The sequence below is a fragment of the Melospiza georgiana genome, chromosome 1, assembly GCF_028018845.1.
Source record: "Melospiza georgiana isolate bMelGeo1 chromosome 1, bMelGeo1.pri, whole genome shotgun sequence".
Classification (NCBI taxonomy): domain Eukaryota; kingdom Metazoa; phylum Chordata; class Aves; order Passeriformes; family Passerellidae; genus Melospiza; species Melospiza georgiana.
The window spans coordinates 94,831,632-94,956,484 of NC_080430.1; the positions used below are offsets into that span (position 1 = coordinate 94,831,632).

General features: G+C 42.7%; 2 protein-coding genes across 2 annotated transcripts; both read right to left on the reverse strand.

Annotated features, from left to right (window-relative positions):
* Nucleotides 1-11,586: 11,586 nt before the first annotated feature.
* Nucleotides 11,587-18,537, reverse strand: BLOC1S4 (biogenesis of lysosomal organelles complex 1 subunit 4). The gene is made up of 5 exons (XM_058025723.1): nt 18,295-18,537; nt 17,923-17,994; nt 16,631-16,732; nt 15,819-15,953; nt 11,587-12,565 (listed from the first exon to the last, which is right to left on the reverse strand). Exons 1-5 carry the CDS (start codon nt 18,505-18,507, stop codon nt 12,467-12,469), a joined length of 621 nt encoding a protein of 206 aa, XP_057881706.1. The 5' UTR covers nt 18,508-18,537; the 3' UTR covers nt 11,587-12,466.
* A 2,345-nt stretch (nt 18,538-20,882) lies between these two features.
* PARD6G (par-6 family cell polarity regulator gamma) lies at nt 20,883-84,159 on the reverse strand. Its single transcript, XM_058031842.1, has 3 exons — nt 84,087-84,159; nt 71,056-71,278; nt 20,883-22,321 (listed from the first exon to the last, which is right to left on the reverse strand). Exons 1-3 carry the CDS (start codon nt 84,156-84,158, stop codon nt 21,462-21,464), a joined length of 1,155 nt encoding a protein of 384 aa, XP_057887825.1. The 5' UTR covers nt 84,159; the 3' UTR covers nt 20,883-21,461.
* Nucleotides 84,160-124,853: the final 40,694 nt, after the last annotated feature.

Here is a 124,853-nt window from a genome sequence, read left to right on the forward strand (position 1 = left end):
ATAAGATTTTGCAGGTTAAAGAGGAGCTGTGCTGATGGTGTGTTTCTGTGAAAAGCATTGGAGGTGAGTATGTCTCATTTCATCTGTGTAAGCACGCTATGCCACTGTTATCTACACTTTACATCAAAATGCCTCAAGTTAATCTGGCAAATATTAACCACTTTAGCTACAGTGAACATGATACTTTGATTTAACTTCAGAAGTGCTGCATATCTACGAACAGTAATTCAGTTACGTGTTTCCAACTTTCATCTTCTCATCATGACAAAAATCATCTCAGATTAATGCTTCCCGTTTTTTTACAATGCCTTTCAATATTTCAAGGTTCTTCTTGGTTTTGTGCCAAGTCTGCTGGCTCATCAGGATTTAATTATCCTTTGTCCACCTCTGTAGGCTTGGCTCTATGGTAAGTAAAAGAAAACAAAAGATGCAAGGGTTGGGTTTTTTGTTTCTTATGCAAGTAGCAGCAGCCGGTGGGGAAAGGCAACATCCCTTCACCAGCACACTGCTCCTGCTGTGGTGGTTCCACGGGCAGGGCTGAGACACAGGTTGGATGAGTGTCACTGACAGCTGATGGGGTCACAGAGAAGAGGCATGAGGGCAACTAAGCACCACCAGAGGAGGAAACCACAGGGTGTGAGACCGCATTCATTCTCACAGCAGCCTGATATTTGCCTTTGCTGGCAGCAAGGCAGGCAGCAGAAGAGAGAAGGAAGTCAGAGAAGGTGCAGAAGGAAATTTCTTCCCAGTCTCTCTGCTGCAAGTGGCAGTAGTTGGCTGAGGAGGAGGGTGGAGAGCTGGAGTTGGTGCTATCAGAGCCCTGTCAGGGAAAAGCTGCTGTTTTACTTGCTTGCAGGAGTGAATAAACCATGGACCAGTATGAATGAACCAGATCCCTAGTCTCTGAAAATGCTCTGCTAAACTTAAAATACTGGGCTGTACTACTCCTAGGACACACATCAATGCTCAGCAATAGCCAGTGCCACTCTATGGCCGAGACAAGGAGTAAAAGGGATTTTATATTTGTATAGGTGGGAGTCTCTGGTATTTGAAATGTTCATTTATATTCTCGTACTTGATTGTTATATTTTATACTGTTTATGTTTTAGATTTTTATAATATTCAGCTGAATTATAAAGCAACATTCCTTCAGGACCTGGACTGCTAGTAGGAAACAGCACCAAGCATTTTCAAAAGTGACCAGATACACCTGCATACCACATCCTGTGAAATCACAGCTTAGAAAAACAAGGTTTCTCTGATCTGACAAAAATCCAATGATACCTACAGGGAAAAAAAATTGTGCTTTTTTTTTGATCGGAAAACAAGGAAACCAAAGTCAATGCTCCAGCCTGAAATGTAAAAGTATCAGTACAAAGTAAATGCAATGACTCATCAAAGACAGGAAAGCAATGTAAGCTGAGACATACAAAAGCAAAGAGGAAGGAGGGAGAAACAATTAAAGAGATTCTAAAAGATTAAAAGTCTCTTTTTAAAGAAAATTTAAAATATTAAAATCATAATCATTTATTATTTTAACATTACCTGAAAGTTCCACACTAAAGAATATTACTGAAGAATATTATCAGATGGAAATTTAGAGGAGGTATGTACACTAATAATTAAGAATTCAAATAAGCCTTTGAAAATAATAGGAGTGAATAAATAAAAGCCACTGCTAGTGATAATTTGCAAGCTGTAAGCCATTAATTTCCTTTTACCATACTGAGACAGTATCAAACAAATGTGAATGGTAACAAACAGGGTTTTCTATTTGCTTTATGATGTGTCAAAGCACCTTCAAAACATGATTCCTTTACACAGAGAGAATATTTGGGTGACATTGGTATTCTCTAATAGTGGACATAGGAAACTACATTACAGCTACAGAAATGCCCTGTGTAGCCAGAGTTCAGTATTCTGCCTCCTATGGCCACATCTACTAATTTTTTTCTGGAAAAGGAGCAAAAAAAGGTACAATGTGGACTGACTAATTTTTAATTGCTTCATCTTCTGTTAAAAGGAAAGCAGAACAGAAACAGCTGGCTAAGAAAAGTAACACTTACCTAGTAAAGACTGTTGTAATAAATATTCTTTCTGGAAATAGGCTGTAGAGCACATGAGAAGGAAAAATGGAATTTGAAAGGAAGTGCATGAATCATTACAATCAGGAAGTTGGTGATAACTCATCTGCAGTAGAGCAATTTCATCTGCATCCTGAAAATCTGTGGCTTAAATTCTGGTGTCAAACTGACTGGGCCATTCAGATGACAAAACATTCCTCATTTTATTCTATCTCCCCTTTTCTCCTAATAAAGCAAATCCATTTCACCTGCCCACATCAGCCACTTCTCTTTACCTTGATGTGACTGACCCTAATGCACAGAGTCTCTTAACCTCTGCTGGTACCACCTTTGCTTTCCTGCCTCTTCTGGAAGCTTCCTGCACCTCTTTTTCTTTCTTCAGTGCCCCAGCTTGCCCCATGGGTTGCTTGCATTGTGACCAGCCCTGGGTAGCCACAGGCACTCCTGTGGTGCCCCACAGGCTTCCCCAGGGCTGTGGACCTGGCAAGGCCAGTGTTGGAAGTGGCAGTGTGGATTTCTGGGCTCAGCTGGGATTGTGCTGCTGCTGCTGCCTGCTGTCTCATCCAGCTTGGTCTTCACAGCCATGTGCCGACAGCCTTCAATATTCCTCCAGGACCCTCCACCAGCCAGCCATATCTGGCTGAATCTGCAGAAATTTAGGATTAAACAGATGTTTTGATAGAGCAACCATATATGGCTAAATCTGCAGAAATTCAGGATTAAACAGATGTCTTTTTGATGGAGCAAGGAGCCCCAGACAGATCCCAAATTACCTGTTGTCTCCCCAGAGGTCAGCCTGCACACAGCTAAACACCCCCTTCCATCTGGCAAGGGCACCCCTAAGCAGGGCTCCACAGAGCTGTGGGGTTGTGTGCCTGTTGTGAGAGCCCCAGCAGCATCATGGATTTCAGCCTGCACATTTCTTTTCCAGCAGCAGGGCAAGTGAGGCAGTAGCAGCCAGCCAGCTGCTGCCTGTGCAGATCCCCAGCTGCTGGCAGGCAGGTTCAGACACATAAAGGAAGCCTGAGATGAACCTTCCCACATGTGCACACTCTGATGGGTCCAGTTGATACAAATGCCTGTCATCATCGATGTTTTGAGTCATCAGTTCACTCCATCAGTTGGCATGTATCAGGTACAATCAGGTGTCCACGCAGACTGGGACAGACGTTGGACCACACTGTCAATGCAGGCCCTGCCAGGGAGGTGTGGATGCATCCCTGTCACAGATATGTTTTATGAAAAATCCTTTCCTTAGGATTTTTTCTCCTGAGAAGCTGAGAGGCCTCAGAAACAAAATGTAAACAATGATTATCTGCTGCTGTGGAATGCAACAGGTGGATCTGTGATTAGTCCCTGTTGGTTGTTTCTAATTCATGGCCAATCACAGTCCAGCTGTCCGGACTGTCTCAGTCAGTCACAAGCCTTCGTTATCATTTTTTTTCTTTTCTTAGCTAGCCTTCTGATGAAAACCTTTCTTCTATTCTTTTAGTATAGTTTTAATATAATATATATCATAAGATAATAAGTCTTCTGAAACATGGAGTCAGATCCTCATCTCTTCCCTCATCCTAAGACCCCTGTGAACAGCATCACATCCCATCCTGCTTTTAAATACAACACTGAGCAGCTTCTCCACAAGTCAAACCATGCAGACAAAACGTTTGTGAGCAATTCTAAATGTAACAAATCTGTTTTCCCTAGACACCATTAACAAGCAACAATAAGGTCCAACAGTATTTATATGACTATAAAAACATCACACAGGAATAACATCACAAGTAAACTGAAAAATTATGCACAAAGTGGTATCAGGCAACAAGAAAATTGCTGATTTTTTAAATGTAAAAGGGAAATGGGGCAAAAAAATGATGGTAGAATAATTAAGAATATTCTTCCTCTTGCACTTATGCCAGGCTTTGCTTCTGGGCTATATATTGGTATTGCCATTTCACCTGTGAATTAAGCCATGTTGTGTAGCAGATCAAAAAAAGTCAACTTGAACACAGCTGGAGATGTTAATTTTTCTTGCAAGACAATATACTACTTTTTAGTTTGACCATAATGCTCAGTTGCTGAAGAAAATGAAATAAACTGAGCTGGAAAGAGGAAGAGAGCAAAAGCAAGGCTATACCTCTTTCCCAAGCACCATGCTGTTATCAAATGGCCACATCCACAAAACTCTTACACAGAAAATAGCAGACTGTGATTGCAGAATAGTCATTCACTTCAACTTCTTCCTACACACTGCGAGATAAAAGTAGCGCGTGATTAATCATCATCATAGAATTACAAAATGGTTTGGGTTGGAAGGGACCTTAAAGATCACCTGGTTCCAATCCCCCTGCCATGGTGGGGGTTGGAACCAACAATGGTCTCAAGGGCTGGGTTCCAAGCAAAGGTTTGGGGAACAAAATGTGTAAATATTGTTGCCCAAAGGAGTGTAGCACAAGCACTGCTGCTCTCTCTCAAGGCCCAGCTAAGATTCTCCAGGATCATCCAAATGTCTGAGAGTGACAGTAACAGAGACCCTACACTGGTCTCACCAGAGCAGGGCAGTGAAATGCCCACTTTGGACTTGGGACATTCCTCAACATGGCTCGATCTATGGGGGATCTTGCTTCACAAAAGAACCAGAGTAAACCTCTCAGCATGGTTGCTCTCAACTTGCTCAAAGCGGGAGCCTCCATAGGAAATCCCATTTCCCACCTGTCCAGGTGCTCAGAGTCTTCCCCTCCACCCTAACAGGGAGAAAAGGGGCTCCGTAAGAGGCAGCTCAGTCTCAGGATACAGAGGAGTTGAGGGAAAGAGGGGGAGAATAAGTACCCTGGACAGATTTGACACAAAGAAGGATTTGGGAGCACTGAGAAGAAAGGGAGTTTCTGTAATTTCCTCAAAGTGTTCCTTCTCTCCTCCAAGGCTGCAGTGGGCTGAACAGTATCTGGAGTGTGCTTCATGGGCTCTCTGCTTTAGCACAGTACCCCAGGTTGAATTCAAACACCACTTTATCGGGACCACTGCCCTGTAGCTATGATAAGAAAAGTTAAATGACAGCCCAGGTGAGCACAAATACACAAAGGGGTCACACAACCAGGCCAGTTGCTGACCTCCAGTAGTGGTGTATCCACACAAACACATTGACTAATGCAGCACCTCTATTTTGCCTTCTTGTGCATTGCCCCACAATCTACTACTTTTTATATGTGATCCACATAACTTTTGTTTTAGCAAAACCTCATCCTACTGATTGGAAGTAGCTCCTGCTTAACAGCCACAGATTTAGCTATTACATTAAAATATCCTTGTACATGAACCACATTATGAGTCAGAAAGTAAATTTGAGCAGTTACTCATAAATGAGATCACACAACTCTGAGAGGTCCTGGAAACCATCAGTTTAAACATTCAGAACAAGACAAGGAAGCACATCTGATACAGGGAAATAAGTAGTGAAGAAACAAGAAAAAGGCAGGCTGTGGTACTGTTTAAACCTCTGATTTGCTTCTGCCTTAAATTACATGGGTAGTCCCAGCTTTCTGATCTCAAATAGGATGCAGCATTAGTGGGAAAGGATCAGAGAAAGGCAGCAAAAACATGGAAGCTTCATACACAAAATAACAGGGCTTTAAGCAATCTGTTCGAGAGGAAAGTGTCCCTGCCCATGGTGAGGGGTGGAACCAGATGACCTTTAAGGTCCCTTCAAATCCAGCCCATTCTGTGATTCTTCAGCCAGTGGAAGAGATCACGGAAAAGGAAACAACAGAGATTACTACAAGAGGATGAGCAACACAGATGGCTCATGACTGTTGATTGTTTCCTCCAATACAAGAATTAGAGGATATTAAAAGAAGCTTGTGGGAACAGGGTTCAAAAAGATGAATGTGGGATGCAACAGAGAAGGTTCTTTGGCAAGGATATTTTATTTTTGTGCACACTGCCTCTTGTCCTACCAGTGGGCACTACTGAGAATTGCTTGTCTCCCTCTTCTCCACTCCCTCCCTTCAGGTATTTATACAAATTAATGAGATCACCCCCTGAGCCTTCTTCAGGATGAACCATCCCAGTTCTCCAAGACACTCCTCACAGGAGATGTTCCAGTCCCTTAATTGTCTTTGTGGACCTGAACTGAACTTACTCCAGTTAGGAGATCTATGTCTACCCCTCCATCATCTCCTCTCCAGCAGCTTTCTTACCTGACATTTACATCAGGCTTTTCACAATCCCCACAATATCCATATTCAAGCACTATCACATCTGCATTCATCCCAGAGCTTTGGTTCAGTCTTTTTACCCCTGCAGAGTGGTGTTTGCCACCCTGGGGCTATGACTGAGTTAGCAAGTACTTCAGCACAGTGTTCAGGCAGATTTGTAGCTTATTGTTTCATTGCGTTTCATCTTCGCCTAAAACAAGTGCATGGCCAGTAGCGTGGAATGAACACCCAACAGCAGTTGCAGCAAGTCAGCTAAACTCCCGAGCAAGTCCCTGGCTGTATTCAGTCCCAAAAGAATCCATTTTACACTCAGAGGCAGTCCCATAGTGCAAACTAATGAGAGACAGAACGCTATTCAAGATGGGCACTGATATCTCCTATAACCCTGCTTTTGATGACCTCTTTGTTCTTGACTCTGTGTCCTCATAATTTCATCCAACTCACTTAGCAGAATCTTGACTTATCTCACTGGTACATGTAATGAGTTTGCAATGGCACTGCTCATCTACCTTGTTAGCTAACAATATCCTATTTGATTTTCCTTAGGCAAGATTCCTCTGCATTACTGCTTTGTGTTGTCCTTCAACTACAGAAACACAATTAAATTCAGGAGAAGTCAAGCTAATAAATCCAGAAAGAAAATACATTTTTTGTTCAATTATACTGTTTAGTGTTTTTCCTTCCAAATATTTTTTTTGCTTAATAAAACACTGGATTTTAGATGCAACAAGCACACTTCCACAAAAGTTCCCAGCAACTGCTGACACCAAGAATAAGGGCACTGTGTATCACTAGCAGATGAACCATCACATTTTAGTTGATAAATATTGCTGGAAGCAGGCATCTGAGCAGGACACACAGACATCTCTGAAATGACAACAAGAAGGTTATTCCCAATACCTTATTTCTTTCCTATTCTTCTTTCCCTCTGTGTTTCTATACAAATTGCAAAGCCATTCCTGTAGAGAAAAGGGCTTATCAAAGACACATGAAGGAAACAGATGTTAATTCCACAGCAGGAATCTCCCCAGCTGTACTCAGGGACACACTGCCAGGGTGAAAGCTTTGCTTGCCTGCTCAGGGGGATGGCTGGGAGTAGAGGAGTGTCACCCCTCACCTTTGTGCCAAGACACCAGGGCTGGGGCTGGACTGTTTGGCTTGGCAGGACTGATTTTTATCCAGAACAGTCCAATGACCTGGCTAGCTACCTGCAAGTCCTACTGCTTTTAAGAAAGAGGCAGTAACCAGAAGTAGTAACAGCAGCCTGGTCCAGACACACACAATAGAATTGATCCACAGTTCTACTACAGTTATAGCCCCTCCCAAAACGATGTACCTGGGAAAAGTGCACACTGGAGGGAGAAAAAAGAGCTCCTAAACTGTGAAAAAATAACAACATCACATATATATGTAATGTCTGCTGTGGATCTCCATTCTTACCTTCCAATTCAGGGATCTTGCTCTTGTCTGCTAATGCTGCTCACAGCTCTGTCACCACAACTTCACCCCTTGGCACATGCTTTGGCTCCTCTCATGGCTATGCTATTTTCTGCCTCTTCCATTCCTGCATAAGGCTCTTATTGTTCATTTTTTTCCTTTTTTAGACTTTATTTTTATGAATCAATCAGAACCAGCTTTATTGCCAGTCTGCAGTTCTCAGGTGCTTCTGTCATATTTAGTGCCAGCCCTCAGTTTTAATGTCCTAGGATTAAGGAAATTTCTACTTTTGTTTTTTTCTTAAAGGTTGCTTTGCTTGTCAAGAAACTCCTGACAGTGTCACCTGTAAGGAACAGATGGCAATTAATTTATTTTTAAATAATGTAGGCATTAAGCTATTCTCATGAAACCTTCAGCTTCTGAAACAGTGGGAGATGAGAAATTGAATTGGATACTTATCCTTCTTTTCTCAGTGAGTGCACTTTCCCCCCATGAATTCTTTCCCTGTGTCTTTTCATTCTGAACCCTCTGATGAAATTCTTGCTAACATTCAGTTCATTTTCTTAGGTCTGTCAGCACATTCATATATCTGTATTTTCAATACACTTTTAAAATATACTATTTAAGATCCCATATAGATGGCACATTGGAATGATTATTAATGCAATTTTAATGTATTTGTATCCCTTTAATAATCCACTAAAGAATGTACAGACAATGAAATATAATTTTGAATCTTCCATGTGGATTTTAGACAGGATATTTTGGTTTCCCTACCATATCCTTTAGTCTGACATAATTCCAAAGGCATTATTTTAATTTTTCCTTTTCACAGTCTGTATCTACAGGTGATTGCATTCTGTCTCCCTGGCATTGCACTGTACTGCCCACGAGCGACACCTTCTGCCCTCCTTTTTTCTATTTTGCTTGTTCCTTATTAAGACATCATGCACCATTTCCATATCCCTTACAGTTTTTCAAAATCATAAAAAATTACTAGCATTGAAAGAGTTTGGGAATAGATAACATCAAGCAAGAAAGTCAAGAACACTCTCCAAATCCCTGAGATCAGCTGGAGTCTGTACTACCATCTTTAGGTTGTACTACCACCCATCGGCTTGAAGTAGAATCAGCAAAAGCAGCTGAGGGACCAAGCCTCTGCTCTGCTGCTGCAGCACAGCCCACAGCACAGCAGCTCAGCTGGGATGGGAACCCCAGCAGCTGGAAACTCCTCACCCCTGATGGATTTAGCTGCAGTGGCTGGAAAAATACCAACTCCTGTTATGGTCCTCTGACCACAGCTGTATCTGACAGGGATTCTGGCTTTTCATGGATTTTCTTGGTAGCTGGTCCAAGAGCAATTTCTTTTCTATGAAAAGTGAGGGAGTTTTAAAAAGTAATAGCTTAAAAAACATTTTCATTTTTTTTCTTCTTTTCTTTTAATGGGAGCATTATTTACCAATTTCATATATGAAGTTCTTTCCACAGATAAAGGTGCAAGCTGTCTTCCTTCTCATTCTGCTAGGTCTTTCACTCAGGATCACTCTTCCCAGCTTTACCTTGCTACTTAATTCTTGTGCTGTAAGTAAAACTACTTAACCCTGAAGGTTATTGTCAGCAGAAGTAATGAAATGCCACAGGTTTTTATGTCAATGTAATCCAGTGCATCTTTAAGTAATTTATCTTATTTGATCAGATAAATAATCAAACCTGTTTCTTTTCATTTCAGCCATCTGCATCCTTCTCTAATTTCTTTGGGCTTTACTGCAGTTGCAGCACTGCTTGATTGGAACAAAATCTGCTGGTCCAAAAATAATTAAATATAAATATCAGTCTTTATGTGCTGACTTCAAGCAGAGTTTATCATATAATTAAATATCTATGCAAGACAGATCATGCTCATTTTTTGTCCAGGAGCTATGAAAAGTATAGGCCTCTAACCTTCAGTCCAACCTGTGATATAACCTCACTGTGAATATCTTGTGAATGCAGCTTCTGTGACATATTGACATACATTGTACAGCAAACAGATAACTTTTAGAAAGCTGCATTAGTTTCAATTAGCATTAGGCTAATGCTAATTTTAACATGGGCCTAGAATGGACTATGTTCCTAACTATAGGAACATAAAAACTTTTAGCATTACTTTTGCTAGGATTGCTTTAAAACGTTTGCTTAATGACATAGAAAAAAAAGTAAGATGTGTATGTAGATTACTTTGTTGATATTAAACATTAGCTCGTTTACCCAACCTTTAGCAGCACAGCACAACCACATCTTGCTTTACACCAGTTCTATATGAAGAGCTCTCATGGTAAAAACAGGTGATGTAGCCCCATAGGTACTGGTTTGTATCTTGGAACTCAGGCAAGAGGATAAACATGGTGCAGGAAAAGATGCAGGTAGAGCCTTCTGTGGCTGTGAATATTGGCATCAGTGGATTTTGAGATTCAGATTTTGTTTACAGCTGGCAAACCCAGTAAATATTGAACCTAATTCACAATACAGTTATTACTGTTTTTACACTAATCCAAGGTAACAGCAGACAGAATAAATGAATATTCTGAGTATTTCTTTAGTGAGTGTGAACACCTGAGATGTTTTTGTGCTATTCCTGCGAGGTGAGGCCATGAATAAGGAGGCAGCCAAGGTGCAAACAAACCAACCGCAGGGTGCATTTTGCCAGTATTATGAGAATGCCTTAATTTCATAACCATGAGCCTAATTTTGTAACAGATGAACAGTGACCTTGCTTTTTTGTACCATGTATTTTAAAAGCCACAATTAATTTACTGTCTTTTGCAGCATTTCCTTAACAAATTTCCATGTATTGTCCATTATTTTCAGTAATAAAAATATTTTGGAGAATTTCCAACATAGAGCTATACTAATTATAGGAACTATCTCATTTTTATTGGTGGTGTGCCTTGAAGATACAGCTCTTTTTTTTCCATACAACAGTTCAACAAAAATGCCCACTTCAGGATATATGTATGTTCACTCTTACTAATATGAACAATATTGTGTGAAAAAATATTCAGCTGTATAAACTTGCTGAAATCTTTATTAATATTTCAAACATCATCTTGTTAAAAGAAACTGCATTTTGGCTCCACACAGCAGAGGACAAAGCTATTTGAGAAGGTGATTCATTTAATTAGAAAGTTGCTCTAAAGAATACTTTTTTTTCATACCAGTGTTAGCATGTTTAAGAGTACTTGACTGCAGCTTTCTGTTGCTACACTAAGTGTGTAATTTTATTAGATCTCACTGAGGAGGGATAAACCTTCAAGCAATATTTATGCATACAATGAAAGGCACCACGCCTTTTAGAAATGCAACTGTTGCTCCAGTGGAACATCTGAATAATGAATTATTTATGAAAGCAAGGAGGATGGGAGGGGAGCCCTGCTTCAAAGTTATGTCTGTTTCTTTCTGTATGTTTATGTGATTATTTTCCTATGTTAAAATTCAGGTAAGTTTTACATCAGAACCACTTTTAGAGCCTACTAACTTTTACTTGAAAATCTTGGTTTTAAATTTGAATAAATGTTTCTTCAGATACATTTAAGATGTTTAGAACCCAATCCCTGCTGGTCTTTGGAGACAAGCTCTATTAACATATAATCTCTGCTCTGCAACTACATACCTGTTTTGTGCGTGCAACATGCAATCTAGAGAAATACTGTTTCTCTAAAGCAATCCTCCCAGACTTGTATTTTGAGTATTCTAGTGAGTTACACTGGCAATAGTGCAGCAGAGATAAAACTTGTTCAGAGGAATACATCAATTTATGATTAACACCTGCTAGGTGGGTAAATACTGTCCAGTGAAATGCAAGACCACAACAGGGGTTAGCCAGCTATTAGTTTATTGACAATACAAATTGCAATCAGCATGGGAAGCCTCAGTATCCACACAGAGTTGTGAAGGAAAAGCAATCTGGTCAGGTACCTGACTGAAGTTCAGTCCAGGGTCATCCCTCCCCAACTTAGATACTTGTTCCTTTTGACAGCAGGTTTTATACATCTATCTCTCTCTCTATATAAATTTATTTCACGTCCACCTGGTTACACATCAAACAATACAATGATGCAATAATTAAAAGTTTGGGTCACTGGGACCTGAGGATCATCAGTGGGGTAGGATGTTTGCTTTATGAACTAGGACTACATCACATGGCTTGAGCCATGTCCTTGATTCCTGGACGACCTTCCAAGTCCTGCCCCTGCAACAAGTAAATCCCAATGTGGTGCATTTCTCTGTACAAACTGCAGGGACCAGGCTTATACCTTGGAATAGATGTGAAACCTAATGCATAGTTTTTCTTTCAACTCAATCAGCACATTATGAAAAAAGACAAATAAACCCTCTGCTTGCAATATAGCTATTTACATGTGCAGCAGCACAGATATTTATGTGTTAAAAAACTTATATACAATAGTATGTTTCCTATTATTTCCATATTAAAAAAAAAGTAATGCAAAAATATTCTTAAATTCCTTCCCCAAAATAATCTGGAAACTTACATGGTCTTTTAGGAAGGCTTTTGAAATAATGTGCACAAACAAAGATTACCTGAAAATATTGCCTGAAGGAAGACAATGAGAATCAGAATGGCAATATGCCATCAATAGTGCTTAGAAAATGCAGTTGTTCTGAGGTTGGCATTCCTTTTGTTCACTTGGCTCTCTCTATTCTGGCTGATTCATATCAATCCCAAAGCAAAAATCATCAATAATGTGCTTCATTAAGACATGGAAAATAGTCTTCAGTCTTGAAGAGGACTGGAGGTTCATAGAGCGTCTGCTGCTGTCGTGAGGAGGACGATTTCTGCAAATTAGAGAAATTTATTTTTCACCTTTTTCATAAAGCAGTTTAAAGCAAAGCCTGCAGAGCTAAAATGCAAAACAAGAAAAGTTTTAAGGCATATTACTTAGTTGGATGAATTCTTAATCATAGCTCAGATGAGCCTGGCATGTTCCTAAAGTTAGTGAAGAAACGCAGCCTTTGACCATTCCAGCACCTCAAAGGACCCAGTCCTGGAACGTGTATGATATGCCAGCACTGCAGGAGCCAAACTGCACCATCCAGCTGATGGGAGAGTCATTGTAACCTTCACCCTTTCCAAGCCATACACCTTTACCTTTTCTGCTCCAGCCTTCAAATTCTCCTCAGTCACTTCTTTTGAGTCAGCTCTGGGCCTGGGTTCTCATTTAGTTACTCAAAAAGTCTTCCTATGGAAACACACCTGGCAAATGATTCTTTCAAGAAGGTTGCTGCTCCTGCTGAGCTTCTTCATATGATACAGTGTTAAAAATAATTTGGTAGTGGACTGGAAAAGAGCTGTTACACTGTTTTTCAGGGAAGGTGTACATGTTTCTTTTACATATTAGCTGTACAATGTTTTGCTGTATCCAATGGCTCATTGAAAGACAAGGACCACTAGTGACTACTGTGTCAGCCTTGCTGCAACACCATGCAGACACAGGGTATGTTTTCAATGCCTGGCATTAAATAGAATGCTTGAAATCAAGATCTCACTCATTAAATGTTCTTTTCAACTAATAAAAATATTTTGATCAACTGTTTCGTAGAGCCCTGTCAGTTTGGAATGAGGAACTTTGTCTTCACCAATAATAAAGTTAGAAGTACACCAAATATCATTGTTTGATAGCCTTGGAGTTTAGAACGGTGTTACAGCACCAAAATGAAGATATAAGTAACCAAGCCTACAAAACAAAGTGGAAATTTCTCAATATTCAGTTGAGCTGTATACTTGTACTCCATATGAAGTAAGTACACATTCTCCTGCTATACACAAAATTGCTGATAAATTAAATTATGTCTTTAACTTTACAATACCATTAATTTCTCTAAGCTTGTTTTGTCATTCAAGTTGCAATGAAATTAAAAATATAAACAAAGATCTGATCTATAAACAGTGTATATTATCAGTGTTCTCTGTACCACAAATTTTGCCAAATGTAAAAGCAACCTTCAAAATCAAAGTTCTGATTTTTAAAATACTTTCCTACTCTGTACTGTCCTACCACATAACAATCTGCAAGCATGGGAAACTAAGGTCACAGGTACTCTGTAACTCCTGACATAGATTTAAGAGGTGCTGTATTTGCCTCTGTGCAAGAAAGGAGTAATTTCAATCCAGTGAGGAAACTTATAGGCAGGCACAGTACCCACAATTGCCTAAGTACACATTTAGGATCAGTTATTTTTGCAGCTGCTTAGCAGACATTTTTACCTTTTGAGAGTCTACATTCTTAGTGATATTAGAAGCCTTATAGTACTGTTCTTTACACTGCCTGGTATTCACAAGGGAGGAACTTTGGGCAAAATCTGAAAGGGAGATTATAAATACACATCTTGAGAAATAAAAAATTCAGCCTTTGTGTAAAGAAACAGATACATTTAAATGGGAAGAGAATGAGGGTAAATTAAAACTAGCAGTAAAATGTGAACTACAGCTACAGCGAAAATCATGACATCAGAATAACCTTCTTTTCCAAACATGTATTTTACCATTGATGTATTGAGCTAGTTAAATACCAGGCAAGTGGAGTAATCTCTACAGGCATCTTCATTCACCTATGCTTGTGTTTACAAGTGGAAGTAGGTATCTTACTATGCAATACCCAGAATCACTTTGGAACAGTAACCTGCCTTTCAGTGAATCAAATAATGCCAGTAAGTTCTGAGTGTTATTTTGCTGCTATCCATAATCAAACTAAGAAACCACTGGAGATGCCAGGTTCACCCTCCTGACACTTTCAAAGGTTTTCTACCTTTTAAATTGTGGAAAAAGTGCTAATTTGACAAAGTGCTCCCATACAACTAAAAAAGTACTTTCTTTGAACTAGCAAACTTTTCAAGTGAAGACTGTAATTCCTTGGTTAGTAACTGCTTATAAACAAAAATGGAATATACTGTTGAGTATTCTTCAAGGCAACTTGTGCAGGTTTTTTGTTTCTAACTGGCCCATAAAGTGCAACTTTGTGTTGTTGATTTTAGGGTTTTTTTTTTTAAAGAAATAAACTACAGAACTCCTAAACTTAAACACTAAGGAAAATGAAGAAATGAGATGAGAAACCAACTTACTTAAAGACTGCACAGTAAACAGCAGTGAAGAACAAGTTCCTTGAATTGAGCCTTAACAAGACAACACAAGTTCTTTTTATATGTAGTTTCCTCTGCTGCCATATATGCTTGGAAGATGTAGGAACAAAAATACCTCAAAAAGCCACAACCTTCTTCCTCTCCCCTTCTACAAAGCTATTTTTTCATCATTCTTACCAGAACACAGAAAACTGAGTTAGTACAGTATGGATACACTAAAAGATAAAACAATCTGTGAGCTGACAAGATGCAAAAGAGTAGAACTTACAAATGGTGTACTGCCAGGTGATGTCAAGAAACATCAGGAATTCAGGTGACTTTTTTTTAACCAAAAGATTATTTTAAACCCGAGGCACAATGCCAGTTCAGTGTTAGGTAAGGCATCTCTGAAATATACCAGAGAGTGTTTCAAGCCTTTTGTAAAGGAACAGTCCACAAGGAAAGATGGAGAAAACTGCATCCTTAGAAAGCTACCAAGGTGGTAACATGATTATCCAACTGTGTGAACTGAATACAAATATAACCTTTATTTTAAAAATACTGTGCAGATTAGCATTAATTTTCTTTTAGGTAACATTTGTGCAGTGGTGTTATCCATGCAGAAGGATCCTTTAGCAGTGTTGCCTGTACTTGCTTTGCATACCACCAGAGATCAGGGGTGCTTCAGTATAAAGGCTTGTGCATTATGTGCCTGTTTGTGTCCTTCACATTCATTTCTTTGTGTGCTCAGCCTTGTTTTGCAATGCTACACAAATTAAGAAATTAAATTTTTAAGTTTGGTTGCTTCCATTTTTTTTAAAGAAGCCTGAGAACTCTGTATAAACCTTAATAAAGTATATTAAAAATGTACAGCTACATTCATATACATGTGCAACAAACATTATTATTTTAATCATCTGCTCTAGTAAGGAGAGCAACTAAGCTGGTCACATGGCAGCAAAACTTTACTTACATTAAGGAAGGATGGCATGCTGATTGTGTGCAAGAGCTTCTTGAAGGTGCTGGGAAAAGCTCCAAGGTCTGTTTCTGCCTTTGTGACCCGTTCTTCCAGTCCAGCTACACTATTCCCAATCATTTTCACAAAAGCCTGGTGTAAAAAAAAAAACAACAAAATAAATATGACACTTTCCCTAACAACATAAAACAGAATTACGTATTGCAAAAGAGTGGTGAAAGATCCATTGCTTAAATGAATTGTCAAAAACTTCATGCTCAATTTCCCTTCTGCCTGTAAGTCCATTTTAATGCTAGAAATTACTTGAGATACTTAAAAGGCTGAAAACCAGGTTAAATCTAATAAAATAATCTTCCTTTTCCAATTTATCTTTCAAATAACTAATTTGGATTTTTCAGAATCTAGGCTTCTACCTGCCTTTCTACTATCAAAAGAAAAACCAAGGATCTAAAACACAGTCTTGAAATTTTATTAGGGAGCAAGAGTTCTCTCATTCTATTTGTTTCTGAAACTTTGAAAGCTAACACAAAAAATTGCCTTGCTTCAAACAGTCAACGAACAGTTTTATTTTTTTTTAAATATGTTACAAAAAGATCTAAAACACATCTGGAATTCCCACAGTCCCCAGAAATTCTTCATAAATGTAGTCCTCTTTATTAACCCTGAAGTACTGAACCCAGCATAGACATGGAGAGCACAACTCACCTGAGCTCACTCCACATGTGTGCACATACACACACAAATATGCAGACATTGATTTTTCCTTTGGTTAGGAAACAAAATGCATCTAAAAGACAGCAAATACATACCTCTAGTTTGTCAATCTTCCTATATATCTGCCTCATTTCTGTAGCTTTTGTGTAAATTTCAGGTATACTTTCATTGACAACTTGAGAGGAATCACTTCTAATCTTAAGAATGCAAAGAAATAATACAAAAATCAATGAATGAAACAAAATATTTAGTAGATTTTATTCTGGAAACTAGAACTGTACTCCAATCAACAGCCTACAATTTAGAGTTTAAAAATACTGGAATAAATTAGTATAAAAACACTAGATTAAATTCAATACACTATAGAGCATTAAAATCAGTACACTACACAACTTTTTGTATAGTTTCTTCTTCAAATGCTGAACAAAATTTATTTTGCAGAGACTAATATTTAGCTTTATACTTATATTAAAAGTAGGCTAATACAATCTCTTCTGAAGTGAGATGGAACATTTTCTAAGACACACTAAAGAAAGAAACATACTAAGCTAAAATTTTGTCTTAAGTTTTACCACCTGTACTTTTCCTCGGGTTTGTTACAAAAGTTTTAGCTTACTGGTATTAAATAAACCTCAAATCTACCACAGAATTGTGCAGGAAAACCATATGTGCTACACTTTAAAAGGCAGCCTACCTACCAGTGCCAGCTTACAGAAACTTTCCATTCAGTTCACCCATCTAACCCCATGAGAAAAGTGAAAACAAAGCTGCCTTTCTGAAAGGAGGGTCCCCTAAAGACAAATCTAGCTTTGGAGGCTTGGCAACTTGGATTAGATACTTTCATTATAAACCCAACAAAGGATGTCTTTGTGTATTTCCAAGAATAAGCAGAATATCATAGTGTTCTTTTAAACAAGAATACTAATACAACTACACAAATATCCCGTTAGAAAAAATTTCTTCACTGAAAGGGTAGTCAAGCATTTAAGCCTGACAAGGGAAGTGGTGAAGGTATTTAGGCTGCCCAGGGAAGTGGTGAAGGTATTTAAAAGATGTGGCAGTTTGGGACATGGTTTAGGGGTGAATATGGCAGTGCTGGGTTAATGGCTGGATTTGATGATTTTAGAGGTCTTTTCCCTACTAAGTTCTATATGATTCTATGATTATATAGCTATATGGAGACATTTTGCTCTGACATGAAAGCTTGGTAGTTTTCACCCATGAGTTACCTGATTACCAAAATAAGTCATCTGATTATCAAATGTGTTTTCATTCTGGAACATGCATAGACTAAAGGCTTTTTTCTCTGTGTGTCTTACTTACAAACACCAATTCAACTGTGTTTAATCTGACTTTGAAAACACAACCACATCCAACTTATACATACCATATCCAGCATTCCTACGAATTCATCCACCCTTGTCAGTAAGTCTTCTAGACTCTTGTCTAAGCTTTCTATCTGCAAAACAGAGGTCACTTAAAGCGCTTGAAAACATACACAGACACACATTCACGAAACCCTGGCCAGCCTCACAAACAAGACCACATCGGTCAGACTACAGCGAGTCCCACAGGAATCCCACAGGCTTTTCCCTCTCCCGGCTTCGTTCAGCGCAAGGGACGCGACCCCCGCTAGGTCCTGTGCTGCACAGCCCCAGCCCAGGAGCGTGTCCAGCTCCAGAGGGCTGCGCTCCCATTGAGGGCAGCCCTTCCCTGAGCCGGGAGCTGTGCGGGAGCCCCCGGCCCGGCCCTCGCCCACCTGCTCGCTGAAGAGGCTGCGGTCGGCGAGCAGGTACGCGGAGTAGGCGGCGGCGGTGGCGCTGAGCGACGCCTCCGAGGCATCTTCGTCCTCCGCCTCCCCGAGGCCGGAGGCCCTGCTTTGGCTCTGGGACACGTTCCCGCTGTCCGCGCCGGGGCAGGTGTCCGGCAGCTCAGCTCCAGCCCGCACACCCGCGCCGGCAGCCGCCGCCATCCCACGTCCCGCTCCCACCGCGATGCACCGCCCCTCACATGACCGGGCGGGCCGGCGCAGCCGCGCTGCCGGCAGGCGGGACGGGAGCGGCCCGGCCCCCGCGCCCCGGCGCTGCGTACGGAGCGTACGTACATAGGGAGCGCGCTTATGGCCGGTGCCTGCGCTGGGAATCGCGCTTGGATGGAGGAAACTCAGGCTTCGCCGCCTCTGAGCCGCCCCTGCCAGGCGCTGGGACAAGAGCGGGGCTCCGTCTGCAGGAGCGTTTGTGGAGGATGTGGCCTTTAGCGTGCCGCTGCTCCCTCAGCCCTCCCTCAGAGCCCCCTTCGGCAGTTCAGTCCCACACCCGAGGGGGCCCCGGCCCGCGAAACCCGAGCGGCTCAGCCGCGCTTCCAGGCACATTCCTCCCGTTAGGGCCTGAGTTGGGAAGGGAACTCACTGAGAGTGTACAACATAGCGCCGCTTGCGGCTACGGGGCACTCAAAATAGAAGCTGGCTTGTGTGTGTGTGCTTGTTTATTTTCCCCACGACGATGCTGCACAAAATATTTGCAAGCCTTAAAAGTTGTTTTCTTAGATCCAAGTTACTTTTTGGATCCAGGGTTGACACATCAACAGCTGGCTGTTCTGTTTGTAACTTGTACATGTGTGTGAAACAATTTATGCTTCCTCCCTCCTGCGATGGATGGGGTGGAAAGCTCGGATAGATGGTACTGGAACGCTTTCTGTGGACAGTGAGAGCCAGCAGGCTCTGGGCAAGGGGTGCAGAGTGGCCATCAGAGGGATCCTGGCCTCTTTCCATGGAGCCAGAATTACCCCTCAAAGCCCAGAGGTCTGCAGCTGGCCATGCTGTGAGGAGGGTAGGAAGCTATTTAGTTCCCATGGAATTCGGAATAACAGGAACCTTTAGGAAAATCAGCCCCGAGAAAAGATACTGCACTAAAATAGTTGCATAGTTGAAGAGCCACCCAAACTGGATACCTTGTTTTCATAGAGAAGGGAGATACTTCCACATAAAATGCTTGAGGCACAGGGAGAAAATACAGAGTACAAGTAAGACAGCGAACATTTTATTGCAGACAAGGTCACATTTTCATCAGTTAACTAAGGTAAAATGAGTAACTTCAGCCAGACAAATCCACTTATTCATAAAAGTAGTCTTATTTAAAGTGTAACAATTTTTTCCAGATAAGATGGTCTGATTGACTGAAGCATATCCAGCTATTCATTTGTTTTACTGCACCAATAATCAGATTTATTTTTTTTAATGAAAACCTTTGGTAAAGTACAAACACAGTTTTGAGACGAACAGGATCAATGTTCTATTCTTACTGTGCTGGGAAAAATAAGTACAGCTCTATAGCTGCTTTGATACCTAGAAAGTTTTAATTAGAGTAAGTGAAAGACTTTTAAAATAAACTCTTAAAGCAAATCTAAAAGAAATAAACTAAGTTCAATGTCCCAAAGATATTTAACCATGAGCAGAAGACTGCTTGTTCCACAGGTATTCTAAATTAGCGACAATTAATTAGTCCACACATCCTTTTTTCCAGCCATTACAGATTCCAAAACGGAATGTAATTTTTCCAAACCAAGACTCCTGAATTTTCATATTCATAAAATATTTAAGAAATGTCTATTCCACCATATAAAAAAAGCTTTCATGTACTACAAAGTTAAAAACAAAGAGCAAATGACACAAGCTAAAAGTAGAAAAATACATTTTAAAACATTTATATTTTGTTCCTTACACTGATCAAGATATAACAAAATATTTTAGATTAGACCACTTTCATAAAACTCATGGTGTTTCCAGAAGCAGACAGGTACTGACTCAACAGTCACTGGTCACTCACTAGCCACCTGGCCACCCAGCAAAGATGTCTGACTTTCACATATATCCAGTATATTTTAACCTTCTCGAAGTCCTGTGTAGACATTAAGCTTTATTACTGGAGGAGTCCAAAAATAACAGAACTATTCTAAGTTAGGCTTGAGAGTCAGTCAGCACCTCTCCCCTTCGCAGGGCAATCTCTTGTCAAGGATGGCCCCAAAGGTACAGCAAGGACCTGTGTCAGCTCTGAGGCTTGCACGCCTAAAAACTCACATGAACCATGATTTTGAAAAAACAGAGATGATGCGGGAAGGGGGGAAAAAAATCAAACAAATAAAAAAAGGAGGTATCATCTAATAAATATGGTGAGAGAATACAAGGGGGCAGCGGCGCTGCCCCCGCTGCGGTGCCCCCGCCGGCCGGCAGGTGGCGCCCATGGCCCGGCAGCCGCGGCCAGAGCCGGCGCCGCCCCTCGGGCCGCGGGCAACACGCGGCTTTACATGGATATGGATTTCCATCGTTTCCTTTGGAAAATGGGTCTGCAGCGTCTCCCGAACGCTGCTGCCACCGGAATAGGAAACGGCTGCTTTTACAGAGCTCGTCTGGATTAGACATAACGCTGAAAAGATGGTGTAAACAAGTCGGCAGAAGGGCTGGCTGTATGTAACAGAAGAAGACGGTATAGCTATTAAGAAGCACTCTCTCCTTAGCTGGTATTAGAAGAAAACCAGGTTCCACTTCAAATAGACATGCCTGTTACTATTAAAATCTAATTCATATATATGCATGTATAAATACATCTACCCATGCTTTCAAACCCGAGTACATAACACTGCCATGGGTAGCCTGTAAGACTGCTTAGGTTTATACCAACTAAAACAAATTTGTGTTCTCACTTCAGGGCTGGGACATAAACCAGGTTTTGCACTCTGGCTTTCTCCTGACGAGTTTTGCAGTGCATGACAGTTTTATGTCTAACTCCAGATGCCACGTTTCCTAGAAAGCAACAATTTTCTGCACCCGTGAGGTCTGTGAATGTCAGCTCCCTGTTTCGTGCACGTGCTGCACGAGTCGATTGTCCCAATTGGCACTTAAGACTGTAAGGAGAATTGCAGAAATTGCTACTAAAGTGTAATGACTGTTCCGTCCTCCTCGATACCTCCTCTGGGGATAACCAGACTGTGTCGGGGATCAGTTTTTAAGGAACTGAGTAATTTGTGGAGGTTGCCGTTGCTTTCTCGGCCAGAGCTGTTGTTGAGCACCAGGTCCCTTTGAAGTCTGTGGCTAAGGCTGCTGCCATTGATTCGAGAGAGGCTACTGGAAGTAAGGCTGTGCAGTTTAGGAATGTGTTGTGGCTCCAGACCACCCTCGATGACAATGTCAGCCTCTTCGTCACTCTCCATTTCATCAGGGTGGAAGTTCTGCAGCACGTGGGGTGTAGGCAAGCTATGGTGACTCGCAGTGCTGTCTGTAGACTGGCCAGAGCTACCAGACATCCTACTGCTCCGAATAATATTGTTCCTCTGGTTTGCTGGCTTGACCGTGATAATGAGATTATGGCTGTTGGCAATCATCATGTCTGTGACCTGGTCAAGAGTCTTTCCTGCTACTTCAATGCCATTGACTTCCAGGACTTCGTCATTCACAGCCAGCAAGCCCGTGCTCTCTGCCAAGCCACCAGGAACCATACGGGAGATGAAGATACCGGGGACTTTTTCCAGTCCGTGAGGAGTCACCCTTACACTGGTGCCGTCGCGAATGTAAAACCCCAGGGGTTTCTCACACCCGTGTCGATACAGCCTCACTCTCCTGTGTGTTTCAGGGAGGATGTCCACATCAATTATGGAAGACACCGGTCTAAAATCGTGAGGCATGCTAATGTTGATGTGGGGACGCCGGCGGAGGTTGTCATTGCGCAGTGTCACCAGAGCCTTCTTCTTCCTCGACAGTGTATTGGTCCCGAAATTGCTGTAGTCCACTTCATCTGAAAGAGAAACAGTACCAATGTATCAAACAGAATAATTCAATCTGCAGGCCATTTTCTTCCTCCAATTGGTTCAGTGAAGGCACTAATAGCAATATGGAAATAATAATAATAGGAAAAAATAATACTAATATGGGAAAAAGCAAATTAATTCTTCCATTTACTCTAATCTTTGTTTCACTTTATGTCCAGTAGCACAACACTCAGAATGAATTAATTATTTACAATAACTCCCCATACTTCTTCCATGTTTTGGAGAAAAAAGACTTCTGATTCTCAACTCTTGTCAGCTGCACAGAAAGCAGTTTCTTGCTGCAAGCCTGATACACCATCTTGGACGTGAGACTGCATTTTCGGAGCTGGACTGTAATCTTACACATACCTCCCAAGTGGGCAAGGAGCGTATATGCATTCCTAACCTAAAAGTCTGAATTGGGGAATGTTTTGATACCCAATACTCTGCCTTAACCTCAGGTACAAACATGAAAGCAAGAGTGCAAGAGAGTAGTTAGAGATGTTTTCAGTCTAGGCTTTTCTAGTTAAGGGAATTTTGTTAATATGCATCTCTTGCTATATCACTTTACTCTCTGGAGTATTTCACTTCAGTTCAGCTGAAGTATATAAGCAATAAAAAGCGCTAAAAGTGCCATATAACAAAAAAGTAGTGTGTAAGCAAGCAGCCTGGCAGAAAGAGAAGCAGGTAGAAGGAAACTCCTCTGCTTAGTCTGTATGCTAAGGATCACAGAATGGACATGGATTCAAACCCACTCTCCCTCCTTGAGAGCAAGATTCACAGGAAAATGCCTTTCTGGGGTCTGCAGTTTAAAATTGTTTAAATATTTCAGTCTCGGTAGCAGTTATCTCAAGGGCACATGAAAAGTGATCACCTTTAATTCATCCAAGTAAACTAAGTTATTCCACATAAGAAGTTCATGTTGTGCTTTGCATAAAAAATACTTAAATCGTGAAGTTGGTGGTGTACAAATTGCATCACCGCATCTCAAAAATACTGTGCATATATTAGACATGAACCATGCACTAGCTGGAAAGTTATTTCACCAGGAGTTTAAGCATACTTTTCAGATAAACTAACAGACTTGCAGTTTATTCTCCTGTTGAAGACAATCAGTACCATACAAAGTACAATTTCAGAGCTGCCACTAAGAAAATTGCTTCTCTGACAAATTAATGTTTGAAAGAGTAAGACAATACCTGATAAAGGTTGGAGGAGGGAAAAGGGTGTTAGTAAAAACAAGCTTATAATTGCATTTTTATGTCTTGCAAGGTTTTATTTTCAAGTCCACTTTCAAGATGCATTATTGACAGACTTCAATTATGTGATATTAAATTACACTAATTAAAGGACACTAAAAAAAAGTGGTCAGTAGCAACCTGACCTAACTCAGCCTCCTCAGAGCAGGGTGTTAGATTAGGTGGGCTCCAGAGGTGGTCCCTTCCAGTCTAAGTTATACAGTGAATCAACATAGTCCTTTGGGCTGGAAAAAAAATTTAAAGACTTCAGAAATATTATTTCTTAATTTTCCTATAACTTATTTACACTGGCTATAGTAACATCACAGGACATCTGGAAGGTCATCCTGAAGAAAAAGTTTCTGTGAAATGAAGATATTCCTTGGACAAATCTATTGTGTTTAACTCCACATTCACCTCTTCTCTCTCTTCCCAGGATGTTCAGAGCTGTACCAGCTGCACAGCCCCTGTTGTGTTATTTAGACTGGTAAGGCACAGGATTGGAAGTCCTTACAATCCCCCAAACACAAGAAGCTCCCAACTGGTTTCTGGAAGGGTATTCACAGCCAAAACAGTGACTGCGGAGAGATGGCACCTTCTCAAGTCCACCTGGTGAACAGTCAGTGCAGTGACTACTCTTGAGTACAGTACCAATTACTGCAGCCAAAGCCAGGTGTTATTCCTCTTCTTCCATCAACAAGATCACCATCACATTCAGCTACTTCTGATGGATGATTCCAAAGGTTCACAACAAATATTTTTCCTTGAAAAGTATGGGTGTACAAGAGATGTCTTTCATCACCAGTCTCCAACACTGTGCCCGGCTCACCCCCACAATTCACTGATAAATTTCTGTGACAGTTCTATGAAAACAACTTGGGGCTTCAGATCTAGAATCCAGGTTCCTTCCTTACTTGAAATACAATGCTGTAGAACAGTACTGCTCTGCCTTAAGATCCAAGATCACAAAATTTTCAGTTTAAGATGCCAATTAAAATTACACATGGGTTTAAGCATTTTAGACTGTCTCTAGGAGTACTGGCAAAAAAGCTTAAAACAAAAACTCCATTCCTTAAAGACTCAGAAAATTAGGCAGGTCAGTACAGTTCATAGCACTGCAGGTAAAATGAAACACATGCCCTGGTTAGCCATCTATCCCCTGTAACAGCAGGTAGCTGTTACATCCCTCTCTCTGTCTGTAAGAATATTAATACTTAATTACTTTAAGGCAAACTTGCAAAAGTTTTACCAAATAATTAATCTGAGAATATTTGTTGACAAAACTGTTTTCTTTCCCTTAAATTAACAACAACCTAGAGAGTTAATTCTCACAAGATGCAACTTTGTGATGATAAAGTAGCAAAGTCACAGAAGTATGATGGCCCTCCTTACACACATAAGTAATTTTTGAGGCGTCTCCCTTGAGCTGAACCACTGCAGGGCACTGGCACAAAAGAAGTGATTGTTTTGGGCTTGTGACCTCCTCACCTGTGCTCAGCCCACTAACCAGTCTCCCCAGATAATTGCCAGCATTCCTAACCTCTGAACAGCTTCAAAACAACCAACCCCCTTTAATAACAAAAAGCCCTTCTCACCACAAAAATGCTAACTTTTTCCTCCAAACACAAACCAGGCATGAGTAGGGATTACATTACAAGTGATGCAGGTTACTTTCACTGTGGGACCACTGACTGTTCTAGGATTTAGTATTACAGGGCTGGACCATGTTAAAAAATGAAGTCCATGTCCTGCTGATGACTGGAGTTTTTGTTTTTAAAACAGTGGCCAAGCAGTAGTTTCCAACTCTGACAATAAATGGAGTTCTATATGAGGAAAATGAAATCGAATTGTAACAGGTAAAAAACTGTTAAAAGATATTACAGGTTGGAGAAATGAGAGTTAATTTGAAGAGTTTTAAAGAAAAAATACTAACTTTATTTTCTAGAAAAAAATCTGCAGTTCAGAATACATGCTCTTTGACAATACAGGGAATATTACATTACTTGAATTCAAGATAACCCACTCTCTAGTGGTTACATTCACTTGAGACATCACCTTAAAATAAAAAAAAAATAGTAAAACCAAACAAAACAATCCTGCAGAACTAAACAGCTACACCCTCAATGTTATTTAGAACCACTACTCTTGCTGCAGGAATAAAGCAAAGTATGTAAACTGAAGTTTAACATAATTAGCTGTTGCTGTGGCAGCAGAAAGTCATCAATCCCCACCAAAATGAAAATAAAATTTCCTTCTTCACAAGGGAACTGGGAGACCTCAGCCAACATAATTGACTTTTATCAGCTGTGGGGTGGTCACAAAAAGGTGACCAGTACTAAACTGCTCAGGTGCCATGTGTCAGGCTGAAATGGAAACTGTATCAGTGCATAATTTATGATGACACTCTTTTTATGAAGGTCAGCAACTGGTTGGGTTTTGAGTTTCTACCATACAGGATTGCAAGCAGGAATACTGCTTCAGCTAAAGAAATGGACTGTGCTTGATGCCAGGTCTCAGGCAAGACCAGAATGTACCATATGGAACCAGACAGAGCTCATTTTTCATTTGTTACCATATCAAATTCCCTTTTGCACAACAGAAGGGGTCTATAGAAGTTTGCATGTACACTAGCATGAGAAGTGGCATCAAATGGCACATCTGAACAATGCTTAAAGCACTGAATCTTACAGGGACTTGTATTTTCTTATGTCTCAAAGGAGGCTAGACTTAAATGTTACTTGCATACATACAGGTGACAGAGGGAGAATTAGTCTTTTGGGTCTTGAACATGTTCCTCATTTCTTAGAACACACCAGATTATATGAATACTTTTAATCTACAAAATGCAGTGCTTTCAGATAAGATGTACTACGAACTGGATGGATAATCCTGGATAATCACTAAACTTTAACAGACTTGGACTGAATTTTACTTGTGCCCATAATTTGCTTTTGACTGAAAATACTGTTCCTGTAAAAAGAGATGAGGAACATAATTTACCACAGTTGGAGAAGAACTGACCTTTTATCTCTCTTACTTGAATGTGCAACCAAAGCTACACAAAACATCCTCAGACGCCTTTGTAGGCTGTAGGCGCTCTTTGCCCCAAAAGCTTCAGTTTTCAGTATGTTTGAAGAAACATTTTCTTTATTAATGAGTTACACTAAATCTGAAGTATTTGGCTGAGTCTTTTCTGTTACTATGTGTTTGGTCAGTGAGGTGTTTTTGGGTTTTTTAAAACTACCTACTTACCCATAGGGCCCTTTCTGTTAGAGAAGTTACATGTACAGATCTCTTCATGCAGAGATGGAGACTGTGCTCATTTTCTTGCCAACACTGATGGTGATGGTTAAAAAAATACCTGTAAAATCTATAACTTTGCTCTTCTAACAATTCTGTAGTCATCCTGTGGCTTTACAGAACACCTTACATCTTCCTAGTGGGCATCACAAATCCTATCGTTAAGTCACACAGGACATAACAGCAGAGCATACTGAAGGGCTATTTATAAGGCTAAGAAAACTGCTTAGAGCATTTGGTTGTAGCCAAGAGAGTATTTTATTTCTGTAATTTACATGAAACAAGAAATTATAGACCTGAAAAAACCACCAGGAGCACCACTCCCACTGCTTGGACAGCTGCTTTTCATAGGAATTGCCTGCCAGATAAAATACCAAAGCTTAGCCAGATAAGATTGTATAAACAAGCTGAATTCCACAGAGAAGCAGACTGCCAGGCTCCTATAGGAACAGTTTAGTTTCAGACTCTACATTTTCAGTGTACATGCACTCATGGCTTATTATTTCCTCTGGGAACTGTGGAACGTTAGTTGACAGCCCTGGAAAGTACTTCAAAGACAAAATTACTTCCACTAGGGAGAGCAGCACTTCAGGCAGCTTGGGAAGGAGGCCAATGAGTCATTAATAGTGAAGGGTAACCCCTCCATCCAACAGATCTCTATTACTGAGCATTCAAATTAGCAGCAGTCATAAAGCCACTTCAAGGGAACGTGTCATTTTTAACTCTTCTACTTTTCTGTGTCCTGGCTACAAAACCCTGCCCATGTTTGACAGAAACTGCAATCACTTTCTATTTTCTTAGAAAGATCAACACCAGAAGCATTTGTGAAAGCAATCAGACAGCAAATAACCTGGCAGTCTCTCATTTATGACCTGTAAGGCTGACTGCATGCAAAGGGATTTAAGAGGAAACAGATACAAAATGAACTATGACTTGGGGGCAGGACCAGTGCCAATACTGCTCATCAAGGAGTATTTAATGGTGGGAAAAAGAAGGTTATCTGAATGCTAACATTGCATTGTATGTGTTGCAGGAATATTAAAAAAAAAAAGCCATACTGCTGCCAGCAACCTCTGGGTGAACCAAACAAAAAAAAAACCACTCTGTAGGTAAAGAAGTTGTAGCTGCTATTCTGTCAAAAATCAAGTAATGTATCCCACACATGTACAGACCCACACGCAGATACTCACTCCCCCTCTCCCCTCGTATAACTGTATCAGAAGAAACTGGACACAATCTTATCAACATTTAGAAGACCACCTAAATGTTATAGTTTATCATTAACATTCAACAGGACTTTTGAAGCAGGAACTATGCCTAATAAACTGCAGAATCAGCACTAGAGATAAATTTGCCTTCCTACTTAGGAAGTGTTCATTAGTAGGTTAGGATTACAACCTAACACAGGTGTAAAATCCAAATGTATCTCTACTTCCAACATATTTATAAACTTGAAATATCCTACCTTCTCTCAAGAAGGTAAATGTTATTTTGCTCTTTGGTTTAGCATGTTACAGCAGTCAAAACTAGCATTTCATTAATCTGTCTCTTTACAGTGTCAGACATGGATAAGAAACATTTTTAAGCTGGTTGCCTTGAGGATGGAGACAATCAATTCCTTGGGACTTTAGCCTGTGCTGCTGGCGTGGCCTCCTGCACTTCTCAATTCTTGTCATCAGAGGCCACTGTTCCCTTGCTGAATCTCTTCCTTTCCCAGCAGGAGGCCCTTGCTTTTGACTCCCAGCCCTGCTTCAGTGGAGCAGAAGCATGACCTGCAAGTTCGTCCCATGAAAGAAGTGAGGCCTTTGGAAGAGATGGGTGCTACCAAATATAAGTAACCATCCAGACACGTGCCTCCCAAAGTTATCCTTGTCCTCAGAAACATCAAAACCCAGCTTTCCAAACTGTCCCATAAGCCAACTACAGGACTCCAAATTTTACAGTGGATGTGCAGATAGTGATTACTAGGATTTTAAGGGTTTTCTTCCTCTAAGTTTGATATGTGACTTCTCTTCTATCCTAAAACATGCCAGAAACAACAGCTTTTCTCCCATTGCTGCTTTCCACAAACCACATTATGCCAAGATAACATTATTGCAGCGCTAGAAAATTGTGGGGTTAAAGCTTTGGCTTCATTGCCAGGTTTTTTTAAAGCATTGGTTAATCTTTCCCACTTCCTGCAGGAGGTCAGTCGGAAGTTGGGAGGAGTCATGTTCTGCTGCACTTCTCAGATATCAATCATTATGATGTTCGTGCCAGGTCACAGGTGCTGCCCCAGGGAGGCTTTGACGCTGAGCTGGCTTCCCAGGACAGTCAGCAGTGAGGACACCCAGCAGCAGTACTGGATGGGTGATGCCTGCAGAGCATCACCTGTAAGCAGCTCTCCTGCTGGCCTGCACCATGTATCCAACAACTCCCAGCAACCATCAACAACTGTGTTCATTCAGCTGATGCCACCAAAATGGGAGGGCTATCAATCCTATTCAAAGATGTTTGGGGAGCAAAAAAAAATCACACTCAAAACCACCCTCCACAACCGATAATTTCAAACAATCTATTCAGCAAGTTATAATTTAAGATTTAAAGTTATTAAAAAGCAACCTTTAACTATTCTATTTCAGCCACTCCATTTTCCCCTGCAAACACCATCCTATTCAATAAGATCAGACAATTGAGGGGAGCACCATTTGTTCCCTCAAACAGGCACTAAAGGAATCACTTTTTCCAACAGAAAATGTGTATGTGCTATGCAAAACAAAATGAGAGATGAAACTGCAATAACTTATTAGCCAGTACAGATACAATAAAAATCTCATTAATGACACAAAAAGTGGTAAATTTTATCATGTGAATATTGAATACAACAGTTTCCCAATTGGTAGTAGAAAATATTACTTCTTGAACAAGTGTAAAGCGTGCAAGGCATTAAATGCTTACAGATTGTGCCAAAGAGCAAATTCAGGAGAATATAATTCTATTTTTCATAGCTGCAATATTTGGAAAAACCAAAAGTAATAAAAATAAATTCACCTCAGGATCACATGAATTTAGAATATGAATTTTATACCTCTGAAAAGAAACAAAATTTTTGTCTCATACTAGTCTCAGGAGAAGCTTAAAATGTGGCTTGAAAAGCAGCACAACATCAAGCAGCATAAAATAAAGGTGGTATATGTACATGACGAGACTATTTACACAGGCAGAGGTGAAATGAAATTATTTTTAAGGGCTGCAATACTGAACCTGATCAAAACCATCATCCTACAGACGAAAACATTAAAACACAGCCTTTTCCTCTGTTCAGAGGTAACTTGATCAGCATCAAAGATCATTTCAACAGCCAACAGAGGTGAGGAAGGCAGGATCTCTATTACCCAGATAACACAGCTTGCGGCTCACCCGAGGGAACTGAAGCCAGTGTGGTACTTCACACTCCCTTCTGCTACTGTCTGCCACTTATGCCACTTCTCTGCCAGGTGTTCTCCTCCTCTCCACTCTAGGGTGATCCTCCCTCCATAGCTAAAAGCAAAACTGATAGCGATCAAGATTCTTTTATTGCCCCGTGCTCAGCTACCTGCTAATTCATGTTTCTGTAGCATGCAAGCAGTTTTCCTTCTTGGAAGGAACAGATACCCCAGAACTGGAAGCACTTATTCAAAGGTGGTAAGAGAGACACTCAAAGGCTACAAACATTAAATCTGGGACAAACAAGGATACTACCAAAAAGACTGTTTTCTGTTCTGAAGTAATTCTTTCTCATGCATTCTTTTGCTGAGTAACACCTTATTCATCCCAAGCTAGTTCAGGCAGGCAAGCTAGGAAGTGCCTTTTCACTTATTCTTCAAAATTCCCAGTAAAAATAATTTTTAAAAAAAGTCACTGAACTGTGGAGAAGTTCATATTTAATGAAAATATAAGTCTCAAAGAAATATAAGTCTCCAAGTCAATCTCTTCCACACACTTTATCCTGGAGTGTTCTGAAGTTGCTACCAGACTTTCTCAGAGAAAGATGTGGTTTTATGCAGTGAGCATTTTTTCTAAGGTTGTGTTTTCTCTCTTCAACAAAAAAGGACATAACAATGTTTTTATAGCTTCACTGTTGTGGTGTGATAATGTCACATACATCCTGCAAAGGAGGGGAGGGAGAGAAAAACATTTGCAGTGCTTCTCAAAGCACTTTTCTGGTTCCTGCCTCCAACCCAGCGGATTGTAAATGAAGTCCAGATTCTGCCTCTTATCATGGAATTAAAAAGGCTTCAAAACAAGCGTGGCATAAGAAATCAATTACAACACTTGTCTTTCAAGTCACGACCTCTGGGTGTCTCCCAAACTTTGCTGGCTGCAGTCAGGTTAGTCACAAGACAAACAGCGGCCGCGGCCAGCCCCGACAGCTGCACCGTCTCATCAGCCCCACGCAGCCGCTGCCCCGGATGGCCCGGGCCCTACGGCACCGGCAGGCTCCTGCCTCCACCTGCGGCCTCCCGGATGCACCGGGATGCCCTCCCGGCTGCTGGGACTGTGGGAATCCCAGACAGCTTATCTCCTGTGCTCCGGCGGGGCAGGAACAGGCGGCGCTGCCCCTGCAGAGACACGTTTTCCAGCCCCCCGGGGCCCAGGCTGCAGCAGGCCGGGGCAGGCAGGAGCAGGCCCGCGGGCAGGAGGAGGAGGAGGAGCGGCACGGAGCCCTGGCAGGAGCAGGTCTGAGCCAGCCATCATCCATCCACACCAAGGAGTCCGGCCAGCACAACCCCGTGTGTCCTGCACGGAGATGATGGCACTGGAAAGGAGCATCAGCAAGTGAAGCAAAATCGTGGGCTCCTCAGGTGGTGGGGGACAAGGGAGGATCACTTCAAAGTGCTGCTGGTGCAAAGCAGAAAAGTTGCAGACACCCACTATATAAAAATATTTAATGTTTGGTTTTCTAATGCAGACAGAGGAGAAGCAAGGTCAAGAGCCCAGTCTATTGCAATTCAAACTGCATCTGTAACACTTCCCCAGGCTGGTGGCACTATTACCCCTCCAGAAGACATGGCTGCTCACCTTGCAAATGGAAATCATCTTCTTCCCAGTTATAAACAAAGCAAAAGCCAGGAAGCCCTCTTTCCTGAGGACAGGTTGCAAAGCAGTAAAAGCTACCTGCAGAGTGCAAAGTCAGAATTTTCCTGAATGATCATGAGGGCCGAAGCAAAGGAGACTTTTCTCTAGAGCTCAGTCACTCCTGCAGAGGCCCAGCCACGTGCCAGGCAGCACAGAGCCGATGTGCTCTGCAGAGAGAGGCTGGGAAGAACTTCCCACCTGGGAAACAAAATGCCAACCCATCCCCAGTGCACAGCCACCCCCAGCTGAACACTGCTACTGGGGTACCCTGAGGTCCTGCCACAAGCTAAGGAAAAAAATGTCAGTCCAAGGAGGGCTGCCTGTCTTTGCCCCACGTACATCCTCCCTACAGAGCCAAGGACAAGCTGGCCATCTTGGTGGGGGGAGAGGCTCCACAATACTTTTTTTTCCCCCCCAGTTAAACAGTAGATATTTAAAGAAAAAAAAACTTGATCTCTCAGACTCTCAGTGTGGTATTTATCATAATCCCTGTGGTCTTCACACTCGTTCACATACATGGCACATTTCTATGTGGCTCCCATAAGCCCTGCTGCAATGGTGGCCCTTACCTGGGCTTCAGCAGCACGTCACCTCCTTGTTTCCTTTGCTGCCTTAACACCATGAAGCAAGAGGGTTACAGCTATGTCCCCATTCCTCATCCTCAAAACAGAAATTAAGCCTTGACTAACATACAAGAATCATTGCTTCCACTGCTTAAAACAAAATCAACTTGTTACTTTTAATGTTAGATTAGCAAAAACCTTTCCCAGTCATCATCAGAAAGCAGGAGGCCCTTAACTCTCATACCCAGTTCTGTCAGTAAAGTGCATGTTTTTCTTAGAAGCAGCTTAAAGGATCATGGTGATTCAGGCAGAAGGATCAGCTGTGTAGAGTTACTGGCTAAGTGATTTCTGTAACATTTTTTTAATGCTGTATTCCTTTCTCCATCACTGGCTATAGCTCCATACCCAATTAGGTACACAAAGTAATTAAAGGCTGCTGCTTGGGCAAACTTTCCCCCTGAGGAGACAGCCCAAGATCTCCTGACACTCACAGCACCTACATACTTGAGGGGCTTATCCCACAGATGACCACTAACTGGACTGTGAAGTTTCTCTTTTCCAAGAACATTAAGCACTGATCTGCAACACTGAAAAAACAAACAGGAGGAAAAAAAATCCCAAGTACACCACCTATGTTTACATTGTTTAAAACCTGGCTTCTTTCTTCCCACTTTTGAGATGCTCCATCATTATGTGAGTGTGGCAAACTCGTGGCTGGTGCACTTTTTCCTTTAAAAAAGTGCTTCTTCCTGTGAGCACATGATACAAACAAGGGAGTGGCAGACAGGAAGCGATTATTCAGAAATTAAAGAATTAGATCAGGTTCCACGATATCAGAACAAAACATGACACATGGCAAGTGAAGCTGACATTTACCGGCTCAAATGTAAGAAAACTTTATTTACTAAATATAATTCAGGCCTCATGCAAACATTTTGCCTCCTTAATGAGTATCAGTGTTGGCAGATGTGAGCACTGACATGTCTCCTGGGAGCACCAGTTACTCCATGTATTTCACCAGCAAAGTTACACCAAACACAGAAATACAGAGGTACAGCTTCTACCCAAACAAGTTTTTTTTAATGAAAGCGTAACTCTGCCAGTAGCAGCAGCAAGTGATGGCACTTCTGCTCGTGGTTTGACTGGCAGGGCTGCTCCAGAGATGCTAAACACAGGCACTGCTCAAGTTCAGCCCTCATGTCTGTTGCTAACAATCTCCTGCCACAATGAACGGAGGTTCCCAATGCCACGGGTACACCCAGTATTCGTGCCACTGGGAATTCCCTTAATGATCTCAGTTTTCCTGTTACACAAGAGATAATAACACTGAGTCATCACCACATTTGCCTGTTGATTGTTGGGGGGTAGGGGCACACACCTACCAGAACCTACAGTTTTCACAGCCTGATCTGTGCTCTAAGTGCACAAACTATGTTAGGACATGAATTTTACTGCAGCTGGAAAATTAAGCTGTGGCCAGACTACTGCTGTACAACTCCTTAGTGTGGAATTGCTTCTCCTGATTTACTACCATTTCAAGTTCCAGAAAAGACACCTTAAAGAAAAGCATCCCACACAAGAGAACTGATTACATAAAGTCCTTTTCATCTGTGAATCCTGAAATGCTAAAAATAAAAGTTTACTGCTCATGGGAGACTAAGCTCCCATTAAAATGGTTAAACTAAAAACCTGGAGAATACTTCAGAGGTTACGCAAAGCCCAGCAGCTTTAAAGGAAAGAGGAGGGATTTACAGGGTTCAAAGGCAGGAAAGAACAGATGAGGTATGTTGGACTTATTTTCATTACACTGCATAGTTTGTTTCCAAGAATGCTTTCAACAGAAGCATCCCCTCCATACAAAAGGCAAGTGCCTGTTGAGCTGACAAGCTTGGACACAAGCTGTGTCCCAGCCCACAGACAGTGAACTGCTACCAGTAACCTTGGCTCACCACTTGTGTCTGCTTCTGAGACTTTTCTCCACCTTCAGTCCCACAGGGGCTCTACCGTGAGCAGCCAGATCACATCTTCACCTCCCATATGAAACAAGAAGGAATTAAAAACCCCTTCTGCTTTCTTTAGACAAAAGCCTAGTGTCCCTTTTCTGTCTTTCCTCACCTCACTTAAATTGCTAGAATGCATTAGGAATTGGCAAGATCTTTAATAATAAGATCAGGCAGCATTACTAAATGCATACTGAATTCCCACAACAGGAGCCAACTGGTGACCAAGACAAGAATATTTATTCAATGATGTGTTCTATCTTCAGAAGAAAAGCATTCCAAGGACATGAAAAGTGAAGACAAATAGCTATATAAAACAAAACAATGGCTCAGACGTAGATGTGATTAAAATGCTTTTTTGCTAAGGTGCTCTTGGTGGAGGGGAATACATACACTCAGCACTGAGTTGTGCTGTATTTTAATAACAGATAAGCTAATGGAACATCTTATTTACATTTTACCAGCTTGAGAAAGTTTTGCAGCTGCAGTGTAGAGAACAACATTAAGAACCGACAACTCAGTCTCAAGGTTAAGGAAGTTTTCTTTGTGCTTATGTTAAGTGTTATGGACATATTTTAAGGTGGTCAAGAACCAAAGCATGGCATCTTTTTGTTCTGTACAAGCATCAGTGCAGGGCACCTCCTGCAGACACCAGGAAGATCCCAGAGCTTCCTCCCATGCTGAAGGACAGATAGAGAACATCAGAGACAGGTTGAACAAGTTCCAAAGTTAAGGACACCTGTCCTTAGCTTAGCAGCTAACACCACATTAATTCAGGGAGCTGCAGTGAAAAAAAAATAAAATAAAACAGAGAAGTAGAATTTTTTTTTTCTGGGCTCCTTTTCCTCCAAACGCAGGCAGATTGTATTTATCTGCTCAGCTCCAGTTTTTCCTTCTGCGTGGATGCAATTTAACAACCACATCACCACGCTAAAACTCTACACAAGACAGCTCATCTTGCCATTGTCTGTATCAGCTCATTTCACACAAGTCAGGCCTTCGACCGTGGCAAATCAAATGATATGTTAGTTGAAAGGAATCCACTTGAACTCTTACTGTCCACTTTTTAGTACACAGATACAGTACTGAAAGTTTAAAAAATAAAAGGGCTGTGGCTATGAATTACCTGCTTGTCTGTGGAAAAAAAAATTTGGAAAATCCTGATACTAAGACTACCTGAAGTATAGTAAAATAGTGGTGAAGCATTCAAGACCAGCTAGGCATCACAGAGATCAAAAAGCCAGTCAGTAGAAGGGAGAATCTCATTTGTAACACGTATTTCTCCTGGGAAAGCACCACTGTCCTGTTTGGTTTTATGCCTCTCCTGTCAGATCAGTCAAAGGCCAATGTTAAGTTAACATGCCAGATTTCACATCATCTGCTTGCCCAAACAGCTGGGAAAACTGTTTTAGCTGAGCTCTGCTCTTTTGCTCACTTCAGATTGTTGTGTTAATTAAAAAGTCTTGCTCTTGTGTTACACAGCCCACAGGAAGTGAGGAGGAGATTCCTAACTTCATAACCACATTAGCCAACAGCTCCCAGCGCTCTCCGCGCCGCTCCGCAGAGCGCCAGCGCCGTGCTCTCGGGCTGGCAGCCTGGGGGAGGATGCTGCGTAGGAGACTCCTCACGTTATGCAGCGTCAGCCCGAGCTCCTTCACAATGGGAGCTTTCTGCCAAAGAGCAACATAAAACCCTCCCTAAAACTACAAGCCTGACAGAGTGAATTTCCCAAACAGAAAGCCAGCCTCACAAAAATCCACTCAGTAAGCAAAGGTAGTTGCTAGCTGGGGAGTTACTGGATATGAATGTGTCCCCTTTGGGCTCACCTCTAGCCTAACAAGTAAAAATATTAGTATTGTCACCTCCAAGCTTAGACTTTAGAATTTCCATCTTGGAAGCACTACAAGGAGTGAGTCACTCTATATACCTTGGCAGCGACTTGCAGGCCAACAGGGAATATGCAGAAGGAAATAATGTCACCAGTTGGTGAGGCAGCAGCTATGTTTACCAGCCTAAACAAGCTCGTGTCTCAGTACTTTCAGTTAAGTGGGGCCAACAGCAAATCTCCAATTCACAGGTCATAAAACTTCCAGCTCAGAAGTAATTTACTATTTAATACGTCTGAAAATTAGAGATCTTCAAAAGTTATCCCAATCACTGAAGAATACTAGATATTAGAATCACACCAAGTGGTGAATTCTTTTGAATACCATATTGGCCTTGCCTGATCTCTGAAAGGCCTTTAGCAGAGCAGGAGGTTTGGACACTGGAAATACAGAAGTTCAGAATGGCTGCCACCTTGTCCTATCTCTGGGAAGCAGGAGGAAGCCTTCACAAACAGGAGCCAGGCATGGTGGCACACGGCACCCACAGGACAGCAACCACAGCAGCTCAGCACAGACATAAATGAGGCGGGGAGATGTCAACCTGATTGATTTTGACAGCCTGAGGAAGGTTTAGGCATTTCAGCAGCTACAGTTGACTATCATCAAGAATTTGCAAGGTGTGATCAAGCTAATTAGGAAAACACAAACAAAGCCCCCACTCCGACCCATTTTGTACTGGTCAAACTGAGTTTTGAGGGAGATATCAATAAACAAGGCACTGAATAATTAAGAGAACTACTTATGTGTCAAGTGAGATGGTAAATACTGTACAAGGTGGAACTTAGTTACTAGCTAAGGCTAAGAATAAACTGAGGAATTAAGGGCTCTCAACACATCAGTTTACTCAAGAAGCTCTAGCAATTTGCACCTGTGCTACCTGAGGAGCAGTGCTAAAGACACTCCACAGTGCACTTAAGGAAGTCTTTCTTACTTCATGGCATATACACTCTGCACAAGACTTATTCATATCTTGAGCTAAAAGTTAACTTTTATAAGGGGCTAACGGAGATGCATCGACTGCACCTTTGAAGCAGACAGTGAGGGAGCAGCACAGAGCCAGGTTTATGGCATGGTAGAGTTAGGATGAATGTCACACCAAAGGCTGGCTAGGAAGCTGTGAGAATCCCACTAAGCAGCCACTTGAGAGAAAGTGTATTAATGAAGCAAGACCCTTAAGCTGTTTTTTGTCTACTTCCAACAGATCTATTACCCTCAGAGGATTTATTCTTTCAAAAGCATGCCAGCTGCCCTCACTACCAGAAATGCTTTATAAAAAGCTGGGCACTTGTATGAGCAAGTATCACATGCAACAATTGCATGTTTTCAAAATGGTCTGCAAAAAATGAGGCTGCAAACCTCTTCCACTGCATTGATTCAGAAATCAGAAGACATATCTTGACACCTTTACCCCTCCCTAAGAAGTTTTAAAACTGATAATAGACTACATGCACATCCTTTCAAGCCTTTTTATTTGTGTGTATTATTCCAAGTCTCTAGGATGCTCTCCTTAAGGCCACAAATGGAAGAAAATAACTGTGAGTACAAACTCTCCTCATTCCTCTCTGGAACTTGTAGATGCCTTAAGTAAGACTTAAAGTAAGGCACAACAGTTTGACTAAGCTGCTTAAATACCCAGGTGTTTTCTCCCTCACTATGTACACTCAATGCCCTATCAGCTGCCAATGGGTTAACATGCAGAAACAAAGGTGCCATAGACTTTTAACACTGTAATCCCAAACTCACAAAATAAAGCCTTTTAAGAGCCTCATTTTCTTTTAATAAAGTACTAAGTTTCTGCTGCCCACTTGTGAGGGCACTTCAAGCATCCTTATTTTCTAAGCTAACAGAAACCGTGTCTTAGCAAACTCAAGGAAGGCAGCCTTACAAGAACCACGTTCATTTCTTCTTATGAGGAAACAATTTTCTGAAATTCACCTTCAGATTTCCATTTTTGAGGTATCAGCCCATGGGGCAGCAGCACACTCAAAGTGTCCCTAACTGGCATTTGCAGTTATTGCAAATTGAATTAATTGCTCATGCAGATATTAATTGTCAGCACACACTTATCACCAACCATGATTATTTGCAGACTCTTCAAGAGAAAGTCTGCCTTTCTAGAATAGTGTTCTCACTACACCCATTTCAAGGAATCATTTACATTACAGCAGAAGTAAACAAATGGAAACAGATTAATAGAGCATTTACAATTGGAGTAACTTGTAAAGTTTGAGAATTTGGTTCAGGCAGAATGTTTGCACAGCAAGTTCTCTTTAGATGACTAAGCTGTCACTGAAACTGGCTGAAACTCTGAACCACAATTCCTCTCATGGGGGCTTTGCCAGCTTTGCTGCCTACTGCCAGTTTTCATCAGTTCAGCAGCAGCCGGCACCACCACCTGACAAAACTGCTTCCAAATTCAACTTCTGTATCAAGCCTTGCAGTTGAGGGGCAAGGTAAGGCAGCCAAGCACAGCAAGAACATTCAGACTTCTTACACTGTGGAGCTAGACTCAGAATGAGGGAGAAGGTATTTTGTTTCTACAAATTTACACAAGATCAATACTGAGAAATTTCTCTCTATTGCTCTAGCAGGGAAAGCGACATGGAAAAAAAAAGACAGACTACTGTATCAGTATTCTTCCCTCCTCCAACATTTTTATTTTCCCCCTTCACATGTCTAATGAAGCATGAAAGCTGTTGCTCCATCCCTTCTGCTGTCTCTCTCTGCCAGCAGTACAGCCAAGATATTCTAGCTCTAAAATTTACAGACTGTATTATAACCTGTTGGCACCTATCATATAAAAAAAAAAGCCAGATCACATCCTTCAAACAATTTTCATCAGAAGAAGTCATGCTGTCAGTGGGATGCAGAAAGTGGAGGAATTCCTGTTTACCATTAGACTTGAAAATTTACTGGGAAAAGGACTTCCAATTACAAGCCAATACCTGAAACACCACACCAATTTGTGTGTCATTAGCACAGATGTTTATCTAGAAGACAGACCTAAAGTTTGTGGATGAAGAATCATTGCAGAAGGGTGACCAGCAACTAACATGAGAGGAATGGGACACACAGAAAAACATTGCTCAGTGCCTTTTAGGGTACCAGAGGAGAGACATGGCCCTGTCTTCTCAGAGGACAACTGTGCAAAAGGAGGTGTACTGTGTCATGCTATTGCACTCCCAAATGTCACTGTCAGGGCTCAGACTGCTATATGGATTCTGACATTGAGCTGCCAGGCATGCACAGACTTCAGCTTCCAAAAGCTACGATCTGTCATTTCATTTTAGAACAGGCTTGACTTTGTGATGTTTTATTTTAGATGCTGTATTACTTTCACAGGTCCCTTAAAAGTTAAGCCATGAGCTGTTAGCTGGAGCTGGCTCGCTAAAAGGTACCTCAGACTTGAAACTCAAACATGAGCACAAAATGCAGGCAAAGAGTCACTGGTATCCAAGTGTGAGAGTTAAATAAAGCTGGCAAAGCTGGGACTGCCACTGCAAGGAGAACATGCCTAACATCCTGCAGCATGCAAAAGTGGATGCCACCTGCTCCAGTCAGGGCTGAGCACAGCTCTGTCCTACTCGTACTCAATCACTGCAAAATGGGGACAGGGGAAGTAGACACACTGGGTCTTCTCATGAAAGCCCCCAACCCAAATAAAAGCCAGATTCCTGCCCAGTGTTGGGAAACAACACACCAGCTCAGTATATCACCACACCTCCCCTGAGTAAGGGCAGCAAGGCCCTCAGAATACAAGCTGGCTCATTACTGAGCTGTAACACACAGACAGATCTCACTTCTGCCTATTCATGACTCGTACCAACAGTGCAGCTCTGCCAAACCCACCCAACAGGCCCAGTCTGAAACCTCCAGTGCTGCCAGCTTCCCATGGACAAACCTGATCTTTGCTAACTAAACTCCACCCTCAGCTCTTTTATCCTGACAAGAGACTAGGTTGGCCAGGATGCTCCTGGCTGATAAGCAAACTCCTTTTGATTACTGCTGGTTGTACTAATACAGGCGACACTCTAGCAGCTGGTTCCACACAACAGAAAGCTTGAGGAGACAAAAACCCAACCACCACACCAATAAAAAGCAGGGCCATTGACTGATGAACTGCTTAGAGAAGCAAATAATTTGTCAGCCATTGGCCTGCTGCACTCTGCTCGTGCACCAACTCCGTCCAGTCTCTCCTGACAGACTTCTTTCAGGGCAGGGACTGGATCCACATTTTTGGTACATAGAGTCTTCAAATTCTAAACACAATACAGAAATCATTGAAGCTTGTGGAAGAGAAAATGCAAGCAGAGAAAGCACTGGTTTGTAAACAATCTTCAACATTTTCCTGTAAAAAGAATGCAATGTCTTTCATATACATACATATATATATATATATATATATGAAAATTATGTTCATACATACATATGAACAAGCATTTCACAATTTTCAATCACACATTTTCATTTGCTTTGGCCCACTCCTGTCTGGAAGAGAGCCACACTGTATTGAACATTCCACAGTTTCCAAGTTTAGACAGAACAGGCCTGAAGACAATCTGGATTCAACCCAAAAAGCAACTTTGCCTCAATTGAACTTTATTGGCAATTCTGCTTGTGAAGAGGCAACCTAAGAGAAGGAAGGCTCATATCAGTGTTACATTCCATTTCAGTCACAGACAGACTTTCTGTGTGAAATTTTTTCTCTGTTTACACCATGAAAAGTAAAAAGGCAATATGGAAGACAATTTGAGAGGCAGTAGGAAAGAAGAATCAATACTGTTAAGTTGTGAAAAGGGGCTATGAACAGACATGTGAGCAATGAGGACCACATTGGTGGTTTTGCAGAAAGGACGGATTCAATTCATGAGCAATTCCAGCATGTCTCCATGGTTCAAGGCTACAAGTTTAGGTCTCAGACTGAGAATTTTAAATACCCATTGTACTCAAAATTGAATTTGGGTTGGCTTCTTGCCTACACTTCCATCTAGCTTTTGTGGCTAATCCAATTGGTCCCTGCCTCTGTCTTCTCAGGTTGCTGTAAGCCATGCCATGGTATGACAGAATTATTTAATGTAGTTTATGTGCAAGTCTGTAGTAGAAGATGACCAATGCAGGATAAGTTATATCACACATTGAAAATATCTGTCCTTAGAGATAAATGTTTCCTATGTTGTCTTAGCTCAAACGCCTAAGCCTTCCCTGCTCCAAGTTTGATTTGCAGACTTTGCTTTGGAAAGGATTCTTTTCAAGTCAAGAGAGGCCTGTTAAATAAAGTCAAATACATATGATAGCTCTGTATCAGCTATTTCTGGATGCCTTTATAGCAGTAATCAGCAATCTTATGCATGTTATCACCTGACTGTACAGACACCACCTCTGAAGCAGCTACCGAGGAAAACAGGCAGGAAGTAAAGTCATGACTTCTGCTTTGGAGATAAGGAAAACACTTGAAGGACTATTAACAAAAACCACAAAGATAGCAAGCTAGTAACTGGCTGTTCATCTGTCCTGGCTTCAGAATAAATCCTTGAAATTTGTCTACCAATCCCTGAGCAGCCCCAGGATCAAAAGGACAGCAAAGAACCTCTGCTCTCATCAAGCTCCTTCTGGAACAAAGACGTACACGCACATATGTGCTGGAGCACAGATGATAAGCTCTGCAGAGCACTCCCTGAAGCTAGGCCATGTGGCCAACATCAGAGGGGTGATAAACTCTGTGTGAATATATCTGTATGGAAAAGGCCTTTAAAGTCAGCTTGCTGACTGCAGGATGTGCTGCTCCTACAGTTACTAGCCAACAACTTGCTCCAAAAGGATGCCTGCTGTCTGTATGGCTGCTCATTGCCCAGCAGTGTGAAAGAGGCTGACCCATGGATTTACCACTTATGAATGTAACCCAAAGTTCCTAAACACAGGGCTGTAACCCAGATTCTGTTCTAAACGTCACACATTCTTCCAGTCCAGTCTGGAGAGAACTGAGAGCAAGTTGCTTCAGTATGAGCAGAGGAATCTGGAGAAGGGACAGTGCCACAGCTCACTTTGACAATCTGGTTAAATTCTAAAGGAAAATCTAAAGAAAGGAAAGGTTTGCATCTGATGTTGCATGAGATTTGGAGTAAGAGCAGATAAAAACAACCAGGGTTGTTTGTCCTAGGAGGTTCTGACAGGATCTTAAAGCAATACTTAGGGTCTGGTCAGCATCACTAACAAAGGCCAGCAGAGCTATGGTGATATGCCAGCAGATGGAAAGCAGTGTTAAGTGCTACTGTGGCAGGAGCAAAAAGCATCTGACCATCTGCTGAGTTCACTGAAACAGTCAGTGGCTACTTAAGCAAAAAAGTTAACTTCCAGAAAAACAAAAGCAAGCACAGCCTGTTCTTCAGACAGTCAACTGTATAGATATCCACTCTAAGAATCTGGATTTTACAGCAGAGGCATACAAGGCAGTAGCCCAGTATACACACAGAGAACCAAAGGCTGTCATTCAGTTACAGAAATATTTAGAGGAGCATAATGGAGAAAGAGAAATAATAAAAATGAACAGGAACAAAGAAGAGAGGAAGAAAAGGAGCGCATGGGAGTGGGTTAGTGCTGAGCTAAAGGAGCATGTATAATGAAAAGAAGCACTGAGAGCATTTACAAGAGTCAAAGTCTGTATAGTCTTAGAATGCTGGCCGCAGGGAAAGAAGATAAGTAAACTAGAGGGTAAGGCATCAGCTCATGAAGTAGAAAGAACACTGTGGCCAGCACTGACAAAAAATGAGATTCATTATTTGGGAGAGGATGGAACCAAAACCAATGCTAAATACTGAAAGGACTTCTGTTAATAGACCTATATACTTTTTGTCAAACACCTCACTTCAGTCTGAGACATGCTCTTCTTAATGCAGATTCCAGGAGGCATATAAAGGAAAAGTTTACAATTCACCCCACCTAGATACCAGGTGCTGATTCATTTGTATCCTCCTTTCTTTCCACTGAGGACAGAAATAGGATAGAAAGCCCTATTCCAAACTCACATCAAAATCTTTCATTTTCACCTCTAGAAAAAGAAAGCTGTAGTTTTTATTGTCAAATGATAGATTAAGGACTCTACACTGTAAGGCCTCCTTACAATGTAAGTGTCACATATCACTATAACTCCACTGAAGTCAGTGGAGCTGCAGCTGGATCTGGTTCATGAACTTCACTGTTTAAACATCAGCTTGATGTGCTGTCCAGTTGCAGAAAAAAATATTATCTATTTTTTAGCAATTTATATATATTCTACCAAGACAGTGAATCCTGACTTCTCTTTTTGGTCAAGTCTTCAAGGTCTGGGCCTAGTCTTCTGGAGGCCATCAAAGCCAGCACCTGCCTCAACTGTTCAGAACTTGGCACCAATGTTTGCAGCCTAAGTGTTGAGATGTCCTCTGAACACTTACTCCTGGCAACATGCAGAGAGGTGGATTGCATTGCCCAAAGTCTACACAGGTGTTCAATGAATAGTGCTTTATAAGCTCTTTAGCCTACAGGGATAGATCTATCACACCATGTCTTACAGACTTCTCTATGAAGGCTAAGGTTAACTTACAAGTGGACAGAAGCCACACCATTCCACTTTGGTGCTGCTGAAAGATAGAAGCACTGCTTACAACTAAGAAAAGACATGGCATTTCCAACCCAGCAACACATTGTGCAAAACAAATTCTGATCCTACCCTAAAGTAATTTCATGCCTATTCCCCATGCTTCTCCTCTCAGCTGCTGAAGCAATTGAGTTGTACAGCTCCACTCCTAGAGCACAAAAGCAGAACTAAGGGCAGAGGAGACAGGAGGTTGAGCCAGCTGCTGCACTGCACTCAGCAGAGAATTCCTGTTCCCTGAACTGATGAGGCCACAGAGAAAAATCTCACTCCTGTGACTGTTCTCTCAAGTAACGAATTCTAGGTGTTGGGAGGAGGGATAAGTGTGCTGGGGGCGGTGGTAAAAGATGATCTCACACAGCTATCAAGAAAAACAGGAGAGAGGGATAGGAAAGAAAGCACGCCTGACAGACATGTTAAGAGATGTCTGAACAAGAGCAGGGCTGGCCCAAAACCACACCAGTCTCTTGGGAGTTGTGGAAGTAAAAGCAGTTCTGCAACTAAAAGCTTATCAATCACTTGTGTGCGTATGCTCTACAGAACTCCTGAGGAATAAAATGTGGGAATTGAAGGAAGACTTTACAGGCTCTCAACAGGAAGAGAAGAGCAGATATGGGAAAAGGGGAGAGCATAAGAAGCAGCACAAACAATGTTTGGGAAAAGCCAAGACCTACAAAATGCCCATGTGCCATATGCCTGGAACAATTCTTATCTCACCTCCTTTGAATAACCAGTATCACATTGCTGACTTCCTTCGTATTCCCACTTACATCAGACTCTCCCAAAACATCATTTCTTTTTCAGGAGTGGTGACTGGTATGCTGCAACCAAACAGCTGCTGAAGGAAGGAAGCAGTGAGTTTTCAGTCAACATACTAGTTATGCAACTCTGTCAAAAGAGAATAATAATTCACAGGACCATTGTGTGGAACAGGATGATGAGAACTATATACTGAACTATCACCATTAGTTTACTAAGCATGCTTGCCCACAACTTTAGCAATCCAGAAGAGGTGGTCAGCTTGTTTCCTAGGGGGGGAAAAAAAAAGCAAGCCTGATAACACCAGGTTACAGACTTAATCCCACAAAACATGACACCGCCTTACGAAAACATATTCCAGCCTAAGCTTGTTTAGGTAATTAAGACAAAAGATCTTCCACCCTACCTTTGCTATAAAGTATTCCAGTACAACTGTACCCTACACTTAGCCTGAAAACATGCCCATTCAAGTTTGGATACTGGATTCAACCCACTTAAAAATTCTTCTGCATAACTTGAAAAACTGAACATATACTTCCTCAACAGCTGGATGAATAATGTTAATCAGCCATTTCACTCCTCTCTCACTATTGCTGTAGCCAAGGGCTGAAAGGATTCACTACAAAAGTCACTCAATTTATAAAGCTTTGTCATATGATAAATATGGTCATGACTTAAAATTATCACCAAGCCTTTCCTGAGTCAGCACCACCAGACTTACCCACCTCCTGCAGTGAGTGTCTGTACAGTTCAGTCACATTACTCCAGGAGTACACACTCCAACTCTTATTTCTGGCAAAATTGCTCTATCCTCACCAGAGCAGGTTCTAACAGGGATTTTAAGTCAAACATGATGCAGCTATAGCTGTATGTCAGTATTCAGTGCTGCTGGATCACTACATTGATTTGATGTTTGTCATAGTTCATTCCTGTTTGAATATATGTCTCCAACAACTCTCCAGAGTAGCACAGCACACCCAGTAGCAGCACAAGCTCCTCTCGTAATACAGCTCCTTCTCAACCCAGAAACAAGAGCCCTAGAAGGGCAGAGTAAGGTACCTGTAGGCTTTCAGGTCGGGAGAATTTCACAGAGCACATGTGTCCAATCCCTCACTACCATACTCAATTTCAAAGAGTGGTCTCCTGAAGCCAGTTAGATGCTTTTTCTCATTTTGTGTCATGGGGAAGGCTCTCTGAAATCACATGCTCCATTGATTAAAGACCATATGAGCTGCAGCACAGGTGTATTTCTGTCAGTTCACAAGCATTTGCTCTCATGCCAAAACAAGCCTTCAGTTTCTTCACCTCCTTTCCTTTCCCCAGTCTCATCAGTGCTTCATATATGGACGTCCAGATAACTCCTCTTTACATTATTTTCTGGCCAGGGACAGCGATATTTGGATTGGTATAGCCGGGTCTTTGCCATCTAATGAGCTCCCAGTTTCTATCTTTCTAGCTCTGAATGATCTGAAGGCATCTGCCTGCAAGGGCCTGGACTGCAAGCAGAAGCATTTCAGAGCTTCTGCTCCATTATTTTACCTATGACAAGGCAGGAGTTTACAAGAACAGAATAGGAATAGGCATGTTAGTTTTGACAAGCTGGGACTTGAAAATAGGAGCATGAGGGCATGTCAAGTAAAAAAAAAATTAGCATAATTCTCAGAGTTTTATGAGAAACTTACTGAGAAAACATTCATGGGTTTTGCCTATATTTAAACTTCACCCTTCAGTTTCACCAGCGTTAACAGAAAATAATTAAATCCTTTGTTTATTGTATTTGCTTAGGTTGCCCTTTTTTTGGGGGGGAAGGGGGAGGGGAATGTGTAATCCAGACTTTGGCATCTGTTTGTCTCCCCTTGACTCCCCTGGCATTCTTTATCACACTAGACCTGATCATGAAAGACTCCAACAAATTGCTTGAGCATTTTCAAGTATGTCAAATCAGCACTACCACTCCTCACTCAGTCTGCCCTCCCCCACTCATTGTATAAGCACCACCTGCTGAAAGAGCAGACATCACACAACTGACATGTTCTCATAAGGTACTGAGACACCCCCAGCCACCCATTTCCTGTGGATTCCCAGCAAGGATGGTCTGCTGGGACTCCAGGCATGAAAGAAAAAACTGAACAGAAACAAAATAACCAAGTTACAGTTTCACATCAGCAAAACTGTGCTTCTTCTTCAATGCTTCTTCTGCAGCAAGTAGTGTGGAGAAGACATTTCTCAGTCTCTGCGACTCGCCTCCTCCAGATTCCAGCAATTCAAGTCTTTCTAGTCAGCAAAAGTCCCTCTCTTCACAGGAGCAAGGGGAGAAGAAGACAGCTGTGCCATACAGCCGTGGTGCTGTGAGACTGCTGTGACAGGCAGCTTGCATCTTGCCAGCACAGACATATTTGTGAAGAAATTAAAGCAGCTTTAGCAACACACTGCACAGCCACCTACGCATCCTTGTGAAGTCACAGCTTGGCCCCATGTGCTGAGGAGACCTATGGAATGCTGGCAAGCAGAAACAGCTGCCAAAACCAGCAAACCAAAGTGGCATCAGCGTTGGAGGGAAACCAGTGGTTAACACCTGCTGCTCTAAGCCAGACCTGCAAGCAAGCAAGGTTCCAGAGAACAGATTTTCAAAGCCATATACAAGATTTAACCAACTTCTGCAGCAAGGATGGAAAACCATTCATCTTGGATGTTTCAAGCGCAAAAACATGTTCATTTCTTCTTCCCAGTCAGACAGCAAAGGCATTTTCAGTGAAGACAGAAATAAGATAAAACCAAAAAATGAATTCTCCCTTCATACATAGTAGGTCAGGGCACAGCATTTCTCATTCAGCAGAGGCAGCTGCTGAAGGAAGGCAGAGGACAGAAGGAGCAGTATTGCCAAAATCAGCAAGACAAACATCAGAACAGCTTCAGCATCTTGTCCCCTGCCTGCTGGCAAAGCAAATGCCCTTCTGCCAAGGCACAGGGGAAGGTCAGCCATTGCAGAAGTAATTGAGACAGAGATGAACACTGGGGATAGATTTCCTCGAAGAGTCTCATTAGCAGATCAACTAGAGCCTGATCTCCTCCCTCTTTACTGTAAAAACATCAAAACATATTCTTTATTAAACTCCACTTGCAAGTGATTTCAGACAGACTAAGAGAAGGGCACACTTAATAACAAAACATGACTGGAAGGGCTAGACCTGATTTAAAAAGTCAATAAAGCGTGTGTTTTCATTTCAGAAACAAAACTTAAATGTGGTTTTAATAAAAATCCAACCCTTATTTGTTTTGGAGGAGGAGAAGGGAGATCAGTGTGCTGCTCCTCTTGCCTCCTCAATTTTGAATCCATCTCACTGCTCATGGCAACAACAAACAAAATTCAGCTCATCTCTATGAGAGAGAGGTCTGCTCCTAAAGCAAGTGGAAAACCCAGGCATGTGCTGGGTGGATAGAGGAAAACCACTTGGACATTCTTGCATTGCTTCAAAGATTAATCTAACACTTTAATTTTAAACCAGAAGCAGCACAGCAAGATAGGGATTTTGTTTTTAAAGGGCAATTAGAGCCTTCCTCCTCCATTTGTTCTCTCTTTAGAAGAAATATCTCTATTGTCTTGACATTTTGGAAAGGAAAAGCCCCACTGTGATTGTTTCACAGCAGTTATGAAATGCAGCAGCCACACAATATGCATCCCTAGGTTTGTGTTTTTGGTTCTCATTTAGGTGCCCAGTCGGGGTGGTGCAGGCATGAAATCATTTGCCTGACAGCTCAGCTGTTGGTCACTTATCTAAGGAGAAAATCACTGATGACTGCAAACCAAGATAAACACCCAATGTGCACAATGGAAGAACTCTGAAAAACAATATACTCTTTCAAAGACAGCCCACATGTTAATGACCCATTGCTTTTCCACCTTAGCCACTAACTCTACTGGGTCATATCTCAGTGATCAGCCTACTCAAACTCAAACATATAAAAATATTTGGTTTACAGAGCACACACAGTCTTAAGGACAAGTTACCCTGGCAGGTACTCTGCTAAACTTATAGTCTGAAAACATCAGGACAAACAACCATCTACTGAAATCGTATCTGAAGAGCCATCTTAAAAGTCCTTTAATCTCCTGTCTTGAGGAGACTGGCCAGTACCAAATGAATTGCAGTCATGTTGCCTGCTAGCTAAGGTCAAGAGTTCTGCAACATTGTGCTATATGATTTTATCCTGCATGAGAAATGCAGAACTCCTCACATGTGCCAGAAGCCACCCCACAACAGTTGCAGTGAGTGAATTTTCTCACTGTAAGCAGTTCCCTGGGGACATCTCAGATTCTTCAAAATTTTGCCATTTATGAGGGGCTTGCTTTTCACCCAGCAAGACTGCAACTTTGTTTCAGAGTCTGAAGGAGGAAACTTTGGGAAGCTTTAGTCAAGACACAGCAGGACAGAAGCCCACTGCATAAAGACCAGGTCCTTATTTATCCGTACAGCAGTCATCAAAAACAAACCCAAGAATTCCCAGGATTTTCACCTCACTTTAGGGCTGGAGGAGGTGGGGGAAGTGTCTGGTATTTGATTCCAGATTTCCCACAGTGATTAACGCATTTTAAAAAAGTTCCCCAGTGAGACACAAGAGCTGTAGTGATCCAATCGATTTCACGCCATGACACTGACAGTAAGACGCCCTCCTGCCAACAGCTGGCTCTTACTAATCCTCCCATTCAACCTGCTGGAACATGATTTTGCACCCAAGGCCACATGCAAAAGCTTCTGGCTCAGGAGCAGAAAAAGAGATGCTGCTAAGCAGGAGTTCCACACCTTTCCTTTTTCTATCCCCACCAATGAACACAAACAATGTTTGATGCCAGATCCCACTGGCCCTGAGATGGAAGCTGCAGCCAGGAAATTCTTCTTTAGAAATGGGGGCAGAAGCATCTGCTATAAATTAGGTACAGCCTGGTGCAAATGGCCACAAGGTTGTAATGTAATGCAAACTTAATTATAGATTGAATTGATTCTGAGTCCAGAGGTTCACAGTACATCATTGGAGTCTATTCTACTTACTAAATAGCAGAAACCAAGCAGTCAAGAGTCTGCAGTGAACTCCTTTCATCTTACAATTGCCAACTTATATCAAGATCTAGGAGGTGAACAGCAGCTTCCAACACATGTGAATTCCAGCAGAGGCCATTTTAAGAAGTTAACAGAAACAGGGCTGGACAGTAAAACCCTAAACCTAAGCAGGTTCAAGGCACTCCAGCCCTTTCCTGCTATAACATGCCATGTTTAAATGGAATCAGGTTTTTATGCCTCAATCCAGGGAGGATTTCCTTTTCTAGGACAGAGTAGACATTTCCTTCCCTCATATAAAAGCAGCAAAACTAGGTCTTCTGAACTTAGCTTGATTCAGCAATGCTGGCATTGAACGCCGATCAAACAACAAGGGAGAAATTATTTTAAAAAATAATTAACATAACAGTTCACTCAGAGACTGCCTTTGCACTAAGACTCAGGAAATGGATGGCAGAAGTTTTATTATAACTAGAGGGGGAACATTTTTCTTTAATAATCTCCACAACTGAAGTTACTCAGGTGTGTCTCCAGCAGACCTAGTCTGAGACACATTGCATAGTCAAAAGATGAAGTCATCATCAGGGCAAAAACCAGTCTAGCCACCAAAGACAGGCTTTTCTCACAGTCAGCTACTCACAGCAAACATCTGGTGCACCTGAACAGGGCAGAGCATGGCCAAAAGTCACAGCAAGCAGCAAGAGGAGGCAAGACACAGAGCACAAGCTACAAATTCAGTAATGGAGGGCCCTGTGAAAGACCAAGTAGCTAAGTTGTGGAACTGCTCCATTTTACTCATGAGGGTTTAAGAACACATATATCTGACATATATCTGCCTTGGAGCTTCAAAATACGACAACTGTAGAGCCTGTAATGCATCTCTCTCTCCTGTGTCAGGAGCATGTCCCAGCCATCCAGTCACAGGGAAATTAATGATGGTTAATGGTTAGAATCGCTTCCTGAGCTGGCCAAATTTAAGCATACAGCATAATGAGCTTATGCAAGGTGTGTGTCATTTAGGACACAGCATCCTTCATTAAGATTAGGTTTTATTTATTTACTATTTATGTCAGTCCATAATGTTCCCTCCTCTTCCATCTTAGGCAATTTCAAATGTCAGCGGGGAGAAGGAGAGGGAAAGAAGGAAGAAGAAGCAAAATCATAAAGTCATAGGATGGCCTGGGTTGGAAGGCACCTTTAAAGAGCATCCAGTTCCAACCCCCATGCCATGGGCAGGGACACTTTTCATTAGACCGGGTTGTTCAGAGCTCCATTCAACTTGGCCTGAAATACATCCAGGGATGGGGCATCCACAGCTTCTCTGGGCAATCTGTTCCAGTGTTTCCCATGAGGGAAACTTCACTTTTCACTTCTGGTGGGTCCAACCTTTCTTATGTTACCTTCTGTAAACCTGCTTTGGGGAAAAGCATGGCTTTGCTCCCCCCACTTTCTTTTTGATTTTTGTCTTATTCACTCTCCTAACCATGATTTCAATCTGGGAAAAATATGCTAAGACTGCAACAACAGCATATGCTTATGGTGAAAGGCACACAGACATCTCTAAACATCTCTGCAGGAACACACAGCAGCCAAGGAAGGCTCCTACAACATACAACCTGTTTGGTATGCAGGGACTGAGAAAGCTTCTCAAGAGACCATTTAGTGCAATTCTCTACAGCAAGACAAAAATAAATTTTTCCCAGGAAGGGAAAATAGCAGGATGATGAAAAAAGGGCTTCTGACAACTTTCAGTGACAGTATGAAGGACAGCTATAAAGACAAACAAGCAAACCCCAACAAACACAAAAAACCCCACCCACCCAAAAATGTGAATCCATTGAAAGGGAGCACAAAAGCTTGACACACGTTTCCATTGGAACAAGGGGATCTGCAGCCACAGCAATTCGTCATTCACCATTTCCAGCCTCCCCTCTGGGCAGTCTGTTCTTGCCACCTCACTAGAGCTGGCTCTGCAGTTCCAAATAGCTTGGCTCACTTGAAGCAACCCACAGAATAATGATAGAGAAGGTTTCAACAGCCTGATTATTAAAGGTTTGTTAAAGGCTTTTATTTCAGACTAGGTCTCCTGCCACTGATCAAACACCAAGCATATCAGGTGACCCAGGCGGACTTTGAGAATGCAGCCTCTGGTTTTGTTTTAGGTAGAAGGAATCCAGCTTGCACCTCCTGATGCCACTCAGCAATGCCAGTCAGCACACAGGGAAATGCAGGGGGGAAGTCAAGGTTCACTTCACAAGTGCTTTCCTCACCCAAATCAGAATATAAAAGGCAGGCATACTAAACTTCTTATGCCTTTATCCCATACCAGTATCAGACACTTGGTCTCCCCCCTCAGTTCATATGCTGACTTTGAGAAACAGGAGAAGGAAAAAAGTTTAAGTCTCTTTGCCTTCTTGCTGCATACCTCTGGACCCTTCTTTCATAAGATGAAGGATTAATAGTAAAAAAGGGCACACAACAGCTCCCTGTGCCAAATTGCTTCTCAGCTTCCAGTGTGCTGATTTTATTGATTAATGCAATTTTTGCAGCATGTTTTTATATCACATTCCCTAGTCTGCCATTGACAAAACTGAACAAAACCACTGACTTTAAAGACAGCTGACAGCTTTTACAACTGTTTTTGAAGCACTCCCCTGCCACTTGCAGCATTGCTTAGGAAATGGCTCAAGGCAAGGAGTAGTGAGGGAGGAAGAAGACACTGCACCGACAAACTCATTGCATGGGCCAGGTGCTGGGCTGCTGCAGGAGCAGGGAGGGATGGGAAACAGCAACCAGGACAAGGACTCTGGTCCAGCTGAAAGCATTTACTGGTGGAGTGGGAGGGGTATCAGCAGCCACTCTGTGAACTTGAAAGCTCCTCGGCCAAGGAACCTTCCCCAGAAAATGGGCGTTACCATCAGGCATATGGGCAGCGCTGCGCAGGGCCATGGGCCAAGAAAAGATGGATGCTCTGCTTAGGCTGCAAAGTCTGAAAGCATAATCTGGTCCTATGTAACAATCTTGCTTTTAAAAGAGACTGTCACTTGTGGGAAGCTTTTGCAGAGAATATAAATGACACACAAACACACACATACACACACCCTTACATGCCTTGAAGAGCTTCAAGTAATACTCAAAACACTCCCAAGACTTCCAGTTACTGTCTCAGCTTAATTGCTTAATACAGGACCATACACTTTTCCCTCTTTCCACATGCATGTCTTCCCCAGGCTCCCAGAGATGCACTGTTGCCCACATGAACATAGGGTTACACTTGTGGCAGCTGAGGGAACAAAGCTGCACGATCTACACAGCAGATCTGCAGCAACTTCTCACAGCACAAAAGAGTGCTTGAGATAGGGAGGAGGAAAGCACAAGGGGAACAGTGTGCTTTTCTCCAGCTAGGAGATACCAAGTGGGAGTGGTTTTGTTTATTTCAAGAGAAAAAAAAATAAACTCTTATTAGTATGCATACTATAATTCAAAGTCTTCCAAGCTTCGGCGCAATAGTAATCTGAAAGACACTGCCAGGCAGTGGATGGCAGAAAACTGAGTATAAGTAGAAAAACTCCATCAAGTAAGTTTTCCTCCTCTTCCAAAGGACTTTTACATCAATACACTGGCATTTCATTTCCTCCCTCCATCACCACAGCCACTGATGCTCCTGAGGCTGACAGCATTTGTCTGCATCACTCTCCCCAGCTGGTTCAGAAAGCAACAACCAGGGTAGCTCGGTGCATGCAATGGGAGATTGAAATCAAACTAGGAAACAGTGTGAGTAGCAAAGCCAGATCCCTGTGCTTTCAGCAGGGTCTGCTTCTCTGCCCTCAAACAGCAGTCTCCTTCAGTCCCCCCTCCTCATTGAGGCCACCTGTCCTTCTAGTCCCCATTGCTGTGAGTCACCATCCAAGGACTGAGGTTAGCCACCAATTTTTTTCCTTCCTGTAATGCATGGTGATAGAGACCATACAAACTTCTCAGGAAAAATCTGCCCCCTGAGGGCATGCATTTGTTTGCTGTCACCCAGTGATCCTTTTGGCTGCACAGGTGCTTATTTTAAAGAGCACTTGTGCAGCCAAAAAAATAATAATAATTTCTTATTTTTCTTTGCTGGTAAAGAACTGTCCATACCACATATGCTCCAAAAATTGAGGTGCAGTAGAGAAAATGTCTGTTTATAGTATAGCAAATAACTGGTGTGAGCCTCACATTGTAAATTCCCCTCCTCCACTTCCTCACCCAGAAACAGGGCACAGAGCAGCGAAAATAAAACAAATATACATAGTTCTGTTAATTCACCCACAAAGGACCAAGGCCAAGGGCACTGCTCTCCTGTCCACAGAGGATGGCTGCTCTCCCAGCCCACTCCAGACACCAGGCACAGGAATATGAGCTTGGCACCACACTAACCCAGCTATGTGGCTTCTGGAGCAAAACCAGGTCATGTTCAGCCAAGAAAGCAGAGCAGCCAAAATGCAGCTGCCTGTACCACTATGCCCTTAGATACTTGCACGGCTTGTGTTTTCAGGTCAAATTCTTTTTTCCTTGGTAACTATGAAAAATAGACAACTTTCAGAAGTGTCTCAGAAGCTGACCACAGACTCTAGAATGCAAGGGCTTTGCAAGTAGAAACATCCTGTCAGAACTAAATAAAGCAGCTGAAGTTTACCTAGCTAAGAGCACATTAACTATAACATACGTTCTTGGAAGTTACTGTTTCATTCTTTGAAACTACGAGCAACAGACTGCGCTGCAGTGCTGCCTCCCCAGCCTGCACAGGATATACTCTGCTACTTTAATTTTCTACTCCTTGAATTTTTCCTTGGAAGTCTCCACCCCCTACACCACATTCCCATCTAGCCACCCCCAAGCACTTGGAGTAAATTAAGCCAAAAAATCAAAGCCAGCTGATTATTTATTAAACAAACAGGACACATTTTGTCTTTGGTAGAATGGAGCACTCCTGGTTAGCTGAAGACTTTAAACTTCATGTTGTGGGGGGCAGACGGAAAGGAAGGAAGCAGCGTTTCACTTTAGGAGAGCATACTCAGAACTCGTTATCTGACTTAAAAGCCATCTGCCTACAAAATGAAACTGTACACATACATAAGACTTAACAAGCTGCAAGCAAGCATCAATAGCAACAATCATATTTCAGTGATAACAGCCAGCTTTGATCATATTCCTTTAGCATAACCCTCCCCTTCGAATCATTTTCAATTCTCTCAACTCTTGTCAAGCCCATCTCCCACATCTGCCAATTAAAGGAAGAAGCAGAAATTGATATTTATGGGGGTGCCGGGAGCAAGTTAGTGTGGTTTGTTTGTGTGTCAAAAATTTTACCAGGATGCAGAGAGGTCCCTGACAAACAGGGGCCAGCAACATGTGCAAATGAAAGAAAGCCAGTTATGTACATGGAAAGGCATTCCTAAATTTTTCCAGACAAATTCTGAATACTTTGTTTCCTGTGAGAAAATAAGCATTTGACTAGAGATCTCCTAATCAGGAAACAGACACGTCAGGTATTTCTAGAATGCTAATGAATGTACAGAACAGAGCAGGGATTATCTGCTGCCTGCCTCAGCAGACACCAGGGACTCCCAGTATCTGAACTCCCTCCTGTTTTTATTCAAGCCACAGTTTGCAGAAAGATCTTCTGCATGAAAAGAAAAACAATATGTGAAGTCAGTTCCCAAACGGATACAGAGAGCTACATGTGGAGCTACAGGAAGACAGAGCTTAGAAGCCACTTGCATCAGGGTTTGTTTTCTTCTTCTGGTTAGGGAAAAAAGAGAAAACATATCCAAGACAAGAATGTGCAATAAAATCAGATTAAGGAATGTTAGTCACTCCTGGCTTCCCCTCAAAACAGAAGTCAAAAAGTTTCCTCCATTTATTCACAAGATGTCTAAACAGTGAGTCTCGCTGGAAGAACAAGAAAAGAAAGAAATACAAAAAGAGGAAAAAGTGAAAGGAAAGAAAGAAGGTTGCTTTTCTCAACCTATTAATAAGCTCTTGAAGTATTCTTCCTTCACCCATGTACTAAAAGCCAGAGCAATCCCTGTAGCATCAGCAGGCACCGTGGTCAGTGCTGGGTCCCAGCCAGCCAGGAATGCAAATACAGTATCAAATGCATTCATACTTTCCCACTGAGACAAAGCCTGAATAGCCTAACAACTGCTCCATCCTCTGTGCTCCCTCTTCCCAGCTAAGCTCCTGATATTGCTCCTAAATACAGATGTCCCTGGCTGTTTCCATCTATGTTTACACAAGGAAGAGGCTGAGGGTCACAGGGTGGAACAGCTGAGAAGAGCAGGCACATTGCTGCAAACGTGTCCATGCTTCTTCAGATCTGGCTCTGGTACTCAATGGCTTTGCTGTTTGCTGTTCAGCATCCATTTACACAAACACCAGTGTGGTTTTTGGAGAAAGGAGGATTGTAATTGAAACCACCAAAAATAACCATTGGCATACAACACTTGTTATTTAGCACAGACCCCCTTCAGCAGTTTTCATGGTCATGATTCAGCGGACACAGTGGCAGCACTCCAAAATAAGGTCTCTTCCTCCTTTTTCTGCAAAAGAACCATGGAGCTGCACAAGCAGCCTAGGAGAGGACCTCATGCTCCAAGCTTAACCAATTTACCACCACACTGCATTCCTGCCACAAGAGAAAACACGGACTAAATGCAGTTGCAAGCAGAGAATTGTGCTAAGCCTTCACAAAGCCTCTCCCACAGAGCCCTGTTTCCCCACGAGCAAAATGGACCTGGGCTATTCCCAGCAGCTGATGAGTCAAATAACTTCATTATGAAATGCTTGCTTAAGACCAGAGTTGTTATTTAAGGAGCCAGTATCTCACCTCCCTCTCAAAGATAATACAGGTACATGAGACAACACACCCACAGCACAGCTCCTCTCTCTACCTACAGAAGGGATGTGCTCAGAAGCAGCTTTTGACTGCTTCAAATGTGTCACACCAGCACAGGAGTTGTTTACCCAACTTCTGCTGAGATAATAAAACTGGACATGTAACATCTCCCAGCAGCTGCAGAAAGCAGTCAACGTACCAAATAATAAACCAACCACTGTTAAGTTTGGTTGGTTGGTCTTTTTAAAAAATAATGAAACTCTCTCATTTCAAAGAGGACCTGGCAAAAAAAGTAACTGAATGGATGCTATGATGTATGAAGTGATGTTCTTCTCCAATTTTTGCCACACGAAGAGCACAGGGAGTAAATATGCCCAAGACTTCTTGTAAATGTATTCCAATACAAAAAAGATTGTACCACACAGTTTCAAAACAGTTGAAATAAAATTTCCTTCCTTCCTGTAAATCCTGTATTTAAACTACAGGCATAACATACCATATTTAGCATTTCCAGAGGAATCCACAGAGATGACCATAAAGAAGGTGGCTGTGGTTGTAGGCTTCCTTTTAAACTCCATGTTTTGCTTTGAAAACAGACAAACACACGTCTGAAGAGTGGAAGCTGTTTAACAGCTCCCAATTTACACATCTGCTGGGCAAGAGAGTTCCCACACACAGGAGCCTCTTTGTCTTGCACTGGTCACACCAGATCCTCTGAGCTGTCAGACACAACCATCTTCATATATGAGGAGATATATAGAATATATATTTGTATACCTTCTAATCCAATTTGGAGGAACAATTCTTCTCCTTGGAGTTTTTATAGGACTTTAATTGAACCTGGCCCATCAGCTTTGAACCTCACCATCCTCCAACAGTCCTGGGCTGCTGCCTATTCAGATTGTCATTGGTCACTGCCCCCTTGGGAGGGCTGGGAATGAGAGTACAAATAAAGAGCAGCAGTGTAGCAGTGGTACCATGCTGATGTTTGGAGAGACACAGAGAAAATGACAGATTGGAAGGAACTTTTTAAAAAAATTGTGGAATTGTGCATTTGAGAGTGTTTTTAATCAAAGTAAACCACTCAGAAATGTATACATGTGTTCTGAGCAGATTACTCATCATAACCATTTTAAAACTATTAGCTGGCAATTATTTCCCAGTTGAAGGTGCACTAGACAACAGACCTAAACTCCTTAGTATTTTCCCCCATCTTTAAAAACAATTAAGTGGCATGGGATCTAAATGTCTTAAAAACATCTGATGATTGTTGTCCTCAATAAAATCTGATCAGACCAGTGCAAAAGCTGTTTGCCCAGCTCCTGCTGGGATGATAAGGAGGTACACAGCTTGCACATCACAAGAGCACAAAAAGAAGTATACCCACCTCCGGCTGTTGGGAAAGCAGGATTCTGCAAGTTGCAAAAGCTCATCTGCTTTATCATGGAAATGATTACATTACTCAGGAGTGGCTGGTGGCAGTGACTGTGCCACCACCCTGGCAGACACGCCACTTGAGTGAACTGGCAGCTTGGCAACGATCAGTCTCCCAACCTCTATTTCCAAAAGAAGCACCACTCTGAAGAATGAAAAACAAAGCCCTCCATGGAAGCTCTACACTGCAAACAACTTCAGGGGCTGTGTTTCAATAGCTCTACTTTTCCACACCTTAGAAAAATTTTACTGACATTCAAGCTACCAAAGATTGAGTTGAGATTTAGATAAAAACAAGCATAGACAAATATTACAACGACTCTGTTTCTTCCCAATACCAGTATTTTCAGTGTCTGATAAAACACTTGAACTGTATACTGTACTTTACTATCCAAATTCTACATCCAGCCTCCTTGTGATGTCATCCCTGATAGGGTTTCTCCAAAGCCATTCTAGCCAGATTGTGGGATTTCAGCTACCTAAGTCTCTCAAATTGCTGTTCAGAACAGCTACTGTTTCTGCACTTGTATTTTCCAGCCAGTTGGTTGAGAATGCTAAGTGCTATACAGTTAAGCTGATTATTTGTTTTAAAATTACTCATGTTTTAACTACATTAAGAAAAAGTCTTTAGGCAAAAGATCTAGGAAGCAAGGTTTTGCAGATAAAACATGTGAATTTGGAACTGAAGTGTTTATTTTTAAAACCAGTGAGGTTTTGTCTTTTTTTCTCCCCATCCTTCCCATAGATATTTCCTGGGCATTCTCTCTTCCCCTGCACTTTGAATTTTAGTAGAACTTTGTGTTTGTGGGAAGTAGATTCTGAAGGAAACCTCAGAGATATGAAGACAGCAATCTCAGAACCATCAGACCTCCTGCAAGCTAATGAAGCAGCCCAGTGCACAGCTGGAAGTTAGTGGACCCAAAGAGACCCAGACTGCACCTCAACAGGGACGAGACTTCCCCTTTGATCCTGACCTCTGCCCTGATGCTTTGCACCAAAGTGCACCAACCTCTGGATCAGCTCCCAGGGCCCATCCACGTGTGCTGTAGCCAAACACCATGTTCAACAGGACAGGGTTCGCTGCATGCAATAACAAGCACTCCTGATTTATTTTAGGCTGCATGAAAGCTAATAACGTAAGCAAATCTTATGTTTGTCTTGAAACAGTACAAACACTAAGAGTCAGGGAACAATGTCTCAGCAAGACAGCAGGAACCAAATGTGAGTAATCACAGAGGAGTTTGGGGAGGAAGGTGGCTTTAAAGGTCATCTAGTCCAACCCCCTGCAATGAACAGGGACAGAGACCCATAACTGCATGGCACAGAGCTGACACAGCCCTACCATGCAGGAGGGATGCAAGGCCATGCCAGAGCCTTTATGCACCTTACAGACACAGGACTGTAGCAAGCCACCTTTTCAGAGCTTTGGATCTCAGCGCAGCTCCTGAAGTATCTCCAGCAGCATTCCCTTCGGGGTGATCCCCCCTGAGCAGGGATGCAACCTTTTGTTATCTTGTTGCAGAGATGCTTGTTACTTCCATGTGCAAGCAGCAATTGATGTTACTGACACCGCCTGGTAGTGCTGGGAGGTCTCTAAGGCAGGGAGACCTGCTTTGCTGGAATTGTTCCATTCGCACCAGTTGTGAGAGTCACCTTGGAAAGGCACCATTCAGCAAGATGCTGGCAGGCAGCCCAGCTAACCTAGGTTACACTGGCAGGTTCTCTCACAGCTGATGCTGATGCACAAAGGTAAGAATCTTCATCACACTGATCTCTTTCTGCTCTCTTGGGACACCTACATGGAACTGAGCAGTCTGAAACAGAGGCAATAACATTTCTGAAGGCAGATGGTGCTAGGAACTCTGATTTTCCAAGATAAGCACATACCCATAAACCAGACCAACAAGACTCAGGAGTATGCTACCCACACACTGTATGACACCCATCATGGTAGAAAGGCACCTGGATCACACTCTGCAGCTCCAGTACTTCCTCATGATGCAACACAGCTCTGGGATCTCAGGATGCAACTGCTGAGAGGAAGGGTGTGGGACACTGTCACCACTTACCAGCTGAACTGGGACCGAATGAGGTACAGTGCTAAAAAAATCCACCCAGGGAAATTATTATTCCAGGCATCCAGAGGCAGGACAAACTAGCTGCAGGGATGCTCTGCACATGGTCTGGTGATCAACACTGCTAAGTCCACTGTAAGAGAGGGCTTGGCACACACCTCCCACAATATCCTTTCTGCTCACCACCACTGTGCACGTGCCAGAGCTGGTGCAGATGACACGTACCCTTGCTCAGGGGTCACCTGAGCAAAGGAAGATGAGTTTGCTGCAGCAAGCTGTTTCCTGTGATCTGCACCCCATGAGCTGGCTTCTGTAGCCAGCTGCTTCTGGGAATGTTTCAGAGACAGGAGATGGGTTCTGAGGTACTGCCAAGCCACCCTGCCCACAGCAGAACATGTTCCATCACAACAGATCTCCAGTCTGCAGCTTCTCTCAGAGCTCCCTCTCTCCTCTTCTCTCCATCCCTTATAGCATGGTGTGCCTGTGAGATAAGCTAAAAACCTCCCTGCACCCCAGAGTGCCCAGCAGCACCTGTACAACAGAGAGCAGTGTACAGCAAAGAGCAGCCTCTAACACAGACCCTCTGTGACACCCACAGGGACCACACTCCTTTGTTACTCAGCATGTCCTCTGCCAGGTGACTGGAAGCTGTGGCAGGGAAAGTGTGCTATGGTATGGTAGCCAAGCACATCAAGGAAGGAGAAGTAAAATCCTGCTTTAGGCAAAATACAGTACAAGGAACTACTGTTCTTCTGGGGGACAGGCTAGGACCCTTGGGCCAGCCTGCAGACAGCCATTCAATTCCTCTTTTTCAGGGCAAGAAATGTTAACTCTAGACACGGGTGACAAAAGCTGCCAGGTAATGCTGTTATGTTGCCTTTGAAGTCAGCCAAAAAAACAGGGAAGAGGAAATTCCACAATACTATCAGCAGCACCTTTGCATCCACAAGCAAAAGGCAAGAGACTTCAACAGAAGTTAAATAAAGTTTATTTAAATTAAGTTAAATAAAAAAGTTTCCTGTTTTTCAGAGTCACAGCCCATTACAAGCACAGATTACCTTGATGAGATCAGAAAGGCACCAGCCACGCAACTACTGAGATCAACTTAAAAACATAATCTGATGTGCCTCTGGGCTTGGTCTATGTACACAAGAAATGTTAGCCAGATCTAGCAAAAATCATGACCAGTATTAGCATTTTCAGTCACCCATGAACAAGTTAAGCTCACTAGCAGATCACTGTCAGCACTATTTGCCCTCAATTATTGTCTGCTGAGGGCAAACATTTGGGATACTTTTGGGTACAAGCTGATAAATGGAGACATCATGTGGCTACCCATAGAGAAAAGTAACTCCCTCATTAAAGAACCTCATGGATGAAGAAGCAACTTTTGAACCATAGCATTGTATGACCCTAGTTCAGTTTAACACGGAAAGCAAGGATCACATATTTTGTAAGCAGTACAGATAAATCCTGTACCAGGATTTGATGCACAAATGTCCTAGCTGTCTTCTCCTCTCTAACACACAGGGATTTTAAAATGCAATGAGTACACTGCATTAGTGTTCAGTGCACTTTTAAGTGACTGAAGAATAATGCAGCTACAAACACTCCTCCTGCTATTGATATTCTTTGTCTCAGCTAGGAATTGTTTTGAAACACGATTTTTAACATTTCTTGTTGCAAACTGTACTCCAAATGCCTTATACTCCCCCGCCACCCTCCACTGCCCCAAAGGATAAGGCATGTTAAAATCATGCTGCTTCAAGGAATACAAGCTTAGGAAACTCAGTTTTTAATTTTTATTAGCCACAAAGGTACTACCCTAGGAGTTATTTATGGGCTCTATTATAAAGCATTCATTTATTCATTCAGAGTCAGAAAGAATTTCTCCCGAAGTGCAAGAAACTCCATGGTTTTCTGATTAACACAATGTGTTTAGTTAACACAACGGGTTTTCCTCTCCTTTACTCATGTCAGCTGCTTTTCAAACTAGACCTCAGTAAGCACACAAAAGCAAAGCTGTAGAGATTACATTACTTTGTATACAAAATCACTGCATCATACTACGAAAACTACCAAATTGCTTGGCAGAATGAACACAAAGCCATACTGTACTAAACCAGGCTAATAAAGTGAACAAACGGTGCCACCAGTGTCCATCCCGAGGCCATAACTAACAGACCTTCTCTTAGGACACCTTCATGGCATCCAGGGATGAAGGAAACAGCTTTAGCCCTTTTCAAATCCCAGCTGGTAACTCAGCTTTAAAGGAAGCAGTTGTGTTCACCTACAGCAGCTGAAGAGGCAGAAAGGCTGGCCCAGAGCTCACCACTACCAGCAGCTGGGCAGCTTTGCAGTGCCCTTGCAGACAGAGCTTTTCCCCAACTCCACTGAATTCCAGCTGGTTTCTAAAGACACCAGACTGCACAGAATTTCTTATTTATATATCAATTCCAATTAAATTGTCATTTTTCTTTAAAAGTTTACAACCTCTTTTTTTTTTAATGCTCAAGTAATCTATTATTTCTAATGCAAAGAGATAATCAGAGAAGAAAACAAACTAGTCCAAGATTCACAGCAGAAGGTCAATTCTCCTCACTAAGTGTTACTTCCATACCTGTTCTGTCACTGCTCTCCAAGTCTTTTTCTAGCGCTGGGAGTAAAGCAACACCATCCCTTGAGTGCTTTCACCTAACACATTCTCCTGCCCACAGAAGCAACAGCATTGCAGAGCAATTGAAAACCTGAGGCAAGGAGTAGAAAGCCAACAGCTGAGAGGAAGAAAAAAGCAAACCATGGGAGAAAAAGCAGAAGAGAAAAATGACAAGAATATTGGGGGTGGGAGGGGAGATCAGTGGTGCAGAAATTATTCATGTGGAGCTTTCAGAGGTTACTTAATATCAGCATATGGCAGGGGCCTGAAGAGCAAGAACAACAGAGAAGTTTTCTAGGTTAATAGTTTCCTTAATATTCCCACAGGATTCGTTACTACTCTAAACATAGCACAGAGGAAAAAATAAGATCCAAGGAGATCATCATCAGGGGCAGGTTCAAGAAAGGGTTCATTCAGCCTCCCCCAGACTGCTTTGCCTCTTGGAGCTGAAAAATACCCAGAGTTCTTATGCAGAGTTAATACTGACCCATTTAAATTTGAAACACACAATCCCAGCACCACAGGCAGACTGAAGAAAAATGAGGAGGTTTCATTCATTTTAAAAAATAGTTTCAGTGGAGTTGTATTTGCTGAACTATATTTGGAGTTAATTTTTCAAAGCCTACTACAAACACATAGCAGAAATATCCTTCATTGCATGCTTCTTTTCAGTGCAAGAGTCTACCAATTAAGTTGTCCTAAGACCTTTAATGTTCTTAAGGGTTTAGAATACTTCAAAATTTCAGCAGAAAATCTATTCCTGAAGGTCTGAATCTTGAGTTAATGTTTGTATTTGCACTGTGCCATCTACCTTCATGTGCTCTGGAAAATCCAGTGTCAAAGAAGAAACTGTCCTGCACATTATTATCTGCACATTATACTTGTTTCCATCACTCACAGAAGGGAAATGACAACTAGGTCCAACAGGAAAAAACCTGAGCCACGAGCAGGAAACAGAATCTCTTGTTTTGGCTACTAAGGTAAGAAAAGGTAAATAGTGGAAAATTCCCCTCATACAGGAGCCATAACAGAGGTGGATCATTTGACAAGTTTCCTTACCACTGTTTCTACACAGCCAAGCCACCTGTCAGCTTCACTATCTTAAAGAAAAAGCATCAAACCACTTGGTTTGATGGAACCAAGAAATAGCATTACTTGAGATTATCTGTGAGTACATGTAACTGGGAAATTCTTGTATTTTGGTTTTTTAAAGTACTTGTAGGGCAGCAATCCACAAGCATGAGACAACAAACAGAAGTTTGGAGGGACAGAAGAGTGTTTATTTGCTCGCTCTTACGTGGGTTAGGAACTGAAGCTAGGCATGGAGTTGAGGAGAGGCTCCTATTAAAGGCTGCACGAGTTCCCACTGTAAACAAGTTTCTTTAGCCTAAATTCAGCACAGTGTGTGGTGGTGGCATAAGCTTGATGCAATTTTTAAGACTGTGAAAGTCTATTTTTATGCTTAATATAGTTGGTTATGTGTATTTATTATTAAGTTATTAAACTTTGAAACTGAAAACAAATTCCATGTTGCTTTAACACAGAAGTGCAACAAACGCTTGCTGTTTTTGCCAGGCTTCTATTCTGTGCTTACTGTACACCGCAACTACAAATATTTATGCAGCACATATTTCTGCAACAGTTCCCACTATCAGCTATCCACTGACCCCACAAAACCTAGCTGTAGACTATGCTATTTCCATCCCTCTTTCACTGAAATTCTTCCTTAGTAGCTGTTCTAGTTGCAATTGAAAGTAACTGGTGATGAAAATCAAATATCCTAATATTCTAGAAATGGAGTTTTCAAGGAGAAGGAAAGAAGCAGCCTCACAGTGGCTATGCTCAGGCACCAGGTATCACTAGCCATGCAAGCAACAAAATCCAAGCCTGTTTTTTGTTTATGTCTGACAAGCCAGATTAAAAACTTTATGTTTTTAAAGTTGCTTAATAAACCAGTGGAACGATAATGATTACCCAGTTTCATCATTTGCACATGAAAGGTGGAACAGAGAAGCTACAGTAATTTGTTGCCAGACTTCACTGGAACAAACAGCTGCATTTTACTTATCTTCAAATATCAAAGGACTTGAGTGGGACAAAGATTACTTGGCTTGACAAGCTTTCACAGACCCCTCCAGCTCAAAACCAGAAATGTTTCTGAAGAAAGTCATGAAAGGATTTAATATAAGCCCAGCAGCAATTCCTATATACTAGCATGAAATTTACCACCATCCTCTAATCTTGTCAAAGCTAAGACAAGATGCTTTTTCTCCTTTCCAAACACAGTGGAATTGCACACTTCCAAAGGCTAGAAGCAGACAAGTTCTTCCTCCCAGAAAGCAGAGGCTTCATGGCAATGTTAAGTTGCTTTAAATCTGCCCATCCCATGCTAGCTCCTCACTCAAGCAACTTGTTTTCTGCCCAAGAGCTGGCTCAGGGAGCTCAGCCACTGGGTCACGTTAGTGCCAGGGCAGCGGAGATAGGGAAGCAGCCTTGGGACAGTGACCAACAGCAGAGCCACGTCCTCCAGTGCACCCTGGGGCTACTCTGAGTGTCAGCAGAGTTTCTTCTTCACTCTTCCACCCTCCTTTGGAGCAGATAAACTGAAGACCTCAAATCACCTTCTCTGCACAGCTTAATAAAATTTGTTCTATTCTCTCAGACTCCTAGATGACCATTGTGAAAATCTGCTCAGCTTAACCAAAAGGAAGAGCAGAAGGAGTTCAGTATTTTCCCTTAATATGTGCTGCAAACTGCTGTATTATTTAATATAGCAAATACCTTCGACAGCAGCAATAAAATCACATTGTTCTTGTTTAGAAATATGACATTTTGAGAAAACAAAGTCAATGCCTGTGCTGCAAAACAAACAGGAGAGTTACTGAAGAACCAAAAACAAGATGTGAAGGAATTGAACTCAAACTTTTGTAACTGTACCCACTCCAGAAGGCTGAGCATAGAGTTAAAAGTTTTAGGTAGCTGGAAATAGCTGCTGCCTTAAAGCCAGTTTTTGTGTTTAACACATGTGGTTAGACAGCCAACAACCATTCCTGGGGATTATCTGCTCAGAGTATGAAAGACAATAAAACAACCCACCATTGCTTTTTCAGGCAGACCTGGGCATGATTCCCATTAGAACATTTTTATTTTAAAACTGAGTGTGATTGCTCTGATTTTATAATACAAGAAAGCTAAGCACAGATGTTGGTACTTAGAGCTGCACGAAACTTTGCCAGGTAAATAACATTGCAGAGTTATGAACTGCTTCTGAACATGCACAAACATATTGCATGGCACAGCAGTTTAAATACATTAGTCACTGTATGCAGTTGAAGAAAAACAGCATCTTCCAATCTTCACATTGAAACAAGCCAAATCCAAAACCCAACCAGGTAAATGCACATTTTTCCCCTGTTGATTTTGGATCAAGCTTTAAGTGAGAACTGATGGTAGACAGCAGTTTTAAGCACTGGAGGAGGAAAGCAATGACTGGTGTTCAGTGCTGGTTCACTGTAACAGTAATGGACTATAAAAAAATATAACTACAAAAGAAAAGACACTTATACCAAGTTTCTGTAGGTGCTACTTGATGGCTTTTTACATACTATCAGTTTTCTAGACTGCAAAATGCAAGACAACACAGATATCAGAAGTCATCAGCCTTCTCTAACTTCCATCCATGTCAATTAACAGCTGCAGTTAATTTGTGGTTTTACTAGTTAATGATGTAAGGCCCTGCTCCATCTTGCTGTGGAGTGTGTTTAGTGTAATGGCTACTAGAATGTTCTTCAGCTTGTTCAGATTTTTGCCTTTCCTGTTCCTGCAGGAAGTGTAATACTTGACAAAGTTAACCTGAAATACAAATTTGTCACCTGCCACTTCAGTGCTTCATCTGTCTCCTACTTGCAGGACACACAATGAAACCATTTAAAACTTTACAAAGCTTTAAAAGTAACTTTACTGATGGAAAGATTGTGAATTTGATCTAGAATTTGCTTTACGATTGACAAAGTGCCCTCTCCCCCTTTATTAATTTCTTGTTATTTTTATAGACTCAGAACATACCTCCTGTTCTGGATAAAACAGAAAGGCTTCTCGGGAGAGTTCATTTGACCTCAGTCTGGCATCAGGATGAGACCAGATAGACTGTGCACCACCTCTCCCACCTCCTTTGCAACTGTTACTGCCCATGCAAACCCTATAAAAACCTGGCTGTTCCTGGTAGGAAGCGAAGGTCTGGACATCAGCAGCCTTCATCAGTTCTTCCAGTATCAGAACCACTAGCCTGGATTCACAGCAGTGTGCTCAGTTAACCACTCTGTTCACTCTGCTTGCTACACTTGGTCCTTTTTCCAAGACATACCACTTGGAAAAAAGAAACCTTGGGAAAAAAGCACTGCATAGAGTACTGACAGGGTGATCAGCTTGTTTACTTTGCCACACTTCCTTGAGTTTCTGAACTTTCTAGATTGAACACACCCCAGTGGGTAACACAAGCAAAAGAGGAGAAATTCTCAAATCTCTTTTACTTGGTAGACCTCCACTTACAACCTTATACTCCCACTGCAAAACTCAAGGAGTCATTTGAGGCAGGTTTACAATTAAGAACTCATAATTATGCCTCTTATTCCATTCTATTTAGAATGATCCAATACAGATCAGTTTGAACACATACTGTGCCTCTGTGAGACAGGCATTAAAGCAAGATTTGATAATAATTTCATTCCATTTAATCATACAAGAAATAATGTAATGCTTTCACAATATGTAACATTAACTCCTTTCAGATTTTTCTGGTTTATGTTTCTGCTTGAATTCATAGGTGACAATTAAATATTTTTGCAGTACACAAGAGATTGTTTCAAGTGCTGTTGTTTAAATCAGACACAGACCAAACAGTCTTGAAAAACATGATCAGCATCATCAGATAAGCTCTTCCTTGATGCAGGTCTTGGGTAAAATGCAAAAGTTATTATGGAGCAAGTCAAACACATCCTCAAGTTCCTGCATTGTTCTAAGGTCTTTGAGACATCTACCCCTTCCACAGCAGCAGGCACCTTCCATAGGGAATTCTGTGTGTGTCTGGTATCACTTACAGCTGAGTGAACAAATCCTCATGCTCAAAGCATCAGTTGTAAATCACTACTCTACTAACAAAGCCAAAAGAGCCACGTCAGTTTACAACACAGGACATGACCCATACTTGCAGCCTGGGAAAGCAAGTCAAAGGGAAAACTGCTTTTTCTTTTTATAGCCTGGTTCTCTAATTAGGATTTTTGTCCACACTGTAATTTGGTATTGGAGGGAAAAAAAAAAAAAAAAAGAGCACCATATAGTTTAAGCAGACAAATCACTGAGCTATAAAAACCTGCTACAGACAAATTTACTCAAACATAACCTACAAATGTCCCAGATTCTTCAAGATCCAAAAGCTATGAACAGCAATTGTTGCAAGCACACTGGGAACTTCAGTTCTAGTCCTTATTAAAATGGCTGGCTAATAAGCACTAACATCCCCTGTGTGGGACTACCTGTGGGGCTACTGTGATCCTGAAAAATTTGGGGCTCGGGAGATTTGAATAAAAAAAAAAAAAAAAGAAAAAGAGAGAGAGAAAGAGGAATAAGACAGCCATCCCATACCTGGACACCAACCTGGCATTAAGAGTCCAAGCAATTATCACAACGTTTGCCTCCAGGGACAAGTGAGAGAAAGGCTTTTGAACTGAAAAAGTACAAGACTAAGCTTAGATGAAAAACATCAAACTAGGAAACTGTTGCTTGATTATTGTGCAAAGACTAAGTTACCTATTTTGCCACTCTGAGAATGTTTTAAGTGTTTTAACATGACTGTGAAATTGACCTGACAAGAGAAAGGGTAACTCAGCTACAAACTGGGAAAACAGACAGGATGACTAATTGTGCAGTTGATAAACAGTTTGCTTTGCTAGAAAAAGAGACCTGACCTTCAACTATTCAGTCCTCCTGTGCCTGCATACTTCTGCTCTGTTCCCTGAAACTCTCCCTATTCCACAACACAGAACAACCTCTGGCAGCCAGCTCCCAGGACTACTCCCACTGAAAAGCAGTGATCCCTGATCCAGCAGCCTGAGAGCCCATGCTCTGCAGTCTCCTTCAAAGACCCAAGAGAACACTGCGGACATATTTTACTAGCACCCCTGTCATGCTAATTTCCTGCCTCTGAAGTCAGAATTCAGGGTGCAGGCACACCACATTCCCCTGAATGGCACAATGATTTCTTGGTGCTAGTCACCTTGTTCTCCTGTGCAGGTCTCCAACAGAAGGACCAGCACTGATCTATCACCCCAGCAGAGCAAAGGGAAAAAAGATGAAGAGTTCACCTTCATTCTTGAAGATAAAAATTTCTAAAGGCTTTGTCTAAGCAAAGGAGATGAGCATGACTGTTAGCGACCATCATCCACAAGTACTAATCTCAAATGTTCACCTCAGGAGTCCCTTATGAAAGTTAGCACCAAGCAAAGGGATGGGCCAGAATTTACTGTTCCCTTCAGCTTTATAGAGGGAGAAGGTGTGTTGGGAAAGATTTCAGGCTTTGCCACATGCCAGGAAGAACAGGCCTGTCTTCCTTCATTTGTCAGCATGATTCTTTTCACAACAGGTGAAGTAAAATCTTTTTTAAAAGGAAATATTGCCCTTTTCCATTAAGATTAAAAGTTAGAAACCTTAATAAGCAGCACACTTCTCCTAGAAGAAGAGAAAGACATTTTTCTATAAGAAGACAACAGTTCTCTGATTTGCCTGTTTCTGTGATCAGCATTTCAGTGGCAAACCCCTCCTAATGCAGGGTTAGGTCAGTGGTTTCAGCAGTCTGTCCAGAGCACAGAGAACTGAGTTCTGAACTGGACTGATCCAGAGACACAAATAAACTTAAACTGAAGTAGGCCTGACAAAGTCACGCAAAGGATTTCTAATGCCTTGACCCACCATGAACAAGCCCTAACAGGCATTGCAAGAAGACCCAATTGGATTTGTGATACACATTTGCACTTTCTGCACAAGAACAAGAAGCAAGTTTTCTCCCATAGACATTTCCATTCACCTAATAGATCAACTAAACAAACTGCTCTAAACCCTCTTCTCAATTGGCTCTTTGAGTATCTAAAAATCACATCTAAAAGGTGGCAGACAAACTATATGCTCTGAAGAGACAGGAGCCACACAGTCCTAGATGTATTTGATGACACCAAATCAAACACACTCCACCAGCTCACACCAATGAGCAGGTTGGAACCTCTTGCTAAATCCTTATCAGTACACAGCAAAAGGCCAGGCCAAATAAAAGCCACATGACTGCTCCAAGTCTCAAATCAAGTCTTGTTTCTGAATCTGTTGCTGACAAGATTTTAATTCCAAAAGCCCTGTGCTATAAATCACTTCATGGCTGAAAAAAAAAAAAACCAACTGTGGAGGAAGTGTTAACACAGTGTAAGGTTTCCCTGGGATTTAAGGAGCTCTGTGAGAAGACACCTTATTATAAAAGCCAATTCTCTTCTGAAGAGACTGCAAAACGTGGTCCTTAAGGAGAATAACACACAGGCCTTAAACCTGATGTCATCTTGACATTCAGGCAGCTCTTCCCAAGGTTTGCTTGATGATTCAAAATGGGAAGAATCAGCATTCATTAGTAAAAGGACAGAGGGGAAAAAAATCATAATTTGCCAGGTTAACAGAGTCAAACAAGATGTTGTTTGTGACAATATTTTTTTCCTTTCAGAACTACACATCTGTGTGCATTCACACACAGGCATGAATAACTTGGCTATGACACTGGCTATCAAGATGGATAGATAAGATCTCTAAATGTGAAGCAGTCGTACTAAGATCCCTTCCTTCCACCAAGGGGAATGGTGCACCTGGCATGCTTGGGTGATGACAGGACAGCAGCACAAGGTACATTCACCTCAGCATGGTATCCTTCAAACACCTTACAGGCAGCACTGCAGTCTGCTCCCTGCCATGCAGCCATGCCATTCCTGCCAGCTGCAATGAAGTGCCTGTGAGGAAGAACAAGTTGGCTCCTAGATGCCTCTTACAGGATTTCAGCCTTTAAATGGGTGCCCCAAATCCACTCTTCCCCTTGCCACAGCACACTTTGAGGCACTGAAATGAAACTGCATCTTACCTTGTCTTTGGATAAAAACCCTGAGCAGTGGATGAGCACTTGAAACAGCCTTGAAGAAGTTGTCATCATTGTTAATAGGGAGAAGGTCTCCATGCACATCAGCATATCCGATCATCACTTCCAGGTTGGCTATGTGATGGATGTGAAGAATTAGTTTGTAGAAGTCTTCAAACTTTCCTGGCTTGTAGCGATCCAGAGAGAACCTTCTGAACTCTGCCCCAAACTGCAAGAGAAAGCAAACAGAGCATCAGCAGATGTGTCACCACAGGCCAACGCTCCAGTTTGGCATTTGAACATGGTATGGATCACCTCTCTTCACAGAATTAGAGCCACAGGATCAATCAGGTTGGAAAAGACTTCTGAGATCGAGTCCAACTTCTACCATTCAAAACTATTCTGCGGTGAATACAGTCACATGTTGGTGCTTACAAGTCTACTAGTGGCCTTTTAGGTTGTTCCATCAGAACATAACCATGGCTACCAAGACATCACAGGTACACCCAAGTGTTCCATGTTAAAAGAAATCACATTTTTAAAATATTAAATTTTCATTAAATCCTCTAGAGGATAACTGCATTTATAGGACTTAACTTTGAAGGTCCATCATTCATTATCATCACCCCAGGCATCCACAGAACCATTCCTCTCCAAAGCAGAAGTATTCACTCTACTGCTTTCAAAAGAAGTTACTCAGCTATTCAAACAACCTTATAAAAATTCTTTGCACGTTTCCCATCAATACCACTGGGATCCCAACCACAAGACCTTTAAAGAAGCATGGTATGTGAGCACACAGCTTGTTATTAGAAAACACACTCACTCTACATGACCCCTGAATTTCCTGGCAACCCATGCAGCAGAAGGAAAGTTAGTTTTCATGGTTTTATTTTTTCTGTCACTCCACTGGTTTTTATTTTTAAAGCTTTACAGACCATTAAGTGCTTGTCAAAAAAAAATAGCAGGGGTAGGAGGGTGTGATTTGGCACAAGACAATAGAAAATGTTATAAATCCATGAAGCTGTTTTAAGTAATTCAAAGTGACTGAGGAGAAGATTTCAATGGTCCTTATTTCTGACATTAGAAACAAAATATGCTGTTAAGAACTGGTGGGAAGAATTTGATCCTCTATTTAAGGAAATTATGATAACAAAAACAGGCATCTAGTTAGACTAAACAGCTTAAATCACCTTTCTGGTACATTTAATTTAATATTTTAGATTGTATAGCATGATTAAACTACTGTTCATCAACCAAACCTCTAAAGCCATCCTAACTCACCCTTGAACACATGGAACCACAGCCACAAATCCAAGAACAAGTAAGGCTGTAACTAGGACCTCATGGAAGTTCTTATTTGCAAAGTCAGCCAATACCAGAGCTTGAAACCAAAGACATAAAACTAACAAGCACGCAAAAGAAATAAGAAGTGGGAGAATTTTCTCTAGACCAATTCTTCCTCAAAATGGAGAATGACTTGCTTAGAGGTTCTCAGCTGTTAAATCAACTATACATGCAAGTCACTCTTTTGCTGAGACTAACAAAATTATGAATCATCACCATAATCATCTTCAAGCAAAAAAAGGGAAAAAAGAAGCCAACATAACCCTACTGGCTTTGGGCACAAGCATGTTCTCAAATTACTTCCGCAGTTATGAAAATCCCACTCTTGAGCATCAAAGCCCAGTTGTGATCATCTGAAAGCTTGTTTAGTCAAATTATGCTGCTTGTTTGTAATATTAACTGCTAGTTCCAGTTTGGATTTCAGAGTGCCCATCCAAATGCACACAAAGCAAGCAAACCACAGCTGGTTCCAATGGAGGAAAAAAGTCCTCCTTTGTCCTCCACCCCCTGCTCCTCTCCAGAAAAACGCGAGCAGCAACTTATTTCTGCAGACACACTTCAAACTGAAAAGAAAAAGCTGAAGTCTTCTTATTTAAAAAGTAACCTGGAGTTTTCTTTTTCTTAGATTCAAGCTAGAAAAAGCCATCTTCAAGTGCCAAGTTTAGCGCCTATCCACATGATAAACTAAAGGGGAAGGAACAGGACCTTTGTAGGTTTTGCTTAGAGCTGCATCTACTGTTCTGCACACCTGAACAGGAACCTGGGATTCCTTGGGATTCCCTTAGCCAAAAAGCCAGGGCACTCAGATGCCAGTCCCAGTAACCATTTGTTTACTGGACAGCTTGTTCAGGACCATTAGCACACATGGTACTGTGGAGGAAGCAGCTGCTGTGCAGTCTCACCCCAGGCAGCACAACACCCACCCCACAAACCCTCTGGACCCATGGGCTGCTGAGGGAACCCATCCTGCTCTGCCCAACACAGCTGAGGCAGAGCTCAGGACACTGCTCCCAGCAGGAAAGTGGCATGGAAAAGGACACAGGAGAGAACCAAGGATGGTTCCTTACACTTGGCTGGTATGACCCAAAGCTCAGCTTAAGCTGCCCCATGAGAAGACAGCTGGCAAAAGGGCCAGGCCTCCCAGCCTAGCCCCTGCAGGCACACTGGAAACTACTGATCAGTGGAGCCTGACATGTGGGAATGCCATGGCAGGCTTGGGGCACTGAGGTCTGACAGGAATGCTGTCCAGTCAAATTGACTTGTTCACATGTTCAGCCTGAGGAAAGCCCAAGAGTCAATTTCATTTGCCTGGGAATAGCACAATAGTAAACAAATGCAAAAGATTTCACTTGTGCTTTCTGCATGACCCAGCTTTTTAAGGCAAGGAAGCTAGAAGGTGGTTCTGTAGAGCAGAAGGGAAGAATCAAGAGATTTAAGCAGATAATGAGAATTACTTTCTTTTTGTTTAAAAGTTAGTATTACTGTAGTAATAGTTTAGCTGATTTATTCACCCTGTGCATATACACAGGCAGCAACCACTGTCAGCAGGTCTTTTCAGAAGAGGGGAAAATCTGCTTCAGCTCATTCACCATTCCTAATGAGGCTGATTGAGAGTATCACAGTAATAATGGGGTTTGCAGTGCCACTCAGCTTGGAGACTGGGTGCTCTGCATTGTATTCAGCCAGGACTTCAAGATAACATCCACCGTGTATCTTACAGAAACTACAAGTTCTGATAGCCAAAACTACTGATCTGCTTCTCTAAGCCACAAAGTTCATCTTATCATATCCCTTCACTGAAAGATACACAAGGACTGTGTCTGCCAGCAAAGTCTCTGCCAGAACAATACTGCATTTCACTATTTGATAAACTAACAGTTTTAACAAGCAGATTAGTTTTCCATAATGAAGTAAATTACTCAGGTCTATTTAACTAATGCAAATACTGCATCCAGTATTACAGAAGTCAGAGGACAGGAGGAATGGAGGGAACTTAAAAAGAATTTAGTCTGACAGAGCTTATTATGACTGAAAAAAACAACTCAGAAAAAACTGTACATTTTGTTTCACAAAAATAACCTCTGCCCCAAGTTCCTCAAAGTATCAGCCAATCAACCAATTTGTTGTCTGCAGTTTGATGACAAAAAGCACCCAACAAAATGCAACACATTAGGCAGGAGCCCCAAACAAAAACAGATGCCCAGAAAAATGTTCTGATAAAAGTTGTGTTAAAGAAGAAGGAAGACCCAGCTAGCTAATCAAAACTTACACAGGCTGATCAAGAGCAATCAACTGCTTTCTTTGGCTTTTTTTTCTGGCTAAAGGGTACAAGAGGTCAGAGGAGATGAGGGAGCAGGATTTTGAGGTTTGTTTACTGAGAGAGCTGTTGTTTTGTGAAATGAATGAGTTATTTGCAAGCAAAAGAAGGCAAGTCTTTTTTTTTTTCCTTTAAATTTTAAGTTTCAAGATGTTTACAGGGCCAAAAATGAAGCCCTATGTTTATGAGGTGCCATCCCTCTAGTTTATTGCTGACTTTGAAATAAGGCTATTGTAATAAGAAGACATCAAAGAGCAACATTTAGCAATAAACATGAGTTACATTACCCACCTACTTCTCTCATGAAGTAAAAAAATCAAGAACAGAAAGAAAACTAAACACTTTCATCCTTGCATAGACTCTAATTTCTGCTTACATCTGAGATTTGCAAAACTGGCAAGACCTAATCAGGCATGCTTTATCAGAGAGAATGAGCAGAGGGCAAGAAAGAGGAGGAGGGAAATGTAAATGGTTTTGTGCTTGCTGACTTCACCTGAGACTTCAGAGCTCTGCTGTCACATTCATGCCTCTGTGTCTTTGTTCCCTTTTTCTGCCCCAGTTCCACCTTTCCCAGCTCACACAGCATTCTCTGGCTCTGCTCCCAGCCTTAGAGTGGCTGTCACTAGTGGCAAGAAGCCACCAAGGAAGCAGATGCTCTCTGCAACAAGTTTTCTCTTCAAGGGCTTGCTTCAGAGCAGCTCTGTTTCACTAAAATGATCAACCTAGTGGAAAGTGTGAGCTTTTCCGCTCAGATCTTGCTATTTCTTTCAAGAGAGAGTCACAAGAGCAAAAGAGCAAGACAGCTTCTATTCTGTTTGCCCTTCACAGAAAATCCTATCAGGGACACAGTTTCACTAGCTTCAGCCCCAAACTTATTTCCTGATTGACATCATGCCAGGCTTCTACACTTCTTCCTTCTATTCACTCCTTTTGCTCTCCCAGAGAAACACAGCCACGCTTTAGTATCTTAAATGCTTACAACAGTTTCTCTTACCAAAGAAAGTCAGCGGCTCCCCTTCTTTTTCCTGCTTCTCTGACACAATGTTTCACATCTCTGTTTGTTTAAAGAACAACCTTTGTAACTCCTTCAGCCCTCCCCAGGGGTCTGTAAGGCTCAGCTCAGGACAACACTTTTCTCTCTTCTGCATCTACCTGGAAGAGAAATCCTTCTCTCTCTGCTCCCATCACCCTCAGACCACCTTCTGCTCCTGAGATGCACCTTGCATTCAGTCTCACGTGCTTGGCTGTCAGCTCAAGGGCAACTTGAAGCCAAAGTTACCCTTTCCTCTGCCTCACCTTATTTCACAACTTATGAGAACTAGACCACTACACTGCTTATTTAGCCTCACTACCGCATGGCAGTCTGTGAAAATAGTTATCCACAAAAACAATTTTTTCAGCCTGTTTGTTTGGAACCACCATCCCCGTCTTTGCCAGCCCTGCTCCAGCAGTTCCTCTCCTATCAGGCCACCCATGTAGCTGCTTTCTCCCTACCATCCCTGTCAGTGCTGCCTCCAAGCAGCACACTGCCAGCCCTCCTCACTGCCTCACCTCCTGAGATTTAAATCCCTAGTGCCACCCTCCTTCAAGAAACAATTGTTTGCAGGAAAGCAAAGCCTTTAAAATAAATCTGTGATTTAAGTGACAAGTCTACCTTTCCAAAAGCAAGTACCTTACTTTTTTAATTCCAGTTCCCTACCTCTCTGGTAACAAACCAAAGTCTCTTTGCAAATGATGCAGACCGAGATGGTCCTGTGCAACACACACTCTATCACACCACAGGGCTTAAGCACAAACACAGCACAGGATGCATACAGCCGTGGTCACCATCAGCATGAGGGAGAAAAGGAAGATTTGGCACCTTGCCACCCAGAGGGACAAAGCAACCAGGTCTGGTCAACAGCACAGCTTCCTGCAGAAAGGCAGCCCTGCCCTACTCCAGGTCTCCTGAGAGAGCAAACCACTTTCAGAACACTTACTGAGAGGTATCCACATGGATACAGGAAACCTGCAACCAGTAAGGGCTCTGGCTGGTTGCAAACTTATTTAAGACCCTTTTAGCTGCCGCCAGAGGCTTCCCCATGAGCTCAGTGCCAGCAACAGCTGCAGAGAAGTAATTTGATGCAGATGCACGCACACCCCTGGCCAGACCTGAAGGGGGACTGGGAACAGCTGTGCAGGGTGGAAGCAGCAGGGATGGCACAAGGCTGGGTGGCCCTGGGGCTGGTGCACCCCACCAGCCATTTCTGCTTGAATTCAGGAATTTCCAATGGGAATACATCTGTACAGGGAGATTTTGCCTTCACTTAGAGGAAGGCAACATCTTCCAAGGTACATTTCATCTTGTAACTCACAGTCTGCCATTGTAAAGGTCATTAGAGACAAGCAGCGAATCCTTGGAAAACCTTTCTTGGTTCCTAAAAGCTCAGATTAAGTGCACACAAAGTCTCTCAGAAAGAGAATGATAAGGGACTACAGAGGAAGGCACTATTAATTGCACCTCTGAAGCACTCCTTGGAGGTGGCTCGTCCTGGAGCCTGTTAGACAGAGCCTCCACAGGTATTTTAACCTCACACAGGAGACATTCCTTTCTGACTTGGCTGTAAACAACATTTAATTTTCTGAGGTGCTCTTTAAAGTTGAAAGGTCCATTGTTCAGTGTCCTTTAGGATGTTTCAGTGCGGCGAGACTAAATTTGAGAAGACTACTCACATAAGACAGACTGGCTGGACGAAGTTTTAAGCAGATCAGAAATTCCCAAGTTAATAGACTAAAAAGTATTACAAACAGGAGAGATCCTGCTGGAGGCAAGATCGAGAATGGGAAAGCATGGGAATACTGGAACACAAGTTGGCAGCTTTCAGGGCAGCGCCATCCACCCAGTTAGCACAGCTGGCACCCAAGCCCATACCAATATACTTGCTTCAGGAACGTTGTTGGAGGAACTACCATCTTTCTGTGGCAAGACAGACCTGAAACTACATCAGACCTGACCACCAGAGCATGTCCTCTACCACACCATGCTCTGTGACACCAGGTAGCTCCAAGCAGTGTTCTAGCCTTCCCTGTATCTCCTGGAGGCACCACTGCTCCCACAGTGCCAGGGTACAGGTCAGAGAAGTGAGCTACACTGGGCAGGTGCTCATTGCAGCTGTCACCTGAACAGAACTATCCCAGGATGCTATCCCAAGAACTATCCCAAGTTTGTGCCACACTCTTCAGCTGAGAGGTTTGGCCTCTCGTCTGTGAAGGGCAGCAAGCACGCACAGGACCTGCTGCTGTGGCTCAGCTGAAAGCTGTGCTCACTTTCTCTCATGGCACCTAGCAGACAGACTTAGGGTTACTAGCTATGACCACTTCAGAAAGCTATCCTACTATGAAGAACAAACATTTGTTTGTAATGAGAGAGGAACCAGGAGTTTAGTAGGTGCTATTTAGCACATCAGAATAAGCACAATACCTGCTGTGAAAAGCCCAGCAAATTGGGAGGGAAAGGAACAGAGGCAACACTTCTTAAGAGATTAATGTTTACAGTCTCTTTCTCTTGACACGTTTTGCAACAATCCAGACTGTCTCAAGTCGCTATTACTGTGGCACACTGTCTTTATTTGAGAGAGGGAAGCACTGCGGTTTTCTGAGTCCGTGCCACATTTGGTTTGCGTATAATCGAATATGTTTTCAAGCTCAAAAACAGAAGTTAAATCAGATGGTTACAGGGCTTTTTACTGCACTTATTTTAGTTTTATGCCAGGTATGAAAAGTATGACTTTAACTTGGAAGAATCTAAAGTACTGCTCAAAATCTTTAAGCAGACTTAAAGTCTGTTTTAAGATTCTGTAGCATTTTAAGAGCGCTGGTTTTTGATCTATTTTGAAGCGTGCTACACATGGAAAACTTTTCTTAAAACTTCAGAAGGCCTGTACAGCTTCAGGGTTAGAGTGAAATCAAAGTACACAAGGCTGGAAAACACAATTTGCAGACCTCTGTCAGTTAACACCAGACAGTGCAGAACCAGACCTTTAAAATCTCTTTAGAGGGGGCTATTAAAAGTAAGCTTGCTCTTTCTGCTATTGCTGCAGTTTTAACACTGCTTGATGCTACACTTTATACATTTCAAATACACAGTGTGTGTACGTACACTGCCATAGCTGAACAGTCATGTCCAGCAACAGCCATGCAACACCAGCAACTTTGGCAGGGAGGAAGATGCAGAAAGTTTAAACCATCAATCTTTATGGAACAGCACAGGCACACTTCTTCGAAGAAGGGGGGAACAAAGCACCCACAAACTGTTTGAATGCTACATGTATCTACCAGCTGGGCAGGCTTGCTACAACACTGACTGCTACCCATGCCTCAGATCGAAACAGTCTTTCAGCTGTGAGCGACTTCGTAAGAGCATGGAGCACAGCTCCAAACATGCTTTTTCAACACCGTAGCACTATCATGTCTACTCAGGACACATCAGAAAATGATTGAAAATGTATTGATAATCCATTTGCAGCACCCATCTAAACATCAACATTCAATGAAAGTCAAAACAGGATAGGAAAAGAGAGTATTAAAAATATGGTTACAATTAACTGGTTCTATTTATCTTAATGGGTTTGTTTATAGCAGTAGGATGTTAGTCACGTTATTGTTAATTTGTAAATCAGTTTGCAATGCAAGGAAACATGACACCATTAGTAAGGCAGAAATGTGACAGTCAGCACGTGAGTCAGGTAGCTGTGCTTTTACAAACCCCAGCCACTATCAAAAGTTCCATTGTCCGAGAGGGCTCATCAACAACAAAGGGTTCTTCTGCACAGCACTTTTATCAGGGAACGACGAGCACATTTAGCCAACTTTGAAATCATGAAAATTAGTTCTTACTAGTACATACAGTTCACAGGAGTTCATATAGTAGTAACAGAAAAACAGTACTCTGATGCTTTTAAGCCAGAAACATGGACCTGACAGTTTCAAAGTAAAAAAAAAAAAAACCCAAACACACTTACACAAACAATTCCAAGTGCTATCATTTAAAGGCCCGGGGCAATCTTATACTTCTACTATTCCAAAATTTATAAGAGATTGGAAAAGAAATACACATTTGGGCTGGTAGTTACGCTCCCATTTGAAAAACTGCATACAGTATTCAAGGGAAGAAAAAAATAAAATCTCCTTTCACTCTGAGCAAGACAAAAGAAGATTGGCTACATGGAGTTAGAATTCAAGAGAACTTCCACCATTAATGTAGGAATTCCTACTTTAAAAGCATTTGTTCTCCTGTAGGCTTATATTCATGGGCAAAGAAGCCTGTAACCTCTCTGTAAAGCTAAAGACAGAAAATGAAAAATAGGTTAAAAACTCTGCCTGTGGCCACAAGATCCCAAACAAAACAAACACAAAAAGCCCCACACACTGCAGGCACTGGAGCTCTTGGTAAAAGGGAAAAAGGGGGAGAGACAGGGTCATCTGGAAACCTTTTCAGAGATTAGAGGCAGTTTCTTGAGAGGGGACAGATACTTCACTTGTCACCCAACAGAGAAAAGGAGCCAGTGAGTACTGGACACATGAGAATACACAGTTGTTCTAAGCCAGCAAGCTAATGTGTTTTCAGATCCTGTCTAAAAGGGCTGAAACATTAATCCTGAGCTACAGAGACAACACCTAGATAAGAACGGAGCTTCTAATTTATTTTGTCATGAAAGATGGGATAGAAGGGCTAAGGTATAATTACAATGCAATTAATATTTTCTTATGACATGTGCCAATTTCTAAGCAGGTTTTTCTTTACCCTTCCTCTTTTCTATCTAGCAATAAGTTTTTAAGTGTTTTGATTTTAGGGCCGGCTCTCTGAGGATGAGGGTGACAAGGGAAAAAAGCAGGGAGCTGGACAGAAGGGAACTTCTTAAGGAAGACAACTGCAGCAATTTCCACCACTGCCGTGTCTGAAGCAGAGGTGTGCACAGATGGCAGAGGGTTTTCCCCTTCAGCATTTGCTGCAGCACAGAGACCCCATTAAGCTTTTGTAGCACATTACAGTCACCCAGAGAAAAGTGACCTGGCACACACAAAAAGGTACAGGGAAGTGCCACAAAGCTCATCCTTCTGCAATGACAGAGTCAGGGAATAGATCACTGCCGGTGTCCCCCCACGAAGTCACAAACATGAAAAATCCATGGACACAAGAATGGTGAGCCGAAGCATGCTCTGGGCCATGTTCCCAGCAGGGGTGATGGGTCAGGCTAGGTTCAGCAGAGCTACAGGCTGGTTCAGACCCGCAGAAATCCAATCACCCACAAACCTCACAGGCCCACTGGACAGAAAAAGAGGAATACTGACTATAGGTTTTGGCCCAATGGCACAAGAAGGATGTTGAAAACTGGAATGAGTTCAGCCATCAAGATGCTCCCTCCTTCTCCTCCTCCCTCCCCCCCCCACCCCTTCCACTTCCAACACACGGATACACACACTCCTTGTTTTTAACAAACCTCTGGCACACATCAAGAACCTTATAACTTAAGGATACTTGGGGATTTCCAGAGAAATAGCTTACCCAGCATAGTACTTAGCACTGACAAACTCTCCTCTTTCAATAATCAAGGGCACAAACTGACTTTCAAGAACTTGTTTTTTGGAGAAAATGAAAGAAATTTGGAAAATCCAGAAAAATCAGATTTCACAGGAGCCATTTTTGAATTGTGACTAATGCAAGACACCAGCAGGATGCTGCTTTATCCTTAAGGAAGGAACCACCTGGTTATCATAACAGAGGCAGGGATATCAAAACCCCAGCATCTGCAAACTATCTCCCATCCAACACCCCACAACCATTTTTTTTTTCCCAGAGCTCCTTCGGATCAAACTCACTCTTCAGAGGAGAAAAGCTATTTCACACCACTGTTTAAAAGCAGCACTCTCTCACACTCAGCTCTTCTGCTAAAAGGGATTCCACCTGCCCACAGACTGCCACTTCCCCAGCCTTTGAAAAGCCACCAAGAATCCCTTGATCCCGGGCCAGCAGCATGCCCTGGCGCAGAGGCTGAGCTGCACCCACCTCCGCTCACCTGGCAGCCCGTGCTCCCGGGCGATAGCTGCAAAATCATGAGTTCTCAGACTCAACTTTCAAGTTCTCCGGCAAGCCCAGGCAGGCCTCATACTTACAAAACACAAGCAACTAAGTGTTTAAAAGGTTGGCTATGTAGGGCTACCAAAAGTAGCATTACTGAACCATTTTGTTCACCCAGCCTCAGATAGTCCATGCAGACAAAAAAATCTCAACTCTGTATTTCTAGTTGATTACAGGACAACAACACGGTGATCCACAGGGACAAGGCTGCCAGCATCACAACCCACCCTGTAAGAGCACCGTGTTTTTGTAAGAGTTATCAGGTTTTCATACAGCACCTTGCCAGGTACCATTGGCCAGAGCTTTTCATTGGACCTCCTTCAGATCACTGAAGAGTAACTCTGTGAGAGGGAGGCTGTGAGCTTTACGGGCAAAATAAAACCATCTTGCAATGTCAGCACCGACAGCCAGCTACATCAACAGCCCGGCTGTTATTGTTCCCAAGTCATGCTAACAGTAAAACTCACCAGCACCAGGAAATTCAACAGCACAGCTTCCACTGACACACGCTGCAGGGTCACAGATCATCGCTGGGTGTAGGCCCTCAACAGGGCATTTTCAATTTAGCTTCTATTTCAAGTTTTCTTACAATGCAGCAGAGTTCTCCATTTAATTTCTGGGCCACCAGCAGTGACAGCCCTGAGCTACAGAAGGCCTTCAGTCCCACCCATGTAAGTTTATTTTCCTTCCCTCTAAAAATCCTCAATCATACCTAGGCTTACAATCTCCCTGCACATCACTCTGTGTCTATAGAACCAGGTAGGATTCACTTACAGAATTCCTGCAGCTGTAAGGGAAGCTACGAGCTCTTTATTTTCAGGTTGCTTTCTAACAGTTAATAGAACAAACTCAAGCTATGGCAGCATTGAAGTAGAAGAGAGAGGATGAACTTAAAAATTCTTGCATGTGGTCAAGGTTTTAGTTTAACACTCATAGAATGTAAGGGCTATAATTCAGAAAACAGGATCTGGAGCATTTGGGAGCCACAAGGAATGTTGTGGGTGGGTTACATCTTAGAACCAGTACAAGCCGAACCAAAGCTTTCCAGCTATGGAAGCAAAATGGAACTTTCTAGGCCAGTTGAGCCCTTTCAAGGGACAACAATCGATTAGGAAATAAGGGCCTGAACCCACATTTCAGGTGCCATGTTTAGGAATGACTGGAGGTTCCCTTGGATACAAGGTACTTCTCCCACTGAAGCCATCTCTGCTCCATGTGCTGCTCAAGGCCATTTGATCTGAACACAAATTTTAACAGCAAAAATGGACAAAAATGAGCAGCACCAAGCAGAGAGTCCCAAGGACATCATCTCCAACACCACCTCAGCAGGTGATCAGGGACTCCGGGAAAGGTTAGCGTTATCCGTACTCTTTTCAACTTATGCATTACTTACACCTTGCCTGTATTACGTGTATAAAACACGGGCTTTGGTGGAGATTTCTCAGTTTTGCTTAAATGCTACTAATTTTCGCCCTCAGAGGCAAGATTGTGATGTGCTGGTTCAACCGAGAGACCAGAGTCTCTCGACTAGAGCTGAGCACGACCAAGGTCAGGCACAGCCCCCGACACCATCCTTAGGGCGGGCAGCTCCGGCAGCCAGGCCGATCCCGGCTCCTGCCCAGCCCCACCAGCGGGCACAGGCTGCCGTCGGTCCCGGCATCCCGGCACAGCCGCCGCAGGAGCGGGAGGATTCCCTCTGGCAGGTCTCCCTCTGGCTCCTGCGGCTCGCACCTACGGCAGCACCGGCGGGGGGACGCGGCCCTTCTCCCTCCCGGTGCTCCTCTCCTCAGAACGCGTCGGGGCGCCCATCCCGCCTACCGGGAGCCGGTCGGAGCGCTGGGGCGGGAGCGGCACCGCGGCCGCGCCTCCCGGTGCCCCCGGGCCGAGCCCCATCCCGCCCGCCAGGCGAGGCCGGCGGCGCCTCCCGAGCCGCCCCGCGAAGTTACGGCCGGAGTCCCCGCGGCGAAACAAAAGACGGAGCGGGAGCGGCGGGCGGGGAAGGGTCGCGGTCGCGCCGCCGCCTCGGCGGGGCAGGGGCGGCTCGCCGGGAGCTGCGCCCGGAGCGCCGATCCCGCCTCTCCGCCGGCCGCCGCCAGCCCGTCCCCGCTCTGCGGGCTGAGCCCGGGACTCGGCTCCGGCCGTACCGGGCGGGGAGGGCACACACGGGGGAAGGGGGCGGGGGGTTCCATTCATTTTCGGGAGCACCGCCGGGCAGGAGGGGCGCTCCCGGCCGAGGCCGCGCCGCGGTCCGCTCACCTTACTCTTCACTTCCACCGCGCTGCACTCCAGATACCGCAGAGTCTGAGATTTGTTGAAACTCCGGTTCATCTTCCCGGCCCCGCTGCCTCCCCTTCCCGCGCCGCCGCCGCCACCGCCACCGCCTCACACGAGCCGCCGGCCCCGCTCGCGCCGCGCTCCGCTCCCGCCGCGGCCACTTTGTTCCCGGCGCGCGCGCGCCAACGGCAGCGGCGGCGGCCGCAGGGATCCGCGCGGGGCTCGCGCTCCGCCTGGGCCGGCGGCGGGCGGGCGCCTGGGCCCGGCGGGACACGCCCCCGGACACGCCCCCCGGACACGCCCCTCACAACCCCAGACACGCCCCGGACACGCCCCTCACAACCCAGGACACGCCCCGGACACGCCCCTCACAGCCCCTGACACGCCCCCGCTCGGCCCGGACACGCCCCTCCCGGTGTGGGAAGCGGCGTCCCGGGCCCCGCTGCCGCCGCCGCTGCCGCGCACGAAGCCCAAAGCGCCCCCGGTGTCCCCCCCGGTGTCCCCCCCAGCGCTCGGAGGTGCCCGTTGTGCGCCGCAAAAGAGACCCGCAGGAACTTTTCCAGACGGCGCTGATTGTTCTTGATAGAGGGTTGGGATCTGGAAAGTGCTGCGCGTCGTTAATTTGAGGCCGCAGATCACCGAGTTCGGGAGGAGAGTTTCCACCACGCCCTCCCTGAAATAAATCGGTGGACTGCCTCCCTCTGCTAGCAGCTCTCACTAATTAGGTTGGCTATTAATTTGAGAATCTCGTAGGAACTTAACTTCTTTACGTCTTCTGCCAAGGATCTTTTTAATTTTAACAGAACTTTTTCCTTCAGTCAGCATCTTTTAGTCACTGGGAGCCTTTGAAAGTGGTGGTTTTTTCCTACACGATCCTGCCCAAAACATCAAGTCGTGATGTACCGAAGCTCAGGACAGGGTGCAGACCTGTGCAACCAGTTTTCTGCTGCTCGGCTTCTCCTAGGATTGTCTGCCCGTCTAAGCAAGGAGCACAAAGCCCTAACAGAAGTTAAAAGCCACCCATCTCTTCTCCAGGCTTGCTGGGCAGGTGTCAGTGGCAGTGATGGGAATAACCCCGAATTTAGGGGCAAAAGACAAGAGCTGAGCTGACTTTTCATGAGATTCCAAGTAGGAAGATCAAAGCACATGCCCCAAATACAAACCAGCTCCATCTTATTGGAAAATGGACCTGAAATGAATGTTTGCCACATGTTCTGGGCTTGCATTGTGTTTGGAAGGCTTGCTGTAAGTTAAACTGCAAAAATAAAGTCTAGAGAGCTGAGAAAGGAAATGTTTGTATGAACTTGCTCTTTCCTCTTTTCATCTTAGCATGAGCAGTACAGCAGCTTTGCTTTCCTGCTGTGATGGCCAAGGCCAGGCTGTGAAGATACAGCATCCCCGGGGTGCTCAGAGGCTGAACAGCCCTTTTGGGATGTTTCAAGGTAAAGATGGATCTTGAAATCCAGCAGCTGGATCTGTGTGATTTAGTGCTTCAACATCTGTGACAACAAGGCCAGTTCAGTGGCATGAAGTTAATCAGTAGCTGGAGGACTTGTCTTCAGTCCAGTTTTTTGAAATTTTTTGTTTCAATTTCTTTGGTCTGTTTTGGGGGTTGTTTTTTGGGGGGTTTTTTTTGTTTGTTTTGTTTGTTTGTTTTTTTTAAAGAAACAAAGTTCTCAATAGACAGAAACCAGCAAGCAATTTTGTCTTAATTTTAAATTCACTACTTGTTGTATTTGTGATGCCCATTTGAGAACTACACTTTCAACTTGCTTGTCTTTTATTTTATGCCTACTTCAGGGAGCGCCAATGTTTCATTACCATCTATTTTATATTAATACTCTTCAAACTAATAATGCCTACCAAGTTGTGTGTAACCAGAATGAGAATTCAATGAAAATGAATTAAAAATAGATATATATATTTTGGGGTGAGATAAAAGCTGGTAAGCTGAATTATTAAGGAATGAAGATACATATTTCAAAGCACAAAACAGGGGTTTATTTACCAGCAGAGCTAAAGGGATTTCCATTCTCCTTTCCCCAGCCATTGCAGATCCTGTTCATATTTCCACCACCCCATGAATAGACAATCCTCTTCTTCTCATCTACCCTGTCTTTGAAGTTAACAGGTATATTGAGGACAAAAATTACTTTATTTGAAGAGTGGAGCTGATATTTTTCTGTTTCTTCTATCCTACAAGAATTTAGAAATGGTAGATTACTGCTTCTTTTTTTTATTATTATTGACCTGTAAGAAAAGCTGCTTTTTAGCTGTTCCATTCCTTCCCAAATTTTCAACCCTGCATTAAACACTTATTCTAGAAACAAGGTGAATACACTAATATGAGGAAATATGATTTTATATCTCCAAAGAGGCTATTGGTAGCAAAGATTCCTTTCAAATTACTTAACGAAAATCTGATTTCTGTTGTTTTTTCTCAATATGAGTTCCATCATTTTGTAGGTCAGTGTAGACACCTGTTACCCACTCTGATCTGAGAAATGAACAGCTTCTGGATAGCTTATTAATTAGGCAAAAAATTGGGGATCATGTATGAGAAACTGGCTGTATTCTTTTGTTCGAAGAAAAATAGAGTATTATGTAAGTATTTATAAATTAGTTATGATTTATCAATATTATTTCTTAATAGCATTTAATAATTTATTAAAAGTGAATGCTTCTCAGTCAAGCCTCCCTGAAACCCAGCTCAGTCCATCTTGTAAATTCTCTAGGATACACTTCCCCTTCTGCTATTTCCAAATTAGTTGCAGCTTTGGTCCATTTCCTCCCGAGCAGAGCTGAGGCACGACTGGGGCAGCTCGAGAACATTCCTTTTTCTCCTGCCTCCCCTCTCCATGCCCGTGCTGTGCTGTTCGGAGCAGTGACTCGGGCTCTGTGCCCCGGCAGGAGCCAAAGCACCGGGGCTGCTCCGGGGCCGCTCCAGCCAGGGATGCATGAGGCTCTGCAGCCCCTGCCAGCTGCTTTCCTCCTCAGACTGGGTCACAAAGGTGGTTTTCATTTAACTGCTTTTGCTCAGCCACCTTTCAGGGGTTTTGTTGGTTTTTTTTCTTCTCATCGCTTGCCAAGGGCACAGCATTCCTTTGACAATTTCTATAAATCTTCATCTGTTTTAGTAATCTGTGGTTACTTTACCCCTGTTTCTGACCTGAAGAGCTTTTAAATCACTGCTTCTTCCCATGTGCCGGTCTCTCAGCCCTTTCTTGCAGCCTTGCTCCCAGATGCATGTGGAATGTGGGGGGGCACATTTGCTCTCACCCAGCCCCTTCCTGCACACAGCACTTCACCAAATACTCTTATTTCTTGCCCTAAACAGGGCAGAGAAACCACAGTGTAAGAATCCTAACATGCCGTTTTAAAAATATTCAGATTTTCCTGTTTTCACTGCCTTGTATTTACCAGACCAACAAAAAGTGTTGCAACATGTGCCAGACTCACATTTCTGCAATTTCACTCATTCCTGCAATGCTGGTTTTCAGCTTGCAAGGGGCTCCTCTCTGACTTGCTGTGTGCCTCGTCAGTATTGACAAGTCTTCTACATGCTCTGAGAGGAAAAAAATACCCCAGACTCACATCCAAGGAGTTGTTTTTCTAACTCTACACCCTGCACTGAGCTTGCAAGAGTTACAAATAGCACATCCAAGGGCTTGGGGAAACTGCTGAAACGACAGACTGGTTTTGGTTTCTTTAAATGTAAACCAAAATGAAGCATAGCACGAAGCAGGGAAGAGGGAAGATGACAGCTATTGTTTTGCTTGTAGCAAGCAATGTTCCTGCCACAGTGAAGATGGTTTCTACTTCATCAAACTCAGAGTACAATGCCAGAGAACATCCAGTGCCCTAGTGCAGGAGCTACCTAGAGGGGAACAAGAAGAATAGTGCCACTGGCCACAACAGTAATGGATGCTCCAGGACCAGACACTGGCTGCTCCAATGGTTTTCCATTGTTTCATCCCTTGTGGCAGTGAAATATCTTCTTTTTCTTTCCTTTTAAGAGCTTCTGGCTTCAGGCCTACAAGAGATGTATGTGCATATAAGAGGAGAAAGAGCAGAGAGAGGGGAGGGTTGTTCTCAAGGCATGGGGAACTTTATGCTCCTTTTCTACTGAGGATGATGAAGTCTTTGAGGAAACCTCTTGTGTGACTTTATTACAAAACTCTTGAAGAGGGGAGACCAGAGCAGTAGTTGAGGGAATGGCACCTGCTGAGCTGCACACAGAGCTCAAAATCAAGCATGAGGATGAGCACTTGCCATTGCAGCTCCCAGTGTTTATCCAGAGAGATGTTCCAGGAGGAGTGGCTGGAGGTCCCCAGGCTGTCTGTGCACAGGTACTCTGGCTTCAGCAGATCAAACCAACCTGCTCTTGTGTCAGCTGAAACTTTTCCCATTATTTCCCATATTGTATAACCTGTTATGCTTTGACATGTATCAGTGTGAAAATAATGCAGGAACCAAAGCTGCCAGGATACCAGAATCCCAGCAGCCAAACTCTGGGCATCACAAGAGAGGGAGTAAAGTGGGTCCTAAGATCGTGTGTCCTTTTTCCAAATTACACCTCAATTGGGCTAAAAAGCAGCAGTGCTTTTCAAGGATGGGAAAGGTGAGTTCTGTTGCCAGAGATGAGTTTAGGATTGGAAGGAGAGAAGAGAGAGGATCATGCTCCTTATTCTGCATCCAAAATATGCTTTAACTACATGACTCGCCAGGATTCAAAATTTCCCATGAAATACAAAAATATTCAAACTCTATTTGTTCTGTACATGAATCTGCTGAATTTAATGATCTTTAGCATCCTTTCAGTTGCTTTGATTCTTCATTTTTTGTTTCCTTACCAAGGAGATAAACAGGAAAAGCAATAATGTTTCCCAGATGTCATTCATTGCAGCGGAGAAATAGATACCATCCCCTCAGAGTGTCCAGAAGTAGGTTCTTCTACTTCCATGTAGGTTAAAAACTTTGTTTACAATGTGCTACTCTGCAGATAGCAGCCACTCATGATGTTAGAATGATTACTGCAAATACTTTTAAAATGTTATTGATTTAAAGGAAGTACTGCTGATCACAGGCCTAGGGTGTGCAAGCATCTACCTGGTTCTCTTCTACCTTTGTTGCTGGTCCTACTTCTACAGGAAACTGAAGCACAGTTGGAAGTTGGCAAGTGCAGCACACATCTAATTAGTCCAGTGCTATCAAATAATTTATGCAGACAGCATAAATTATCTTCCCAAACACATTTTCTGTGTGAAACTATGAATACTGAAACACACTATGACACTGGAGTAATTTTTCTGCAGTAGTTACCAAATTTTCTAGTGGAGTTAAGCTGACTAGATCTGGAAAGAAAATTAGTGTCGTTAATTTTTCCAAGTTAATGTCTTTTGGAGAAAACTGCTACCATGAAGATGTAATCACACCTTCCTTTGAAGTGCTTATCTAACTTGCTCAGTGAACAGAGATTCCTGCCTGTGGAACCTTTCTGCCATTCTTCTCAATCACAAACTGGCTTTAATCTCTTTTGGATAACAATTCAACTCATCTGAATGCCATCTACCATCTTTTTTTCTTGGCAGCTGAAGTGTAGGGTCTGGTAACAGGGTAAGAGAGTATGAATTTTGCCCAGAGTTTCTCCCTCCCTCACCAAGAGAACAAGGAGGTTTTTACCTTTGCATGGAATGCAATTAACTGCAAGGAGCAACCAAAATATTTGTGAGAATATAATTTATTGAGAACTTCCACTTGGGAAGTGACTGAATGTCACCTTTAATAAACAACCCAAATATTCCCAAATTGCAGCTTTAGGCAATTTGTAAGGCACTATGTCTAGCTAGTAAGTCAAGCTCCCTCAGAAGTGGTGGTTTGTGGTCTCACCTGCTAATAAAGGAAATAATAAGAAACCATCCTAGCCATGCGAGTCAAACAAGAAATAAATCTTGTCTGTTTGCTTCCTCACTTGACTTCCTAAAAAATGTAACATGCTGCAACTGAAAGCTTCTTAGTAAAAAAAAAAATAATATTAAAAATTGTCAGATGACTTTTTAAGTCTGCTCTTGGCAAAATTTTTTTTGTCAGATCTGCTAGACTGGTGGCAGTGTTAAGATAAAGATAGATCAAAGATGTCATTCCTGATTAAAAATAATAACAAAAAAAAGGTTAGAGGGAAAGGTCACATATTCATATAGCAAACCCCATCTGATGTTTACTGCACAGGCTGTACCAGGCTGAAATCACCTGATCCTGTCAGAACTACTGAAGCAAACTCCTGTATGGAAAGGCACTGTGAAGCTCTAATTGGCTGGGACTGGACATAATCTCTTCTTCAACCACCTGATTTGCAAAGAGATTTGCCAAGAAGCGGCTTACTACACTGGAGATGTCCTTCAGCATGCCTTTGTGCCCTGCAAACGCTGAAATCTAAATCATTTGTGCACAATCAATCCTTTCCAGAGCTTTCAGTGGAGCTAAACAGCCTCATGTGAGGCTTGAAGAAGTCCTTCAGAGCAGCTGTTTAGAAATGCATGAAGCATGAGGCACATTATATTCTCTTCCCACAGGCTGAGGGCCAGATGTTCAGTGGGTGTAAAGCAACAGAGCCTCAGTGTGGCTTTTTTGGGGGGCCACAGTGATTTATGCCAGTCTAGAATCCAGCCCTTTGTGTTTCAGCCAACTGACTTCCCCAACCTCTGCTGCTGAAGTGCAGCTTTTGTGAGGTGAGGAGGGATGGGAAGTGTTCAGGATTACTGGCCGAAGGTGCTGAAAAGAGAAATATCTCAGAAGACTCCTGACACCACTTCTCCAGGCCAGATTGCTGAAGTAAGCACAGGTTTTTGGTTGTGAAGCATTCACATATTTTCCTTCCCGTGTTTCTGTTGCTAGGAATGAACATAGTATATCTGTTTACTCCCAGAGCAAGTTCACTTTTCCGTCCTCTTAAGATCAGGAAATGAGAATATTTCTAAGTAGAGGTGATGTTCCTGTATTTCGGTTTCCTTCATAACTTGCATTTTCCTGAAACACAAGTGAGAATTACTCACAGGAGTATGGATTTCAGAATTAGGCCTTTTGGTCATTTTGACAGTGTCATGGGAGGAAAAAACTGTTTCCCAGAACCAAACAATTTTATTGCATTCCAGAATCATGTGCAAAACAGGGATCCCATCTGTTCAACAGTGTTCCCACTAAGTACAGTTCTGCCTGTAGCTCACCAGAATAAGCAGCTCAACAAAGGAGCCTCAGTTTTCAATGACAATGTTTTCCTCAAAATAGAAGACACCAGTAGAAAGGGCTTCATAATAATTCACACATTTGCCAAGATGTATTTTCTTGAATAATATTTTGATTGCTAAGGGCACTGCAGAGTAGTAGAGCACTAGAGCACTCACTCATAAATTAGCTTTCCCTGTAATCAGTTTTGCCAATTCTTCCAAATCAACAATAAATGAATAAATAATAATAATAATAATAGCATTAATCTAAAAACTGATGGATTAAAACTGGGCTAAAATAGACTTCTTTGTTTTTTCCCTAGACAGCTTGAAGAGTTTTGAATAAAGGGTGCCTGATTGCAGCACTCTAGGTTTAGGCTAGTTTATTAGAACGATCCTGCAATAAAAAGATTATTAAATGAAAGAGAGGATTTAATTTATGAGATTCCTCTAACTGAAGACTGGTGCCTGGGATTTTTATCATCACTATGAACATCAGCAAGTTTTGCTTAGCAAGTGCAAGGAAGAGCTTATGGAAACCCCAGGTCAGAGTTTTATAGTTGCTCAATTATGCATATCTCCATTTCTAAGTGTCTACTTTGAGTTACTTCAAAGTCCTCTTAACAATTTCTCCACCTGACTGAGATTCCCTTGACAGCTCTGCTTGTGCTTTTCCTTAGAGAATCTGATCTGAAAAATAAAATGCAATTTCACTACTTGCAGAAATTGCATTTTGGAAAGGGATTTTTGCTGGTCTGGGGAGTCAGCCTTGCTGGTGCACATGCTTTTCCTGTGGGTAAAGAGTGACGCCCACCAAGCCCAGTTTGCCCCAACCTCTCTTGTTTCCAGGCTAGAGGAGCCTGCAAATGTTTGTATCCAGCTCATGGATAGTAGCAAGAGGGCTGGAAGGGAGATGTCTTTCAAGACAGGGGCTGAAGTTGTTTTCTCCTTTCCTGTAAAGGTTCAGAGGGAGGGCAGGATGTCTCTCAAGGCTTATTCCACCATTTTTGCCCGAAGTTCACCTGAGTACGTCTGGTGCACCAGAATGGTTCTGCAGCAGAGCCACCTCTGTCCTGCAGTTCTCCTGTACACACAGCTCTGGGATCATCCCCAGAGGGTGTCAGTAGCCTGGTCTCCCAGGATGTTTCCCACAAGACAAAGGTATTTACAGCAGCCACCAACTGCACAGGTTTTCATGCTGGCTGGGTTTTACCACAGGGCAGGCAGCTCAGCGTGAGTGGATTGTAGGGTGCAATATCCGGCTTTCACTCCTTGGATTCAGCTGTAGAGGCAGGTGTCATGAGAGCCCCATGCTGGGAATGACAGAGAGGTACAACCCATGGACAATTAAGAGTCATTCCTTGCCTGTCTAATGATTCATATGGGTATGGGTGTTCAGGAGTGCATCCATGGTGAGCTCCCAGGTTTTTGAAAGGGGAGAGGCACTTCCTGGGCAATGATGTAGAGACAATAACAAACATTGAAATTCTTAATGGTTTTCATCTTTGTAAGAAAACTTTGTTAGAATTTTGTACGGCCACTGGGTGTAGTCTGTTAATTTTATCAACAACAGGTCAGAACTTGATGATCTGTCAGCTGGGAGTACACCTAGTGGCTAAAGTAGAGAGGCCAGCAGAGGGCTTGAGTAGCAAGTATAAGCTGGTCCCTCATCTTCTTCATTTGTAATTCAGAATGAGGAGAAATAGATGAAAATCTGCATCACAGGCTTAGCACGAGGCTTAATTAACTTGTGTTTGTGACACCCTGCCAAAAAGGTGTTAAGATAATTAGAAACGTAACTCTTACATCTGTACAGGGCTACTCCACTGGGGCCGCAGCCCATGATTAAGATTTCTAGCAGATGTCACAATGCAAATAGCAATGCCTTGTAGGTGGGAGTGCAGTAACGAGGAGCACGAGCGGCTCTCCTGCCCCTGAGGACAGGTACACTCACAGCCATTGCTGCTGCCCACACACCTCGTGCTGGGTGAGGTCCCTTCAAGGGATGCAGCCCCACACCACGGAGCTGCTCAGCTCCATGTCTGGGGCAAAAGGGAGACTACACTGAAAAATGGTGTTTTATGATAGTCATGCAGCCTCTGCAAAGCAGATTAATCTGTTCCATGCCTTCTACCCTCACTGCAGGCAACTGTAAGAGAGAGGCACTTGTTGTTGGAAAGCACGCTTTATGACACTGTTAGGGAACAGACTGACATCACTTACATTTTTTGGAACAATGGCCTTTTTCCCACAACTGCCTTGGCTTTTGTTCCCTTTGCAGTGGCGCCATGCAGCTGGCTAGGGTCTGACATTATTCCCCTGAGTTCAAGAAGAAGGCAGTCCCTGGAGACTAGATGTTTGGAAGGAGTCAGCATAATGTCGATGGGCCCCAGTTGATATTCAGGGGGAAGTGATGGTATTTGGTTTTACCCTGCTCCATGCTTCAAACTTGAAATTTGTTAGAAAAAATGCCTATCTGCAGAGCAGAGATCCAATCTGTTGGTACCTGTGGTGCTTGATGTGGTGGCATACATGGACAGGAGGGAATGAAGGGACCTAGGCTAGTTAAGGCTTGGGAGCTCAGTGCTCTGGATCCAGGCAGGAGAACAGAGATAAAACAGGATCCTGTAAATAACAACTGCCCTCATTACTCTCCTTCCTCTCCAGAGCAAGTCAGTCCTTTGCATCAAGGTGAATCTTGGTTCTCCTGCTCTGCCTTTCCCCTATTGCTTCTTTAAAGTTCCCCTGCTTCCTTTGCTTCACTGCATTCCTTCTCCTTAGCTGGATGCTTTTTCTTCTGTTGCAGCCTGGAGCTGTTTCCCACCAAGTGTCCTTGCTGCTCACAGGACTGGGACTTTTACCCTACTAGGGTGCCCTGGCTTAACACACCAGCAGGAGCTGTGAGTGGCTAACCAGGAAAGGTTTTCTGCAAATTTAACCACTCAGATCCCTGAAAGTTGTTTGAACTAGGACTCCTCACATGTTTGGAAGAAATTAGGTGCATGTCAGTGGTGATGCCATCAGTCTCATACATAGTATACTCAGCAAAACACGGAGCAAAAATGTCATCTGCATGAATACAATCTTTTTCTTAGGTCTTGCTAGTGTTAGTAATTTCCAAATTAAAGATCACACAATTTATTTCTTTTAAATATGGGTAAGAGGTACCTTCCCTAGCTTCTTCCTTGGCAATGGTAGAGCTGTTTTGCCTGGGAGAAACAATACAAAATAATCACAAACAACCCCTTTCAAACCACAAAAATCCCAAACTGAAATCAGCTCCCAACAAGACTTAACTAGCCTGAGGTAGGCACCCGGGGAAGACTTCAGCTTGCTCACTTTTGGCAGTGCCATGAGGAAGCCGAGGCAGGATCTCATGCCAGGAAATGCCAGGCAACCTGACCCTGAGGCAGGCTGCTCCTCTGGCCCTCAGCTGGCCTGGACACTTGGCACTCCATTCCAGGTGTGCTGGCTGTGGATGGCAGGCAGCCTCTCCTATGGATTCCTGCTGGCAAGCCTGCACCTGAAAAGCAGCACAGCGACTTTTTTATTTAATGCAAAGGAGTTTGAAGCATGTGAAGTAGTAAGGATGATGTGAGGCCTTTTGGTTAATCACTGTGCAGAGACCTGGTACCTGGATTCTGAGATAGCAATTTCCTGGGACATTGATTCAATGTTAATGGAAAACACAAGTGGACTCGGATTTATTACAAGGGTAAGGGCAAAGCTTCAGCAATGTCATCACATAAATCCACAGTGAATATCTCTCAATTATCTGGTGTCTGGTCCCAGCCCCATCTCTCTGGCATAGCAGAATTGGAAAAGGTGCATAAAGGGCCAACAAAGCTGGCCAATGGTGTGATACAGCTTCTCCAATTCCGAAGATGAACTGAAGTTCCGCAGTCTGGGAAAAAAGAGGACTGAGAGGAGAAATGGAAGAGGTTAAAAAATCATTAAGTGTATAAATCACAGAATGCTTTGGGTTGGAAAAAACCTTAAAGATCATCAAGTTCCAACTTCTTGCCGTGGGCAGGGATATCCTTCACTGGACCGGGTTGCTCAGAGCTCCATCCAACCTGATCTTGAACACTTCCAGGAATGGGACATCCACAACTTGTCTGTACGACCTGTTCCAGTGCCTCACCACCCTCAGAGTAAAGAATTTTTTCCTAATACCTAATCTTAACCTACTATGCGTTTGTGCTGTTATTACATGCTCTTGTAAATAGTCCTTCTCCATGTTTCTTCTGGGCTCTCTTCAGGTTACTGGAAGGACACAATTAGGTCACCCCTAAGCCTTCACTTTTCCAGGCTGAACAAAACAAATTGTCTCAACCTTTCCTCATAGGAAAGGTGCTCTATCTCTCCAATCATCTTGGTGGCCCTGGACTCACTTCAAGAGGTTGTTGTCCTTCCCATGCTAGGGACAGGAAGGTGAATAACAAGTAGTTTTTGGCAGTTGCTCATAAGACAAAAATCAGGAGCCTTCAGATGGAGTTTTAAAGCAAAGAAGAGAAAACATCTTTCCCTATAGCACTTCATTTAACAGTGGGATGCCATAGGATGCTGTGAAGACTAAAAGATTAAATTAGTTCTAAAGCACTTAGACTAATGGAAGACACAATGTCAGGGCTAATAAACACAGAGCTGCAGGTATGTTCTTTAGGTCTAGAAACCCCTGTTTGCCAGCTGCTAAAAACCAGAACAACACATGAGGAGGAGCAGTACTGTATGCTGGTCTCAATCCTTAATTTTTTTTTTTTAATTTATTCCTTTTGTATTCAGTGCTAACATTTTTCTGAGGCTACAGGATTCAGGGAAAATTACAAATGTGGCATTGCACATAAGGTGGTTGCTTTACTTAGAGTGCAACCACTGTGAAAATGCACCATCTATCATTTGAGGCAACTGGGAATAAATACAGCATGTCCGAGACAGGGTTCTCTGGGCTGGAAGTTCATTAACATCCCATCAGCAGAACTACATCAGGCATCAATTTGTACTGTTCATTTTCTACAAGTAACTGCTTGGAGCTTGAGTCCCTTCCAGCTAGGTTTAGTGGGTTGTGCTTCCTTAGGAAGGTCACAGTGTATAAAATAGTCATAAGCAAGACAAGTACCAAGAGAGCTTTGGCTGGCTGCTGATCTTCTCTCTTCATAAAAAGGATGAGATTGGAGTAATGCGCAACATGTTTTAAGTTACTTTGTGTAGTTGCCTCAAAACCATTTCTTAGGGAGCAATAATTCTTGGGAGGAAGTGCCAGAATGCTAAGAATTAATACTGATAAAACCTACATATTTCTTCCTGGGGATTCTCATGGGAAATATCTAGCTTTGCTATTTAAAATTATTTTTTGAAAAATGTGCTACCAGTTAGGTGTTCTGGAAATAGATTAAGTAAAGGAGTGTGTGACAGACATAAACATAAAAAAAGAATGGCGAACCCTTTGTCACAAAGCTTGTCATGTGCAATTTGAGTACTCCTGAGAAGATAAGCAGTACCTTGGAACCTCTGAGTTTTTAAGCCAGCCACTAGATTACAGAAGCAGGTCTCCCAGTTTAAATCAGCTTCAAAGTGAATGGCTGAACAGTGATCCTGGAAGAATAATAGAATCTCAAAGGTATATTTTTTGTTTAATACACTGCCAAGAGTTTTCTCTACAACAGGAAGAGTTACTTCACAGGGACAGGGAAGCCAGGATTGGCCCTCAAACATAGTAGCAGGAAAGTTAAAACGTGAAATTATGCTGCTAATGAGCCTAAGACAGTTGGCAAGTCATTATCTCCTGTCAGAGAAGCTGGAAAAGCATGTGAGGAAGAGCCTGTGCTGCCTGCAAGACAATTTTGTCTGCTAATGAACTTGTATGAGTGAACGAACATCAAAAACAGACCAGGAGTCCTTCTTGTTTGTTTATTTCTTCCTGTAGGAATTTGTCTGAAGCTCTGTAGGATCCTGCTGTCTGCTGCCTTCAGGTTTCATCCAGATCATCCCATCTCTGAATAAAGGACCTCAAACCTGTTGCTGGTGGAAGTAGGTGGCTTTAGACAACTGTGCCTTTCAGATACTCCACATTTTGCCTCCTCTGCTGTCCACCATCACCTTGTTGTGAGGTTGCTGGTGGCACTGAAGTGACTGCCGTGGCTGGGCACAGTCTGACACAGCATGGAGCAGCTCCTCGCTTTTACCATGGCATTCCCACCATTGTTCTTCTCCATATGGAAGCCTGGGAAATTTTGATTCACCTCCTTGTTTTCCCAGCTGGGGATAACCTAGTGGCTTTGTGATACCAGTAAGACTTCCTCTTCTCAGAAAAGAAAGCTGTGGGAAAGGTTTTCTTCTGCCTTTTCAGTTCCAGGACATCAGACTGGACTGAATGTACCTCCTCAAGTTTCAGAGTGAGCCTTTGATACCAGACCCCACATCATGACAAGATTTTCCTCCAGCCTTTGAGAACATACTACAATGAACTTACCATCCCTCCTTAATCTGCATTTACACATCATCTTGTCATGTCCTGATACAAGACTTTCTTTCCTTCAGGCCACACACCACTTACTGTCCAAATGCCTTGTGTTCATTTCACCAAGTCCTAATCATTCCTGACTATTTTTCCATTTCCCTGCCTATTTGGGTAACCTGATATAAACCATCCTCCATGCTGTTTCTAAGAGGAAGGCAAAGCTCTCCTGCAGGTAAAGCATTGACTCACTCTGGCACTTTCATGCTAACCTACAGTAGGTCTGTTGCAGAGTTGACTCACTCCAGCTTCCTTAACCTTCAGAAGATGGAGAAGTGGAGAACAGCAAAGACATCCATGGCTCCCAATGAGGATGAGGGAAGTCTTGGTAGACAGTAAAGCCTGACCCAGAATTATTCTGGGTTGTATATGTATATAGCAGGATTCAAATTTTCACTAACATTTGTCAGAGGTTTTACATTTGATATCACCCTTGACAGGGCAGAGAAGGCACCATTACACCCAAAAGACCAAACAAATAATCAGTGTGTAGAGGAATAATAGATTCAGCTTTGCTTCCTGATGGAAAACTCACACAAATAGTTGTTTTTTTGCAGTGACAAAGAGGGAAGAACTGTTCATTTCTCAGAGCCTATGGAAAAAATGAAGCTGACAAGAAAGGGAAGAAATTACAGAGATGAAATAGTCAGATGAACTTATTTCCCATATAAACAGGTGATAAAGCCCAATCACACAGGCATAGTATATTTTTTTCTTAAAAGAACCTGGTATAAAAAATGTTATCATTGTTGGACTATGGGAAAGGAAACATTTTGCCTTCTCATCTTGTCTTGGTTTCAGGAGATAGAGCTAAAGCTGCCTTGTGCATTCCACAGAAGATGAATTTATCTTTAAAATTTTTAGTTGTAGCCCAACTCCTCATCATATGAAGGCACCAGTGTATCCAGGAAGCAGAGCATCCACAGAGCTGGGATACTGACTCTACTGCAGCAGTCAATTGAATTTGGTTCCTGAATTTCAGAAAAAGTTGTAGGTATTGCCTGGGAATTGCATAAGCTCAGTGCATAATATAAAAGGCTCACATTTATTAAGGGCATTCAAATTAGAGTCCCAAGTGAAAGGCTGATTGTTTGAAAGACACAACAAGGGGGCGAAGTTCAGGCAGTTTGTGGATGGCATCAAGTTTGTGCTGCCTGGCTATGGACATTTAGTTCTGGGATGAAGGAGTACAAGGCTGGAACTTGGGGTGGAACTGAGTCAAGCTTTGCTGAGCAGCAGGAAGAGGAGTCACATGCAAATGTTAATTTACTAGTCCAAGCACACAGCCACTAACAATGCCTGGGACCATTCCCAGGAGGCAGAACTTGCTTGTTCTGTTGTTAAACAATTTTGTTCAAACTGTTGAACAATTGCAAAGTATTGTCAAATTGTTAGCATAACTCCTGCCAAAGAGCATCTTCCAAAGATCTCCTGGCCCAGAAACTGTTCCCAGGAGGCAGCTTGAGACAGGCACACTCTTTGGGGAGTAGCAGAGGTTAAACATATGGTACTGGGGCCCTTAGTGCCAGGGAGTGGAGCAGGGCACGATAAATTTACTTGTACAGTGTAGCTCCAAGTTGTACAGAGAAAATAACAGCTTGATTTAAATGCTCCCGAACAACCTATTTGGGAAGCAGCAATGATTTTAAAAGGAATGTTTACCAAGCCAAAACAAAGGCCTGCAACAATGGTCTGGATGGTACCAGCCCATGAAGGGCTGCATCTATCAGCTGGGGGATGGCCAGCCATGGAAGCAGTACTTCCACACCAGGGACTTTGGATACCAAGGTCTGGCCTTGTAGAGGAGAAGGGAGTGCAGTCACACCTTACAAACACTGCTTCTAATAAAGATTTATTTTTTCCTATTTGATTTAAACACCCACACAGACAATCCTTTAGGGTTGAAAACACTTGCTGCTCGTAGATTAATTTGGTTGTTGCTGTATTTGTCATGCTGGTACTCAAGAAACTGAAAGCGGAAACAAGTAGAAACAAAGGGAAACAGCTGAAGTCAGTCAGTCATCCTCTGAAGTGAGTAAATCAAAAGCAAATAAATAACACAGATAGTGCAATTGGTGATTATAAGACTACATAGGATTCTTTCAAAACACAGAATGAAATGAGCTACTCTCTTGATCTGCCTGTTGCTTATGTAGTTCTTGTTTAAATGTCGTTGAAATAACAGCATGCCAACAAATACAAACTGCAAACACAGCATTTTAATAAGCTCAAAGTGAAATAAAACAAGCCAGAGCAGATCTGTTGGCTCTTGCAGTTTTTTGTTTGCAAGATGGGGAGGTTGGAGGTGGGAGGCATGTAGAGAGAGCATTATTCCTTGCACATGTTTGTCTGGTGCTGATTAAGAGGGGCGATGTTAAAAACTTTCTGTGACATGTTACAGGCTATAATCTTCAAATTTAGAGCCTTGTATTGCTCTCAATCTAGTCACAAAATCCCCATTAAGGAGAGTAGAGAGCCCTGAGGAGTTTGTGTAATGGGCTTTAGTAGCATCTAAGAAACAAAAATCTCCTCCTTAATTGTGCTCACACCATCTTTTCTCACATTTTGCAGAAGGACCTTGGATACTACTGTACTTGCCCTTCATCTAATCTGTTGTTCTTTAAGAGTGCTCATCTAAACATGGGCTTAAAATAGATCTAATTAACAGATCTGACCAGCTGCTTAGTCAGATATAACAGCCACTGCAGTGCAGAAAGGTTAATCCCAAGTGTGAAGAAAGCCAAGTGACATCCTCTCTTCTCCCCACCCCCTGTTCAGAATTTGCCATACATACACCCATCATTTTCCCTGTCACATTCTCCACTGTTTGTTAGTGCCTTGGTTCACAGCATCATCTCCCAACTCACACTGCTCAGTTTTGCTTCTGCTTTGCACTGCTAAAATCACTGCGAACTTCCACGCTGAAGCTTCTGCTTCAAATCCCAAAATATCAAGTTTTTCCAATGTGTAGGCAAAAGGCTTTGGCTGTTCCTCTTTTCTGAGCGTGACCGCCCTGTGCTGATGCTGTCAGAGGGGCCTGGTGGATGGAAAGAGGATGCTCATGGATGCTGCCAGAGAGCTTCTGCCTAAGTAAAAACATAGCCAGACAAGGCTGGGCATGGCAGGACTCAGGTCCAGAGCTCTGCTTCCAGCATGGCATGGCATGGCATGGCATGGCACGGCATGACATCCCCCAGGACAATGCCACCCCAACCCCTTCCTTCACTGCTACCTCCCTCCTCCCCTCTGAGCAAGCTTCTGCCTGGTGCTTAAGAAAATTAATGCTAAGTAGAAAACCATGAAAGCATATTACCTGCAAATTACCTGACTAATCATATTCTCTCTCCCGGGACCTATTACACTTCCAAGCTTGCAACTTAGTCATCCTTGCAGGCAAGCTCTCCTTGTTTCCCAGTTTTGTTCATCAGGTTCATCCAGAACATTTGCAAATTTCTTCGTTTTCCTCCAAGCTAGCTGTTCAGTCCTGCCAGGTGCTCAGCTCCCTGAGCACCCTCCAGGAAATTAATTAAGCATATGCTTGACTTTAAGCAAGTGAATCTGATGGCAATTAGGAAGACGGCAGGTTCTACAGCACTCTCTTTTTGCAGGCAAATCCTTAGGTAGGTGAGATGAACTGTCCTCTAGAGACTCTTGCCTCTCTCCGTTGACTTAGGAGGAAATCCTGACAGCCTGTGCACCACAAAGAGCAGTTTGAATATACCAGCCAAGATGTAGCATGTGTATCCCTTGAGTAGGGTATTTTGACTCGTGTGGAAGATAAGTCAAGCACTATTTTTAGCATTCTTTATTGATTCCTGTATAATTTCCTTTGCTCTTCCTGTGGAAGTTCCTTCCTTTCCAGTAACACCAGCATTTGAAGTAGCACATCAATCCCTATTATGTGTCAAACCTGACTTTTTCCCCCAAACCCCGGCGTGATGCGGAAACTCTTAAACACAAAGTCTTCCTGTAATTTAAACACCCAACTGGATGTGTAACTCGAATAAGATGTGGTGACTACCAATGAAGTTACCCCCAGGCTCAGCAGATAGTACAATTTTCTGGATTATTTGTAAGAAGCTTGATATAGAGCCACAAAAGACTTTATCTTGCCAATGGCTCTATGAAACTTAAACTCTAAATAACTTTGGCTCTACTAACATCCCTTTTGTGGTTCTGACTTATTCTTCCCGTCTGAAAAATCACAGTAAAAAAGCAAAGTTATTCGCAATTTCTTTTTACTTGCTCTCAAGCAACCTGATTCTCAAAACCTCTTGGTGGAGTTGCTGCTTTTAAAACACTTTCATCACCAAAAAGAATCGATTTTTAATTCAAGCCCCACCCCCCCAAAAAATGGAAGACGTCAGGCCACTAGATCTGAAAGCCAGATTTAGAGGTGAAAGCTAAGCATCCAGTGCTGATACCTACTTGTATCTTGATAAAGAAAACCAGGCTGTGTGAGATGAAGAGTATACGTGTGTTCACCTCAGCAGAATTCTATGCTACATTGGATCTTTTTAGGTTAAGATCTGTCTATGACTATCCAAAAAGCACAGAGTAAAGCAAGTGCAGTTTGATTATTAACTATTTTTATCTCATGCATTTACTATTGGTATGCCAGCCTTTGTCTCAGGATGTATCAAATGGTATCAAATGCTATTGTGCAGGATGACAGCAGACAGAAAGAGCCTTGAACATTTTTTCATCTTAAGGGCAAATTGCTTCCACCAAAGGTCTTAGAGCCACATTTTCAATAAGCACCCAGCCCTGTAAAAATGCCAAGGCATACTCAATGGGACCAAAAAACCCCCTGAGATGGTTTCTCTGCTTTTGCTAAGTATAAAATATTTGTCGCTGATCTGTCAGAGCTACACACACAGTTCCACGGCAGAAACTGAGCAAAGGCATTGAACACAACCACATTGACTACAATGGCATTGGAGCACATGGACCCATCACCTCCTCAAGGTTCACAATCCACCAGGCACGTGTGCACCAGGGGAAGACAGAGGAGTGAAGGAAGATTTAGCTATTCATGCTACACATGTATGGCAGGAAAGCCAGCTGCAGGGTGTGATGCTTTGAACTCATGGCTCTTCCATACTGGGTGAAATCCTCCCATACATGCTGTGTTTGGGAAATGAAGGGGTTAACTGAGGCAGTGACACTTGTGACCCAGCCATGCTTCCCAACCAATATCACTTGCTGACTGCCATCTGGATGAGGGCACTCCTTAGGTGGTCCTTGCTGAGCTTCTCAGTAAAACAAGGAATTTCTCTTGGCTTCCCACTGCCCATGTTCGGGAACACAAGTGTGGAGCCAATGCACACCACAGACGGGCCATTGTCCCCTCCTGAGGATATCCTGGCGACAGCAAAGTGTGGGAAAGCTTTTCATCAAGGCAGCTTTCTGTCCAGCTCAGGTGAGCCCTGTGGGGGTGCGCAAACCCCAAAAGGCTTTGAAGGAGGCTGGAAATACTTAGCCAATGGGGATAAACTGATAACACTCAGTGTCACAGAAGAGTTTTCTGTCCTTTTGCCTAGGACAGAAAGGTAGGTAATCCAAACTAGTTTGGATTTTGAATACCAAGACTACATACCTAACAAACAATTCACAGGCTGGAATATTTTTATCATTTTGTTCTAAACTCTGAATAGCTTTAAAAGCTTCACGAAACTCAAGTCAAAACTAGACTCAACAATGGCCAAGCAGCTTGCACAAAAATGTAGCTGTCTACCTTGCTCTGCGATTCTGAAATGCTTTAGATGGATGTTCTTGTGCAACCCTAGCCCTGGCTTCCACGGTGTGCATTAGGACTGTAATAAATAAGTTGTGAGTTACATGGGCCTGACATGGTATTTATGAAAAGATCATATTTACTCCTTTGAAACAGCCACCCTGCAGAAAGTCTGGCTCTGGTACAAAGGCATTTATTCAGTGCATCCCCTTTAAAGGTCAGGAGAGAAAACTGAGAAGATGGGTAATTGCAAAACTGATTTTGAAAATGTGCTCTTATCTACTGGACAAGAGGGGAATGTCAAGAAGGCAGGGAGGTGAGCTAAAGCAGGCTCAGGGAAGATGCAAATTCCAGGACCCTCACGTAGGCATATGTTACGAAAGGAATTCCTCCTGCTTTTGCCATCTGAGGAGTGCTGCGCTGTCTTCAGCCAGCAGCAGAGATATCCAAGGGAGGAAAGAGTCATGTGTTGTTTACCTCACCTATCAATTTTTTGCAAGAGTGGGAACAGGGAGGAAAAACAATTCTATTTAACAAGCATTTAACAGGGCATTTTGACTTCCCTGTTTTGGTATGGAACATCCTTTTAAATCCCAAATCTACCTTCCTATTCAGACATGAAATTTTGATCTGGCAGATATTTCAGTGACAAACACTCTTTTCTGTTGACTGCATCAGATTTAAGTAGATTTTTTTACTAATGCTGCTGTCAATTTCAAAGAGACATATGTCCTATCTGGTAAATAGCAACTTAAAAAACCCCATGTATTATCCTAGTCCTGCTTTCTTAGAACTTGTTCCCTGAGACTGACACTGCCCTGTTTTGCCTTCTCTGGTACTTTGTATCCATGTTTTCACAGCTCTCAGGTAAAGTCCATTAAACACTTGCTGCACTTTGTTACATGAGAGTGAAGATTGGTGTTTCACTATGTAATGTAAGTAAGCACATGCCTTGACTTTGTTTGGATTTCAGTCTCTGATGAGTAGAGTTATTGCACACCTGGAGCACAAGCCTTATCCCTTTTCCTTGGCTGGGCTTACAGTGATATATTGAAGGTCTCAGTGGTCCATCCTCAAGCACAGTGCAAGCTTTTAAACCAGGATTTCTGGGGCAACTTCAAATCAGGTACCATAGTGCAGGAAGGAAGGACAGGCAGGACTGATCACCTTGCAAAAGTGGCAAGTGTCTTACACAGGAGCAGGTCTTCTTGTTGGAGGCAATGCTTGTTCCAGTAAGCATAAATTACCATTCCTGAGTTTCTGGCACTGGTAAAACTCACTGAGCAGACAGAAAGTCCAGCATGCAGGAGCAGAGAGACACTACATGTCACCTGCTTTCACCAAGACTCAAATGGAAGATGTCCAAGGACTCCTGAAGTAGCAAAACTTCTCCAAAAAGACTATATGAAGATGTCGTTCTTTTGAAATCACAAGATATATAATTTCTCTATACACATCGGCTGTTTCTTCTGTTTTGTTAATCTAGAAATAACAAAAGGAGATGTCAGAGCTTGTCTGGAGTTAAGTGACAAGTACCATGTAATGGAGGTCCACATTTCTGGACTGCAAAATGAGACAGGCAGCATGCCAGTGCGACCACAAAGCAAAGGAAAATAAATAACCATTTGTGGTAGCAGCCTAAAACCCCCTCAGTTTCACATCTCTCTCTTATTTACAGTACTGATGTGTTGGAACTGCTGCATGAATCTGACCCAGTCAAAGAAAGCAGAATTAAACCCCAAAGTTCTTGTTTGTGACCCAAGGTGGCCGTGTCACAAAGAGCAGCACGTACCCTGCACTCTGGTCAGTGGGAGCAGCGCTGAGCCAGGGCAGAGGGACTGAAGCCAAGTCCTGGAAGGGAGAGCCACAGGCTTTGCCACTGGCATTGCCCCGACCTTGCTGTGACCTTGGGAGGACTCCTTGTCCCCGCCACCATTATTCATTTTATCACCCTCATGAAGGTGTAAATTGCTTCACGGTTCCAAGGGCTGCTCTTTTAGCAAGCTCTTTTAGAGGCCTCATTCACTCAGCCAGCTGGAAACACTGGGTTTTGCTGGTGTACGTGCCAATGCAGCGGAAGAAGAGAGCCAGCCACAAATGGAGCAACAAAACATGGTGTGGGGTGTGCAGCCATCTCCTGCCAAGTGAAGGAAATATTAGCTTTATGTTACCCATCCAAAGCCCGAAAACACAAAGGTAAAAACAAAACATGAATTTAAAGCTTTGCACAACAGCTACCAGGCCATAATGAAATTTATTCTGTGGTCTCAGATATTTTGGAGTGATAGGCCCAGCAGCTCACAGCATGTGGTTTATGCATATCAGACTTAGGGCATGCATCTGGAGGAATGCACTTATGGTGGATAAAGGTGAGACTCTACGTCTCCAAACTGAGATTCTAGTCTAATCTGACTAGGCTACTTTTCTGCCTTCCTGTGTCCTACCAAAAAGTGCACAGGCATGATCAGATCTCCTTTTTGTCCTTGGAAAGGTTACAGTAGTTACTAAATAATGAACTTCCTCTCATCTCCTCTCCTGTTTTTAAACAAACCCACAGGAAAAACAATGGAATTAAGCATAAGGAAACCTAAATGCTGGGATGGCTACTTCAAAAATGTTTTGGAAAAATGTTTATTTGTGGATGAGAAGCTAAGTACTCCTACTCATCCCTCTGCACCTGGCATAATAATGTAACCATCACATCCAACAACCCTATGGATTTGAAAGGCAGAACTCTGAGTGAACTACCTGTTCCATCTAACAAACTGTGAATAATGAATGGGAAACTGGGGCTGATGTATAAGCAATCTGTTTTCCCACTTAATTCTGGATTTCTGCAAAAGCACATGTTGGTGCTTCACATCACAAAAACCTCGTAATACCATGACACCAGCAGTGGTGTGTCCATGTTGTTTCAAGCCAAGTGCAGGGCTCTCAGGAAACACATCTGAGCTCCACCAGCACCTGCTGTGATAGATCCTCACATCCTCCAGGCACTCACTTTCTTCTATGAGTTACACTCAATGGAGAAAGAGGAGAAGGAGGGAAGACATGCAGCTTGTGCTGCAAGTCTCCCCCACAGTAATTTCTGGAGCTCCTTGTGGAGCTATGTGATGAGGAAGACCACTGGCATTCAAGTACGGCTAGCAAGTATCATTTTATTCTTTTAGGTTTTTAGCTTACAAGAAGTGGACACCCACAGTCCTCTCTGCCCATCACAGAATGTCTTCAAAGGTCCTGTCTGTATCCAAAAAGGGAGACTGGATCCTTATTTTACTTATGAAGGGCTTTGAAAATGCCTGTATTTGGTGCTGTCAAGAAGTGGGATCAGTGGTAGGGATGCAAAGAAATCACAAGCCTGAAGGAGAGCTTTAGGAGATTAGAGAAAGATGAATATTTAGATATGTGTATGAGCTGAGCAAGAAGCTCTGCAGAAAATTGGCATGATTTAGATGCTGCCAATGTCTGAGGATATGAAGAAAGAGTATCAGGTCAAAGTAGCAGCTCATGAATAAGCTGTAGATGTGTGAGAGGAGCATTATGGCCATGGTGTCTGCAGCAAGCAAGAAAATCGATATCACACTCGGCTGAAGAACACTTTTATTCAAAAACAATCAAATGAGAGTGCAGAGCAGCTGCTGCATCTAGATTAGCTTGCTGCTTATTGAAACTGCTCACACATCTTTAAAACTTTCTCCTTTCAGCCTTGTCATTCTCTTTAATGAGTATAATTGAGTTGGCCACCATTTCTCAAGGCCACTAACTTCATGATAACATCACTGGAGGCCAAGAATCACTACCAAGAATCACTTGGAGGCTGACTGAGAAAAATATCTGGGCTTTGCATCACTTCTACTCTGATGGAGCACCTAGTGAACCACACAAACACATCACTGAAAGTCAGCCTTACTCAAGAAGGTGGCAGCAGATTTAATTCAGATGTTGCTTATGCCTGTGGTGTGAGCAGCTTCAGTGTCTCTGGACAGAGGCCTCTTTCTTTGCTTATTCTTAGTGTCCACTGTAAAGTGCCTGCTAGTGGCTGTCTCTTGACTAGGTTGCCTTTTCTACTGCATGTCCTTTGTAATATTTTTCAGGAAATAGATTCTAAGCACTATCCCCATGAGAATTTGGGGACTCTTTCTCTGGGAACGACCTTTCTGGCCATTGATGAACAAACAGATTTACACAGGTTTAACATAAACTCAGCACAAAGCAACAGGACCATTCCAGGAAGACTTGGCTTGACAGGCAACCTCTGAAGAGACAGTAAGAGCTGCTCTTTTTGGCTTAAATGCCTAGAGTATTTAACAACCAAAGTTTCTTTCTCTTAAAAGGTGCTGGACAAACAATGTCCCTTCATTTGTCAAAAATTGCTAAGTATAGATCTATTGGTCTGCACCAAAGACTCCAAATTCAAAAGTGCTGGCTGATATTGTTATCTCACTGAGTTAGTTCCTGACTTAAATTCATGGTCATGACTTAAATTGAGACATGAACCTCTTTTCATTCCTCTGAGTCCCTGACATGTCTGGTTATATAGGCACGTGTAACAAAGAGCAGAATTTGCACCACTGGCTGGTGAGGGGAAGTTAAGCCCTTGCCACAGGTTGTGCAGTTCATAATGAGTGTCCCTGTGCATGCTCTAAGATCAAGATAAATTTCAGGGGATTTGAGTTGATCAGCTAACTGTCTCTCATTGAGGGGTAATTCAGTCAACCTTGGGCTACAGCATGCACATGAGTAATCACCACAAATTGCTCCACAATGGAGCAATGACTACTTTGTGTACCTTGGATCCTCTGTTCTCCTCCAATGTGTCACTGAAGTGTGTCCCACCATGGACCAGGGCTGGATTCTGGCTCCACTGAAACACTGCAGCAGCTTCACTGTGAAAAAGAGTGAATCCAGACTCATGAATATCAATCTTGTCCCTTCCTAAGTACCTCTCACTGCTGCTGAGATTTGATTACATTCTGAGATGTCTCACGATTTGTCATGCTGTGCACTTTCATGACAAGCTTTCCTTGCCCAGTCCCCTGTTAGATCTAACTGAAGTTTTCGCCTTCCAGCCTCTTATTGGCTGAAATGATGTCTCATTTTAAAAAGTGCTAAATAAGGCAAATGAGCCTTATTTATCCCCAAATATGACTTTGATAGAAGTAACAGAAAGTCCAGCTCTGGTCTTAGACAGCCCTAGGCTGGCTCAGCAGCTGGGACTTTGGTAGGAGTTGTGTGAAGTAAGACATTAATTTATATTTTACTGAAAAAATCCCAACCAAACACCAAAACAATAGGAGAGTTTTGTTTCATCTGTTTCTCCTTCCTACCACCGCTGCAAAGTGCTATTGAATCAGACACGATCAGTATTCGTTTCCTAACAGGAAGCACTTTTGTGGCCAGGCAGGTTTATATTTAGAATGGGAGTGGTAAAAGATGAGGGATGGGAGTTGTCTCCAAACATTGCCATTATTTCTTTAATGGAATATACAGCTTGCCTCCTCTTTAAATAGCAAAACAGGCCTGTGTAACAAATTATTAGAGCTTGCAAGCCTTCCTCAGGCCCATAGATGGCATATTCCAACTATTTGTGTTCTGTGAAACCAGCAGTGGGCCTGAGAGGAGAGCAATGTAAAAGACAAGATTGAAACTGAAATGTTTCTTCGCAGGCAAAAAAAGAATAGCAGAGTTTTTTATCCCTGGAATTCAAAGGCAGAGAAGTGAGGAGCTCAGAGAAAAATCTGTGAATGCTCACAATGGATTCTCACCATTTACCCTTTGTATAACTATAGACAAGAAATGCAATGTGATGGAAGAAATTGTTTCTGTTTTCCTTAAAACAAAAGCGACTGCAAAATGAGCACTAAATGTAATGCAGATGGGAACTATGAAAAAAGCACACCACCAATGAATTTGGGAAGAGCCACAAACTCTCTTCCATGCCTGCTTTATGGTGATCTCAGCCCTTCAATTGTCCTTGTCACACTGGTGAAGCTGTTGAAAGCTGATCCCAGTGTTACACCAGTGAGTGGCCTTCCTACACAAAAAAGGCAACACAGGGAAAGACAAAGGACTCAAGTTTGTTCTCTGAGAGAGATATCTGTTTAAAAGCCTGAAGAGGATAAAAGATGTGCAAATGAAGTAGGACCCAGCTGACCCTTCCGGGCCTTTGGTTTTGAGCTTCCTATGTCAAAGTCACATCCAAGAGTCTGAGTAAAACTAAAATTGTATCTTCCTCACCCATCACAAATCGATGCAAATTATGCAAGCAGATTCTGTATAGAGGGTTAGGTAGCTGGGGACAAATAGTGAAGTAATTTGGGAATTCGTTATGGATTAATAAGATTATTTGTGTGAAGAGAAAGAAATTATGATCTCCAAGCATTTTACAAACAGATCTAATTATTAGCTGTGACCATCAGTGCTGTGTTCTGGTACTGAGAGGGTCACATGTAAACATGGGATAAACCAATCCAGCTTTCAGCAGGAATAGCCTGGAGTAGAAGGAATAGGGAGGATGCACAGAACGTTTCTTTTTACCCATATGCCCATCATAGAAGCCCAGTTCACTTCTAGCCCAGTAAAATTGATGCTCAGGGATGTTGTGTACTTCACTGTGCAGTAAGAAGGAATGATGCTTCTTGTCATCACTAGTGGAGAAGTTTTCAATGTCTTCAGATACATCTCTGCAGCCACAACAACATCTATGGCAGGACATGAGGCACTTGTGTGGCCAAGCCAAGTGGCACAGAAAACGTCTTATCCATGCTGCTCATGGTAGCCACCCCCAGGGCAGCCTAGTTCCACCTGCCCTGCAAATTACATGACCTAGTTCTATTGTGCCCAACGTGGCACCCCAAAAATACCTTTGTTTTTGATTCCAGTGCATCTGAAATGGATGTATTGCAGTCAGAGTGGGGGTTTTAATGGCAGGAAGCTGAAGTTTGCATACTGCATGCACTAACTTGTGGCACAGGGAGCAGCCTGAGAGTACAACCTTTTGTGGTGTGAGTGGGACTAAAACCTGTGTAGTTCCAATGCTGTTCTTTAGAACACTAATAATCTATTCCTTTAGAAGATGAGCTCCAGACACTGTCCTAAAGGAAATCAAACACCTTACTAAAAAGGGAACTCAAGAACCTCAGTATCTCCAGTGCAGTACATATGGCTAAAAGTTGCAGACCAGGCAACACAATTATCTGGCATTTCAAATTTACTCTGACCATTATTGGTTCATAGGTTAGTCATACCAGATTCAAATAATCTTTTGGCTCCATCTTTGTGAGGAAAATACTTCAGAGATCTGCCTATACACTTGTTTGAACATATCTGCTAACAGAGAGCTCAGCAGCATCTCATTTTAGTAAATGTGTGCTTGTGTGCTATGCTGAGGAGTCAACCTTCATTGAGGTTTGTCACACTTTATGTTGTGTGTGTGTGTGTATTTTGGCACCCCTGCACCATAAACAAAAGAAAAACTCATGTTTTACAGAGCAAAGGTTGCTGTTGCAGTGTTAAAAATACCTTTGTAATCCAAACTACAATCCATGTGCAGCAAAGCTCACCAAAACCTAATAAAATAAACAGTGGATGGAAAAAGTTTATATTGGAAATTATATGAATAACAGCATTAGAAAAGCAGGCCACATTCAAGAGTGCTGAAAATTAATCAGAAATTGTTCTGATGATCCTCAAATAACAAAGGCTTATTCTTCTTTGTTTTTGTAACACATGCTATGGTGAATTTTCCAGTGTCCTTGAAGTCTGCCAAGAATGGGGAAAAGCAAAAGAAAATTAAGGAAAGAGAGGGGAATGTACTGCAAATATGGGATGACAGAGGGCAGAAAAATGTGGAATGAACTTTGATGTGGAGCAGATGTACCCCTGCATTCCATAGGCATAACCAGTGCCGAGGTCACTCTGAAGATAATGAGGAGAGAAACCTCTCCTGTCTCCATTTAACTTTAGCACAGAACCATTTCAAAGATGCGTAACAGAAATGTTTCTAATAATCCCCCCCCCATTGTTTTCCTGTGGAAGGAAAGGAGCAAAAAGCAGGCAGAGAGAGAATTACACTCTGCAGCAGCACTTCTCCTACTTATTTCTGGATTCAGACACTTTGCAAAGTGCCCTTTATTACCCTCAATCTGGGAATATTTGCTCTGTCTCCTGGAGATAAAGCTAGAGAGACATATCCAGTGTGTTGTATAAAAGTGTTCAATTGACATAATATGCAAATACAGAAATATATCCTTTTATTTTTATATTGCAAGAGCAGAAAATATAAGACAAACACATAAGCAACAGCAAATTACATTATTCAAATATTTTCTCTTTTTCTAATAACATTAGAGATGATCCTTTCAATCTGTTAACAGCACTCAGGAAGGCAGGGGGGAGGGGGTCTCGCAGATTATTTGATATGTGCACTGATTCCAAACCCATGTGGAAAGCTTGTGATGTTAACATTTCTGTTAATTTGGTCTGGGCAGGGATTGGAGTGCAGGGCTGGCCCTACAAGGAATGAGTGGCAGATGCCACACTGACTTCAACAGAGCTCTTGTTTAACTCTAGGCATCATTCTGCTTTATTAGAAACATCTGTCAAAGACACAAAGAGCTGTCAAGGAGATGAGAAGATTTTCCTTGTGGTTTTGCTTTTAGAAGTGTATTGCAATATATATTTATGTGTGTATTATAATAGATGGACTTACTGTATATGCGTATATACATATACATATACATTTATATGTAAAGATAGGATGCTTTGAGGTGCCTTTTCCATGGATTAGAATGAGTATATTTTAAAACTTTCAAAAATTAGTAGTAAGATGCAGAAAGCCCCATTGAATTAGATTATTCAAAAAACTAAGTAAGAATCCCAAATGATGAAGCATCAGTAATTTTTTTCAAACAGAGGTGGCTTTTTCAGGGAAGGAGTTGTGTATCATGCATTGCTCTTTTTTTTTTTTTTTTTTTTTTTTTTGTTATTTATATGGTTAAGTGTTTGCAATCTTGTACACAAAAATACTCTTCCCTTTCTCCAGCATAGTCTGTTCAATGGGAACAAATGAAATGCTCCAGTAATACTGCAAATTTGTGTATGTTTCTTGCAAGATTTAATAATTTCTATCAGGTGTGTTAAATAAGAGTCAAAATAAACATCAAAATATAATTGAATAATAAGAATGAGAATAGTTACCAAAAACATGTACAAGTGCCAAAAACACTCCCTACATCTGGGGCTCCAGTGCAATGTGCTGTTACCTTTCTGTGCCCTGGTGCACAAGGAGTCACACAGGACAGAGGTTTTGCAAACAGGACACGTTGGCTAGGCTGGACTCACACAAGAGGATGTTTGATGAATCAAGTGGCCAAGGATGAAGAGAAGGGCCACAAGCACTGTTGTATTAACATACAATGCAAAGCATGCAGCACCTTCAGAAACTTCCTCTCTTGGGAACAGGCAGCATGTTGCTCACTTCCATCTGAAACTCCTGAAAAGATCCCTGTATCAATGGGAGAAATCATGCTGCAACAGTGGGCTGTAATGGAGAAGTTCCCAGCAGACCTGTGGAGGCGGACTTTTTGGTTCTGGGCACAAGGATTTTGTTGGATGAGTGCACAGAGATCCACCAGCCTGCTCTGGACAGTATTCCCTTCACTGGAGCACAATGGGGAAGCAGGATCAGCCCTGAGAACATCAGTTAAGGATTAAGCTGAAATAAAACCTGCCCTATGGCAGTAAACAAAGTATGATGTTTTATTTCACACGTGCTGGGGTATGCACAGAAAGGGGCTCTTTGGAGTCCTCAGTGGCCCAATGAAATTGATTGAAGTGCAAACAAAAAAGGTGAGTATCAAAAAATCCCTGATAGCAAAGTAATTGCTTCCACATGTTTTAAAATTGCCTTCAGAAATGAACAATCAAATCCTACATGAGCAAGACACAATAACAGAGGCAGGGAGAGTCAGGAATATTTACGAAAAACACTGTAGAGGGCACCCCTTCTTTCAGCAGGGACATAAAAGACTCAGCAGCCAACACCACCCAAAAGTCTGTATCTTGGATGGAGGCCTGCTATGGACTTTCAGACTGGCAGCCATTTAAGTGCAAGGGATTGACATGCTAATTACAAATGAACACAGCCACTACAAGTGTTGCTGGCCACAAGTTTTTCAGGCCTTAATTAAACGTGATAAGATGCACAAAGCCTTAGTTTATTGAACTGTCAGCATGAGGCCACTGCCTGTCATTCATCTTTGTATGTGGTCTTATGACAAACAGGAAGGTGAACTTGGAGCCTTATTTCTCTTTTGTTTGAGACTGTTCTCTTCAGTACATGAACTATTGGGTCTCTTCTCACTTTAATGCAAAATTAAGATTTTTTTTTTTTTTATGAAGTTTGTCCACATACACATTTTTTTTTTACACTCTAAACCCTGCACATCTGCATTGTACTTTAAACTCTTACAGGTCATGGCAGAGACCTTGGTGTGATGTCTGCAAGCCATCCTCCCTCTCCTGACCTTTGGAACAGATCCCAGGCTCAGGTACCAGAGAGAGCTCTCCTCTGTGCCTTTAGTCACATGCTCAGTGTAAAGGATTGAATTGCCCACCAGTGCATATAAAAAAAGCCCTAGAAGCAGTTCAGTTTACTAAATAGGATATTTGAGGGACAGTGACCCCACTCAGCATACTTGAGCCTGAACTGAGTATTGGAGAGCACTGTCTTTACATCCACTGTCCAAATGCAATTAAACAGAGCTGTTTTTGAGGAAAGCTGCACCCACTATGAATGAACAGTTTAAAATATTAATCCATATCTGTACCAGCAGGTACCATACTGACTGGCATGCAGTATGTAAATAAATTAATGGAGTATTGAAGGAAATCGAAAATATATGGCTGCAGGAAAAATATCAAATACAGATTTTTTTAAAATAACATTTACACAATCTGTTTTCTTGTGTCATGATTGTTTGGTTTGATTTGTTTGAGTTTTTTTAATGAGGCACTGTATCTAAGTATTCTTCAGCTTAAAAGACAAGCAGACAACAGAAGGTAGTACAGGTGAATGTGATTTCTGTACAGGGATCAATGTGATTGAGCACAGCTAGCTCTTCCCCTCTGAAATGGGGTTGGAGAGATAATCTGTCTCCCTCTGGGGTAGATGTTTGTAATTAAGACACCATGCCTCATCAGCAAGCAGTAAAAAAAGGTCCTTTGTTCTCTGTGGTTCCAATAGGCAGCTGAGGAAAGGATTAAAGAGATTAAACCAAGCTGAACTGCCAGAGGAATTGTTTCTGAGGTCGGACCCTGCACTTGCCCACCCTGGAGCTCAGCAGGAGGTTCCTCTGCACAGCAGGGAACTCCCTGAGCAGCGAGGGGGAAGGGGGTGTGGACACGCAACATCTCCAAGCTCATGCTCCGAGTCTTCACTGAATTGCTCCGTTTAGCATCACCCTGAAGCTGGTGTGAGGCTCTTTCCTGGTACTGATACTGATCTCTGCAGTATTTTCCTCACAAAGATGGAGCCAAAAGATTATTTGAATCTGGTATGACTAACCTATGAAACAATAATGGAGCCAAAAGATTATTTGAATCTGGTATGACTAACCTATGAACCAATAATGGACAGAGTAAATGTGAAATGCCAGATAATTTTGTTGCCTGCTCTGCAACTTTTAGCCATATGCACTGCACTGGAGATACTGAGGTTCTTGAGTTCCCTTTTTAGTAAGGTGTTTGATTTCCTTTAGGACAGTGTCTGGAGCTCATCTTCTAAAGGAATAGATTATTAGTGTTCTAAAGAACATCATTGGCATGGTGCAGCTGCACCACTGGGAGGTGCAGCACAACAGATCTGCAGAAAGGAGAACAGAGTGGAGGGGCTGTGCCAAGAACTCCTTTATTGCACTCACAGATCCAGGTCTCTACCATTCTGTCCACTTTATGGTCATTATGTCTGATACAGGTTACGTACAAGATATTCTAGGTCTGGTTCTTTAGCATGTTGCTTCTCTTATAAAGACATGAATGATCGCTGCAAATGATGAAGTTAAAATGTAGAGCCTGGTCGTGCCAGGCAGTTTTGTCCCAAAAGCTCAGAAAATTACTTGTTCCTCCCCCTGCCAATTCAGTCTTTGCTATCAGGGGGGAAAAGAACTTACCTTTAAGTAACTCACATTTCTATAGAATATCTTAAGCAAAAGGAATTTTTTCTAAATGTCCTTATGACAAAGCTATTACAATTTATTTTTAAGAAAAGATCATGACATAGCTTCTCTTTTAATGGCCATGAATTCATTAAGATAATGAATCTAAATTTGTTGACATCATCTGTCTCACTTTGTAAAGGATCCTTACATCTGACAAGCCAAGGTGCATCCAGGACACGTCCACCACACTAAATTCACAGCTCCACTGCTTGTTCTGTGCAGGGCTGAGTATGGTGCTTCCTGATGAGACTGAAAGGTGACCAAATTGTGCAGAAGTTGCCCCTGTGGTTGGCCAATGATGCTTCTGGTGCTCTACAAAAGCCAAATCCTTCAGGGTAAGCTACTCCTGATTCCTAGAAGGTGGTTTTTCTCTATGGGAAAAAGATATTGCCTGGGAGTAGCTTGGTCTGTGGCACTGTGTGTTCATGCTGAGGATAAGGTGCCTTGGTTTTGGGCTGCCCTAGCCCAAGTGTCACCCTACAGAGCTACCCAGCCACTTGTTTTTGGCAGTCTGATGATGGTGGCATTACATCACCTACTAAGCAAGGGGAGCAAAATCAGACATCAGTTGTCCATCCTCATCTTTAAAGTTTCATGTCTTCCTGTCACCAGATTCCACTCTGTACCTTTCCATAACCAGAAGGACACAAGTTTCAGGCTCACAGCCCTCAGGTTGCCTCTGGCTCTCAGCTCCTCACTCAGCCCTTTACACCAGCTCCCCATCCCATCACAAAGCCCTGAATGCACTTGCTTGCCCTGGGCATTTGTAGTCACTTGTTGGAGAGAAGGGCAGTGACTCAGCCCCTTTGTCCCAGGGAGGAAGACTTCTGCTCTGGGGAGGCTCATGCTGAGTGGATAAGTAAAACCTCCAAGTGAGAGAAGCCCAGTGTGTTATCTGATGTAGCAGAATAGCTGATGTAAGACAAAAACAAGAGGACGCCAAAATTTAACAGGCGCCATCTTCTCTAGTGGAATAAAAGCTGATTCCAGGTTTTTCCCTGTACCTCACCCTCTGGCAGTCTGTCAATACTCCTGAGACCAACCACAGCAAAGCCTGCTCCATCATGATCTGCTTTCAGACATGCTCAGGGGTACCCCAATGGTTGACAGCCTCTGCAGTTCTCTATTTCCCCCCACTTTTATTAACATAGCCTGTTAATAACACACTGTCATGTGTTTTCTAACTAATTTTGTGTTACATCAAATAAATCATGCCAGAAGCAACCATTTCACTGGCCTTTGCCTCCCTATTTCACTGCAGGCGAAGTGCCTGGGATCCTTCCATCCAGAGCCAAAGGCTTTGACCTTCTCCCATCAGCAGCCAGCATTAAAGTGATTTTGGGTCTGCAGCAGTTGTGCAACAGGAGGAAAAGGAGGACTGAAAACATCCTGTAACTGAGCTTGCTCCTGCCTCTTTGGGGACTTATTCAAACTTTGTGATACAAATTCTCTCTCTCAAAGAAAATGTTGCTGTTTTAAACAGCTCTTGCTACACTGTTAAAAGCAACATTTGAAAGCAGAGGCCATGGATGCACAGCTGGACTTCCCCTTTAATTGTTCAGAGCTTATTTCATGGCTCATCTGTGCTTGGACAGTCTGATGCCTTCAAAGGCACTTGGGAGAGCCAGGACTGATAGCAAGAGGAAGGGCAAACTTAATATTGCTACAAAGCACATAAACACTTCATTTTCCCTCTCTGAACAGCTCTCCTGACGTCAATTGGAATGAAATCTAGAGCACAGTCAAATACAATCTTACATGTTTGCAGGATTCAGACCTTAAGCAAGTGATGGTTGTTCCACCTAGAAGGAATTATTTGTGTTAGTCTTTCAGGGATGGCAGGCAGAATTGAGCAATACAAGAGAAAGGTTCTGTGCAGTGAGATACAAGCCATTATCAGCACAGAATTGACTGCGAAAATTATGAAGATCACAGTGATTTTTCTAGACTCAGGATTGACTAAATTTCTACAAATCCTGCACAACAACTCTTTTGTCTGATTAATTAGTGTGAAGATGTCTGCACAAACCAGAGAATATTGATAAAATAAAGACATACCCCCTACAAGCACTGAAATTCACTCTTTCTCTTTGGAATAATTTCTCTGCCTCTCAGATGCAGAGCTCCCTGTGCATTAGTCTGTTAGTTGTAATATAATATTTTATTTTGCTCTCCAGATTCTTCTCTTCCACTCTCTGCAAGGGGTACAGTGTATAAGAGCAGAAAGAGTTTCCACCAACCCCCTGGTTGATCAAAATGTTTTTTTCACTATAAGCAGCATAAAAGAAGTATCACAAGGAAACATACATGAAAAAGAAAATTAAAACAAATCCCCAAACCTCACTTAGATTTACTTTTCATAGGGGTACTTTACTATTTGAAGATTAGCACAGACTTAGGTGCCACAACTACAGGCAAAATGAATTTTTCAAGGAACTGAATTTTACAGTTCTAAAAAAAAATGAATTTTTTTAGAACTGTAGCCTAATGTTTCCATAAAATACCTTATTGCACAGTCTAGAGAAAGTATAAAAGATGACAGAAGCATAAAATATATTACACAAACCTCCATTCTTTCAAATAACTACTATTTACTCACATAGATGGTCCTTAGTCATCTGAAAGAGATGAGCAAGGGAAGAAGATACATAACCAAGGAAAGGGGAAAAGTCTGCCAGAAAATTATTCTTCTCATTCCTGCAATGAACACATGTAACACTAAGAAAATCCCCCAAGGAGAGGAGATTGCTTTACTCCTAAGGACTGTAAAGAGTAACTCTGGAAAAAAAAACCCCAACAAACCAGGGAGATAAACAGCATGACTTCCAGCTGTTCAGTGCCTTCACTAATCTTTGAGACAGCTGTAAGGACAGAAAAGCCTTTTCACAAGACAGCAGAACAAGGTCACTTTGCTTTAACCTACGAGAATTGCTGATCTCCTGATGACACTAAATGAAGAGCAGAAAGGAATAATTAGACTGGTCATTCCTGCAAGCTTTGTTGTTTGTTATCACTGTAAAAATTTCTCATGTGACATAGTTGAGGACACCTGATGTCCTCCTGCTACTTTGAAGTCAACAGCCTTTAAATCACCAGCAGCTACATCTGGACCTCTTCTGATGATTAATCTCCAAACTCCTTGACAAGTCCATGCTATCCAGTTAATCTGTTTTGAACTTCACCTCTTGCAGGTGAGTTGAAGGCTTACTTTTGTAGAAAAAGCTCTTATCTATAACTGTTCCTTCCTTTCATGAATATTTTTCCTGTTTCCCAGGTGCAGAATATCCCGGGCATGGTTCCTGCCAATCCTTTATTCTAGTCTAGGTTTGCTCTACTCTCCATATGCTCCTGTGGCACTGCATATTGATCAGCTGTTTCCTGGTAACAACTGTAATTTTTTATTTACATCAGCTGTGTTTTGCAGTTTGAAATGCCTTGTTTTCAGTGTACATAACATGAGAAACAATAGCACAAATACAGTGTTGTCAGCAGTAAGACTGTGGTATCCAAGGCATGATTAAAGGATACCCCTAGGCTAGAATATTGTTTGGCAAAGGTTGAGTTGTCAGCCTCAGCCTTAAATACTAAGGAAAACTGCATCATCTGTGTGCCACTGGAAGCCTAATTATGCATCTCCTACACACTTATCACAGCAAGAACCTTATCTCCAGGTTACAGTCAAGAAATAAAATTAAAAGGCTTAGTGACTTCTAGAGCAGCAATATTCAGCTGATAACACCATGTGGCATCTGCAGCCTCACCAAGGGGCTCCTTGGGAAGTGGCACACTCCAGCCTGCCCTCCTTCCCTGGAGGGTCTCAAGACCAGGCAGGCTTTCCTAGCAGCTATCCTGCCCATGACTGTGAGCAGTCAGTCAAGCAAGCCTAAATTGTTGCTGCTTTTTCTGCCTGTGTCTGGCTTAAAATATTTGTCTTGAAAAGGGATACTGGAAGCTTCTTGAGCCAGCTGACACCAGTTACTCACACTTAAACATCAACACTGGCATTAAAGCAACAATAACATTATAATCTGCTTATTTATCAGTATACCTCATTAAAAGTAAGCAAATAATTCTTTCCAAGGGTGTATTGCAGTCATTTACATACAAGGTGTGTTAATAACACCAGAGAGAAAGCTCATATGGACCAGGGAAAGGAGCTGTCTGGAAGCCACAATGAGCCTGAGCAGAGTAACCAGGTTACACAGCAAACCTACACTTATCAGCAAGGGTGTGTTTGCTTCTGCTCAGGTGCTGGGGAAAGCAGCCTGGCAAAGGCCTCACAGGCATCTGCCTCAGTGAGGTCGCTTGGCAAGTTTTGACATGTGCATTCTGTTCTTGAAGGCTACCTGGCTGCGAGGAACCAAAATAGCTCTGAATGCAAATGATCTCCTTGAAATACCATTCTTGCTGTCCTTCCTTCAGGGGACTTCCAATAGCTGTAGCAGCACATTCAGTCCATGACACTGCCCAGAACAGGTGAAGTTAGGAAAGAAATACTGGCTTCACTAACTTTCTCTGTGAATTCATAGCTAGGTGAAGAGCTTAGAACAGAGCCCAGGGACCTGGTGCCCTGCCCTACAGAAGTCCATGTATTCCAGGAGCAAAGCTATGGCCAAGTACAGAAACCTTCTCTTACAGGTTTTCTCCTCATAGGGATGCCAACTTTTTGCTATGAACACCAAATGTAGCCTGGATAGCTCATCATGGCCTTGACTTTAGTTGCCAGAACTAGGATGTCAGGGCAAGGGCCTTCCTGCAGGAGGCCTGGGTACAGCTCTTCCCATGAAAGGCCAGGGCCAGGGACTTTGATGGAACTTGAATTTCCCCATATGATTTCACCCCTTCCTTTGCACATCTAAACATGCTCCTGATGGCAGGGCAGTTTCAGAGTGTGGCTTAACTGAGAAATGTAACTGAAACCTAATGCAATCCTGTCCTCTCAGCTGACACCACACAGTAGGAAAATCACCTCAGCTCCTCCTAGAACAGAGATAATGTGCATACGTGAATCCCTAAGTTAATTAAAAATAACAGAATTGAAATGAGCAATAAATTACTTCAGAGCATTACCATGACCTGGGATTTAGGATGAAGTACAAATATTATCAAGGAAGACAAGCTCACACCATCTAAAAATCTGGCTTAAGACCGGTGACCACAGTTATCTGTAAAAACAGTAATTGCTGTTAACATCTGTCACTTTTTCCTCCTCTGAGCTTTCTGCTCAGTGCTGTTTTATTCAGAGATGAGACAAATTTTTTCAACTAAACTTTGATGCTGTAGAGCCAGTCACCTGCCATGGAGTACCTAGACCCAGGGCACCCTTTGGGGGCCATTTTCAAGTAGATAAAATTTGTCTGCACAGCTCTCTCCTTCCCCTATATAATCTCTGCAGAAAGTGGGGTGTCAGGGCTATTTTCCAGGCATCCTTCTACAGGGAATTAACTTCAAAGCTACACGGTTCATGAGGAGCTCTCCCCACTATTACCTCATAAGGATTAATAGCAGTCAAAGGGTAGATATTAAAACTCTGTGGTGAATTCCTGGCTTTTGGAAATCTCTTATCACAGAGGCCAGATAAAGTGGAAGAGATTTAATATTTTGATTTTTGTATTCTGCATTGGGTATGTCTTTATATTAGGGGAAGATCTTCACAGTGCAAACTGGAGGAAGCCAGTCAACTTGCCTCCCTGTCTCACCACAGAAAATAGACTAGTCCATGGATGATGTAGAAATTATGCCTACCTATGTCCTCAAGAATTTCTCTTAGCAACTCAGGAGTAACAGTCTTCCATAATACTGTGGGAAAGGACCTCAGTGCATTGACATGTTTGGTAGCATGAAGAAGATCAGGACTACAAAAGGGCATTTGTTCAGAGGACAAGAACATAGAGGGACAGAGGACACTTCCTCTGGCCTAATGAATTTCCGCTTGATATTTTATGAAGAGCAGTTTCATCATAACAGATGGAATTTCTGGTGCTGTGGCTGATGCTGTCGCACAGAGCTTACACATCTTAGGCACATCACTTTGGGTTCACCTTCTCTCCCCAGCAGACAGGGCTGTCAGCACTGCTTTAGTTGTGCCCTTAAAACAGGTTTATTCAACCTTCCTGGTAGTAGCTCTGGTCAGGCTAAGGGTGAATTTTTAAAGTGATGAACCATACGTGGCCAAAGGGAGTTTCTACCTCCTTACAGCGCCATGCAATTTTCCCCACCCTGTGGTCAGCCAGACACTGACAGTACCTACCACAGTCATCATCAGGCTTCAACAAAGTGTCTGAAGGTCTGGTGGGAAGAGGTTGGGAGAAAAAGGGTCCTCCCAACCACACATCTATTTCTGTGCATGCACAGTGCCTGGCACAGCAGTGACCCTAATCTAATTTGGCCTCCCTGTGGCAATACCTTTTAAATGTCATTACTTTGAAAATAAGGATGTTGATGTTTAATGAACAAATGATCCCAGGCAAAATAGGACAGTAGATTTCATAAGGTAATGGAAAGCTTTAAGGGAAGAAGCCTGACATAAGTGTTTCTTCAGGGCAGACGGTACTAGGACCTGCTGGGACCCCATTTGTCTGGTTTGCTTCTGCTCAGGTGGGTTTTCACAACTGCCCAACAAACACACACCTCAAGAGGATTTGCCTTTTTATGATCTTTACTTGAGATGAAGGACGCAGAAGACAAAGAGATCCTGATGCTAAAAGGAAAGGGTTACTCACTCTGCAAATGGCCAGCAGTACAGCAACCTGAGTGAGGATCACTCCAGCCCCAAAATGAGCTGCTGTCTATCCCAGTGGTGGTAGGATATGTTCTTTGCTTAAAAATTTTAGTGGTGCTTTCTGTGCTGAGAAAACATATCTAGACAGAAACAGATTTAAATCCTTTTTCTATTTTACACTGTACACTGCAATGATTATATGAAGATAAATTTGAATAACTAGTCCTCTGGGACCATTATACTGTGTTATCCAAATCCTGTCTTTAATCCACCCTGCAACTGCACAGAAACAATTCCAATCAGGCTAAAGGCAGTGAAATGATGCTTTTCATCTATATGTCATCACTTAGTCTTGCTATATTTTGCAGCTATTTAATGCTTTGCACACTTTCCTTCAAAATGTTGGATGTGCTTATCCCTCTCCAGGCAGCTTTCCAGCCACTCTTTCCCAAGTCTGTAGCACTCCATGGGGTTGCTGTAAAACTAGTGCAGGACTTGTGTGTATCTCAGTGGTGTAGAGCATTTCTGCTTGGATTGTAGATGCTTCGTTCTGCTCCCCATCTTTGTCTTCCAGCTCAGGGGGCTGTGTGCCCCTAGGAAAACTGGTCTTACTGTTAAGCACTGAGGCAGAGGAGGAATTAGGTACCTCTGGAGTTAAATCCAGTTTGTGGTCAGTCCCAAGGGGTGTCCCCCAGGGCTTTGCATTGGTGTCAGTCCTGTATAATATCTTTATTGATGACCTGACAAGATCGAGCACACCCTCAGTCATTTTGCAGATGACACCAAGTTGGGTAGTGGGAGGGCAGGAAGGCTCTGCAGAGGGATCTGGACAGGCTGGATAAATTGGCTGAGGCCAAATGTACAACTTAGTGTGCCAGGTCCTGCTCTAGGGTCACAACAACCCCAGGCAGCACTACAGGCTGGGGGCAGAGTGGCTGGAAAGCTTCTGGTGGAAAAGAATCTGGGGATGCTGACCCACAGCAGCTGAACATGAGCCAGCATGTGTCCAAGTGGCCAAGAAGGCCAGTGGCATCCTGGGCTGTATCAGCAAGAGTGAGCTCAGCAGGACCAGAGGAGGGATCACCCCTCTGTACTCAGCACTGGTGTGGCCTCAACTCAAATCTGGTGCTCAGTTTTTGGCCCCTAACAACAAAAAGGACATTGAGGTGCTGGAGCGTGTCCAGAGAATTGCAACAGAGCTGCTGAAGGGTCTGGATCTTCTGAGGAACAGCTAAGGGAGCTGGGGGTGTTTATCCTGGAGCAAAGGAGGCTCAGGAGCAGTACGTTTTTGCTTGCTGCAATATCCTGAAGGGAGGTTGCAGAAGGTGGGGTTTGACCTCTTATCCCAGGTAACAAGTGCCAGGATGAGAGGAAATGGCCTCAAGTTGAACCAGGGAATTTTAGATCAGATATCAGGAAAAATTTCTTCACTGGAATGATGGTCAGCCATTTGAACAGGCTGTCCAGGGAAGTGGTGGAGTTACCATCCCTGGAGGTATTTAGAAAATGTGTAGGTGTGGCACTTGAGGACATGATTTAGTGGTGGATTTGGCAGTGCTGGGTTAATGGTTAGCCTCAATGATCTTACAGGTCTTTTCAAACCTAAAATGTGCTATGACTCTATGTCATAATGTGGAATGCTGTCTCAAAATTTTTTTTGCAAGGCTTTTTGCAAACTTCTCCTCTAGCAGCTCACCTTTGTGAGTCATGATACCCAGTGCCTGAGTGGCACATAGTATTTGCAAGTTCTTAGTACAGAACTTCCCCATAACCATAAAGCTCAAAACACCTTTTGTGGTTTGTGTTTTTCTTCTGGCCACACCCAGGGAATAGTTGCCAAACAAGGCTTTAAGAACTCAGGGCAGGGACGTTCTTCCTCAGATGTATTCAGAAGCTGGCACAACAAGGTTTTCAAGTGTAAGTTAATAATTGCATGTTACCAATAATTACCACCTGTGCACTAATCATTATGCAGGATAACTTTAACAATTGGTTTGTCCAAAAGGTGCTGTTAATGCCAGGCACTCTGTTTACTCAGGGACTGTACCTAGCAGCCCTCTGGAGCTCCCTGGCCACGTGGCTGGCAGATGCATGCTGGCTAGTCCTGCAGCTGGGCAGAAGCCTTCTTTCCCTGCCAACAGCAGAAATTGGCTGCTGGAGCAGGCTGAACCAGACTCAGTGGCAGCCAGCTATTCCCAGCTTTGCAGTGGCTCCACAGTTCCAAACCATCGAAATTAAATGTCAGTCTGACTGAGCTGCTTACACCAGAAATGTTAAATTACAGTGTAATGCAAACCTCCAGAAGACTTGAATTGCTTAGAGGGTAATTTTAC

Bases quoted from the DNA above. Each gene is read 5' to 3' on its own strand.
- BLOC1S4 (XM_058025723.1), bottom strand. From the start codon at position 18,507: ATGGCGGCGGCTGCCGGCGCGGGTGTGCGGGCTGGAGCTGAGCTGCCG. The intron at 17,995-18,294 runs GTGGGCGAGGGC...TCTGTTTTGCAG, and splicing joins GCAGCCTCTTCAGCGAGCAG to ATAGAAAGCTTAGACAAGAG. The intron at 16,733-17,922 runs GTATGTATAAGT...TGCATTCTTAAG, and splicing joins TCGTAGGAATGCTGGATATG to ATTAGAAGTGATTCCTCTCA.
- PARD6G (XM_058031842.1), bottom strand. From the start codon at position 84,158: ATGAACCGGAGTTTCAACAAATCTCAGACTCTGCGGTATCTGGAGTGC. The intron at 71,279-84,086 runs GTGAGCGGACCG...TTTCTCTTGCAG, and splicing joins CGGTGGAAGTGAAGAGTAAG to TTTGGGGCAGAGTTCAGAAG. The intron at 22,322-71,055 runs GTAAGATGCAGT...TTTCTCTTTCAG, and splicing joins GGTTTTTATCCAAAGACAAG to ATGAAGTGGACTACAGCAAT.